General features: G+C 39.5%; 1 protein-coding gene and 1 non-coding gene across 4 annotated transcripts; both read left to right on the forward strand.

The window, feature by feature from the left end:
* Nucleotides 1-46,249: 46,249 nt before the first annotated feature.
* Nucleotides 46,250-121,274, forward strand: LOC131223593 (NF-X1-type zinc finger protein NFXL2). 3 transcript variants are annotated; one of them, XM_058219025.1, is made up of 13 exons: nt 46,260-47,563; nt 70,320-70,433; nt 70,515-70,570; nt 80,999-81,065; nt 86,423-86,515; nt 103,996-104,081; nt 104,199-104,361; nt 104,526-104,747; nt 107,021-107,211; nt 111,673-111,754; nt 113,082-113,288; nt 120,460-120,549; nt 120,785-121,274. In XM_058219025.1, exons 1-13 carry the CDS (start codon nt 46,409-46,411, stop codon nt 120,941-120,943), a joined length of 2,685 nt encoding a protein of 894 aa, XP_058075008.1. In that variant the 5' UTR covers nt 46,260-46,408; the 3' UTR covers nt 120,944-121,274. The 3 variants fall into 3 exon arrangements, with proteins under 3 accessions (XP_058075010.1, XP_058075009.1, XP_058075008.1); XM_058219027.1 differs by lacking the exon at nt 113,082-113,288 and having other exon boundaries at nt 46,250-47,563; XM_058219026.1 differs by lacking the exon at nt 86,423-86,515 and having other exon boundaries at nt 46,256-47,563.
* Nucleotides 83,446-83,606, forward strand: LOC131224387 (U1 spliceosomal RNA). Its single transcript, XR_009160875.1, has one exon. It is a non-coding gene; the product is annotated as a U1 spliceosomal RNA (small nuclear RNA).
* Nucleotides 121,275-121,896: the final 622 nt, after the last annotated feature.

Genomic DNA, 121,896 nt, shown 5'->3' on the forward strand with positions numbered 1-121,896 from the left:
AGCAAATCTGTTTCCTGCCAAAGTGGATGCGGATTAGCTGTGAGAGGTTGAGCAGCGAGACTTGGGAAGCGAATTGGCTGGTGTACCATACACCAGTTATATAGCTTGTGTATTTATGTTAGTAAGTTTTGTGAGTCCCATTATAAAGTATGTGTTATATCCAAATGGTTTATCCATTTTACAAGTATGTCTTAAGACTTGAGCTGAAAAATAAGATGGATCTAAAGATCAATTGGACCACTCTGCAAAAAGAAGTGGGGGATTAAATGTCTACCATTGAAACCCTTTTGGGGGTCATAGAAGTTTTGGATCAATATGAAATTTGTTTTAACTCTTCATCCATGTATTTTTAACTTTATTAACAGATTAGATGGAAAATAAACGTTATGGCAGGCCCTACGAATTTTTAATGGCGAAAATCATTACCTCCGCTGCTATTTTTGGAGTGGTCTATTTGAGCTTTGGATATTATTCATTTTTTGTCTAATTCTCTAAAATGATCTAAAAAAATGGATGAACCGTGTGGATATAATAAATACATCATTGTGGGTCCATGTAACTTTGATCTCCTTTAAATGGTTCATACAACTCGAAGCTCGAGGAGCATCGGCGCTTGTCTTGGCACAACAAGGGAAGCAGATTGGCTGGTGTACCACACACTAGCTATATAGCTGCTATAGGTGCGTGTCATGTCGTGCGAGGACGAGCACTGATGCTCCTCGAGCTCCGAGTTGCATGAACGGTTCAAAAGAGATCAAACTTACATGGCCCCACAGTGATATATTTATTATATCTACACCATTCATATATTTTTAGAGATCGTTTTAGAGCATTATTCAAAAAATGAATCATATCCAAAGATCATCTAGACCACACCACAAATAAAAGAAGAGATAATGATTTTCACCGGTAAACAATTTGTAGGGCCCATCATAACGTTTATTTTCCATCCAATTTGTTCATAAGGTCACAAAGACCTGAATGAAGAGGAAAAACAAATTTCATATTGATCCAAAACTTCTGTGACCCCAAAAAGGGTTTCAATGGTAGACGTTCAATCCCCCAATGCTTTTTGCAGTGTGGTCCACTTGATAGTTAGATTTGTCTTATTTTTCATCTCAAGCCTTAAGATGAGCTCGCCAAATGGATGGACGACTTGGATATAACACATACCTCGTGATCAGATCCACAGAACTTGCTGACGTCAATACAGCAGCTGTATAGCTGGTACACCAGCCGATCTTCTTCCCACAACACGTAACTACATCAGCCAATCCGCTTCCTGAGACTTGCTACTGAAGTGATGTCACCAAGTTCTGTGGACCCCACCATGATGCATATGATATATCCACGCGGTCCATTCATTTGGAGAGATCATTTTAAGACATGAGTGAAAGAATGAGACGGATCCAAATCTGGAGTGGATCCCACCAAAGATAATAGTGGGGAGAGTGACGCTGACCATTGAAATCTTGCTAAGGTCCACCATAATGTTTATTTGAGATCCAAAACACAAATGTTAATCGAAAAGTTATGTGGCCATTAAAAGTTTATAAGGGTGGGCTTTACTCTCACCACTATTTGCTCAGTTTCTAAAATGATCTCTCCAAATGGATGGTGATGTAGGGAAGCGGATTGGCTGGTGTACCACACCCCAGCTATATAGCTACTGTAGGTACATGTCGTGCCAAGACAAGGACTGACGCTCCTCGAGAGCCAAGTTGTAAGAACAGTTCTAAGGAGATCAAAGTTACATGGGCCTCACGGTGATGTATTTATTATATCTACACCGTTCATCTATTTTCAGAGATCATTTTAGAGCATTATCTAAAAAATAAATCATATCCAAAGATCATCTGGACCACACCACAAATAGCAGCGGAGATAATGATTTTCATTGTTAAAAAATTCGTAGGGCCCATCATAATGTTTACTTTCCATCTAATTTGTTCATAAGGTCACAAATAGGGGTGTACACAAACCGAGCTAGCTCGGTTAGCTCGCTCGACTCAACTCGAAAAAGCTCGATTCGATTCGGTTCGAAGCTGAGTTCGAGCCGAGTCAAGCTGATTTTTTGAGCTCGAAAATGAGTTTGAGCCGAGTTCGAGTAGGCCCCAACTCGACTTGACTCAGATCGAATCCAGCTCGAATCGAACTCAAATCGAACTAGTTCGGTGACTCGGTTACTTTGCCATTGATGTTGCTCACCAACTGTTTGATAAAATCGAAATGTGGCCGGTGGCAAGGAAGGTTTAGCTTGCTGGTGGCAAGGAAGGTTTGGCTGGTGGTAAGGTGGCAAGGAAGGTATGTACATGAAACAAATACCTTTTTTCTCTTTATTTTGTTTTGTTTTGTTTTTTTTTTTTTTGTTATTTAAAAGGTATTTGAAAAAATACTTGTAAAACCATTGCCTTTGTTTGTAAAACACTGGGATTTTGAAGTTGCAGTTAAGGTGTTTATGGAAATGCCTCAATGGCGAATTCGGGTCGATCTTGGCTCAAACTCAGCCCGAGCTGGCCTAAGCTGCTGACCGAACCGAGCCGAGCTGGCCAGTCAGGTTTGAGGACCAAGCCAAGCCGAGTTCGAGCTGAGGTCAGCCACTGTTCGAGCCGAGTCGAGCTGGCCTCAGCTCAACTCGATTCGACTCGATGTACACCCCTAGTCATAAAGACCTAAATGAAGAGAAAAAACAAATTTCATATTGATCCAATACTTATGTGACCGCAAAAAGGATTTCAATGGTAGACGTTCCATCCCCTACTGCTTTTTGCAGTGTGGTCCACTTGATAGTTAGATCTGTCTTATTTTTCGTCTAAAGCCTTAAGATGAATTTGTCAAATGGATGGACGGTTTGGATATAACACATACCTCATGATCTGACCCACAGAACTTGCTGACATCAATCCAGCAGCTATGTAGCTGGTGTGAGGTACACCAGCCAATCCACTTCCGTCATGCAGATACAAAACATACATCATGGTGGGACCCATAAATATTGGTGACGTCACTTTAGTAGCGAATCTCGCTGCTCAACTTGACAGTAGCTAATCTGCCTCCAAAGCAAGGTGGGTGCTGAAGCGGATTGCGTGGTGTGCCACCCCACCTTGGTGGTGTGTTGACATCACCAAGTCTATCGGTCCCACCATGATGTATGTGTTATATTCACAAGATTATTTAGGAAATGGACCAAAAATGAAGTAGATCCAGAGCCAAAGTGGACCACACCAAAGAAAGCAGCGGGGACAATGAGGCCCACGGTTGAAACCTTCCTAGGGCCCACCTACGGTGACCATGTTGTTATTTGCTATCTAACTTATTCATAAGGTCACACACCTAGATGATGGGAAAGCACAAATATCAGCTGGATAAAAAACTTCTACCGCCATCAATGAGTTTTCAATGGTAGGCGCTCAATCCCCACTACTTTCGACGGCAAGTTTCACTTAAGATTTAAATCTTCCTCCGTTTGGGCCATGCCCTAAAATGATCTTGCAAAGACGGTGCGGAAATAACACATACATCATGGTTAAAACTTGGTGACGTCAACACACTACTGATGTTGATAGTGTGGCACGCCACGCATTCCACTCCCAGTGAACAATCCATATCGTATTATAACGCACGGAAGCGGATAGCGTATAATGCACACCCCGCCATTGGTTTCAACGGCCAGTAATATTTGGGATTTTTACAAATTAGTACCTTTTTAATACGGTATTTACATCCCGTACCTCTTTCATTAAGATAATGAGGTTGTCTAAGTAAATTAAAAAGGTAATTAGGTGTAATTAACGTTAATGAGACGTAGTTATCAAAAAAAAATTTAAGAAATTTTTTAAAAAAAAAAATTCTTAAGTTCTCATCGGACACATATTGCATTAGGAGGTTACTTCAGGTTGGTGCTATGTGGGCCCACTATAATGTATGTGTTTAATCCATCCCATCCATCCATTTTTTTCATAATATTTTAGAGAGTGTACTTATCCAGTTTTGGATCATTCTTATATTTGTTTTTCCCCCTTTATCCAGCTCTCTGTGTACTTATCAACAGGTTGGATGACAAATAAACATTATGGTGGGCATTTATGTAGGCCCTATAACGTTTTTAATGATAGGATTCAATCACCAATCACCATTGCTCCCTATGATATAGTCCACTTGATATTTGGATCTGCTTATTTTTATTTTTATTTGTTCATGCATTAAAAGTTAAAAGTAACTCATAAAACGGATGCACAGCATAGATATACAATAAATACATTAAGGTGGGCCGTACGATCAGGGCTGCACCGTATTGGGTGAGTCCAGGTCAGTGCGTAATCAGGAAATCCTCGGCAAGATGCCGATTGCGGAATTCCCCACCAGTATCTAGCTCGAGTCGGGCAGTCCTGCCAGGGGCTGCTTTGTGGGCCCACTGTAACGTATATATTTTAAGTGGACCACACCACAGGAAGCAGTAGTGGTATTGAAATATATATCCCTTCATCTGGGTTTATGTGACGTTATGAACATGCTCGATTGTAAATATATATCCGGTGGGCCCTAGGAAGTTTTCACGGTAGAAGTTCAATCCCCGATTCCTATAGTGTAATCCACTTTGAGCTTTGATCTGCCTCCATTTTGGGATTATGCCGTGAAGTGATATAGAAAAATAGATGGACAGTGTGGATAAAACATATACAGCACAGTGGGCCCCACAGAGTCCATGACACGACCGTCTGTCTCCAGCTTGTCCCAATTTGGGTTATATAGGTTTGCATACGGGGCTCTGGGGGCCCATCATGATTTATGCGTTTTATCCGCGCCATCCATCCATTTGTCCAAATCATCTTATGACACCAGACGAAAATGACACAGGTTCAAATCTCAAGTGGACCACACTATAAGAAACAGTGGTATTCAATGTCCATTAAAAACTTCTCAGGGGCCACGAAAGTTTCGGATGAAGCTGTACCTATTTTTTTCCTTCATTAAGGTCTGTATGACCTAATCAACAGGTTGGATGGATAATAAACATTACGATGGGCCCTAGAAAGTTTTTAATAGTGGGCATTCAATCACCACCGTTTCCTACGGTGTGGTCTACCTGAGATTTGGATCTGCCTCATTTTTGGGCTGATTCACGAAAATGATCTCAAAAAATAGATGGACGGCATGGATAAAACACATATTATAATGGGCTGACATAGCACTGATCGATGGCCACCTCTGCGTACCATAAAAACGGACGTGGATTTACTGCCAAAGACTAGGGGTGTACATCGAGTCGAACTGGCCTCAGCTCGACTTGGCTCGGCCACTGGTTGACCTCAGCTCGAACTCGGCTCGGTTCAGTCAGCAGCTCGGGCCAAGTTTGCCATTGAGGCATTTCCACAAACACCTGAACCGCAACTTCAAAATCCCACTATTTTACGAATAGAAGCAATGGTTTTACAGGTATTTTATCAAACACCTTCTAAGCAAAATAAAAACCAAGAAAAACAAAGAGAAAAATGGTATTTGTTTCATGTACATACCTTCTTTGCCGCTAGCCACATTTCGTTGAGTCATTTTATCAAACAATTGGTGAGCAACATCAATGGCAAAGTAACCGAGTCACCGAACTAGTTCGATCCGAGCTGGATTCAGTCCAAGTCGAGTCGAGATGGGGCCTGCTCAAACTCGACTCGAACTCATTTTCGAGCTTAAAAAATTAGATCAACTCGGCTCGAACTCAGCTTCGAACCGAGTCGAATCGAGCTTTTTCGAGTCGAGTCGAGCGAGCTAATCGAGATAGCTCGGTTCATGTACACCCCTACTAAAGACTTTCGCAGGAAGTTCCTGCGCTGGGAACTTATGTGGGGCCCACTATGATGTTTGTGAGAAATCTTCTCCGTCCATCTGTTTTGTGAGTTCGTTTTAGGACAGGTTGTCAAAAATGAACTGTATCCAAAGCTCAAGTGAGCCGTACTAAAGGAAAATGCGGTTGAGAAAATTCCTACCGTTCTTCTTGGGTTCAACAGTGATGTTTAGATGCCATCCATACTGTTAATAACGTGATTCCTATTGGGATGAACTGAAAACAAAAATATTAACATGAATCAAAACTTTTGTAGCCCCACGAATATTTCAACGGTAGATGTTTAATTATCACGTTTTCAGCTCACTTGATCTTTGGATACGGTTCATTTTTGGCAACATGTCCTAAAATGAAATTAAAAAACCGATGGATGGGGAGGATTTTTCACAAACATCACAGTGGCCCCACCTGAGTTCCCAGCGCAGGAACTTCCTGCGAAAGGCTTTCACAAGAAATCCATGTCCATTAAAAACTTTACGAATTTTTACTTCTTTAAAGAATTTTTTTATAATTACACGTAATTACAGTACTACCCGTGCGCGGATTAGGTACTACCCCCGCCTGTTCGGAGCTCGAGACAGGCGGAGGCTCCGAGAGCCACTAAGGGGCAACCATGATGTATGACTCTTATCCAACCCATCCATCCATTTTTTCATATCATTTTACAATATTATTCCAAAAATAGCGAATATCCAAGTCTTAAATGGACCACAAGGTGGTGGTGAAATTCCTACCATTGAAAAATTCTTAGGGACCACAAAAGTTTTGGATCATGATGATATATGTTTTTTCACTTCATCCAGTTGTATATGACCATACCAAGGGGTTGGATGAAAAATAAAGGACAAAGTGGGCCCTAAAAAGGTTTCAACTGTGGGCCTTAACACCGCTACTTCCTATGGTGTGGTCCAATTGATCCTTGTATCTGTTTTATTTTTAGTCCGGTGCTCCAGAATGATATGAAAAGAGGGATGGATGGTGTGGATAAGAGTCATACATCACAGTGGCCCCTTGGTAGCCCTCGGAGCCTTCACCTATCCTCGAACAGGCAGGGGTAGTACTGGTACCTAATCCGCACCCAGTACTGAGCAACAAGTCGGCTACTGAAGTGAGGTCACCAAGTTCTGTGGGCCCTATTATGATGTATGTGTTGTATCGGCATGGGCAAAAGAATGAGGTAGATAAAAGGCTGTAGTGGACCCCACCACACAAAATAGTGGGGAGAGTGATTCCCACCGTTAAAAATATCCTAAGGCTCACCATAATGTTTATTTGAAATCCAACCTGTTTAAAAGTTAAAAAAGACATGAAATAAGGGGAAAATGACTGTGAAGTTAAGGGATTTGACCATGAAATGCATGGAATTGACCGTGAAGTGAATGGAATTGACAGTGAAATGCATGGAATTGACCGTGAAATAAAGGGAATTGACCATGAAATGAAGGGAATTGACTGTGAAATGCATGGAATTGACCGTGAAGTGAAGGGAATTGACTGTGAAATGCATGGAATTGACCGTGAAGTGAAGGGAATTGACCGTGAAATGCATGGAATTGATCGTGAAATGCATGGAATTGACTGTGAAGTGAAGGGAATTGACCTTGAAGTGAAGGGAATTGACAGTGAAATGCATGGAATTGACCGTGAAGTGAAGGGAATTGACCGTGAAGTGAAGGGAATTGACTGTGAAGTGCATGGAATTAACCGTGAAGTGAAGGGAATTGATCGTTAAATGCATGGAATTGACCGTGAAGTGAAGGAAATTGACCATGAAGTGAAGGGAATTGACCGTGAAATGCATGGAATTGACCGTGAAGTGAAGGGAATTGACCGTGAAATGCATGGAATTGACCGTGAAGTGAAGGGAATTGACCGTGAAATGCATGGAATTGACCGTGAAGTGAAGGGAATTGACCATGAAATGCATTGAATTGACCATGAAGTAAAGGGAATTGACCGTGAAGTGAAGGGGAATCGCCGGAATTGACCGTGAAATGCATGAAATTGACCATGAAGTGATGGGAATTGACCGTGAAATGCATGGAAATGACTGTGAAGTGAAGCGAATTGACCGTGAAATGCATTGAATTGACCGTGAAGTAAAGGGAATTGACAGTGAAATGCATGGAATTGACCGTGAAGTGAAGGGGAATCACTGGAATTGATCGTGAAATGCATGTAATTGATTGTAAAGTGAAGCGAATTGACCATAAAATGCATGGAAATGACCTTGAAGTGAAGCGAATTGACCGTGAAATGCATTGAATTGACCATGAAGTAAAGGGAATTGACCGTGAAATGCATGAAATTGACTGTGAAGTGAAGGGGAATCGCCAAAATTGACCATGAAATGAATGGAAATGACCGTGAAATGAAGGGGAATCGCCAAAATTGACCATGAAATGAATGGAAATGACCGTGAAATGAAGCGAATTGTAATGCCCTGAATTTCGAGGGTCGAGCAAAGCTCGACTCCCGAGATTCCAAACATCACTTATATTTTGCGGAAGCCAATATCCTAATTTCTTACACGTTGGGCATTTGAGCATGCATAGAATTATACTAAACAACGTACCATAATCCAGATTTAATGTGATTAAAGCATATGTGTAAACCAAAACATACATATATCGTGAAGTTCCTTCCAGAGTATGAGTCCACGGCTCGGTTTAATGTATATATACAATTCCAAAAATAAACAAAATGTGGTAACGTAACATCCAGCTAAGCCCATATGCCCAGCGCTCCCTATCCAGAGGTACATGGCCTACATCGGCCCATCTTAGAGCTGGAAATAGGAGAATTCCTCCTCTTCCATGAATGTCTGCTCCAGTGCATCAACATCAACGGTACCTGCATATACACTAGCGTCTGGTTGGTGTTTTAAAACACCGTCCTAGAGTGGGAGTGAGTGATCAACTCAGTGGTTCCATAAAGCATGGGTTACATATGTTATCAAGTCTATCAGTACAGGAATGATAAAGCAACGTAAAACAAGCATTTTTTAATTACTCTTCTTAATGCGAATAATGGAGTTTATGAAATGATCCATGCCCTCACCATACAACACTCCCTCAATACGCAACTTCGACCACCTGTTTCGCAAATGACAACACTTCCTCAGCACGCGACAACCATGCCTGTTTCGCCACATTCTAAGCTAATGCAATACGGTGAATGATTATGTTAGTCGAGTGATTAATTATACATATTCATTCAGCAGTTTGGGGAAGCCAGGATACCTCCCTTTTAGTCATTGGTCTCAACTGAATTACTAGACGCAGGATGAGCACAATGGTCCTACACTTGTAATTCCTGATCCGTCTGGGTTCGTCACTCCCAGCTGAATACATACGAAAGGCGAGTTGTAAAAGTAATCTCACGGTCACTACGGGGAGGCTCGTCACCCCAGCGTAGGCCGATAGCACGGACACGGTGTCCCATACTACCATGCTTAGCTCACGAGTCTTGAAAATCATGATAGTAATAGTTAATAGTAGACCTTTGCAATTGGTAAGGGGGGTGTCCTATATTCAAACAGTTGTGATTATAAATGGTGAACATACAATAGGTCAACCGGTTCTTTGGGCATTTTCGATTGGTACAGGCACACACTAACATAACCGGCATGGAGCACGTGAGCGCCCCTCGTGGCCTAGCCACTGTCGATAGTCAATGTCTGACCCGTGTCTTTCGAATTTAACCAAGGTGGCCAACCCAATTTGGCCATCCAAACGTGGAAGTTTACCGGTTACCTGGACTACATTTGTAGCTCTATTCCTATCCAAATCATGTTAATAGACATTCTTAACATATGGGTTAACATTCGATAAGCAATCTTGATAAACAATTCATTTCGGCATTTCATCAAACACATAGACAACGTCAAATACAACTTGTCATTCATCAATTCATTAGATAGAGACATAAGTATACTTAAGACAACAAAAAAATCCTACATTAGCAATCATAAATCATTAACTATAATGAAAGCATTGATAAATCGCAACCTAAGCATTTATAGTCTGTACCTTCCGGTAGCACGCCCTACTCGAACTCACTTCTAGTAATATGTTTCCAATGAAGGATTGTTAGCCGCCTAAACGAGCACATGGGTTAGTTAGGGTTGGAGAAAACCCATTTGGAGACTTACGTCTACAAGGAATGTTCGAAATCTTACACTTAATCATCGTCGGAGTAGTTCTGACGGCGGAAGCTGTAGCGGTTGGGCTTGTGGGCCAAAGGGAAGAGGGGCAACCTCTTCTAACAACCACACCTTCGATCTCTCTTCTCCCTTTTTCTTCTCTCACTCTAGGGTTTCCAAATTCGGATTTGGATGGTGGGTTGCAAATGGGGAGCCTTTTATAGCTCCAAATGGTGGACAGATGGCCCTAGGGCCACTTTATTTGACATATACTATGGGCGGTCATTTCTAACTAACGAGACCCCCAGGAGGGCCCATGGGCTCATCTATACCATGAGGTAGGTTCCCCACCAATGGATCCAAGCTAGGATACAGTCTCGGTATGATCGGATACATAGATTGGCCGTGGGAAGCCTATGTCAGATCAACGGTCGATAATATTCAATCGGGGCCGCAGTTATATAGATGCGTGTGGGGAATTATCATTACCTTATATATGAAGTTTGGTCTTAAACTAACGGTCCGAAATTCTCAACTTTATGAAAGAATGTACAACTTAAATCACTTAAGTTTCAAGTTCTTTCATAGGATATTCGCATTTCTCATGCACCCGCCCTTCGGCTTAAGTTAAGCGATCCTAGACACTATTCGGGTTTGGCTCTCATGATGGACGTCAAGCCAAGCGAGACGGACATTATTATATAGTTTCGGAATTAGTGGCCCGCTAACGAGTAGTCTATAGCTCGTTTGGATAATCAATGCATTTCTAAAATGAATTAGGTAGCAAGATTCTTGTGCGCAATAATTAGAGTTTGGATTAAGTATGTTTATAGTGTGGCCTATTTGCAATTAGTGAAAATGACGATTCAGTTATAATCACTCGAAACTGTTAGTTTGTAGACTAAATGGATAATTAAGCCACTTTGGTTTGTTAATTATGATTTAACCCCTAGTTATCTCGGATTTGAGTAAATCTTTAATTTAGTTGTGATTGTCTTGATTAGTCAGTGATAGTTCAACTAGATTTGGGCCCTATGTGAACAAATCACGAGGCTAGACTTGAGGTTTAAGTGATCAAGCAGATTTGTTGGATTTTTACGGTTGATTTATCGAACTGGTGCAGTTCTGTACCAGTATTACCCATGTATGGGTTCACCTCGTGTATTAAGGTCCAATTAGTGACCACATGAGCTAGTTATAGCAAAAAATTTCAAGGGTTTTTGAAATTCCAAAACAGTGAAAATCCAGGACGTTACACAAATTGGCTGTGAAATGCATAAATTGACCGTGAAGTGAAGGGAATTGACCGTGAAGTGAAGGGTAATCGCCGGAATTAACCGTGAAATGCATGGAATTGACCATGAAGTGAAGCGAATTGACAGTAAAATGCATGGAAATGACCGTGAAGTGAAGCGAATTTGACCGTAAAATGCATGGAAATGACTGTGAAGTGAAGTGAATTGACCATGAAATGCATGGAATTGACCATGAAGTGAAGCAAATTGACCGTGAAATGCATGGAATTGACCATGAAGTGAAGCAAATTGACCATGAAATGCATGGAATTGACCGTGAAGTGAAGGGAATTGACCATGAAATGCATGGAATTGACCGTGAAGTGAAGGGGATTGATCGTGAAATGAATGGAAATGACCATGAAGAGAAGCTAATTGGCCGTGAAATGCATGGAATTGACAGTGAAGTGAAGGGGATTGACCGTGATATGCATGAAATTGATTGTGAAGTGGAGGGGATTGATCGTGAAATGCATGGAATTAACGTGAAGTGAAGGGAATTCGTCGGAATTGACCGCGAAATGCATGGAATTGATCACGAAGTGAAGGGAATTGACCATGAAGTGAAGGGAATTGAACGCGAAATGAATAGAATTGACCGTGAAGTGAAGGGAATTCACCACGAAATGCATGGAATTGACCGTGAAGTAAAGGGAATTCACGCGAAATGCACGGAATTGACCGTAAAGTGAGAGGGATTCACCGAAATTCACCGCAAAATACATGAAATTGATCACGAAGTTAATGAAATTTACCACGAACTGATTGAAATTGACCATGAAGTGAATGAAATTGATCGTGAAGTGAATGAAATGAATGAAATTGACAGCGAAGTGAATGAAATGGATTTTCGACCATCGACCTGATGGAATCTTGGAAAATAACCAGGTTAGTTAGCCCTACCCCAAAATCATATATGGTACGTCAAGTAACTAATTCTAGTTTAGGAGATGTGCTTGTTAAATAAATAGAGAAAAAATTGAATTAAAAGATAGAAAAATATTTTTATATACTTATATATACATATTGTAAAAGGGTAGAGCAGTCAGAACTATGATATGGTACATCCATCTCCCTACTGTACAGTGGCAAAGTGATGGATCAATCAGGCTCGTGCATCTAGTGGACCCTATCATGAATGGTTTATGTTTTAAAAAAAAAAAAATTAAAACCTTAGATAATCCTATCCATCAGTTTCTTCAGCTCCCACAGAATACCTGGCATTTAACTTCTTCTTCTTCTTTTTATAGCTGTCTGCCGGAAGGGTGCTAATTCATATATGGTACGTCAAGTAACTAATTCTAGTTTAGGAGATGTGCTTGTTAAATAAATAGAGAAAAAATTGAATTAAAAGATAGAAAAATATTTTTATATACTTATATATACATATTTACATCAGAGAACAATGTTAAGGGGAAAAGGTTCTCCTTATTAAATAAATAATAATAATAAAAGGGAAAAAGGTTCTCCTTATTAAATAAATAATTTTTAAAAAAAAACTGCCAGACTTCCTCAGCAGTCTGACCTTTTTTTTCAAGATGGAATCCCTATTGCTTTTGTGGGTCCCATCATGAGGTCTGTGTTATATGCAAACCGTCCATCTATTTGGCGAGCTAATATTAAGGCTTCAGACTAAAAATAAGACAGATCTAACTATCAAGTCGACCACACTGTAAAAGGCAGTGGGGAATTGAACGACTACCATTGAAACCCTTTAAGGGGTCACAGAAGTTTTGGATCATTATGAAATTTGTTTTTCCTCTTCATCTAGGTCTTTGTGACCTTATGAATAAATTGAATGGAAAATAAATGTTACGGTGGGCCCTACGAAATTTTTAATGGTGAAAATCAATTTTCCTGCTGCTCTTTGTGGTGTGGTCCAGTTGATCTTTGGATATGATTTTTTCTTTTTGATAATGCTCTGAAATGATCTCGAAATATGGATGAACGTTGTGGATATAATAAATACATAACTGTGGGGCCCATGTAACTTTGATCTCTTTTGAACCGTTGGTTCAACTCGGTGTTCGAGAAGCGTCAGCGCTCGTCTTCGAGCACCGGGCGATCCGCTTCCGTAAGGAAAGTAGGGGTATTTTCGACCTGAGAAATGGGGCCGTACAGCTGGGGTTTATTCTCGAGAGGTAAAAAGCAAGTGGGCTTAAAAAGGTTGGTGGGCCATATATGGGTCGTACAGTTGGAAATTTCTCTAATCCGCACCATGTACCACACAACGAGTGCGGACGCTCCTCGAGCTCTGAGTTGTACGAACGGTTCAAGGGAAATCAAAGTTACATGGCCCCACAACGATCTATTTATTTTATCTACATTGTTCATCCAATGTTCGAGATCATTTTAGATTACTAACCAAAAAATCCAAAGATTAACTGGACCACACTACAAATAGCAGCGGAGATAATGATTTTCACCGTTAAAAATTTTGTAGGGCCCACCATAACATTTATTTTCCATCCAATCTGTTCATAAGGTCAAAAAGACGTGGATGAAGGGGAAAACCAAATTTCATATTGATCCAAAACTTCTGTGAATCCCAGAAGGGTTTCAATGGTAGATGTTCAATACCCCCTGCTTTTTTACGTGTGGTCCACTTGATCGTTAAAGCTGTCTTATTTTTCATCTCAAGCCTTATGACGAGCTCGTAAAATGAATGGACGGTTTGGATATAACACATACCTTATGATGGGACCCACAGAACTTGCAGACATCAATAAACCATTTATATAGCTGATGTGTGGTACACCAGCTAATCCGCTTCCCCCAGGCAGGGGCTGTACGGGGCCACCATGATCTATGGGTTTTATCCATGCCGTTTATCCATTTTGGAAGGTATTCATACGATATAGTAAAAAACAAAATTGTGATAGATGCAAGGCTCATGTGGACCACACTACAGGGAGCAACCGTGATAATGATTTCCATCGTTGAAACCTTAATAGGGCCTACTGTGATGTTTATTTACCATCCAATTTTTCATAATATCACGTAGACGTGGTTAAAGGGAAAACACAAATATCAGCTTGATCGAAAAAAGATTTGGCCCCTAAGAATTTTTTAACGGTGAACGAACGTTCAATCCCTATCTTGTGAGCCACTTGAGCCTTAGATATGCTTCATTTATTGGCTCACGCCCTAAAATGATATGAAAAACAGATAGACAGTGTGGACAGTCTGACGAAACTCATCCGAGTCAACCTGGCATTAGTTGCACCTGAACCGGCTGATACCACAAGTAACCTTGCTTCAGGCAAGTCCTGATTCGACTCAGGACGGAGCGAGTTAGCCAAGTCAAGGACTGTTCATTCCGAGGGCTCATGGTCAGGGGCTCTTGAACATCGTTTGTCGGTCCTTTTTTTCCAAAAGTGGATGCTAGAATTCCAATTTGAGAACTGGGGTAATAATCACATTCCTGATTCAGTTGGGCCATCTAATCACATGAATTTTTAGTGCATAATGAATCAAATTTGGAGCTGACATGAGCGATGGTCCAAATTCTACCATAAGTCTAAGTAGTATGGGTTGTTTATTTCTTATCTAGGATTTGATGGTCAGGATTTGGATGATCAAAGTTGTAGTTGTCAAAGGCCAAGTGACTCTCTTGAGAACCATGGTTAAATGTGGAATACAGGATATCGTATGTATTAATTATGCAGATCATTGAAATTGAAAAACTGACATCATATTATTTAGATGCGGATGTATGAACTTAGCACCCCGAATCCTACGCTCTTGTGAAAACATTTTCATTAGGACTTAAGTTTTATGATATAGATGTTTGAAGATCAAGACAACATTTGTAAAAGAATGCCTGGGAGTAGCTCAATTCATCACAACTATTCATTCCTCAAGAGCATTCACACTAGACAAAGTCCAGGTCCAACTGTAATAATGTAGATAAGCAACGTAACACAATTCAAGTGCACCACCCCACTACATATCTGAATCTATCACACCTATAGTGGGGCCCACCAATATGTTTAATCTAAATATCCAATTAGATCATCTAAACTATTAATGATATGTGGCCCACCTAATAGAAGTTTTACATTCTCCCACTTAAATTATATCAATCAATACCGAAATAAAAATGAATGGTTTTTTGTGAAAATAACTTATAAATCACATTGGTTTGAAACTTTCTGATGATTTTATTTTTGTGAAAATAGTTTACAAATCAAATTAGTTTGAAACTTCCTAATGGGTATCCCCCAGATTTATTAAAACATTATTGTTGAATTACATAAGTAACGCTTCTTAAATTTGATCAACTAATAGTGGATCATGGTTGTTGTTGATGCCAAAATCTGGTCCGCCCTTTTTAGACCTTCAAGTGACTACACAAGAAGAAGACAAATGAGACCTTGGCTAGAGCAGGGGACCCTCTGATGCCAAAGTTAGGCTAGGAATTTAGGTCTGGTAGTATTGAAGGGTTTTAGGTGAGAGATTCTGTGTACCTCTTTGTGTAGATAGGTTCTTTATTTATAGTGTAAATGGGTTAAAGATGATTCTCGAGCACAGGCATAGTCTCTGCATACGTTTCTCAACCATTACATGGGATTTGCGTAGGTGATAAGTGTTGACGTGGTCGGCCCTAAAATCATTTAATGGATGGTCGAGGCCGACTTGAGTCGAGCCCTCAATTGATCAGGCTGAGGCCGAGCTGATCCGAGCCCTCGACCGACCGAGCTAATCTCCATGGTCGGCTTAGGGTGAATTTTTGCACCGACCGTTATCGGTCAACTGATCGTCCTCTTGTCATACAAATCTGGATATTCTTAAGAGGTCAGATAAGCTTGGTAGAAACTCAGAAAAGTATGGTGCCGAGGTCGAGGCTCGGGAGTTCGGTGTCTGCTCTCCTTCAGGTCAATCTAAGGTAGACGATCGTTTAGGAGCCCTTTTGTAATGCCCTGAAAATCGAGGGTCGAGCAGAAGCTCAGCTCCCGAGTTCCAACGCATCACTTATGCAACATAAATAATGATGATTGAATGTTGTCCATATTAGTGTATTAGATATGAAATGGGATTATACCAAATCAGCATATCATACTCCAGAAACAGTTAAATTACACAAGCGGAAGACTATGATAAATATACAGGGCATATAAGTGATTGTAAGTCTCCAGAGTATGAGCGTCACCAGGTTAGATAAATACAAGTGTAACTCCAAAAGATACAAAAAATGATAAAGTGTAATGTCATCTATTCATATCCCTGTAGCCCCGATTCACAACTCCAGGTCTACATAGACCCGCCAGAAAGTTGCATGTAGGAGAACTCCTCGTTGCCGTAGAAGGTAGGCTCCATCTCGCAAGCCTCAACATCTCTCTCTCTCTCTCTCTCTCTCTCGCCTTGCTCTTTCTTCCCACGTGCATGGCCTCCACGGCTACCCAAAATTGCCCTCCCTTTCACGTTCTTCTCCTTTTTATAGACTAAGCAGGGTCGGTCAGGCCTGGATGGTTGTTTACGCACAACAGAAAGTCGGTTGCTCAAGCCAGAGGCGGTGGAGAATTTTCGTAGCCAAAGCCGCATGTGGAAGAAACATGTTGTGTTTGGATGCAGGTTTTGGACGATTAGACTCGAGATCTGACTTCTTGGTGGGGTTCAAGACCCCCTCTTTCAGCTTCTGGACGGTCCGGATCATAGATCCGACCATGATCAAGATCACACAACTACCCACGGAGGTCGGACATGCGTTCGCACGTGCATGCGAATTTTCATACGCTGATGTGCTCAGTGGGCCCCACAGTAATGTTTTCGGGGAAATACACCCTGCTCATTAGATTCCTAGAGAAAAACCGTCGAGAATGAGTGGTTTTGGTCGAGTTTTGGTGCGGTCCACTGTATCAAATCAACTCGCCGTTCATCCTGCTTTTTCTGGCGATCTACGTGTGTACATGTGCATGGGGCCAAAAAGAAAGCATGGCCAGCGTCATGGCCATCCTCCGGAGCATATGGACGGTCCAGATCGTCAAACCAGATGATGGGTGGGACCCACTACTCAACTTAGCGGTCAGACGTTTGGCGGAAAAACGGAATTTCTATTTTTTTAAGAGGAGAGCTAGGGTCAGCGTGCGCTGACCCGTCTCTCGATTTTGGTGCGGCGCGGGAGTGCATCGACTTTACACTCTCATGCCCCCATGTGGGGTCCACTGTGATTCTAATGAGAAATCCGCTCCGTCCATCCCTTTGCTCATTTAATTTAAGGGGTTGAGACTAAAAGTGAAGCATATCCAGAGATCAGGTGGGTCTCAAATCTCTAATATATGGGTTGATCTATCCGTTGGGCCACTTTCAGAGGGATCCAAGGGCTGAATTTCGAATTTTACGGTTAATTTATGGTCCTTAGGCTATATATAAAGTTTCGAGCTGAACGGATGGTGGGAACCCTGTGATCTTGCATTTTGGACGACTTTCAGGCCACTTAAACTTCAATCACTTGATTTTCTTGGATCTCTGGCGTGTAAATTCTTCAATCTCAGTCCCCTAGGGTCTGTCCCTTGCCTTTGTGATTTTTAAGCATTAAATCTAGGCTTTTAGTACTCTTTTAAGTCTAAGCTCCTAAATTCACCTTGCAACTAAAAACATGATTAAAATAGGACGTTAAACATTATCATGTTCATAAAATTAAGTATTAACTGGGGTTTAATATGCAATATTTGACCCTCAACATTGACTGAAAACTCGGCGACGTCAATCAACTTTAGTCGTTGCAATACCAACAGTTCTCGAATCACTGGGAATCAACTACCATTGCCAGCGTCACTAGAACGTAGAAACCTTTTCTAGCCTCCTTGTCTACATGTTCATATCTCTACTATGAGAAGCAAGTCTCCTCCAATTTTTAGCATTAACATCACAATCCCGCATCACACCTCCATCTTTAAAACCCCCTTCTTTTAATTTTAGTTATCAACTTTAATTCAACAATTCACAAGTTCAGCAATGTGACATGAGAAGCATATCCCTTCTTTGCCTTATTCTTCTGGGTTACAATGGTAGTAGCGGCTTCACCAGCATCCACCGCTACGATCAATGGGCCGCGTCTTGTCTCAGATAGATGAAAAAAGGTTCTCCTTATTAAATAAATAATTTTAAAAAAAAAACTGCCAGACTTCCTCGGCAGTCTGACCTTTTTTTTCAAGATGGAATCCCTATTGCTTTTGTGAGTCCCATCATGAGGTCTGTGTTATATCCAAACCTTCCATCTATTTGGCGAGCTAATATTAAGGCTTCAGACTAAAAATAAGACAGATCTAACTATCAAGTCGACCACACTGTAAAAGGCAGTGGGGAATTGAACATCTACCATTGAAACCCTTTAAGGGGTCACAGAAGTTTTGGATCATTATGAAATTTGTTTTTCCTCTTCATCTAGGTCTTTGTGACCTTATGAATAAATTGAATGGAAAATAAATGTTATGGTGGGCCCTATGAAATTTTTAACGGTGAAAATCAATTTTCCTGCTGCTCTTTGTGGTGTGGTCCAGTTGATCTTTGGATATGATTTTTTCTTTTTGATAATGCTCTGAAATGATCTCGAAATATGGATGAACGTTGTGGATATAATAAATACATAACTGTGGGGCCCATGTAACTTTGATCTCTTTTGAACCGTTGGTTCAACTCGGTGTTCGAGGAGCGTCAGCGCTCGTCTTCGAGCACCGGGCGATCCGCTTCCGTAAGGAAAGCAGGGGTATTTTCGACCTGAGAAATGAGGTCGTACAGCTGGGGTTTATTCTTGGGAGGTAAAAAGCAAGTGGGCTTTAAAAGGTTAGTGGGCCATATATGGGTCGTACAGTTGGAAATTTCTCTAATCCGCGGCATGTACCACACAACGAGTGCGGACGCTCCTTGAGCTCTGAGTTGTATGAACGGTTCAAAGAAAATCAAAGTTACATGGCCCCACAACGATGTATTTATTATATCTACATTGTTCATCCATTTTTCGAGATCATTTTAGATTACTAACCAAAAAATCTAAAGATTAACTGGACCACACCACAAATAGCAGCGGAGATAATGATTTTCACCGTTAAAAATTTTGTAGGGCCCACCATAACATTTATTTTCCATCCAATCCGTTCATAAGGTCACAAATACCTGGATGAAGGGGAAAACCAAATTTCATATTGATCCAAAACTTCTGTGAATCCCAGAAGCGTTTCAATGGTAGACGTTCAATCCCCCCTGCTTTTTTAAGTGTGGTCCACTTGATCGTTAAAGCTGTCTTATTTTTCATCTCAAGCCTTAGGACAAGCTCATAAAATGGATGGACGGTTTGGATATAACACAAACCTTATGATGGGACCCACAGAACTTGCAGACATCAATACACCATTTATATAGCTGATGTGTGGTACACCAGCTAATCCGCTTCCCCCAGGCTGGGGCTGTACGGGCCACCATGATTTATGGGTTTTATCCATGTCGTTTATCCATTTTGGAAGGTATTCATACGATATAGCAAAAAACAAAATTGTGGTAGATTCAAGGCTCATGTGGACCACACACTACAGGAAGCAACCGTGATAATGATTTCCATCGTTGAAACCTTAATAGGGCCTACTGTGATGTTTACTTCCCATCCAATTTTTCATAATATCACATAGACGTGGATAAAGGGAAAACACAAATATCAGCTTGATCGAAAAAAAATTTGGCCCCTAAGAATTTTTTAACGGTGAACGAACGTTCAATCCGTATCTTGTGATCCACTTGAGCCTTAGATATGCTTCATTTATTGGCTCACGCCCTAAAATGATATGCAAAAACAGATAGACAGTGTGGACAGTCTAATGAAACTCATCCGAGTCAACCTGGCATTAGTTGCACCTGAACCGGCTGATACCACAAGTAACCTTGCTTCAGGCAAGTCTTGATTCGACTCAGGACGGAGCGAGTTAGCCAAGTCAAGGACTGTTCATTCCGAGGGCTCATGGTCAGGGGCTCTTGAACATCGTTTGTCGGTCCTTTTTTTCCCAAAAGTGGATGCTAGAATTCCAATTTGAGAACTGGGGTAATAATCACATTCCTGATTCAGTTGGGCCATCTAATCACATGAATTTTTAGTGCATAATGAATCAAATTTGGAGCTGACATGAGCGATGGTCCAAATTCTACCATAAGTCTAAGTAGTATGGGTTGTTTATTTCTTATCTAGGATTTGATGGTCAGGATTTGGATGATCAAAGTTGTAGTTGTCAAAGGCCAAGTGACTCTCTTGAGAACCATGGTTAAATGTGGAATACAGGATATCGTATGTATTAATTATGCAGATCATTGAAATTGAAAAACTGACATCATATTATTTAGATGCGGATGTATGAACTTAGCACCCCCAATCCTACGCTCTTGTGAAAACATTTTCATTAGGACTTAAGTTTTATGATATAGATGTTTGAAGATCAAGACAACATTTGTAAAAGAATGCCTGGGAGTAGCTCAATTCATCACAACTATTCATTCCTCAAGAGCATTCACACTAGACAAAGTCCAGGTCCAACTGTAATAATGTAGATAAGCAACGTAACACAATTCAAGTGCACCACCCCACTACATATCTGAATCTATCACACCTATAGTGGGGCCCACCAATATGTTTAATCTAAATATCCAATTAGATCATCTAAACTATTAATGATATGTGGCCCACCTAATAGAAGTCTTACATTCTCCCACTTAAATTATATCAATCAATACCGAAATAAAAATGAATGGTTTTTTGTGAAAACAACTTATAAATCACATTGGTTTGAAACTTTCTGATGATTTTATTTTTGTGAAAATAGTTTACAAATCAAATTAGTTTGAAACTTCCTAATGGGTATCCCCCAGATTATTAAAACATTATTGTTGAATTACATAAGTAACGCTTCTTAAATTTGATCAACTAATAGTGGATCATGGTTGTTGTTGATGCCAAAATCTGGTCCGCCCTTATTTAGACCTTCAAGTGACTACACAAGAAGAAGACAAATGAGACCTTGGCTAGAGCAGGGGACCCTCTGATGCCAAAGTTAGGCTAGGAATTTAGGGCTGGTAGTATTGAAGGGTTTTAGGTGAGAGATTCTGTGTACCTCTTTGTGTAGATGGGTTCTTTATTTATAATGTAGATGGGTTAAAGATGATTCTCGAGCAGAGGCATAGTCTCTGCATACGTTTCTCAACCATTACATGGGATTTGCGTAGGTGATAAGTGTTGACATGGTCGGCCCTAAAATCATTTAATGGATGGTCGAGGCCGACTTGAGTCGAGCCCTCAATTGATTAGGCTGAGGCCGAGCTGATCCGAGCCCTCGACCGACCGAGCTAATCTCCATGGTCTGCTTAGGGTGAATTTTTGCACCAACCGTTATCGGTCAACTGATCGTCCTCTTGTCATACAAATCTGGATATTCTTAAGAGGTCAGATAAGCTTGGTAGAAACTCAGAAAAGTACGGTGCCGAGGTCGAGGCTCGGGAGTTCGGTGTCTGCTCTCCTTCGGGTCAATCTAAGGTAGACGATCGTTTAGGAGCCCTTTTGTAACGCCCTGAAAATCGGGGGTCGAGCAGAAGCTCAGCTCCCGAGTTCCAACGCATCACTTATGCAATATAAATAATGATGATTGAATGTTGTCCATATTAGTATATTAGACATGAAATGGGATTATACCAAGTCAGCATATCATACTCCAGAAACAGTTAAATTACACAAGCGGAAGACTATGATAAATATACAGGGCATATAAGTGATTGTAAGTCTCCAGAGTATGAGCGTCACCAGGTTAGATAAATACAAGTGTAACTCCAAAAGGTACAAAAAATGATAAAGTGTAATGTCATCTATTCATATCCCTGTAGCCCCGATTCACAACTCCAGGTCTACATAGACCCGCCAGAAAGTTGCATGTAGGAGAACTCCTCGTTGCCGTAGAAGGTAGGCTCCATCTCGCAAGCCTCAACATCATCTGCAACTACAACAGGGTCTGGTTGGTGTTTTAAAATACTGTCCCAGAACGTGAGAGTGAGTGATCAACTCAGTGGAGCTATAAGGCAAAGGTTAACATGTTATCAATTTAGTCAAGCAGTAATGATAAAGGAGTACAACAATCAAGTCCTAAGTATTCTTGTTAATGCAGGAATGATATGCCATAATAATGCATGCCCTCGCTTATACTCCCTCAACGTCATCATCTCACGATCGTGGCATGGACCCCTTCCTCTGTGCACTTCCTCACCAAAGCACCGTGCAATGCGATGCATGGTCGTGTTAGCTAAGTTCTTAGTTAGACATATTCATACAGTAGGATTGGAAAGCTAAGGTACCTCCCTTTATATCATTGACCCAACATTGATCCATCTAAGGTCGTCAATCCTAGTTAATCACATACGATAGGCAAGTTCAGGTCACTACCACCAACACCCTACCAACTGGCAGTATATTTTCGAAGGCTCGTCACCGACTTGACTGGGGACCACAGTCAGGCTGCACCGGGGTAGGCCTATTTCATGCTCGAAATCACTCCACTAACGCCCTACCAACTGGTAGTCTATTTTCAAAAGCTCGTCACCAACCCGACTGGGGACCACAGCCAGGCTGCGCCAATGTAGGCCAACAGCTTGAATACAGTGTCCCATACCACCGTATTCGGCTCACGAGTTTGGGTTGCTCACTGGTTACTACGGGGAGGCTCGTCGCCCCAGCGTAGATCGATAGCTCAACCACGGTGTCCCATACCACCATGCCTGGCTCATGAGTCTTAGCGGATCGTGATACCATGGTTGAGACGGGTCTTTACATTGGAAAGGGGTACCTTAGGTTCAAGCGGTAGTGTCCATACATGGTAAACACACAGTAGACAAATCGGGTTACTTGATAAGTTCGATTTGTACGAGCGTACGCTGAATTAATCGACATGGAGCGCTAACCACTGTCGACAATCATCGTACGACTTGGATTCACCGAACGCCTCAAATGTGGTGAGACTAGCTCGACCACTCAAACAGGAATTGTTACCGATTGCCTGGACTACGTCGTAGTCCCAATCACAGTCAAATGCAAGAAGTAAGCATACATGATAGTTATACAGCATTTAACAACCAATTCTAGCGTACATATCATTTGAGCATATTATTCAACACATAAAACATGATATTCTACATATACATTTGCTACATAAAACATGTACTTGAAATTAAAGTTACATGAAGAAAAGTATACATATACCTAAGGTAGTTGAGAATGCTATCTCAACAACCCTCGTAATTACAAAGCATCAACAAATTACTCATACGGGCATTTTGTCAAACGCTTAGACTACATATTACACATACGTGTAATATACTAGTTCCAACAGACATTAGGGCAAATCCTTTCACAAAGGAACTGCCACTCATACAACGATCATATATTCTCAGTTTACAAGCATGGCAAGCACAAATCATATTTCCATAGTCGTTCAGACATTTCAACAAACATATAGAACGCATTATTCTCAACATAGTTTATATCTATATGTAATATATGGAAAATATCGTATCTAAGCACATGTGAAAGCAATCAAGTCAGTCATAAACCATTACTGACATTGAAAGCCTTAAAAACCATAACCTAAACGTTTATAGTCCGCACCTTCCGTCGGTAAACTCGTATCGAACTTAGTTTGAACATCACGCTTTTGTCTACAGTACAACGGCTACCTGAATTACGAAATAGGTTAGCTATTTCACCATTTACTCTATTTGAATCCCTAAAACAGATTAGGGTTGGAATTTCTTACCTAAGAACGAAGTCGGAATCGCCGGTATAGCGATATAGACGGAGTGGTTAAGCACGTGGATCGGCAGGGAAGGATCCCAGGGACAGTCTCCCACTTTCTCTCTCTCACTCTCTCTCTTTCCTTCTTTCTTTGCCCTCTTCTCTTTCCTAGGGTTGCAAATTCGTATGTGAAGGGAGCCCTTATATAGGCCCAGAACTGATGGGAATGGCCCCAGGGCCATGGTATACTTAGGTTATAGGCAAAGACCGGCCGTTTCGGCCCAACGGAGCTGATCCGGAGGCCCCTTTTCTACATGTGGTCAAACTTAAGCTTCTTGATATTGGATCCAGGTCAGGCTAAGATCTCGACCCGATCGGATCAGTGGATCGGCCGCAGGGGACCAGTTTCAGTTCAACAGTCACCGGTACTCGATCAGTGCCACAAGTGCACTTACATATGTTGAAAATTTTTCCTGATCCGAGGGTGTAATTGGGTCAGATTCTGACGGTCTAAATCCTTAGATTTGGTCCACAAGCGAACGACTCAATTCACTTAAGTTTCAGTTCATTCCTAAAGATATTCGCGTTTCTCACACACTTCACTCCTGACTCAAGTTATGCATTTCTGGATACCTTTAGGACTTGATTTTCGAGATGATTGTCAAGCCTAGTAAGGCGGTCATAACCGTATAGTTCCGCGCTAATCGGACTTTTGACGTGCGGTCCAGGTCCGATACGGAGTTTCAAAGTGCTCCTAGGAGCAATTGGGTTTAGAGATTGATCCTACGTTTTTAGGTAACGTAGCGATAGCGGTTCTACTCATTTTTGGTCTTGCAATTCATATTTAATGTGGTTCAAGCTACTTCTACTAATTATTCAGTTTAGTGCGTAACTAAATTTATGCCCTAATTACGACAGAATAAGGCCTTAGGCAGTTATATGCCCTTTTCTGGCACTTTTAGTTAGTGTATTATTTTAATTATTTTTTTAATAGTTCATCATCAAGTCTAATTTATCTCCATCAAATTTCTTAGATTTCATATTGTAGTAAAATTCTAAAAATTTTAGAAGCAGCTGTTGTCAAAACTAATGATTTTCAGATAGTTGTCAAAACAACCTATATTTAACTATATTAAAATTTTTATTATATTTTTTTACTTATTTTCATATGAAACTCGACTTATCAAGCTTCAATCTGGCCTTTGAATCACCTAAATCGGAGTTATAACGAGGGAGATATGACTTTTTGAAGTTGGACAAAAATTGTAGAAAATGTGGCAGAAAACGGGCCGCCCGACCCGCTGCAACCCGTTGGCCGGCGAGTCCTTGCCGATCCGGCGATGTCATCGCTGGTCGCTGTCTTGTCTGGTGGTGTTTTCATCACCCGATATTTGAAACAGGTGTATTTTACAAACCGGAATGAGTTATTTGACATGCAATATATGTTTTTGGGTAGGAGAAGCTAATCTATCCAAATAGCCTATTTGTTTCGTGAGATTCCAAAAGGTTAATAGTCAAAAGCCCATTTTATTTATTTATTTACTATTTATAGTAAATTTTAATTTCATTATTGTTCTTCATCACCTAAACCTTAAGATTTATGTCTAATATGAAAGTACTTAGAAGAATTTGAAGAATAAGGTGGTGTAAGGTGAGATTTTGAAGGAAATGGGTTGAAAAGTGATTTTAGATTTGGGATTGAGTTCTGAGAGGTCAGTAAGGTGTTATGGTTGACCCATTGCCTAAGGATATCTATTTTCAAGTTTGTAAAAACCCAGGATGTTACACCTTTGGTCCAGGAAGCGTATTTGTCAGTCCGACCTAACCTCATGAGTGGTCAGACCATTTTTACCCATAATAGAAGCCCCTTACTCCTGAGTTAGCGATGCGAGCGCGAGGAGTAATTTGGTAAAACATGGTCAGGCATACGAGCTATCTTGCCTTTATTGCAAACGAGCGAAAGGCGTGGGGATTGGGGAAAATCTGCAATGATGGCCTGGTATGCACGAGGCGTCGTACTCCGCCGCAACAGCTTTTTCAGTTTCTAGCCCACGCGGTGTTGACGTGTGGCACTGCTCGGGAAGTCGATATGAGGAGGCAAACGAGGAGCCGCCGCATGTAAAATAGTGTGTGACGAGGCATCCCTTCGCCCGTGGCATTTAATACATGTCATCAATGCCTGCAGGCGAGGAGACCTGTAAAAGCAGAAGAGCTTGCAGGGAGGTTGGATATTTGCATTTCATTCTCCCCTTTACTGCTTCAGATCTCCAAGAGTAGACGATTTTCGATGAGTTCTTTCTTTTTTCAGCCTGCTATTTTTCCCATTTTCTTTCCTTTTTCTTTTCTTCTATACCAGATATGTCGGACTTGTCGGATGATGGGCATGAAGTTTATGCCTTTGAGGGCGATTCAGACCGGGGAAGCATTGATTCCTAGTCTAGGGTCCCTTTGGAACCATCCTCTCCAGTTCCGTTGAGATCCAATCGAGCGGAGGCCCCCGATCTTGCCGATCGGGCGGCTGCTCAGTCCTCAGCTGAGCGGCCAGTTGAGGTCAGCCTCGGTGGGTCGGTTTTAAAGGAGGTACTCCTGGTCAGGATCCGCTCAGATTACTAGATACCGGACTCTATGCAGATACCCCTGTCCCTCACGAAGTCCCCGAGGACCCGACCGATGGAGAAGTGGTCATTTTCGTCATTGCTCTCTAATGCGGACTTCGACTCCCTCTTCATCCATTCGTGAGGGCAATGATGTCCCACTTACGATTAGCCCCAGGCCAGCTCATCCCGAACACATGGAGGGCACTTTTGGGGACATACATCCTCTGGTTTCGGCTCAAGAACAACGAACTGACAACCAAGGAGTTTATGTACCTGTATCAAGTCAAGCTCAATCCTGCGTAACTGAGCTGGTACTACTTTTTAGCATAGGTAAATAGAGGTCAGAGCCTTATTGTCAACCTCTCAACTTCTCATAAGGATTTATAGAATAAACTGTTCTGGGCGTCGAGAGAGTGGGAGGCACCTGCCATGGAGTTGGCTTGTCTGCGAGTTCGGGTCCCCACCAAGTTTGTCACTCCAGGTCAGATATAGCTAAGGAATTATAATTAGATTTCTTTTCTGAATTTCTTAACTCGGCACTACTCTCACTGCTTTAATTGTCTTTACAGTTTTTCCGAAGGGTCAGCCCGAGATGTTTGACTTTCAGTGCAGACAAGTAGACAAGGCGAAGGTTTTGAAAGACAACTTTCGTCTCTGGAACGTGCTGATCACCCCAGACCTGCTTCACCGATCTGGCTCTGTCAGTTTTCCCCTTCCCAACAGTCGACTCCTCTCCACGCTTATGCTCCTGCTTCCTCCGGTAAATGATATATTGTCAATTTTCCAATGTTATTAGGGCTTGATGTTACCATTTGACTGACTTGAACATTTTCGTGTAGATATGGCCGAGCTTCAAAAGTCGAGAAAGAGGAAGCGCCCTCCTCCTATGGAGGAGATGGTTAGGAAGAAGACTGTTGTGCGAAAGAGGGCGGTGGTTCCCTCCATCACACAGTTACTTGCCTCCTCCTTGGAGGTAAGGTCAGGAGCTAGCACCAAGCAGCCCTCATCAAACCAACCGGTTTTGGTTGCTGCAGGTGGAGGGGAAGCTCCTGCTCCTATTGCCCCTCCACAACCAAGTGCAGTGGAGGTAGTCGATTTGGATCTGGAGGATGTACCTACAGTCCCTGAGGTTTGTGTAGCCGAAGAGGTTGAGGCTACCTTTGTGGCTAGAGAAGCCGAGGCCTTCATCGTGGATGAGGTCGCCCACGCTGACGAGGGGGCGGAGCCTTCAATGGCCGAGGAAGTTGATTCCTTGGTGTGTGTGTGTGTGTGTGTGTGTGTGTGTGTATTCTCAACCTGCTTCTATCAACGTCTCCAGCCGAACCTAATAACCCTCGACTCTCAAACACACCCACCACCAATGCCCCTGCTTCATCTTTGAAAGCATGACTTCGACCTGTACTCCGCCGAGAGAAGCATCAATTGCAAGCTACTGTAATTCATTAAAAAAAATTTAAAAAATTTAAAAAAAAATCATTAAACCTCCGTTTGTAACGCCCCTCTGCTCCACATTTGCTCATCACCCTCTTATCCCTCTTAGATCTGGTAGTTGTAGCCATCGTCAATAAAGCCAAGTACTTTCTTTGTTACGTCCTTTATTGCATCAACCACTCGCAGTAGTGACCTCCGTCAAGTGCAGCACCATCAATATTGCTACAAATAACCTCATATATGAGCATTGTTTCCTACTATGTCTCTAGCTCGATTAAATTACTAAGAGAAACCCCCAGCTCGGTCTCTTCTTATGACGTCTGTCACCAATATCGTCGAATAAAAACTTAGCGATAGTTGTTACAATAATTGAATTACTTAGAGAAAACCTCATGCTCTGTCTCTTCTTCTGATATATGTTATGAATACTACCGACTGTTCACCACCCCAAGTATAGGGTCGCGATGTAGTAATAATCTTGATAAGACCGAGGTCGAATCCACATCCAATCTAAGGGAGTTATGAATGTTAGGAAGGGTTCCATCATCTAACCATGCCCGTGAGACAATGGTGAACAACAGGGCTCCCATGCCCACAATCCCTGTAATGCAAAGAACATACCCAAAGCTATCGTAGATCCATTGTAATTTAAGTCAAAATAAACCATTAAAAACTACGAATATTTCTCATAATCAAACTATAATCAAAGAGAATTTAATAAGCATGAATCAAGGCCGTAGAATCACTCCATCACGCTACAAGCTTCACCTCTTAGCCCTAGCTAAGAGGTTTAGCTTGTCATAGACATGCTAAAAGCTCTTAAAAACATAAAGGAGAGAAGAAAAAAAACTAAAGAGGAAAAGGATAGAAGAACTCCAGCCGTCTCTCTCTCTCTCTCTCTCTCTCTCTCTCTCTCTCTCTCTCTCTCGCCTTGCTCTTTCTTCCCACGTGCATGGCCTCCACGGCTACCCAAAATTGCCCTCCCTTTCACGTTCTTCTCCTTTTTATAGACTAAGCAGGGTCGGTCAGGCCTGGATGGTTGTTTACACACAACAGAAAGTCAGTTGCTCAAGCCAGAGGCGGTGGAGAATTTTCGTAGCCAAAGCCGCGTGTGGAAGAAACATGTTGTGTTTGGATGCAGGTTTTGGACGACTAGACTCGAGATCTAACTTCTTGGTGGGGTTCAAGACCCCCTCTTTCAACTTCTGGACGGTCCGGATCATAGATCTGACCATGATCAAGATCACACAACTACCCACGGAGGTCGGACATGCGTTCGCACGTGCATGCGAATTTTCATACGCTGATGTGCTCAGTGGGCCCCACAGTAATGTTTTCGGGGAAATACACCCTGCTCATTAGATTCCTAGAGAAAAACCGTCGAGAATGAGTGGTTTTGGTCGAGTTTTGGTGCGGTCCACTGTATCAAATCAACTCGCCGTTCGTCCTGCTTTTTCTGGCAATCCACGTGTGTACGTGTGCATGGGGCCAAAAAGAAAGCATGGCCAGCGTCATGGCCATCCTCCGGAGCATATGGACGGTCCAGATCGTCAAACCGGATGATGGGTGGGACCCACTACTCAACTTAGCGGTCAGACGTTTGGCGGAAAAACGGAATTTCTATTTTTTTAAGAGGAGAGCTAGGGTCAGCGTGCGCTGACCCGTCTCTCGATTTTGGTGCGGCGCGGGAGTGCATCGACTTTACACTCTCACGCCCCCATGTGGGGTCCACTGTGATTCTAATGAGAAATCCGCTCCGTCCATCCCTTTGCTCATTTAATTTAAGGGGTTGAGACTAAAAGTGAAGCATATCCAGAGATCAGGTGGGTCCCAAATCTCTAATATATGGGCTGATCTATCCGTTGGGCCACTTTCAGAGAGATCCAAGGGCTGAATTTCGAATTTTACGGTTAATTTATGGTCCTTAGGCCATATATAAAGTTTCGAGCTGAACGGATGGTGGGAACCCTGTGATCTTGCATTTTGAACGACTTTCAGGCCACTTAAATTTCAATCACTTGATTTTCTTGGATCTCTGGCGTGTAAATTCTTCAATCTCAGTCCCCTAGGGTCTGTCCCTTGCCTTTGTGATTTTTAACCATTAAATCTAAGCTTTTAGTACTCTTTTAAGTCTAAGCTCCTAAATTCACCTTGCAACTAAAAACATGATTAAAATAGGACGTTAAACATTATCATGTTCATAAAATCAAGTATTAACTGGGGTTTAATATGCAATATTTGACCCTCAACATTGACTGAAAACTCGGCGACGTCAATCAACTTTAGTCGTTGCAATACCAACAGTTCTCGAATCACTGGGAATCAACTACCATTGCCAGCGTCACTAGAACGTAGAAACCTTTTCTAGCCTCCTTGTCTACATGTTCATATCTCTACTGTGAGAAGCAAGTCTCCTCCAATTTTTAGCATTAACATCACAATCCCGCATCACACCTCCATCTTTAAAACCCCTTTCTTTTAATTTTAGTTATCAACTTTAATTCAACAATTCACAAGTTCAGCAATGTGACATGAGAAGCATATCCCTTCTTTGCCTTATTCCTCTGGGTTACAATGGTAGTAGCGGCTTCACAAGCATCCACCGCTACGATCAATGGGCCGCGTCTTGTCTCAGATAGACGAAAAAAGGGTTTGAATCCCCTGTCCGTAAAAACAGAAATGGGGGTTTAATTTTTGTTTTGTCTCAGTACTCTAGAAGTGCACCTGATCATGCACACTCGTTGCATCGTGTAGACTTGTAGACTTCTTTATTTTTACTTCATCATCCCTCTTCAAGACTACAATGAGTCCTACACATAGATCAACCCATCTACTTATGCTTTAATCATTGAAACAACAAAAAACTCTACAAGCAATTCTTCTACTTAGAGAAAATCCAAAAGGTCGTGGTCCTGAGCAGGAGGTGCTCGAGGCTTCTATGATAAACAACAAGGTATTACAACTAGCACTAATTCTGTTAATAGTGTTAATATTGTCAATTCTAATATATCCCTCCAAAAGCTCTCTGAACTACTTGAGCAATTAAATAAGTCTATCATAGCACCTCATTCAAGTATCATCTCCTCCGCTTTTTTGCTCAAAGTCTTTCAAATTCTTGGATTATAGATTCGGGGGCCACTGATCACATGACAGAGACATCAGAAAACTAATCTTATATAACATACACCAAAGGAAATAATATGGTTTCTCTTGCCAATAGATCGTTAACCATAGTTCATGAAATTAGAAAAATCAATGTCTTCCAATGTTAACTTATTTAGAGTTCTTTGGATTCTCACCTTTCCATCTAACTTGTTATCTGTCAACAAACTAATTAACCAAATCTCTCAATTGTTCTATCGCATTTTCTCCAAAATATTGTGTCGTATAGGACTTAATTATAAGAAAAGAGATTAGTAGAGGAGAAGAGGCATGAGGACCCTCTTTATTCAACCATAATATAAGAGCTCGTAATGAAAGTAACATACACAATGATCAGATTTGGCATTGGAGACTTGGATAACCATCATACAGAGTATTACACCATTTGTGTCCATTCATACTTCTTCCTTCAATAAATATGAGACTTGACGTTATGGTAAACAGGCCAAGGTACCTTTTCAGTGTAGTGAAAACTTTTGTGATAAAATTTTCAGCTTAATTCATTTACATATTCGGGTCCTTACACCAGTAGACCTTTATTTAACTTCAAGTACTTCGTAAGCTTTATTAATGACTTTCAATATTATCATGAATTTATATATTAAAATATAAAGATGAAGTATTTAATACCTTTAAGAAATTTCATAAGATGGTTGTTACTCGGTATGATGCCATTGTTAGAATTTTAAGATATGATAATGGAGGGGAATACATGAGTAAAATATTTGGCAAGTCCCTTCGAAATAATGGATCATTCATTAGACGATTTGTCCAAACACTCTGTAACATAATTGAGTGGTTGAACATAAGAATTATCACTTACTTGAATTTACAAGGTCATTTATGTTTTAAATGAATGTTCCAAATTTTTTGTATCTAGATGCGCTATTTTCAACAATGTTATTAACAGATTGCCCCAAGTTATAATATCCTAAAAAATTCCATGCATGATTAGGTACACAAGTACTTTTCCACGTTACTATTTTATAGTGTAAAATATAAAATGAAAAAAAAAATAGATGCTTCAATGAACGCACATGTACACACGCTTATAATTACAAACACACACTATCATGAACTTCATACCCTCATATCTCTTAGTATTCATGATCATTTATTAAATTAATTATTGAAACTATTCAATATCGCTAAATAAACATATCTGAACCCTCACTTTGATTTTAAATTTTCTAGTCATAGTAAACTAACTATGAGATCCACATATCTGCTTGTACACGCATTTATAGGAAAATGTAATCTGTTCATCATACTCGACACCCATACATAAGCTTAACCTACCATCAAAATCATGATCTAAAATCTTTGCTTCCGTGTGTATAAAGTTGCACATACTTTTATACATCTCGAGTCTCTACATACCTTAATGCACTCGATCAAACATTAATTCAAACAGTCGAGATAATTTTCTATGGATATATTAAGCTATCCAACTGGTTGATTTCAATCTGAAGCCTTAATTATTATAAAGCAATCAAAGAGTCCATCTAAACCATTTATACTCAATCATTAACAAATTTGAATGTTAATTCATGATCCTGATATACGTAGGAGTGTTTTACACCATTAAAATCAAACTCCAATGGTCAGATATATACCATTGATCATCTTAAGTTTTTCCTGGCATATATGTTCATACCCAATACTGAACCTTAGAAAACCTATTTCTAAGAACCCAATCACGATAAAAATTTAGAAAATTCTTAGTTAGTCTAATTGAGTTGTACATTATTAATATTGGGACCGAACTCATAAGATCCACCATCTATCAGACTTTGCATCATACCTGGTTAATGACCCACCCAAAGATGACATAAAGTCATCTTAACGATCCTCAAATGATCCTCGTCAAATCTATTGATTTACATTACACACAGGAGCACATCTGGACCTATTTTCGAAGGCCCTACCTCGTTCGGAAAGAATCATACACCTCCTCCACATTTTAAATTCAAAAAGTACACATTAATTACGCCTACAACTTAAATTATGTACCCTTGCCTAATAAAAGCAATATGTAACTATTAATTTGGGAGACTACATGTATCCTTACACCTAGACTACCCTAGAAACCCTATGGAACCCCTTATTGGTGACTTTGAAGGTGATCTGATGTTGAATTTTGAATTGAAGTATTTATAGCCTTTCGATTAAGAATACTTGATCAGAATCGATCTTCGACGATCCAAACCACATGATGGGTTAGCCAAAATGGGCCATGAGCTGTGAATAAAGCACACATAGCTCGTAATCATCCTCACATGCTAACCAGAGCCAAACGTGCTAGCACACGCATGTGCGTATAAGAACTAGAGACTATATAGTTTCCCACGAGTGGAAAAAATATTCAAAGGAGATTTCTTCTCCGATTTTTATTATTTATAAAACTACAATGGTTCAAAAAATCTGTCTTTTACAAATATAAGCTAGTTAGTGAAAGAATCTCGACCATCCAAGTATATGCAAAAACCAGAAACCATCAGCATGTGAAAACTTGGTTTGAAACTGGATTTGTGGTGCGAACAGATCTAAAAGAGAGACTCACTAATGAATCCACGCTGTCCATTACAACAATAAAATCAACTGTTACTTGTTCTCCGCAACAATTCCTACTCAACTCGATAGATCAGCGAGATGTCACGCCGTGTCGACCAATTTGTAAATTAAGTTTGACTTGGATTCTCGGCCATCTCTCCAAATCTTTAGGACCTTAATCTGTCAAGAAAGAATCATTCATAACCATTCATTTGAATTCCTTTAGGTGTAAGGACACATGAGAAATCACAACACTTGGTTCTTCACTGAAAAATTTGACCACATGTGAAAGAGCTTGCTATTTCGGCTTTTCTTTGAACCTATCGAGTAAACGATTCTAGAGCTTCAATTTGTGGACTCCACAATCTTCGTGGGTCTCATCTGAACTGTCTAGTGTAAAGATCTCTAAGAAACAAAGCCCGATTTCAAATCCGTCATTAAAGGCTAGCTTCTTTTCCTTGTTTTAGTGACGATCATTGGTCATTGTATGGGCCTCAATCACAAGGTCTAATTTGATCATTGGTTGGACCACATGAACACCTAACAATCTTAGAAATTCAGACAATATCTAAATCGTATGAGAGAAATTCAAACTAAGATCCAAAACCATGTGTATTCCTTCCACACCAACTCGACGCTGAGTCGAGTGTGTGAAACATCTAAAAATATGTGGAAGGGAGAGTAGAGCCTATACAAGCTCCCTATTATAGCAAGAAACTCTACAACACAGTAAAGAAAAAGAGATTTTGAGAAAACAGAAAAGAAAGATTTTGAGAAAACAAAAAAGAGAGATTGTGAGAGAGATGGTGAACGAGTCAACCCGGCTCAAACCAAATCGAGTCAAGTTCTAAAATATCCAAAAACCTTGTTGGACATATCAGAAAAAAGAATAACAAGTGAGAAGAAGGAAAGAGAAAGAATGAGAATTAAAGAGAAAAATAAAAAAGCTCACTTTTGAGTTAACCCATCGAATAAATTCATTGAGTCAACTCATCGAGCCAATTCGGATCTGAATTGGGTTATGTTTGGATCAAGTATTTTCATAGCTCAAATGAGTGATTCTCCTCTTTTGAATTTCATTCCCATTCATAAAAAATTCCTCCTAGTTGCGTAACTCTTATTTAAATAAATTTTCATAATTTGTAGTTTCATCCCAACTATTTTAGTTAGGAAATCTACATGTGCATAGGATCATATCTATATAGGACGGACTACATCATGGAATCCATCTCTATGTTCTCAAACAATTTTTTCTCTTTGGAAAGGTTTTATTATCCTCCTTACTTACTTCTACAATCGTATATGACTAACCTTTGAGGGTTGGAAAAATATTTAGATTTCACAATGATCTAGAAGTGGTGTATTAGTTAATACTCTCAATTTATATTAGAGATTGACTTTACTATATTTATTTATTTATGTTGACTATTCATGATTAGTACATATATCACATGTGTTATGTGCTAAAAATTATATTATTGACTTGCATTATGACTATTTGATGAATGAATGGATTGCATGATCATATTGGAATTGAAAATTATATGATAAGACTTGAAATTTGGATTTATTTTCCTTTTTGGGCGACAAATCTGTGAACATGTCGGGATTGCCCATTTGTGTGCGTGTCAGGATTGCTGCAACGCTAAACCGATTATGTCACACGCCTAACTCGACCTCCCACACAGTCGATCCATAGTGGTTGAACCTAGCTCATGACACGTTGGACCCTAAACTTGGCACCTGATGCCCATACACCAAGTTCAAATCTTGACGCCCGACTGAAGAATTTGGGGTAAATTTTTCATTTTCCTTTTTAGCGCAACGGTATCGCAATATGAGATAAGCATATACTGTACATAAGGTAACCTTTACTGATTATGAACATTTGTGTACAAGATTAAATACATATACACAACTATAATTTTTACAAATCTTCAAAATTACACCAGTAAGCGATCTCTTCTCTTTAGTTGCTAGATTCAACCTTGCACTCTTTCATTGTCTCGGAGTTTGGGATTGACAAATATATCCATAAGTTAAGGGCTTATTGGTACGTGCAGAATGCATGATGCATACTATATGTGATGATAAATGTCTCACTACTAGAGGATGTGTATGACTCTTACATAATTGAATGCAGGAATGCATGTAGTACATAATATGCACTCCAAGGAATGAATGGATGCTAAACTCAAAGTTGTAATCCAACATACCACTATAGTCATAATTTCATACGGTCACTGAATTTCTTAGGAACCACAGCGGTCGATACTCATGCATCAGACACTAGTGATCGACCTCACTACCTGCCAATGGGGTTCTATGCCACCACTAGGCACACCATTAACGAAAACTCATTTGTGTTTCTCCTTGTCGGTGGGGTCAAGTTGCTCCATGTTCGCACCTCAACCCTAAAGCAGGTTAAACCCACTCATTCTAATCTAGCCTTCAAATCCATAACCTATATGTCCACCCAACCCGCTGGAGAGGTATCCTTAAGTATCATCAGGATTTAGGGACTTTCAACCCAATGGGCCTTGTCTACCCCTACTATTTCGCATTTTCAGTGTCCTGCCCTTTATAGAGATACACAAATCATATCATCATCAATATACCGGCTATCAAATAGTTTTCATATCATACAGTATGACTATGGGGGACTCAAGCTAAACTGGTGTCATGCACATAATTTAATGCCATACAACAATCATCATATGTAAGTGATGTCCATGCATAATCAAGACCATACTATCTACTATGCAAATATATCATGCTATTCATAATTCGACATGCTCATGATACATGAACTAATAATATATGCAAATATACTATCACGTACCTTGATTAGTCCATACTCATTTACCAGTCCTCTTCCTTAATCATGATCATTAATCCGGTCATTGTTCACCTTTACACTAATGTTATCTTTACCTACCTCCAGAAGCATTAAGATAATGTCTACCTTAGTTACCTTTTTTGTTTAGTGGGAGTCCTCATTATTACTAGTATGGCTAAGAATCTCCTTGTCTTAAGATGATCCAACTACTAATAATTCATCCCAATTAGTTCATAGGTTAGTTCTAATTGCGATTCCATCCTTCGTGTTCGTCCTTACACCTTTTATACTACTCATAGGGGTTAATTAGAAAATTGTTAATTTGAGATGAACATAGAGACCTAAGTGATGGTCCAAGCCCACTTATAATTGGGTTTATGGAACGCCCCTTTCTCTTCTTTGGGCTTAAGAGTTTAGGCCCGAAGAGATAGTTTTGACCAAAAAAGTCATATTGATTTCTTAGACTACATGGTTACAAAGCTTGTCCCAAATCCAATTAGAGGCATAAACTTAGGCTTTATATTAGGCCCTTACGTGAGTTTTTTGAGCGATATTTTTTTTTAACCATGGCCCATGGGTTGTGGGTTCCTTTAATGCCAGTTTAGAACCCAAATTAAGGTCTAAAGTGGACCTAAACTTAAAGCCAATTGAGGATAATTGCTAGGTGCTCTTTAGTGTTTAAGTGGGCCCCACAGCCCTTATTTACAGCAAACCTCCAATTGAACTAGTTTTTGACCCATGGCCCATGTAGGTCAAATTTAGTGGGCCCCACATTTGAATCAACTGATGTTTTTATTTTTCCATCATTTAGTTCCTAGTGACCTTATCATTGGATTGGATGCCAAATAAAATATCACGTTATGCCCGGCCCTTGAGCCCAAACATTGGGCATCTAGACCAACCCTCATGGGCATCCCACCTAAACTTTGGATATGTTTTAATTTAAGTTCATGGCCCACTTATGTTCGGGCCCACTACTATGGGACACACCATAAAAAGTAATGAGAATTGAATGTCTATTGATGAAACATTTCAAGACCCATAAAAGGGCCACACTTGGCTGGAACAACAAACTAGGTCCAAATTACATTAGCCAAATGAAGCAGTTAGGCGAATCAAATTAACCTCAAATTTGGTACACATGAAAACAACCAAGTATGCATTCATCACCCTAAATTTGAAACCTATTGTACGTTTGTGGTCCCCACAAATACGGACTGTTCAGAAGGGTGTTTGTGATGTCTACTGCACTGGACAACAAACCTAGTCCAAATTATATTAATCATAGAAGGGGTTAGACAAATCAGATTAACCCCAAATATGGTATACATGGCATTAATCAAGTATATATTCATCACACCAAATTTAGGAGCAATTGGATATCTGTGGGCCCCTTGATGTATGGCGGGTCGTGACACTTTCATGTCCAAGATGGATCAGAGAAGGCTCGATCAGAAGCATAAGTCATCAAGACCATCAGAACCTTAAAACAGGCTTATCTCACAAACCGGAATGAGTTACTCGACGTACCATATATGGTTTTGGGGTAGCATGAGCTACTTTAGCCAACTAAGCAGGCATAGCGGGGTTACCCACACCGAATTTGTGAGATTCCATCATATCGACAGTCAAATTACATGTTTATTTCCGTTTTTACTATTTTTGGTAGGTTTTAGTTTGATTATAACTTTTCATCCGTTGGGCTTTAGGAGTTGTGTCCAACATGAAAAGTGTTTAGAAAAATTAGGAGAATAATGTGGTTAAGCCACATAGGACACTTACTATAAATAGAAATTTACTATTTATAGTAGTTACGAATTTTAGGGAGTTTTAGTTATAGTTTAATTCATAAACTTCTTCCAAATCTTAGTATTCCTATTTAAAGGGTAGTAGACTCGTTTATCAATATTCACAAGGAAAAGTAATAGAAACAATTTTAAGATATATGAAAGAAACTTGTTGAATATTGATATACGAGTCTACAACCCTTTAAATAGGAATATGGAAGAAGTTTAGGAAGTAAACCATAACTAAAACTCCATAAAATTCATAACTTACTGTAAATAGTAAATTTCTATTTATAGTAAGTGTCCTATGTGGCATAACCACGTAATTCTCCTAATTTTTCTAAAGACTTTTCATGTTGGACACAACTCCTAAAGCCTAACGGATGAAGAGCTATAATCAAACTAAAACTTACTAAAAATAGTAAAAATGGAAATAAACATAGAATTCGACCATCGATATGATGGAATCTCGAAAATTCGGTATGGGCAACCTCGCTATGCCGGGTTAGTTGGCTAAAGTAACTTGTTCTACTCCAAAATCATATATGGTACATCAAGTAACTCATTCCGGTTTGCGAGATATGCCTGTTTTAAGGTTTTGACGGTCTTGATAACTTTTGCTTCTGATCGGGCCTTCTCTGATCCATCTTGGACATGAAAGTGTCTGTAACCCGTTTTACATCAGTAATTTGATGCAGGACAATTAACCACTTGCTCTAAAAGCTCGAACTAAAAAAAAAAAAAAAACTCGAACTGATAAATCATGGTGAATTAATCCATTTATCTCATCGCCCAGGCCCCAAATCCATAGGTTAGGTCCTCAGCCGAACCCTCCTTGTGGGCCCCAAATCCATGGGTCCACTCCCTCGTGGGCTCCAAATTCATGAGCTTTGCCTCACACAACTCACCTGCCTCACACGGGCCCCAAATCTATGGGTTATGTGTGCCACCCACCTCGAGTGTGCCCCTGCATCTCACAGGCCACCTCACTCGAGCCCTGCATGAAAATGCACCTGCATTACCCCTCAAATATGGATCATTTGAAAATGTATCAGTGTTATCTATTGTACTAGACAACAAATCTGATCCAAATTGTATCAATCGGATGAAGAGATTAGACAAATCAAATTAACCCCAAATTTGACACACATGACATCAATCAAGTATACATTCATGATAACAACTTTAGGAGCAAATATTTGTGCGCCCCCCAAATCTGAATTATTCAAAAGGGTATCAATGTTAACCACTGTACTAAACAACAAACCTGGCACGCTCGGATTAGCGCATGGGTCCCATATTGTGGGGTCTACTTAAAGACGATGAGGATAAAACGTATACATCATTATGGGGTCCACTTAAGCCCCTAATTAAGTAATAGATTATCAGGAGGAGAGAAAGAATTAATGTACAAAACATAACTAAGCTCGATGCTCGGGCGTCCCACAGTTTGCATAGTCATTCAAACTTCCACCCCGCGTCATGAATTCTTGTGTGGGCTACTCCTGAACTTAAGATTAAAGCATAGCCATTCAAACTTCCACCCCACGTCATGAATTCTTGTGTGGGCTGCTCATGAACTTAAGATTAAAAGTCACGTTCGATGAGCTCGAGGATGAATGGCCCACCACGATAGTAAGAGTGTATAAAGATGCATAAAACCAAGGTGGGGGAAAATTTATTTACATCTCAAGGGAATGGACATAAGGGTGGATGTTAGGGCTGATATAGGCGTTCAGGGTGGCCCTCAAATTGGACGGTTGGAGGGTGAAGGCTGAACTCTTTTTCTGTTATTCTCTTATTTCTTTCTTCTCCTTATTTCTTTATATTGGTGGTGGTTAAGGGTGTGAGATTCAAGAAAGGTTGTTTGGATTTTGCAAAAATGATGATTTAAAGAGAAAGAGGGTTGGAATAGAGATATTTAGGAGCTGAGATTTGGACACTATTGTGTCCAAAATTCAAGCCCAGCAACTCATTTTAAGATAAGGGTTAATTAACCTAGAGTTTTCTAGAAATTAATGAGATGGGTGATACACCTTGTTTCAAGATAAATTTGTCCTACTAATTACTTAATTAAGAGTGCTTAAAGGATGTTAATGATCCTTTATAAATAATTTTTTACTTTAAAATAAAAAGTTATGCTAGGTATCCCACTTTTCCTTGATTTATGGGGCTTGTTGTTAACTTTTTATGAAAAAGGTGTTAAGCACCTTTATTGTCTTAATTTTTTAATTATTTAGCCTTAATTTGTGCTACAATATTACTAGGCTCGGTTGACTTTGTCAAAGACACAAGCAAGGAGTTAACAAGGAGAACAACTCTACCCTTACTGTTAGTCTGCTACTTCATTTGAGTTGACAAAGGTGAACAACTACCCTATTGTTGATAGAGAGCTTAACGCCCCCCCTCCATTATAGTCACAAGAGAGCATACCATATGTTTATAAAATGGTGTTTAATGTCCTTAATGATTTTCTATAAGAGGATGAGGTGTCCACAACTCTTTATTTCAAGGGTCTTTTTTACTTTAGAATTCAACACTTTATTATCCTTAACTTAAGGATACTTTATAGGGGTTAATTATGATCCATGGCTCATGAAGCTTGTTAGGCTGATATAATGGGGCCTAGGTGATCTACCTCCCCTTATGTTAAGTACAACTTTTGGTTGTTTGCTAATAAAGTTGATTACTTTATTAATTTCTTAATGAAGGTACTTTTATAAGAGTTGAGGCATGATTAATAGGTGTGATTAGGGTTTGTTCAGCCTTAAAGAGAATAGTGATCTCTATGGTGTTGGTGTCATTGTGACATCATCTTAATGCAATCATTGTGATGCAAGTATAAGAATTTTACATTGGTGTTAGCGCACAAACGGTTTAGATTGTTCTTCACATGTTATCTTAGGTTTGGGTGCGCATATCCGCGCGCAGAAGGTATTGTTAGATTCGAATCGGCGGGACAATCATCCTGATATAAGTTTCAAACCTTCTTAATATTATTTTCTCGGAGAAAGCACGTTATGATTTCTCTAGGTACATTGGGTAATTGTTGAAAAGTCGATTGAGTCATAGCCTAATCGGGAAGGGGTACAAGTGTTACAAGTTAGGTGAGCATGTAAGTATTGTCAAAGATTCCCAATGCTAGTGTTGTGTGAGATCCATGCATCACATCCATGGGCATGTCAGGATTGCCCATCTGCATGCATGTCATGACTACCCCAACGCCGGACCAGTTATGTGAGCATGTAGTGATTACAAAATATTCATAATGTTACTGTCATACACGATCGATATATGAGCATGCGAGAATTGCTCATTTGCATGCATGTTAGGATTGCCGCAATACCAGACCGGTTAGGTGAATATGTCGGGATTGCAAAAGGTTCTTAATGTGAGTACCAGTGACATCTTGGATATAAGTACACGCCTCATTGGACCGGTTAGGTGAGCATGTTAAGGTTGTAAAAGGTTCATAATGTCAGTACCATGCCAGTCATGAAAATATGCTTTACTAAATTAATCAAGATGAAACAGTTAAGTTAATGCATCATGCATTCATAACATTGGCACATGCGACACCTGTGTGAGCAATCGCACAATCACATAAGTGATTGCACACAATTTTTGTTATAATTTTTTTTTAAAAAAAGAGAAATTAAGAAAAAAATCTATAAAAATAAGATAAACTTTACAAATTAGTATAAGTGATTTAATTTGTTATTTTTATCTATTTCATTATAAATTTGTAATCTATTATTTTTGTTATTAGTGCCTAAGCTACATAAGTATAATACTCAACAAGTCACACTTAATACTAAGTCATCTTCTAAGTTCTAATTAATTAATAAATAACAATTAACAAGTAATAACTAATAATAACAAAGTCAACAACTTATTAAAAATTTATTGATAAATGAATGTGATATCTTGATTCTAAAATACCAACTTACAACATACAAATTACAATTTAAATAACTAGTAACTTATACTAATAACACTACTATTACTATATACATTGACCCCTCTCCCATTGTTGCACATCACCATCATCATTAAAGTCGTTATTATTATCGGTGTCATCTCATTCTTTAACGTATACTTCATCTTCATAATCGATTTGCACAAGTTGTTCATTCACATCTAATAGTCAATCATCTTCTTCTTGTACATCTTCAATCTCATTATCACCTTCTTGGCCTTAACTGCTACTAGGCCTCATGCTACTGCCTGGCCTTCTCTTCTGCTTTTCAAATAAAGAACTTTCGTCAGGTACTGATAAAAACTGGCATTTTCGACTTAGGTCCAGGTCGGGTCATCGCCTGCAAAGACTGAATCTTTTGTCTCCACAAGCCACTTAATATCTACCTGTAAATCATATAGGTAGATGTGATCACAGAAACCAAGCTTTTCTTGCCTAGCCTATAATCGATTCTACATATTTTGGTTGTATTGCGTAAAGACCAACTCATTGAGCTTCTTTTATTCAAGACAATTCTTTTTTCATGAATCTGTATAACATTCTAAAATTTCAATTGAAAGTGAATTAGCGATGAGATGATGATGATCGTTTACTTTTACAATTAGTAAACTACAAGTGAATTGTAAAACTTACCGACTCGAATATACTCTAATTGTGCTCACAACCGCTAAAGAATATGTAAGGCCAAGAATTTTCATGGCCAACTTTTGTAGTACTGGATCTCTCCTGTTCGGGTTAACTATATATATTAACCATCAGTTAGTTGTGCAAATAACAATTTAAATCAGACTTCTTACATTGTAAGATGTAACTTATAAGAATTAAGATATTACTTTTAAATTAAAACAACTCACCAATGTTCATACTTAACAATTTCCTATTCATATATCTGATGATTATGTCTTTTGAGAAAATTTATACACTCTCCGTGTAAAAGTCCAACTTTTGAGAAATCATTTAATTAGAATTATTTTCCTAAAAACATCAAGAAATTTGAACAGATGAATAGTTTCGATTAGTAAATCCATGGGTCTTCTCTAGTGGTTAACCAAGGAGTGGGCAATGATGGGTGTAGATCTGTCTAAATTGGTTAAATTATGTCCAACGATATGTGTATCTTAAAATGTATTTTCTCGATTCGACAGCATCAATTAATAGTTGTTTGAATAGAATTTTCAAAAAACTAAAATTTGATGACTTAATTTAATGAACATATTATTTCAATTATTTGGTTATTTAGGGTTTGACCACCTAAGATGATAATCAAAGGCAGGCCCCACAGTATAATATAATAATGTTGTGGATATAATTGAAAGTATTTTTAAATTCATATTAACCTAATCATCTTGTGGATTCTTCACTAGTAGACCCAGGTAAGTAATCTCATCGTATCTCGTGTTCATTGGAATTAAAATAAAATGTTTGTGATGGTTTGATTGGTCGATGTACTGATTGAAGTGTTTTGTTACGATATTATTGATTTTTTTTTTAAAAAACTTTTGTTATTGTATGCTACGGTAAATCACATGCTAATATGTGCCAAATTGCATGAATTATGATAATAGTACATTAAATTCACATATAAATGCTATGATTAAGACAAGTAACTATGACAGTTATGAAAATGATGTATTCATACATCATCCATGATATAAAAACATTGTATTGTCGATCCTGGGGGCCCTCTCTGAAAGAAACATCGATCGTAACAGATCGTTACTAGATGCTGGCTATGCCCAAGACTACCGGAAGGTGGAAGCCTACCTAACGGGTGGATGTAAGTTGACGATCTCCAACCCAAACAGATGGACAATCATCACATCTGATACATTCATACACTACTGGATTCATATCATTGTACATACTTTATTTCTATTATATCTTAATTTGAATAAGCATGAACCATGCTGAGTTTTCTCACTGAGCCTACCTAGCTTATATTTTTATTGATGGAAAACTATACAGATGAGCAATTAGCTGATAAGTTGACGCATGAACAAAAAGTTGTGGCTGAACTGGTGCATGACCTATATGAGACGTTAGACGTGGCGGTATCTATCATAAGAGGAACTGACGTATTTGGACCGTTCCTAATTATTTAATTAGAATTTACTTGTTAGGATATTATGATTCATATATAATAAATGATGGTGTTAGTCATAGGATTTTAAGCATTTGATTGATTTTATTTAATTGAATTGTTCTAGGTCTGTAGCAAATACTCATTGGTAAGTTGTATTGATCGATAAATGATGCTTAATTTATTATGATTGAATGTTTATATATGTTGAGAATAGACGAATGTTAATGCTTAAATTATTTTATATGAATGATTGTGAATGGACCTAACTGGAATGTAAGAAGAATATTACTTTTGCGTCTTAATAATCGTATAATGGAGTGAGTTAAGTACATAATGTATGAGTTATGACTCGAAACTCGGGTATGAGGGTGCACACTCTGTACTCGAATTTCGAGGCGTGACATTTATCTTTAGTTATTTAAACTTTTTGTCTATTGAGAGCCTATAGGCTACTATAATATTATTTAATTATGTAAGTTATTGAAAGTCTCTTGAATCCCCCTTAAAAACGTACATAATTGTAAAGTAGAGACCAATTCCTTCATTTTTCGTTACTGGACCTCTTACGTAGAATCCACGACGCAGATCAATTCAGAAGTCACTTGAGAAATCCTCACTCCTCAGGTGATTTTACAGATTCTAGCTGACTATGGATTCTGAAGTCTTACTTTTGGCTAGTAGCGACTTCAAAATGCTTGAAATATTTAAACATATCATTCCATCAACCTTAGGAAATGTATTACACATTCAAAGAAACCAAGTAATTTTAAATAAATCTATATTTATTGCCACCAGGAGCCATGTGCAACAAAATTTTGAACTAAAGCAAAGGGTGAGCCATTGCTCTATGTGCGGGAGGTGTTCACACAAGCCATCTCAGATACTTAGGTGGGCCTTTAGCAGTTCAAGACAGGCGCATATTAGGTGAGGTTTGGGTGACTGCTCTCTACATGGGGGGCTTTTATAGTGGCCACTTGATACGCGTGTTTTATATCCATGCTGTCCATTCGTTATTCCAACTCATTTTAGGCCGCGGTCCCTACAACGAAACAGATCCATACATAAGATAGATCACACCATAGGAAACAGTGGTGATTGGCCATTAAAAAATTTTTACGAGCCACATAAGTTTTGGATTATTGATATCTGCATTTTCACTTAATCCAGGCTTGTCTAACTTTATCTACGGGTTGGATGGGTGGGTTTTTTTACAGTGGTGTTCAATCAGCCACTGTTTCCTACTGTGTTCGACCCGACAGTTGGATCTACTTACTTAACGGACACCGATTTCAGTGGAAGATTTTTGCGAGAAATTCACCCGTCTATCAGGTGGATCCAAAAATCAGGTGGATCCAAAACTCAAGACTTCAAAAACTAAAGACATCCATACCCGAGGAGAAATTGGGAGAAAAGTTTCTTACCATTTAAACTTTCCTGGGCTCCACTTGATGTTTGTATTCCATCCAAACCGTTTTTAAGGTCATTCCCAAACTATGAACTCGATGGATATCTCACAAATATCACGGCGGCCCAACCAAACATACCAGTGTAGGAACTTCCTTAGATGCTTTCGCGGACAGATTTTGAGAAATCCATACCGTCCATCCTATTTTCCAGATCATTTTAGGGCATGATTACAAAAATTAAGTGGATCCAAAACTAAGGAGGCCATACGAGGAATATACAGCATATTCAACAAGGTGGTCTCTACTGTAAGTGGCATCATCCAGCAAGATGTCAACCCGACCTCACCTAATCCGCGCCCGTTTAAGACACCATTTTTCATGGTGTGGACCACCTGTAGCCAAGGAGAATAACAATGCCTCGGAAGGACGGATAGGATGTCAAGTAAAATATCAGAATGGGCCTCACACCTCAAAATAGAGGCCTGATCCAATACAATTTAGTAGTATGAGAAGCAATCCTTTCCTCTCCATCCACTTGAAGAATGGCTTCTGCCTCTTTGCCACCCAAAACCGCTCCTTCCTTCTCCTCAGACGATTCCGACACCGATAGCAGCAGCAGCAGCAGCTCCATCGCTGGAGCAGCGAAAACCATAAATATCTCCTCCCTCGAAGAATCCATCTTCCAAACCTACCTCCAAACCTCAGGCATTTCCTCCCAAGCTGACCTCTCCAAGATCCGATCCTTCCTCCTTTCCTCCCGAACCGGCGCCCTCTCCTGCCTGATCTGCCTCGAGCGCATCCGCCCCGCCGACCCTGTCTGGTCATGCTCCTCCAGCTGCCATGCCGTCTTCCACCTTTTCTGCATTCAGAGCTGGGCCCGCCAGGCCTCCGCTCTCGACGCCCAGCGTTCCGCTGCCCGCCTCTCCCGCGACCACTTCCCGTCCGCTCCCGTTTCCTCCAACTGGCACTGCCCCAAATGCCGGGCCGTCTACTCGCTCTCCGCCATCCCTCGCACCTACCGCTGCTTCTGCGGGAAATTGGAGGATCCGCCCGCTGATCCCTGGATCCTCCCTCACTCCTGCGGCGAGATCTGTGGTCGACCTCTCAGTGGCAATTGCGGCCACGATTGCCTGCTCTTGTGCCACCCAGGCCCCTGCCCGCCCTGCCCGAAGCTCGTCCGGAGCCGTTGCTTCTGCGGCTCTGTTGAAGACGTCCGGAGATGCGCGCTCAAGGTTTTCTCCTGTAGTGGGCCCTGCTCAAAGCTCTTGGCTTGCGGGATCCACCGCTGCTCACACAAGTGCCATGACGGGCCCTGCCCCCCCTGCCGGGAGAAGGGGATCCACCGCTGCCTCTGCGGTAAGACGGAGGAGGAGAGAGAATGCTGCGGGAGTGTATTCCAGTGCGAGAGCCCATGTGGTGCAATGCTTGGGTGTGGGAAGCATGCGTGCGGGCAGGGGTGCCATTCCGGCCCATGCGGTGACTGCCCCCTTCAGGGGAAGCGGTCTTGTCCTTGTGGCAAAAGAGAGTATGTTGGGGTGTCTTGCGATGTGCCCGTACCCACGTGTGGGTCCACTTGTGAGAAGATGCTGAGCTGTGGCCTTCATAGATGCCCTGAACGGTGCCATCGTGGTCCTTGTGTCGAGACTTGCCGTACGGTTGTAATGAAGTCTTGCCGGTGTGGGAGCTTGAAGAAAGAGGTAAGGCAGTCAGGAATCACTATTTCCAATTTATGCCATAGGTTTTCTTTTCTTGGATTGGCATTCATGAGCTGTTCAAATTGTCTCAAGTATCTCACTTTCTTGAAACTGTCATCGACCATACACACCAAATTACAGTACCTTCCTCAGGAACTGTGTCCTTATTCCAGTTAGGAATGCGTGAACTGTAGTGCCCGGTGTAGTACACTAGGTTAATTGTCATCATCATCTGCGCCTTATCCCGACTAATTGGGGTCAGCTACATGAATCCTTTTCTGCTATTCCACTCTATCAATGTGGCCATAACTCCAGCTGGACCATTAATGTTAACACTATATTAATTGCATCTTAAAAAATTCCATCTTCGTCTCTCATGTTGCCATGACCCTGGTCATAGACTTGTACCTCTATTTTCATGCTGACACATGTTAATTAATTTTAATGAAGAGAATGTACTTGAATTCTTGGATATATGCTCTCTATTTGGCTTGTCAAGCACTGGACTTTTTCTGGGAATTCAAATATCTTGGAGCTTTGTGATTGGAGTATAGCACAAACGCTCAATTCACAAGGTAATGCTTCCAATTCTTGAAGGCTTGCACAACTATGTAGAACTCAATGTTGTAGGTAGAGTACCTTTTACCTGTCATTTAGTTTCTTGCTGAAAGGGGTGCCCTTTTTTCCTAAGAACCCCTCCAATGCTTAGATAAAAGGCATCGCAAGACACTTCAGTGACCTTGTAAAAATCTGGTAGTTTGAAGGATAGGCTCTTAGTCATCTTCTGCTTGATTTCTTTGAAGGCAGTAGCTGTCGATGGGGTCAACTTGAGAGATCCTGACTTCATACATTCTGTAGGTTTCACAATGGTACTAAAATTTCTAATGAGTCTGTGCTATAAAGTCATTAGTGCATGAAAACTTTGGTCCTTGTGTAGTTCGTCAGAGTTGGCCAATTAAGGATGGATTGAACCTTCTTTAGGTAAGGTTTATAGCTTCAGTTGACATTCGAATCTGAACAGTAGGGCACATGAAAGTGCATTTCTTGAAATTAATGAAAAGTTTCTCCTAACTTAGAACCGTCACGACTTGTTGAAGGTGAATTAGACGTACTTCGTGATAGTGGCCATAAATAAGAATTTTATCAAACTAGATCACATCGAATTTCCCAATGAACACTTCAAAACTTGTGTTATTATGTGCATGATGGTACTGGGCGTGTTGGTTAGTTTGAACAACACAACCACTCGTGCAATCCTGTTTTCATTCATCTCCTGAGTGGATTCTAATCCAGTTATACCTGCTCCTGAAGTCAAAACTTTAAAAAGATCGTATCATTGGATATCATATCCAGCATATCGTCCAATTGTGGGATGGGAAAACGACTCTTGGCCTTTTTCTTGCTGATGGCATGACTGTTGACGTGCATTCTCTAGTTTCCATCTTTCTTTGTTGTTAACAACGCAGGAAACACAATATAAGGTTGTCATGGATAAAACCTTTTGCTTGCTAATCTTCCACATGACAGCGGAATTCGGTGTGCTCCATCAGATTCATGTAATAGGCTGCTGTATTCGTTGAAGATGCTCTTGGAACCAAATCTATCTATGCTGGATTTCACGCATGGGTGGAAATTCATCAGGTAGTTCATCTAAAAACAAATCCAGAAATTGGTACAATGTCCTGAACTTTAGGTGGCAGAGTGAAAGGTTCCTCCATGGTTTCTTGCTTATAGTCATGCCTCATGAGGGTGTACATCACTCTTTCTTGGCTCTCTTCCATGAATTGTACCACACAAAGGATTGATGAAACGACGAGCTTCTATTTGGTCCCTTCATCCCACATGGGATTAAGTTTAATATGCTTTCCACCAAAAGCAAAGTGTACATATTCTTGTGACTTGAATGGTTAACCTTCTTGTTGAATAGCCATGGATGACTAAAAGGATTAGTTGACCTTCATAGGCATAAAATCACACTGTAGGGTTTTTCCATATTGCCCCAACAAGGAGTTCCCCAAGCACCTCTTAGTTATTGGTATGGATGTGTCGTCAACCCAAGCAACTTTTTATTGTCAAGTGCTTTCTAGTCTTGAGCTTCAACTTGTCAATAATTTCTTGCGAGATTACATTGATGTTGCTCCAACCAATGGTATGCCAAAATGGTTATGTAATGGCTGTAATAGCTGTTTTCTAATGATAACGTTTGTGACCGTTATGCATTATGGGGCCGAAATGGTTGTAACGGCCATTACAGAAAAAACGACCTGTAATGGCCCTGAAATAGATTAGAAAAAAAAGGCCGTAATGGCCGTTACGACCCATATCATAACAGTAACGGTGGTGGCTGTTACGTCCACCGTTACAGTTATGGAACACCTTGCTCCCACCAATCACCATCTATAATAACCTTCATGACATCTCCACACTTTACACGTGGAAAATACTGCTTGCTTGCCCTTTGGGCGTGGATGTAATAGTTGGACTAGGGGTCAATACTGGGTGGGTCCATGTTTTTGCATGTTAGTGACATCATTGTGAGCTTCTATGGTGACTGGTTCCAATAGCCTAGGTAAAAGAGGAAGGTTTATGTTTGGTGGGTAGCCGATTGTAAAACTTTTTCCAATCTAGCATTTAAAAGCCAACCCCTAATTGCTGGGAGAAGGGCCAAATTCATGATCGTGATGAACTACTCTTCCTCTATTTATTTATTTATTTTTATTATTTTAGGTGATGTGTTGTCAGAAAGTGTCTGATGATGCACGATATGATTTTCTCTATTAATCTGTCAAGGGTTGTATTGCCAAACTCTCATGTTGCTCATGTGACCTTGTGCTATTTGATAAGCTTGTCCACACTCTTGGGACTGACTTCCACAATCTCTCATTGTATTTCCATTCTTATCATGACAACACCTTGCGACCTATTGTATTTGAGCATCATTTGTGTCACACTTGATAGTCAAGTCGTAGAACTTTCGTGTATACTCTTCGATAGCCAAATTCTCTTGTCGTAGGCCTAAAGCACCTTTTCAACTTCGCCTTCATCTCATCCCAAGTCAAGATGGGTGGAAGTCAGAACATCTTAAATTGCGCATGATTGTATGCTACCAGTTTAATGATGTCCCTTTGAGCTCTAAGGTTGCAAAATGAATCTTGACAGGCTCAGACAACTGGAACCAATTGATGTTAGCTGTGACACGTGTGGCCTAGGTCGCTCCTTGTTCGGCCCCTAGTTTCCCAAGCCTTGGCCCTAATCGTGCCAAAAGGCCCCGGTGTTATAGGGTCAGGTTGGGCTAGGGCTTGCCTTGTTAGAAAGAGAGTTAAATTATCAAATGTTCAGTCCAATCTAATAAAATTTTTGGGGTTTCCTCCATCTACTACGAGTCCCGTTATATAAAGTGTTTAGATGACTGAAACATGGCCTAAATCAACGAGTGCCTTTAAACTACATAGTGGTGAATATGAGTTGATCATGAGGAAAACCTCATGCTAGAGGCGTTGGATATCTCTCCTATTCAGGAAGCGAGAGATTCTTGCGCCATGGAGGGAGGTCCAAAAGGGCTTAGGAAATTGATCAGCGATGACGGAGATGCTCACAACCATGGAGGGAAGATGGTTGGTGTCATGTTTAGTGATTGTGAAGAGGATTATATTGCTCTCTTACCATTTGTAGAAGAAAGAGGCATTCAAAAGGCTCGAGCAAGGACCATGGAAAAGTCGTAGTTAACTCCAAAGGAGAGGAGAGAGTTGACTCTACGATCAATGATGATACATGCAACTCTTCCAGAAGTGCTAAGAAGGGGAATAGGGCTCGGCTAGTGTACCCATGGAGATCCTAAGCTAGAATGCGAGTAGTTTGGGATGCTAGGATGAAAGATCTTAGATGACTGAAACATGGCCTAAATCAACGAGTGCCTTTAAACTACATAGTGGTGAATATGAGTTGATCATGAGGAAAACCTCATGCTAGAGGCGTTGGATATCTCTCCTATTCAGGAAGCGAGAGATTCTTGCGCCATGGAGGGAGGTCCAAAAGGGCTTAGGAAATTGATCAGCGATGACGGAGATGCTCACAACCATGGAGGGAAGATGGTTGGAGTCATGTTTAGTGATTGTGAAGAGGATTATATTGCTCTCTTACCCTTTGTAGAAGAAAGAGGCATTCAAAAGGCTCGAGCAAGGACCATGGAAAAGTCGTAGTTAACTCCAAAGGAGAGGAGAGAGTTGGCGTGACTCTACGATCAATGATGATACATGCAACTCTTCCAGAAGTGCTAAGAAGGGGAATAGGGCTCGGCTAGTGTACCCATGGAGATCCTAGGCTGGAACGCGAGTAGTTTGGGATGTTAGTTAGGATGAAAGATCTTAGATGAAGGACCACTTCTGTCGGATGAAGGCCCAAATCGTTGCGGTCTAAGAAACTAAACTTCGGGCGATGGATATGGGGATGTTGGAGTCCATTTGGGGATGAAAGGAGTTAGAGTGGGACCTCAAGGAGTGGAGGAAGGACTGTTGGAGTGGTTCCTTTTTGATCTCGATGGTTTAGAGATATGCGGCTTTGGGCTTATGGTGGATCTTCTTAGTTGTTATTGGCCCAATCATGCTGATTAGTGCGAGATGTTTTGGGGTGAATTGAATTCCATTAGGAGTAGATGACAGTTGCTGTGGTGCTTGGGGGGTACTTTAATGTCGTCCGATTCTCTTATGAAAGATCAAATGGGGCAACATGTTGCGGAGCACGCAAGGATTTTCTCATTGGGTAGATAGGAATGCATTGGAGGACTTGGGAGATGTCAAATTCACATGGACCATTGGTCAGGACAAGGTCACAATTGTCTAAGCTCGGCCAGCTAATCGGGTGGAGCACTTTCCTCTAGTAAAATTGAGTGGTCTTCCTCGTCCAATATCCGACCGTTGTCCGATTGTGTTGGAGGTAACTGAAGAGAATTGGGGGCCGAAACCCTTCAAATTTGAGCTATTTTGGTTTCAGGTGGAGGGATTTTGTGACATGGTCAACAATTGGTGGAGATCCTTTTGGGTGGAGGGTTTTGCGGGTTTTAAACTTCATTAGAAACTCAAACTGAAAGGAAAACTATTATCTTGGAAAAGGGAGGTGTTAGGATAGAGGGAAGCTGAAACGGAGAAGATCCTTAAGGAAATCCGAGAATTAGATTTGAAGGAAGAAGGGGGGAAGGCTATCTGCAGACGAGAGAGCGAAGAACGTTAAGATGTCTAATGACTATTCAAGCCGATTGAAGGAAGATGAAATCAAATGGAAACAGAGATCTTAGGCTACGTGGGTATAGGAAGGTGATAGAAACGTGAAATTCTTTCACGGCATAGCATGTGCAAGAGCCATAAACAAACAGATTGTTAGTCCGGCGGTTAAAGGTGGGATGGTGAAGGATAGGCTTAAGGTTTGCGATACTATCATGTAGTTTTACAGGAAGCTATTGGAAGTGGCCTTGGCTAGACTATCGTTTAACCAAATTACAGTAGCAGAAATAGAAGGGCTTTGAAAACCTTTCTCGATGGAAGAAATTAAAGTGGTAGTAGGTTCTTTATCATCGGATAAGGCCCCGTGCCCGAATGCTTTTCCGATTGTCTTCTACCAAGTCTTTTGGGGGATAATGGAAGAAGATCCATTCAATTTTCTTGCCGAATTTAGTGAGAGAGGATGACTTTCTTTGGAATTGGGAGCCTCATTCATTGCCATCATCCGGATGGTGGAGGAAGATGATTGCCTTTGGGACTTTAGACTTATTAGTTTGATTGGAAGGCTTTATAAGATTTTAGCCAAAATCTTGGCTTATAGGTTTTAGAGGGTGGTGTGTCGTGACGGTATTAGTGTGTATGACGGTCCCCACCGATATCATTACACATAACTGTTACGCTCCTATAACGGTTATTATTATTATTTTTGGGTAAAAGAAAATCTAAAAAATCCAAATATTTAGATGATTCCAAATATGTATTTTTTTTTACTATATTTATGATGGCTTAATGGTCTGCTCTTTGGTGACAATGCTATTTTGGCTTGTCTGATGATTTTATAAACCTAATAGCCTTGGATTGACACCAAAACTCCTATATTTAATTTCCTAATTATCTAATATAATTATATAAATGATGAATATATTAGCTTGAATGCAATACCAAATATCTCATTTATAGGGTATTACTATTACCTATCTCACGTACATCAATTGAATTGGTCCAGAATTTGGACTGTTGTTCTCTCTTGTCATCCTCAAGGAAAAAAGAAGAAGAAAGAAATAGTATTATTTTATTAACTCTTCAGTGTGAGTTTTGTAGTTTGGTTGTACCTTCCTTGATGGTTGGTTAGAGGAATTATTTTTACCACAAGTTCGGTAGTGGGTGCTTGGTGAGTGGTGGGTGAAGAAAACTTGTGTGTAGAAAAGTACTTACTTGAGGAAGAGGTACTTTTAAGTAAAACCTCACTACCATTTAATCACCTCCAGAATGAAAATCTTGCTACTTGCGGTTGCTCAACTTCCATGTCCTTGTTATAATTCAGCTGCGACTGTGGCATTAGCACACCTTATGCATATCTATGATAGCAAAATTGAAGGGAAAGACCAAGTCAACAAAACTCGAGGATGACTGATCATGATCTTTACTAGGCATCTACTGTGTCGACCCTGTCCTTCAGTAAGAATATCCACCAGTATTGTTGTCATACCCACCTAGCTCACCATAGTCGTACTCATATTGTGGTTGCCCCTGGTACTAATGCCCATACTTGTTTTATTGAAATTGAGAATGAGATTGCATCAATGAAGAACTCAAATTTGGATATGAATATGTGTATCCATATGGAATATATTGACCAAGACTAGCCCAACATAAAAGTGGCTCAATAGGCTCCCTATCTTGTCCATGGTCATATCCATACTGTTTACAAGCCATTTGATGTCCTTGACCTCCTGGTGCTCCATTTCCTCTAGTGCCGCTAGTGCTAGCCTCTCCATAGTGCTCCCCTTATTTGGTCGTATCGTGACTTCGTACACTCATAAGTTCGACATCTTTTACCCTGTCGATCCTCATTGTCCTCACAATCTGTAGCATGTTATACCCTTGTGTGCTGAGCGACACCAGAAGCAAACGCATCATCACCATCACTATCATGATCATTTGTCTTGGTTTCGCTGCTGTTGTTTGTACTCTTTTGTTGAGTAGCCTAGGTTCAATCCACCTTCCTCGCGTGTATCACTAGACCTTACACCTCAACTTCTTCACTGTACTCTTCCCACCTGTTTCTCCCTTTGTTCCAACCAAGGGTGGAGCGACTCTTCATCATAAATGTTGTCCAAGCTTATTGGACAACAGTCGCCTTCGCAGGCTAGATTCACTATACCTTGCATTTCCTGGTCGTAGCTTCATGTTGTAGTGCATGTAGAAAAGTCAATATAATGTTGTGACTTGCAATCTATTCTTATTCCTCGATTGGACGAGTGCAAAAACAACTTCAGTTCCTCTTATAGCTAGAGGACGAAGTTGTTTGGCTTAAAACTTTAATTGCAATTGTCTTGAGAGCTTTTACGCTTTCTCTAAAATGCATCCACCAATCAGCTGGACAAAAAAAAAAAAAAACTAGTGGTAATAAGACATCACTAATAAGACAATTTCCGCAATAATAGTAATAATTAAGAACTAATAAGACATGAGTTTCCTAAAAACTAGTGGTAATAAGACATCCACCAATCTTTCAAAAAAAAAAATAAAAAATAAGACATGAGTTTCTTACCAGGAGTTGTCTTAAAGACTACTTTTTGTGCAAGCACGTCTTCGAAGTTGCCTTGTCAAAGTGTGTATACTTCCAATTGTGTACAATACAATATGTTAAAACATTTGTAGTGTTTTAAGAAATGAAAGAACAAAATTAAAGACTTGTACTCACTTAGTTTAGCATCATTATCCGCATACACAGGTCGGGCTTTAGTCTCTTTATCATGTTCTTTAGGCCAACATGAACCTCATCATCCTCGACAAATGAATAATCTTATTTGTATCTCGAATTTTAATAGTATCCTACCTTACAATAATAAAAACAAAGACTTGTTTGGGCGAATGGTCTTCACCGTAGGTTTGCTCCCTATAGGTGAGGGTTCGATTCCCCTCATTGGCTTTACTTGATACACGTGGTTGTGGGTGATTGCGTGTATCCGCAGGGATTAGTCTCACTTCAAAAAGAGGTGGGGACACCCTGTGTCTTCAAAAAAAAAAAAAAAATCAAAAAAATAATTGAGTAATAACTAACAATAATAAGAGCATAATGATAAAGAGTTTAATTGTTGCATGAAGATTGTGGTGATGCTATTTCATCCAGCGCTTGTCGATCATCTTTCAGTAATCTGTGTAATGTTTACAATCACGATGAATAGTTAGCTTCACTTTGTCCATGGTATTGTAGAAGAAGCCCGTGGTAGGTATCTTGTTGGATTTTACAAGATATAGGTCTCATTAGGGTTCCATCACCTTAAGGATGTTTGTGACCTTCTTCCAATACTTGTTGCCCCTGATGGTCGTTCCAACCCCAACTAGTGTCCCTGATGTCTTTCGCCCATGTTTTATATTCAACAATTCTTGGGAAGCAAACATCTCGCTCAACGCTCCCCAGTGTTGGTGCAAACTTTTAAGGGCTATAAAGTTTGTCGTAAATCTAGTTGCTGCAACCCCAAGTAGCTCTTCCCGTTCATGAACCTTTTCATTATTGCAACTAGTTATGGTTTTGGATGAAATCTAGTGGCTGCATCCCTAACTAGCTCTCTTCCGTTCGCAAACCTTCTCATTATAGCGATTAGTTATGGTTTTGGATTAATGTTGTCACCTATCTTCTCCTTTCAAGTAATGTTGCAACTCTACTTTTTTTCTAATATCTTTTAATATGAGATCGATGAAATGTGCAACACATGATGAGCAGAATAAATGTTATCTCTTCACCATTAATATTGTTCTTATAGGTTTGTATGTTGCTTCATTATTGGTCACAATCTACACTACATACTCATCTCCAATCTCATCAGCCATTTTATCCGTTGGGGCGAAAATATACTCAACATTTTTTGTTGCTTCTAATTAGTCAATTGATTTGTGGAACACCGTTTCCAAGTGGTAGTATGTCATTAAGTTGATCATGCTGCATCTGCTCAGGCTAGTCCAACCATTGATCATGATAATGCATCTTTGGTTTACCATGTAGGTCTAAATGTAGCCATGTATGCCTTCACATCTTGATACTTTACTTCTGTCCATTTCCCCTTAATCTCTTTGGCTGTGGGTGCCTTCACTCCTTCACTTCCTTATGCCATTGCATCGATCACCACTTGTTAGTATATGGAGTTGGCGGCATTTGGAGCTATGTTGCCATGTATGAATAGCTTGGCTGTTGCTCTGCCAATCTTTTCAACAACACTTATGGTCCACATTTGTTTGAACTTTCTCTTTTGTCGTCTCATTTCTAAAGAGAGTCGGATTAGATGAGGGTCTCTCGAGCTCCACCATATCTAGATCATCAACCATGGGGGGAATGAGTGAAGAAGTCTCCTTTGGGTTGAAGGCAATGCCGTAATCCACTAAACGTAACCCCCACTCCTAGTGTCACTCCCACTGCCCCCTTATATTACGTACTGACTCCCTCCTACCAAACATGCTCCAGCTCTCTTTATCTTCACTAGTGGTGTGCACACGCTCTCTCTCATAGCCATTGTAAGCCTTAAATGAATCTTACTGGAGTCAACATTCTCATGCTTATTAGCGCCCATATAATCAGGACCAAACACCCCCTATTTGGACACATCAAGAACATCTTGCTTCTGTTGCCATAGGACAACTTTTTTCCCTTCGACTCTTCCAAATTTTGTTACATCATGTGCATCATTTCTCTCGGCACGTTGTTGCACCCAGCACCTTGGACCTTTAGATGTGCCAAATATTGTTTGAGTCATGTGATTCCACCTATTATCAATCTACCACAATAGTTGCACTTCATTGAGTGCTTAGTACAACCAATCCTCTTCAAATGTTGCCATCCGATATCTCACTTCTAGTTCCATTTCTAGATCCTAAATGGCCAGCAATTTTCTCATCACTCCTTAGAAGTCTAATGCAAACTAACATGCAAAATGTAAAATAAAGTCTTAACTCTAGAGTAGTAAAGTCTAAGTTGTCTAACTTTGAAGCTGCTAAATGAAAATGAATCAAGCTCTTTAGCTGCCCAAAGTATAAACAGATAAATATAATTATTATACTTATACATGTTATCAAGATGAAGTAAAAAAAACAATAAATTTTTTTACATGTTTATTGTTTGTTTTTTTTTTCACACACACACACACACATGCTTTTTTTTACATGTTTGTTCACTGCTACTCTTCATCTGAAATTTAAAAAAATATATAAAATGAGTTTAACATTCATGCCTTTGTACATGTAATCATCCTACATCCATTAGAATAATTCACATTAAATACTTAGACAATTTTTTTGAGTTTTTCCCTCATAGTCACTATTCATCCGAAAATCAACAAAAATTTAAAAAATTATAAGAATTATAGGTTGAGGTTAACACCTCTAATCTAAGGTATGGTGTTGTACATCTAGTGATCCAACCTCTGTTGGCAGCATCCACATTCAATATTATTATTTTTTTCTTTGTGAATTTTTTCCTTATTGTTCATCCAAAAATCATAAAAAATTATAAAATGAGCTTAACATCCCTAATCAAAGGCATGGTGTTGCTAGTGTTTTAAATAGCGGTAGCATGTTACGTAGCGTTTAACCCTCCGTAGCGTGTAGTGAAATAGCATAGCGTATAGCGTAAGCTACACAATACTTTCATTTTTTTAATATATATATATATATATATATATATGATAAATATTAAATAGTAAGAAAAAAGCAAAATATATAAATGTTACATTCTTTAAAATAAAAATCCCAAAGTTAAGAGCATTAAATACAATACAAATGTCACATTCCTCAAAATCGACATCTCAAATTCTCAATAATTAGTCTCTAGACTCTAGTGTCTAAACTCTAAAGGTCATCGTCGTTGTCGTCATCCTCATTCACTTCGTCACCAGGTCTAGGCCTTGCATCATCAGCATCAACGTCTACATCTGCATGTACATCATCCACACCATGAACACTCGTTCCTATATCTCCTTCCTCTCTTATAGGAGTAAGAAATATTCCCCTGGGACCACCTACACATTTAAAAAAAAAAAAGAAATAAAAAAGAGATTCATTGGTCTTTTACTTTCTTTGTTAAAAATGTTCATGGAACTTAGTCTATAACTATGAACACTTACTTAAAGTAGTTGCCTTCCTTTTCTTTGAGGAAGGTGGGGGGCAAACTCCTTTAGAAATATTAGATGTTGATGGTGCATTGCTGTCAACTGGATCATCAGACTCTGGAATAGCTGTAATGGCATTAATATCAAAGGCCATATTTTGATCTTCGAGCCACGATGGATCAGTTGGGAGAACAGGGCCTTCTTTCTCAGCAGTCCATTCATCATCTGATTCAATGTGGTCCACCAACATTGGATCCATTGCCACCCTTCTCTTTATGCTTCTTTCTCTCAGTTTCATATTATACATCACATATACTAGAGAGTTGAGTTTCTGTTACTCTAGCCGATTTCTCTTCTTTGTGTGGATCTGATCATGTGATGATCTATGTCAGTCAATTATCAAAGACTTGCTAATCTACTAGATAAAAATTAGCCAATTTAGAATATTGAATGGTACAAAAGTCACCTGCTCAAAAGTACTCCAATTTCTCTCACAGCCAGAAGCACTACATGTGAGGCTTAAAACTCGTACTGCAAACTTCGTAAGCTGTGGAGTTCTATCTCCAAAGCGTTCCTGCCAATTAGCTACATAAATTAGTTATAATTTATAAATTAATTAAATACTTAAACCAATTATAAAAATATAATTTACATAACAATGAAAATATCAAAATATAAAATTATAAATTACCTGGGGAACGCTTTGTCATGGTTTCGAGTGCAAGGCGAGAGCCAAAATCCCCTCTTCTCTTCTCATATTCATCCAAGTGAATATCAGCATCAGCATGCTCTTCATGGGGAATCATCCTATCCATGCACTCAAACAACCCCCTTTTCATCTCAGGGTGTGTAGAGAACTTATCTGAGTACCGTATTTGAGGATTCAAATAGTATCCGACTACATATAGAGGACGATGAAGCTGAGGAGTCCATCTTTCATTTATTTTGTTCCAAATTGGAACATCTCTTTTTTACATCATTGTAATTAAATGCAATTTTCTCCTTCGCTGAGTCCATCAATTCATAAATGAACCCCATTGCTGGCCTCTTTTCCAAATTTACTTCTCTTAAAACGCTTAGCAATGGCATGATGCTCTTAACACATAAGGCAACATTAGGCCAAAACTTCGGATCAAACATTATAATAGCCCGTACCTTTATTCCTTCAGGTTTTTTTAGCCTAAGAACATGAGCACCATTGTTCCAATGCAAACATGGCTATAAGACCATTTTTTTGCTTGTAAATACTTCAAAGGGTGAGGTATGATGTTGCAAAGCGTGTTACTACCGGCCGTAGAAGCTCATGGTTATTCGTGAAGCTTCTCATCATGCTCAATACAATTCCATGCCCATAACTTGGTCACTGTCCTTGCCTTTTCAAGCATTTCAAAATATATTTTCATTTTTCCAATATCCTCCAACATCAGATCTATGCAATGTGCAGCACACGGAGTCCAATATATCCTTTTCCTCTTATCCATCAACTTCTTCCCAGCACTCACATAACTTGAATGGTTATCCGTGATAACCTGGACCACATTTTCTTCCCCAATTTCTTCCACAATTTCATCAAGATATTTGAATAACAAATTTCCATCTTTTATTGAATCTGAAGCATCAATAGACTTGTAAAACATTGTTCTGATCGTAGAATTAATCAAAAAATTAATGATGCTTCTATTCTTTCCATCCGTCTAACCATCAGACATAATTGAACATCCATAAGTTTTCCAGGAAGCTTTGTATGCTTTCATTAAACTATCAGTATTAGCAACCTCCTCTTTTAGTATCCATGTTCTCATCTCATGCATGGATGGTGGCTTCAATCCCGGTCCAAGCTTGCCAATAGCCTCACACAATGCTGAAAAGTATGGGCTATTACACAGGTTGAATGACAAAGCATTCCCAAAAAAAATCTTCTAATCACCCTGCATACTTCTTTTCTTTCTTTCTTCCTTCTTCCACCTTGAATTCAATGTGGATTGACGTTGCTCACTGCTAACAAATTGATGCATAGGACCCCTTGCTCTTGCCATTGGTTGATTGCAAGAAGATCCACTACCAAGTTGGCTGCCAATGAAAGCATCATTACCCACACTAGCGCTATCGCTTGCAAAGCCAGAACCAGAAAGATATGTCGATCCCCCTCTCCCAATATCTCGAAACACTTCATTTCTTTTATTTTTTCCATCATGATATTCCTTTAAAAGCCTTTTTACACTCCTTGGCTTCTTCCGTCACTTTTGGGCACGGCTTTATCCCATTGTGGGTTTCGGCCAAATGATGCTTTAGGCGAGTCACGCCTCCCGTACATCTTTGACCGCAAAATTTGCATAGCATATAATTTCTATGAGATTGTCCAAGTGGATTATCAACCACATATTTCCATGCAAAATCTCTCTCTTTTTCTTCAAACATTCTTCTCTCCTTAGTTCACTATTTGACAAAAAAAAAAAACACGTCACAAACAAATCAGTGAATCACAAAAATTAACATATACACACCACTTACACTCATAGGCACACCACAGTGGGCCCACCATAGAAAACAATGCAAATCCACCCCTTCACGCACCTCAGTGGGCCCCACGTGGGCCACATCATAGAAAATAATGCACATCCACCCCTTCACGCACCTCAATGGGCCCCACCATAAAAAATAATGCACATCCCACCCCTTCACGCATCTCAGTGGGGCCCATGTGGGCCACACCATAGAAAATAATGCACATCCCACCCCTTCACGCACCTCAGTGGGGCCCATGTGGGCCATACCGCAAAAAAAAAGTATAAAGAACAAAAAACTGATAGTAACCGGCATTTTAAAAGGGAAAAAATGAGGAAAAACTGAAAATACCAAGTTATTTTCATTGTACATCGAAAAAATTCAAAAAAAAGGAACGAGCGTACCTATTTTTGTCTCAAGATGAGATTGAATTAGTGAAAACTGCAAATGTTGAAGCTCCACAGTGATCGGTTTGCGTCTGGAAGTAGTTTTTCCAACTCAAAATTGAAAAGTGGGGAGAAGAGCAACGTCAGCAACGTCGGTTTGCGCCTGACAGTAGATTTTCGACCTCAACATTGAAGGGTGGGGAGAGCAGCAGCGTTGGCAGCATTGGTTTGGGCCTGTAAGAGGATTTTCGATCTCCAGATGGAAGGGTGGGGAGAGGAGCTGCGTCGGCTGCTTCGGTTTGGGTGTGGAAGCCCTATCGAATAGGGTTTTTTCTTTTTTAACTTAAGTTGTGGCTTGTGGTGTGAGTTCACCACTGTTTCATGCAGTGAAAAAAATATATATATACTAGACAGGTAGCGCACGCTACCTGCGCTACACGCTACGACCCTTGTAGCGCACACTACAGGGGATAAACGCTATTTGCTACGCTACATAGCGATTTCGCTATGCTACATAGCGTATGCTACCGCTACACTATGGGCGCTACTGAAAACACTCGGTGTTGCACATCTAATCATCCTACATCGGTTGGACGCATCAACATTCAATATTGAACACAAAAAATACGTTTTTTTTTTTGGGGTTTTTCCTCACTGGTCACTGTTCATCCGAAAATTAGCAAAAATAAAAAAATTTAAGAAAATTAAAAAATGAGCTTAACATCCCTAATCTAAGGCATGATGTTGTGCATCTAATTATCTTACATCTGTTGGGAGCATCAACATGGTTTTTTTTATTCAGAGTGGTTATCATTAAAAAAGTGGAATGAAGTTTGCAAGCCATATCGTTAAATGGGAGCAGGGCTCAGAAGTTTGGGGCTAATGAATTCTGCACTTATAGAGAAATGGCTGTGGAGGTTTGGTACGGAGGAAGGAAGCTTATGGAGGGAGGTGATGCTAGCAAGTTTGGAGTGAATGAAGGGGATTGGTGGGTGAAAGGATTGTTGATGTCTAGGGCATTGTTTGTGGAATGGAGTTGTTGGGCTAACAGAAAGATTAAGAGAGAGGTATGTTTCTTGTGTCATGACGGAAAGCAAATCAGATTCTGGGAGGATGTCTAGATTGGGGAGATGTCTTCGGAATTTCTTTCCAAAACAGACATAACATTAGATCGATGCTTTTCACCCATTGGTAGCAAGATGTTGTTTGTCCCTCCTCGTAGAAGAAATATGACGGATGAGGTGGCACACAAGTTTGTGTGGTAGTTGGATCGCATTCATGGTGTTTCACCCTCCATGGGAGTCAGTGATTTGATGATTTGGCACTTGGAGAAGTTTGGACGCTTTATGGTCCGTTCTTTTGATAGCTCACTCGGCAAGTCCTAGATGCTAGCTAGCGCTTGCACTATTTTCATGCCGTTCATATGGTCTTATGGCATCCCCCACAATGTTGTAGCCTTTGCTTGGTGCTAACAAGTGACAACCTCCAAAAGAGATCAATGATGTTGCCTAACTGCTATGTATTGTGTATGTGGGAAGTGGAGATGGTGGACCATTTGTTCATTCATTGCCCATTCTTTTAGAAGGTTTGGGATAGAGTCTTGGCAGTGCTGGGCTTGTCTTGGGTTATGTCAGTGACTATCATAAGCCTCTTCTTTGCTTCGCATGGGGGAAGGGGTGGGAAGAAGGAAGGAAGGATTTGGAGGTTAGCCCTTTTAGCGGTTATTTGGCCTATATGGGGAGAAAGAGACAACCAGAGTTTTTTGAACAAATGTGGGCTGGAGCAGGATGTCTATAAGGGAGCAAGACTCGATGTAATTAGTTGGGCTTCTTATCTTAGGGATTTTGGCCAAGAAGATTGCCCTTTGCTTTTTGGTCCTTAGTTATAAAGATTCTTTTGAACTTTGTCATCTTTCAAAAAAAAAAAAAAAAAAGAACAAAGGAAAAAAGTGTCTTTAAACCATCCTTCCTTTTTGTATAATGGTGACCTCCTTGTTGATTGGATCAGGCCAATTGGAGACTCGGCCATTAATCATTGGCCTGGGTGTAGCGCAACCTAGACATCAGGCATGGATTTCAAACCCTAGCCCAGTACTCGGGCCAAGTCTAGGGGCCCAAGCCCAGAACCTACCGGGTTGGGTTGCCTGACCCATTATCACCTGTACTTGAAGTGATTCTCCAATGCTCCCAACCAATAATAGAAGGCATTGGAGTCCAAAAAACCTGTGAAATCTTCAATTTCGGCTTTAATCTGCTTGGTTGGGCCTTTAATGTGAGCAGTTTGGATTGCCTTGGTGTAACTAGGATAATCATGATGTGGGCCTATGGTCATTGGTTGGGATGTGGAGGTTGATATACCTTGAGTAGTTCTCGTATGCTCATATCCATCATTTGCATCGTCTGTACCCAACGTCTTTAATCCAGCTTGGCTTGGAGATCGATTTCTTGACTCTTGAACACCATTAGCTTAACGATGCTTAGAATCATTCTTACTCATTTGCATATTTGTCTAATGCTGCTGGCCCTCAATTGTTGCCAGTCGGGAATTCCAGTGGCCTAGTTGGCCATCTCTTGCCATCTTAGGATTATACGAAGTCCCACTCCTTTGCGCATGTGAATTTTGAGTAGTAAGATCTGGTACAGAGGGCACCTGACATGCCTTCACCGCATATTTGAATAAATCTGACTCAGAGATTGCATAGTGACACAGATCTGCACACAGAGTGCTTTCATGGCAAGTTTGGAGCATGGAACAAAAGATCTCCAATTTTATTCTTCTTTTCAGAGGATCCAAGCTCAGTTCCAAAATTTGAAGTGCTAACAGCTGTCCCAAGTACATGTCAATAGTTCTAATTCATAGATTGCACAGATCAACGGATCCAACTGTAGATTTTAAGTTGTGGGGCACTTACATAGAAATCCAAAGTGCAGTTGCCCAATTCACAAATGATGTATAAAATGCTTCCAAGTTCCAACTAGAAATCTGGTCACAGATCTAAAATATATCAATTTCAAGTGCAGTGTTTTCAGTAGCGCCCGTAGCGTACGCTACGTAGCGTAGCATAGCGAAATCGCTACATAGCGTAGCAAATAGCGTTTATCCCCTATAGCGTGCGCTATAGGGGTCGTAGCGTACGCTACGGATACGTAGTGTGTAGTGCAGGTAGCGTGCGCTACTTGTCTGGTATTTTTTATTTTTGTTTTTGTTTTTTCACTACATGAAACAGTGGTGAACTCACACCACTTCATTGCATGAAACAATGGTGAACTCACACCACAAGCCACAACTTAAGTTAAAAAAGAAAAAACCCTATTCGATAGGGCTTCCACACCCAAACCGAAGCAGCCGACGTAGCTCCTCTCCCCACCCTTCCATCTGGAGATCGAAAATCCTCTTACAGGCCCAAACCAATGCTGCTGACGCTGCTGCTCTCCCCACCCTTCAATGTTGAGGTCGAAAATCTGCTGCCAGGCGCAAACCGACGCTGCTAACGTTGCTCTTCTCCCCACTTTTCAATCTTGAGTTGGAAAAACTACTTCCAGACGCAAACCGATCACTGTGGAGCTTCAACATTTGCAATTTTCATCAATTCAATCTCATCTTGAGACAAAAATAGGTACGCTCGTTCCTTTTTTTTGAATTTTTTCGATGTACAATGAAAATAACTTGGTATTTTCAGTATTTTTCTCATTTTTTCCCTTTTAAATTGATGGTTACCGTCGGTTTTTTGTTCTTTATACTTTTTTTTTTGGTATGGCCTACGTGGGCCCCACTGAGGTGCGTGAAGGGGTGGATGTGCATTATTTTCTATGGTGTGGCCCACGTGGGGCCCACTGAGGTGCGTGAAGGGGTGGATTTGCATTGTTTTCTATGGTGGGCCCACTGTGGTGTGCGTATGAGTGTAAGTGGTGTACGTATGTTGATTTTTGTGATTCACTGATTTGTTTGTGATGTGTTTTTTTTTGGGTCAAGTAGTGAACTAAGGAGAGAAGAATGTTTGAAGGAAAAAGAGAGATTTTGTATGGAAATATGTGGCTGATAATCCACTTGGATAATCTCATAGAAATTATGTGCTATGCAAATTTTGCTGTCAAAGATGTACGAGAGGCGTGATTCGCCTAAAGCATTATTTGGCCGGAACCCACAATGGGATAAAGCCGTGCCCAAAAGTGACGGAAGAAGCCAAAGATGAGTGTAGAAAGGCTTTAAAGGAATATCATGATGGAAAAAATAAAAGAAATGAGGTGTTTCGAGATATTGGGAGAGGGAGATCGACATATCTTTCTGGTTCTGGCTTTGCAAGTGATAGCGCTAGTGTGAGTAATGATGCTTTCATTGGCAGCCAACTTGGTAGTGGATCTTCTGGTAATCAACCAATGGCAAGAGCAAGGGGTCCTATGGATCAATTTGTTAGCAGTGAGCAACGTCAATCCACATTGAATTCAAGGTGGAAGAAGGAAGAAAGAAAAGAAGTATGCAGGGTGATTGGAAGATTTTTTTTTGGGAATGCTTTGTCATTCAACCTGTGTAATAGCCCATACTTTTCAGCATTGTGTGAAGCTATTGGCAAGTTTGGACCAGGATTGAAGCCACCATCCATGCATGAGATGAGAACATGGATACTAAAAGAGGAGGTTGCTAATACTGATAGTTTAATGAAAGCATACAAAGCTTCCTGGAAAACTTATGGATGTTCAATTATGTCTGATGGTTGGATGGATGGAAAGAATAGAAGCATCATTAATTTTTTGATTAATTCTCCGATCGGAAAAATATTTTACAAGTCTATTGATGCTTCAGATTCAATGAAAGATGGAAATTTGTTATTCAAGTATCTTGATGAACTTGTGGAGGAAATTGGGAAAGAAAATGTGGTCCAGGTTATCACGGATAACCATTCAAGCTATGTGAGTGCTGGGAAGAAGTTGATGGATAAGAGGAAAAGGATATAATGGACTTTGTGTGTTGCACATTGCATTGATCTAATGTTGGAGGATATTGGAAAAATGAAAATATATTCTGAAATGCTTGAAAAGGCAAGGACAGTGACCAAGTTTATTTATGGGCATGGAATTGTATTGAGCATGATGAGAAGCTTCACGAATAACCATGAGCTTTTACGGCTGGCAGTAACACACTTTGCAACATCATACCTAACCCTTGAAGTATTTACAAGCAAAAGAATGGTCTTATAGCCATGTTTGCATCGGAATAATGGTGCTCATGTTCTTGGACTAAAAAACCTGAAGGAATAAAGGTACGGGCTATTATAATGTTTGATCCGAAGTTTTGGCCTAATGTTGCCTTATGTGTTAAGAGCACCATGCCATTGCTAAGCGTTTTAAGAGAAGTAGATTCGGAAGAGAGGCCAACAATGGGGTTCATTTATGAATTGATGGACTCAGCGAAGGTGAAAATTGCATTTAATTGCAATGATGTAAAAAAGAGATATGTTCCAATTTGGAACAAAATAGATGAAAGATGGACTCCTCAGCTTCATCGTCCTCTACATGCAGCCGGATACTATTTGAATCCTCAAATACGGTACTCAGATAAGTTCTCTACACACCCTGAGATGAAAAGGGGCTTGTTTGAGTGCATGGATAGGATGATCTCCCATGAAGAGCATGCTGATGCTGATATTCACTTGGATGAATATGAGAAGAGAAGAGGGGATTTTGGCTCTCGCCTTGCACTCGAAACCATGACAAAGCGTTCCCTAGGTAATTTATAATTTTATATTTTGATATTTTCATTGTTATGTAAATTATATTTTTATAATTGGTGTAAGTATTTAATTAATTTATAAATTATAACTAATTTATGTAGCTGATTGGCAGGAACGCTTTGGAGATAGAACTCCATAGCTTACGAAGTTTGTAGTACGAGTTTTAAGCCTCACATGTAGTTCTTCTAGCTGTGAGAGAAATTGGAGTACTTTTGAGCAGGTGACTTTTGTACCATTCAATATTCTAAATTGGCTAATTTTTATTTAGTAGATTAGCAAGTCTTTGATAATTGACTGACATAGATCATCACATGATTAGATCCACACAAAGAAGAGAAATCGGCTAGAGCAACAAAAACTCAACTCTCTAGTATATGTGATGTATAATATGAAACTGAGAGAAAGAAGCATAAAGAGAAGGGTGGCAATGGATCCAATATTGGTGGACCACATTGAATCAGATGATGAATGGATTGCTGAGAAAGAAGGCCTTGTTCTCCTAACTGATCCATCGTGGCTCAAAGATCAAAATATGGCCTTTGATATTAGTGTCATTACAACTATTCCGGAGTTTGATGATCCAGCTGACAGCAATGCACCATCGACATCTAATATTTCTGAAGGAGTTTGCCCCTCACCTTCCTCAAAGAAAAGGAAGGCAACTACTTGAAGTAAGTGTTTATAGTTATAGACTAAGTTACGTGAACATTTTTAACAAAGAAAGTAAAAGACCAATGAATCTCCCTCTCTCTTTTTTTTTTAAAATAAATGTGTAGGTGGTCCCATGGGAAGATTTCTTACTCATATAAGAGAGGAAGGAGATATAGGAACGAGTGTTCATGGTGTGGATGATGTACATGCAGATGTAGATGCTGATGCTGATGATGAAAGGCCTAGACCTGGTGACGAAGTGAATGAGGATGATGACAACGACGATGACCTATTAGATATAGATGACCTTTAGAGTTTAGACACTAGAGTCTAGTGACTAATTATTGAGAATTTGAGATGTTGATTTTGAGGAATGTGACATTTGTATTGTACTTAATGCTCTTAACTTTGGGATTTTTATTTTGAAGAATGTAACATTTATATATTTTGCTTTTTTCTTACTATTTAATATTTATCATATATATATATATTTTAAAAATTAAAAAATAGATGTATTGTGTAGCTTACGCTACACGCTACGCTATTTCGTTACACGCTACAGAGGGTTGAACGCTACGCAACACGCTACTACTATTTAAAACAATGTTCAAGGGACATATTTGAGACAGATCTGAAAATAGATTCGCCAACCGGTGGATCTGAACTCATATTTAAATGTAAGAGTTTTACAGTTAGGATTTGAGATGGGATGGGAAGGGTTTGATGATGTACAGGTTTTGGATCTAAGGTCTGGGACAAGGCTTTGAATAACGGTATCTGTGGGTGTATTGGCAGGGTCCAAAAATGAGATACGGGGCGTGTTGGACCTGTATCAGCCGTTTGCTGTTTAAAAAAATCTTGAAAATTTTGGGAAAGTAGGAAAAAAATGTAAAACATCAGAATCTATGATTTTTATTTTTATTTTTGGTTGTGTTTTTACAGGTATTCAATTATGTGTCAAACCATTCTCTAATAAATGCTGTTTGTCCACTTGATCTGTTGAAAGTCTACCGAATTGGTCCTATTCGAACACAAAGCAAGCATGATCTGGTGGATTAAGGCCTGTTAGATATGAATACAACAAAAGGAAGATGAAAAAGTGAAGAAAGTGATGGTTCTACCATTCTTCCATATTTCCAAAATTGTCCAGCTTTCTTCGAACCTTGTGTTTCCTCAAAATAGGCCTAGATCTAGTCTAAAATTAGTTTGTAAGCTTCCATCGTGGTTGAAATGAAGAAAGAAGTGAAAAACAAGATAAAATTTGAAAATGGGCCTTTGGAATCTCCATTACGTAGTTTTTTCTCTTCTTGGTGGCTTCATCTTATGTGTGGATCCATCACTAGGTAAGATATTTTCATTTTTACTTCAGTTTGCCACATTGTTTCTGCTGCCTATAGGATTTCAATTGAACTTGTGGCATTCTCTAGCCCCATTAACTGTGTAGCACCTTCAAATGACCTTTATAATCTGAAGTATGCCAACATTTTTCTCTAGTATCTTTGGAGAAATGTTGTTCAAGTCCTTGATTTTGAATGATATTAGAGGACCTTTCTCTATGTGAACTTCCGGACATGTTAATGCTTTGTTTTATAAGGTGACTATGGTCATTATCTATAACCATTGATGATAATATGAAAATTCTTTATGAATTATGAAATTATGAAATTAGTTTATTTTGATTTCGAGTGATGACAAGTAGTTTTTATGGAAATATTTACGGAAAATGCCCCTGCTCAAATATGCGGGGGATTTGGAATGAGTGGGACAAAAGAATTATTGGGGGCACTTTGCCGGACATTGTTCAAATGGTGTCCAATGTGAAATTATCTCTGGTTAATTGAGGCCTTGCTTTCAATGCTTTCAATAGTATTTGCAGGTTTGACCTGCTTAGAAATTGGAAGGGCAGTGTTAATAGAATGCTGAGAAGTATGTTTGTTATTGTGGGAGGGGCCTTGAGTATTCCTTTAAGTTGAGGCCTTTTGGTTTTCTCTTTTGGTCCATTTCCTTAATGGATCCTTGTATTTTTGTTGCTTTTTCTAGCCTTTTCCCTGTGGGCATAGATATATATATATATATATATATATATATATATATATATATATATATATATTCGTTATTGATAAAAAAATGATCAGTAGTTTTTCCCTCAAAATGCACAACTGTACACTGTAGGTACCGTGTTATCAAGATCTAGTCTGTGAAAGAAAATGTCAGAAGGTACGGGATTGTGGGCGCCATGCTTGTAAACGCCGCTGTTGTGATGGGGACTGCCCATCTTGCTCAGAGGTGTATGTCACTATTCTTCCCACTACTTTATCTTCATATGCCTAACCATATTGCGAGTAGTACTAATTTGTCAAAGTTCAGATTTGTGGCAGGAAGCTTCGGTGTAATAACCATAAATGCCCTTCTCCATGCCACAGGTATGTCCTCTCATAATCAAGTATCAACACACATCATCCTGTATTTTTATTCAAAGGTTGAGTGTTTGTACAGTGTGGCCTTCACAAGACTGACATATGCTACAGTTCTATCGTCTCTTAAACAACTCTTTTGCCATATTGGCTGCTAAAAAAAATGTAAACACACATCTTACATTATCAGTTTCTGTTAATCCTTTCCAATTTGTATGGTTAGTCGATCAAAGTTGGAGAAAGAAGCTGGTTAATGCCATTCCCACTTCAAGTAGGGTTTATTTCAGATACTATAAATGTGTGCTAGGGCGTTTAGGCCTTGCCTGGCCTGGCTCCAGGTGATGCAACAACCTTAGGTGTGCACTGAGCGCCTAGATGCAGCTCACCCAGTCATGTGAGAAAAATGAAGGCTGCCCTTATTGGCTTGATACATTTGAATGCTTTTGAATCATGATTTGATTCCTTTGAATGGCTTTTTAGAATTTGAATGGTTTAATTGGAATGATGATTCATTGGAATGCTTGAGTGGATGTGTGTTTCAGGGAGCTGTGTCTAATTTACGCAATAAATTTTTATTTTTTTTTTCCATTTTGTTTTTGTTAAATAAGTTCTATTACATCATAGTAAAATTAGTTGTAGTGCTAGTATGCTAAAAAGATCAATGCGTACTACATGTGCAATATAAAATATATTAAAATAAAAAAATTGCACCTGAAGCCTCCAGTCATGCCGCATGCCCTTAGAAAGTGGTTAGTATCAATTGGGTGTCCCGAGGCCCTTGTGCTTCGACTGTGCTGAAAACCAATGTTTCACTAGTGATGTGTGAAGAAGATGTAATAGGATCCAAAGCCTTGTGGTAAATGGAATAAGGATTGAAAAACGTCTACTCATTTGCAGGGCTATTATTGATTTTTGTTCCAAGCTACTTTGGTGAAACTTGGAGAACAATGCAGCTAGATACTGTACCTTTCGATCAGTTGACAGACGAGGAAACGGAGTGGCTGGATAGGCCTTTTTGAGGATGAGGTGCTTGCAGCTATTAAAGAGCTGGGCAACGATAGATCGCTTGGCCTCCACAGCTACCTAATTACTTCTTTCATACTTTCTAGGTGGAGTGTAAGAGTCACAAGATTTCAGGCCAATTAGCTTGCTTGGGAGTCCATGTAAAATCCTTGTGAAGGTGTTGGCTACAAGATTCAGATCAGTGCTTGGAAAGGTGATCTCATAATCTCAAGGGGTGTTTATATGTGGGAGGCAGATTCTTGAAGGTTCTTTGAGGGCTCACAAATGCCTTGATTCAAGATAATAGAGCATGCAAACCAGGGATCATTTGCAACTTGGACATGGAAAAGCATCTGATCATACGGTTGGAAGTTTCTGGATTACTTGCTTAGGAGGATGGCATTTGGAGATAATTGGAGGATATGGATGATGGAATGCACGATGTCTGCTCATTATTCGATTCTTATTAATGGGCTGCCTAAGGGATTCTACAGAGGCACTAGGGGGCTTTAACAGGGGGATCTGCTCTCTCCATTCATTGTTGTTGTAAATTGTAATTGTGGAAGTGCTAAGCGGGATGATGGATGTCTAAATCAGTGAATCTCAGTGAGGGCTTCAAAATTGAAAATGTGAATGGGACGTGTCTGGAATCTGGGATTGTGCTTAGATGCTTTGAAGTGCAATTGAGCCAGAAACTTAATCTCCAAAAGAATGAGACTATTGGTATCCATTTGGAAAATGAAGACGTCGATTCTTTTCTTGCATCTTTTTTATGCAGATCCAAAAAGCTACCTTCAACATGCCTTGGACCTTGGTCTCCTGCTGTGTTGGCAAGCTAAACACTTGTGGGACCCGGTGATCAAAAGATTTGAAAGGAAGCTCTTGGCAAGGAAAGGGTGATATCTATCTTTTGGGTGGACGATCACTCTAATCAAATTGGGTTTTGCCAACATGTCCCTATATTTAGTATGTTATGTCTCTCATCCAATGCCAGGGGTCGGTTTTAAAGAGGATTCAAAGCATCCAAGGAGTTTTTCTTTGGAATGGGACAGAGAATTTCCACAAATTCCACCTGGTTGAATGGAAGGAAGTCTACGAATCATTTGAAGAAGGGGAGCATGTATTAACTTGTTGAAGGCTATGGCACTCTTGGGGAAGTGGTTTTGGAGATTTGGTATGGAGCTGAACCATCTTTGGCCTCACATCATCTAATGCAAATATGGCTCTCAAATGCTTGGCTGGTTCACGAAGGCCTCTTCTCAATATAGGGCATTGGGAGCTTGGAAGGCTATATTTATAATTGAAGAAGCGGTTGTGCAAAATGTCGAATAAGTTCTAGGAGACAGTTCAACAATCAGATTTGGGAAGACCATTGATGTGGAGATTGGGTCCTTAAACTAGCCTTCCCACTGCTCTATAAGGTGGCTAGAGATAAGGAAGCATTAGTGGGAGATGAATTATTTAGTAATGCCAACTTGGTGATGTGGAATATTCAACCGTGGAGAGAATTGTTGGATAGTGAATTCTAGGAGCTGATCAGTTTGCTTCAGCTTCTATATAATCAGCATCTAGATTTACAAGAAAGATAAGTAGAGATGGAAAAGTGAAAGCAGTAGCATTTTATGAGTTTATGGTGGGGGAAAGAAGAAGCCAGATGAAGGCTCCCACAGCTCAGGTTTGGCCTTATCAGGGTCCCCAAAGGGTTATGGCATTTGTGTGGCTTGTTGATAAGGATAAGGTCTTAACTATAGATCATCTTAGGAACTGTGGCATGATGATCCTTAATGGCGGCCCTCTATGTCGTAAGGAAACTAAATCTGTGAGCCACCTGTTCATGTTTTGCAAATTTGCACCCTTTACCATCTGTGGAGATCCTTTGAGGTTTATTGGGTCATTTGCATTCAATCGTGGTATTCATTGAAGCTTGGGAGGGTGTCCAGCTGGGTAAGAAAAATAAAGCAGTATGGCCCCTTTCATTTTGGCAGGTTTTTGGTCAAATTGGAAATAGGTAATAATCATGTATTCTGCAATGCTGAAGCGAAAAAAGAAGTGTTTGTTAACTGCGGGATAAAGCTATTGATTTGGCCTGCAGATCTTCGGTCTTGAAGCACTGCAATAGAGAAGATATTCTCCATCTGTTGTATTCTGGATGATCCCTTGTCTTCTGTTTTCTTGTATTTTCATTTTGGGCTTTTAATAAATAATCCATTATAGAAAAAATGGTTGTATTTTAGAAGATTTGATTAGCGTATGCAACATTTCACGAAGGGAAATTGGAATTGTCAAATGATGTCATAGGACCTGTGTTGATTTCAATGGAATATTTAATATCATCGGATAATTTTATTAGTGTTGCCACAATTCTGAGTTTCGCTGATATAGGGGTGTTTTTGGCAGCATGTTGCATCCTAGATGAGACATACGCTGGGTGAATTTTGTGAGTTCAATCTTTCCGCATAAAATGATGAAGGAGTCCCACATGTGTGGTTCGAGCATGATAGACAGGTTATCTGAAATGTCCATTGAACTGTCTGTTTATAATGTGTAGGGTGTAATTGGCTGACCAAGTTCACCTAGCAAATGATTAAGCCAAGTGATTTCTGCAGTTGCAGTTACCATGACACAATATTTGGTTTCAGCCCTTAAGCGAGCAACAATTTGTTGCTTCTTGCCAGCTCATGACATTAGATTGGGGCCAGCTACAATCAACAATGAGTATTGGGATAACTGGACCAATTGGCACTAGAGAAGAAAAACAAGGATAAATCTGAGGAAGGAAGAATAGGCTAATGGAGACAATGATCGGTTGTCTTTTCGACTGAATACATGCTTCCCTTGGCATCCTGGATCAGGGTCATGTACGAACTGATATACTTGCTTGAGGAGGAAGGTGATGTAGGCCAAGCGAAGGTCAGATATTGAAGTGTCCCTAGCCCAGCCATCCTTCAAAAAGCAAAGGGATCTGATACTGAAATGTCCATATGTACATCGAATCATTTGTTGAGAACTGCCAGTGTACCAGCAGGTTTTAAGTATGCATGCTGAATTTTTCCAGGAGTTCCAGTGCATACTTCCTCAGCCCAAGATGCATATTCTTGAACTTGTATGAGAGATCTCAAGACCAGTGTAGATGCTACGCTGCCTAGTCATTGATACTGTATTCCAAATGTAAAACCGGCTATCCATCACCATGGAGTCATTCCCAACGATTATTTATATTTTTTGAGTGGCAATGATAATTTTATTAAAAAGACCCCAAAAGCCAAACAAAAAAGGTTGAGAATCATCCACCTAAGCCGAAAAGTGGTGTGGCAGTTTTAGAGCAAATCATCAAAGACATTTCTTGTATAATCATTGACATGTAATGCAATGTAGAAAGGTTCGAACCAAGCACGAGATGCCTGTTTGAGGCGATATTTAGAACGATGAAGTCTGGAAACATAATGATGCGAGTTCCATGCAACAAAACTGGATGGTTGTCTCGATAGACTTCCTCGTTGAGACTACCATGAAAAGGCATTCTTCTCATTGATTTGAAACAAAGACTAGTTGATTGGCTAATGGAAGTACAAGACAAGCATTCCTCATTTTGACTATAGGACTAAAGGTCATAATCAATTCCATGTGAGGATGTTCCTGAATCTTGATATAGCCCAGATGAGCTTGGAATCATGGTGTGCATAATGGTTACATAACGTCCGTCATGTAAAGGTAACAGTGGATTCCATCACGCATTACGAGGCTGTAAGGGGCCTATTTTGGTTCTTCTTCTTCTTCTTCTTTTTATTTTATTTTATTTTATTTTTTATTTTTTATTTTATTTTATTTTTTTATTTTAAAGGCCATTATGCCCCGTATCTTAATGGTAACAGCCACCATTTCTGTTATTTAATACCTTGCCTTGAATCTCTCAACAAAGTTATTAGATTTGTATTTTAATCAGGCTTTTTGGAGGACATCCAACAAAAATATTGTCACTTGGCCAAGGGAAAATTTCCCAACTACCACTTTGATAATTTCTTTGGACGTAGCATGTAGTCAGTTCTTGGCTTGCTGCCACTATGATAGGTCAAATGCCCTAAAATGGAAGTAAGAGCCTCTGGAGGGAAATACAAATTCCCATGTTTCTTTGCAAAGAGTGATATGAAGATCCATCTGTGAGGAAATGGGAGAATTTGTTCTTTGGCTACAGGCTTTATCATACAATGTAGTTGGAATGGATGGGTGAGACTAAATAACAAGCATAACTTCTTTACAGTTACAATTAACGATAGGAGATTCCATAGAGTTGGTTGGCGATGCTTCCAGGTTTTATATCGGTGGATGGAGATGGCAGGTCTAAGATCCCTTTAGGAAGAACCCTATTGATGAGGACATCCGAGCTCTTTTTAGAGTTTATCAGAGATGGAGGAAAGCTACCTCAGTTTTGTTATGGCTAGATGATCATTGCGAGGGGCTCAGTGGGCCCAATTTAAGTTCCCAACCCCGTTGAAGACCCCACATACATAATCATGCATCTTTGAAGATCATACACTAGGAAGATGCATGTGGGTTGCTTGGTCGGGAGTGTTGGACCGTTGGATTTTGCATGTGGATCGTTGGGTCGTGGCTGTGGACCATCTTGATCGTGGACTCGTTGGACACGATGGAGCCTTGGGATGGCTTGGTTTAGTTATTTTGTTTATTTATTTTAGGTATTTTGGTTTATTTTATAATTTAGTTGAAATAAGGGTGTTTTAGACATTTTATATGCAATGAGGGTATTTTGTAAAAACAAAAAGATTATTAAAGGGCCCTAAGGAGAGATTGCAGACAATGTTGTCAAATCGCATATGCGATTGTGCAATCGCATATGCGCACAATCGCATATGTGATCGTTTGCGATTGCATATGCCTGTGCGCATATGCAATTGCACAATCGCATATGCGGTCGCGCGCGCGTGCGCACACACACACATATATAAATTTAAAAAAATTTAAAAAAATCAGAAAAATAGGGAGAAATTAAGATAAAAATGAATAAAATATGAGAAAGGAGGGGGAACTTTCCTAAGTTAATAGATAAATAATTTTATATGCTCTTGGCCCTTGCAATATATTTAATTTAAGTAAAATAAAACCAATTACATAATGAATTAAATATTAAGTCATCATTCATCAACAATTCAACATTCTACAATATAGTTAACAAATATCAACATTCAACATTCAACAATCAACATCAACACACTTAGTAAACAAAATGAAGAAGTTATTTATTTATTATTTATCTAATCATATACTATATACATTGATCTATTTGCCATTGTGGCATTTGATCACCGCCACCATCGTCATAACCACCATCATCATCCGAGTCATCTCCTTCTTCCACATACACTTCTTCTTCTTCCGTTTCTTCATCATCTGTATGTACTAATACTTCATCAACATCCAATGGTGGATCTTCATCTTGATCATTGTCATCATCTCGTTCTTCCATCTCCTCAATCTGTTCAACGGGTGACGGCTACAACTCGCTCCTCGGCTCCCCCCATCCTTCGCCTTCGAGTGGTACCTTCTCCAGGTGTCGATCCGTATGCGGCATCTTTAACTTGCACCCATGTCAGGTCCTCTCCAGCAAATACCGGGTCCTCCGTCTCTACGAGCTACTCGTTATCTGCATCCAACTCATCTAAGCAGATGGGGTCAAAGAAATTAGGCTTTTCTTTCCTAGTTTGGAATCGTTCTCGCAATTTTTGATTGTATTGGACGAAAACCAAGTCGTTGAGCTTTTTTTGCTCAAGGCGATTCCTTTTCTTGGTATGAATCTGCATGAAAGAAAGCACGTTTGGCATTAGCTATTTAGGTAATTAACTTTACATTAAAAAATTGAAGTTTACAATTACTGATCTTATCGCCTCGAACATGCTTCAATTACACTTGCAACCACTGACAGAACACGCGAGTCCAAGAATCCCCATAGCCAAGTTTTTTAGAGCTGGATCCTTCCTGTTCGGGTCCACTCCATAGGCAGCCCACCAGTTAGCTGAGAAAAAACAGTTTAGTCAGGTTAGAGTCACTTTGTAGATTATATTGTAATTTGTAAAAAAAACTATTTGTAACTTTGTAAGACACTAAGACTGACATTTATAGTACTTACTGGGTAATTTCATTGTCCGATACCTGATGACGATATCCCTTGAGAATATCCCCTCACTCTTTGTATAGAAGTCCAGTAAAGTTGAGATCCTGTCCTGTTCTTCTCTATCTAGAATCATTCTTTCCAACACATCAATAAATCCAACCATATGCATAATAAGTGCTTCTGCTGGATCAGCAGAAGTGAATAAACAGGCTGGGTTAAGGATGTAAGTAGCCGAATACAATGGAGATGACATTTGACTGCCCCATTTTTTATCTATAATATCTATAATTGGCTTGTAATCACGGTGTCTATAGTTAAAATGGTCCATGATCTTATTTTTCGCCCTCTCCATCGCATCCTATATGTAACCCATTGCAGGCTTCTCATCCCTGTCCACCAATCGCAACACAGTGACTAAGGGCTCGGATGCTTTAGCGCCTTTACTACTTGTGTCAAAAAACTTTGCAAAGGGATTGTTTGTTGAACCTGTTTTCCTTCAGCCTTCTTTGACTAAGGCCTACTTGTAAAATCAGCCGACACTACAAAGCTTCTAAGTTCTGATTTTTTTGCATGTAATTTTTATAGTGTTAAAACAGCTGTAGCGAAACGGGTGACTGTTGGACGTAGCAAGTTACCCCCAATATGTTTTCTCATTCGACTGAGAAGAATGGCATGTTTATACATAAAGACTGTGATTCTTCTAGCCCTCTTTGCAATTACATTTGTAAATAACTTACCTATATCTTCTAACATAAGATCAACACAATGGGCTGCACAGGGGGTCCAAAATAAACGACGTCTCTTCTCCATAAGACGACGACTGACCATTACATACGAGGCTGCGTTGTCTGTAATTACTTGTATAACGTATTCTTTACCTATTTCCTCAATTACATTATTTAGTAAACTAAACAAGTATTCTCTTGTGTGTGAATGACCCAATGCATCCACGGACTTTAAGAACATTGTCCCAGCTGGATAATTTATCAAAAAGTTAATGAGAGACCGATCGGGGGGAGAGAGAGAGAGAGAGAGAGAGAGAGAGAGAGAGAGAGAGTTACACCTACACTTACACTTACACTTACACTAGTAGTAGAAAGGGAAAGGAAATGGAGAAAGAGAAAGAGAGAGAGTTACACTTACACTTGTAGTAAAAGAGAGAGAGAGAGAGAGAGAGAGAGAGAGAGAGAGAGAGAGAGATTTACACGAACACAATTACAATTACAAATTTACAAAAACACAAATTCTTCACTTCCTATCTTCACTTTTGCCTTGACCCTTGAGTCTTGACTCTTGATTCTAGAATATTGTAGACTTGTAAGTTGTGTTGTAACTTGTAACTTGTAAGTAACAAAGTAATAATAATAAACTTTAAAAAAAATATTAAAACTTAGAACTTGGATATGATTATGAAACTTTTAGAGAGAATGAGATAGAAAGAGAGATAGAGAGAGAAAGAGAGATAGAAAGAGAGTGGTGGGTGTGTTGTGTGAATATGATTATGAATTTATGATCTTTAGAACTTTGAAAAATTAGAAAGAGAGTTCAATGGATGGAGCTTGGTTATCTTGTCTCTTGAATCCTTGTAGTTCTAGTTGTCCCTTGATTGAAACTTCAAACTTGAAAGAAATATGGATGGAGTGGAGCTTGGGGCTTGGAATTATGTAAGAGAGAGTGTAAGAGAGTAGAAAATAGAGATAAAGAGAGAGTTTGAACTTTGAGTGCATGTAGGAGTGTTTAGAATCCCATTTTATAGACAAAAAATCAAGATTAAAAAGAAAAAAAAAATCCCAACGATCAGATTTCTGACCGTCGGCAAATATGCGATCACATACATCGCATATGTGATCGCATATTCTCAAACATGTGGCATATGCGATCGCATATGTGTACAAATCACATATGCCACTGTCACATATGCGATTTCTGCACATATGTGCGCATATGCGAATGTGCAATTGCACATGATAACATTGATTGTAGATAAATTTTTTCTTCTTTGTTGCTTTAAGCAAAGAAAGAAAAAGAGCCTCTTGTGATTGGAGTTTGGTGTGAAGCCATGGAGTGATTCTAACTATCTCCTCTCTCTCTCTCTCTCTCTCTCTCTCTCTCTCTCTCTCCCCCCAAGGTATTCTTTTCACTTTTCTTTTCTTCCCCCTCTCTATTTCTTTCCTTTTTCTTTTGTTTCCTCCCAAATCCCATCCCCACCATCCCCAAAAGCCTACCAACCCCACAACCATACAGACCACCCCTCCCGTCTGTATGACAATACGGATGCAATTGTACAGCCAGCCCCATCCCCCCTTCTTTCCCTCTTTTGGTCTTTGATCCTTCTCCTTTAAAATCCCATAATCCTAAACCTAAAATGTAAAAAACCCTAACCCTAGAACCTATAATTCCAAACCTTAATCTCCTAAATTCCGTAAAACTTGAGTCTCTAAACCCTATTTCTTTCAAACCCTAACAAAGCGCAAGTGAATCCTCATATTTTGATCAAATCCAATGCTAGATGGAAGTTCTACCTTCTATTGGGCCATTTCCAATCCATAATCTTAAGATCCATTTGCAGGATTGTGATGTGACCTTGAATTTGAGCATAAATGATTACTTGATTTCTTTAGATTTGTGATAGATTGTCAATATTTTCTTTTTTGATTTACTCTAATAATCCGTTTATTAATTCATTCACATAATTATAGTTTAGGCTATCCGTCCTACATCACCTGTAGTAAGACGTCTCAGATTAATTAGCATGATAGGAAGCGGGTTGCGATTGCATCTCTGTCAGATATCCTCCTGAGTTGCTGGAGTGAAGCGAGGCAAATCACATAAGACCTACTCATCAAATGCCTCTTAAGCTCTGAGTATCACTATAATCATCAAAGATGAAACAATCAACCTTCTGCCAAGTTTGGGATGTTTGGAGCTTGGACATGAACAAGCATAACCAACCAAAGATCAGAGCTCCTTGTACTTGGAAAATGAGCCGCAAAGTTGCTCGGTGGGGAGAAATGTTAGTCCCTTGATGATGTGAACCACATATTGAAAGCTTCTAGCCATTAAAACAAGGGAGTTCCATTGTGAAACATATTGAGAGAGCTGTGTAATTTTAGAGTTGTTGTACCATTTCCTTCTAGTTTCTTAGCAATGCTTGTTCATTTCTAGTGTCGCATTGTATCTTCTTGCATTTGGTTATCGACTCGAGTTCTTTGTTCCAGTTTTCAGGTTTTTCTAATGTATATAGCTTGTTGTACTTGTCGTCTATTTATGAGTATGTTTCATACTAATAATTTGTTTTTCCATTGTAGGGGTGTCTGTGCTCCTTGTCCGTTGATGGTTTCCATTTCGTGTTCATGTGGGGAAACACACTTCGAGGTGGGGTTTAATTGCATTTTTTGCGTTTCCATTTTCTTTACCAAATGGATCTTAGCTCTCATGTTTCAAGAGGGATTGGGAAATTGTGTTTTGTTGTAGTTATGTAAATATTTTCAAGTGATTTCAACTTTGAAACTGTCAAAGTTAGAACTGGGGCAATAATATTGGATTTTGATATGTTGATGAGGCCTTACACTGCATTGTGCAACCTGATTAGAAACAACTTTACCTGTGAAATTTAAGTGAATACACATCATGTTGCTGTGAAGATTTGATGCTTATTTTTTTCCTGTAAGAAAACATTGATGCTTATTTGATTGTTGGATTCAGAAGATCAACCCCTAATCTTCTTTCCCTTTTAATAAAAGTAGTCACCTTTCAAAAAAAGAAAAAAAAAGAAAAAAGAAAGAACAAACCCATGTTCTCAATTGTTATGTCAATTGCATTGTTGGCTCACACTAATTGGCCATTGGATTAATGTAGTTAGCCAACACAATTCCCACAACTCCAATTATAGTTTTAAACTGCAAGTTATAACCCGTGTTCGAAATATCGGTATCTCATTACGTATCGCATGCTTGGGATACAACCACGTATCGGCTATCGCACGGGATATATCGTTTGTATCGGATAATTTATCATACTTTTTGGGAAACATTAGGAAAATAGTTGAATTTTTCAGTGAAACTTCATGGATTGCTAAAAAAGACCTTAATACATACTTTTAAATTATAACATCTCAAAAAAGAAGTACGCATAATAGGTTTCCTTAGTATTGGGTCCTAATACAACTATATTCAAATTGAATGCATAACATTTAGAGTGTATGTGATGATCATTTCATCAAACATTTCTAAATACTTTGAAATTAGTCTAAATTGACAACTGGTTGAAGGAAATTTTCAAAATTTTTAAATATTTTAATAATTTTTTATATTAATTTTTAATTTAAAAATGATTTTTATTTTTTGAAAATTGACAAGGACTTGACAAATCAGTAGATCAGCCCTCATACATGCTTGATTTCATGTTTGGAGTGCAACATTGCAAGCAATTTGGGAGAAATTGGGAAAATTTTGAATTTTCCCCAAATTTCCCAAATCGGACCACTTACACTAAAATTTCGAAATTAGAGTGTATGTGACGATCATTTCATCGAATACTTTGAAATTAGTCTCAATTGACAGCTTGTTGAAGGAAAATTTTGAAAAAAAAAACATGTAGAACCAATGGATATCGAAATCAAAGCTCCAACTTCATGATTTGTTATGTAAAACATGAAGAACAAATGGATTTGTAACCATTTGACACTGATTTAACATAATTTCAACAAAAAAAGGGTTTGGAAATTGAAAATGCTCATTAGATCGAACATGTGGGATATATCGTCACTACCTGTGTGTTTTGTATCGCACAGGTGGGATACGAGATATATCGTGGGATATGTCGGCTGATATTTAAAACATTGGTTATAACTGTGAAGGTTGAACAAATCGTCAAGAATGATGATTTAGAAATTAAACCGAAAGCATTTATACTTACATGGATATAGTCAGCGCTCGAAGTTTCGGTATGGCTACAAGTTTCGATGGTCGAGGATGCAGAAACAATATCGATATCACTCACAATAACATTGATAACTGGAAATGGGGGAAACATTGGAGAAACATGGGGGAAATGGTGGAATTTTTCAGCGAAACTTTAGGAGATGCTAAAATACACAAATTTGCATAGTTAGGAATAAAAAATTGCAAAAATAATGCATACATAATAAGTTTTCATTTAATGGGGGGCTAAAAGAATGTGTTGTCGTAAGAAATCTGTTCAACCATTCCATCCATCCCATCCATCCATCCAACCATTCAACCTTCCACTAAACATCCATCAATATTTTATAATATCGACAACACATGATATTTTGCTGAGAAATCATCGACAATTGGAAAGGAAATGAAAGATTGTGGCCTCGATATCATCCATTTTATGATAACGATAATATTGTGATATTATCAATGCTATCATTGACAAATTGAACATTGCATACAACCATGCACCTATAAAAAAAATTGAAATGAAATTTTTTTTTTTTTTAATGAACAAAATTTTGGCAATATGGATACATTGATGATATTATTGAAATATCATTGATACGCTAGCAATACGACTGACACTTGGAATTTACATAGTAAAAAATATTGGCAATACATTGGCGATATCGATACATTTCTAATACAAAGCGGCGCCTAGAATTTACGTAGTCAAAAATATTGGCAATCTCGATACATTGGTGATACTTAGTGATACCTCACCGATATCTGGGATTTCTGATACTACTAGTGTTATCGGTATCGCCGAGCTGGAGATACAGATAATATCGGGGATATTTCGAGCAATGGATGTATTTAGTTGGTGATCAAGAAGGCCAATGATCTAGGGAAAATGCTTCCATTGCACTAGGGAGGTGGGCTATTGTGACATCTTCCCAAGTGGGAGAATGTACATCATAATTTGTGGTAGAGGCAGCATGCGTTCAGGCTGCCCCTGCTTATGGAAAAATAAAATAAAACACCAAGCAATTAGAGATCAAGATCTTAATTGGGAAAGTGGACAAAGCTTACAGATCAAGGGGTTTAAAATCCAAGAAGGGTGGCTTACATGCCCCTTATTTTCTTCATGAAGTCTCTTTGAAACAATAACAGTGTTCATTCTTCTTTCTAAAACAGGTAGACTTAAGTCTCCTCACATGCCCTTTTTCCTTCTTATGAAGTTTCTTTAGAACATTAGCATAAGATTCTGTTCTCTCTAAAGAAAGTTTATATATAAAGAAATAACCCATTCCTCGATTATTCTTAGGTCTTCAAAAGGCTTCTGAACAGACAATAACCTCTTACAACCTCCTCCAATTGGCCAAATCATATAGTTGTCCAAAATACCCATTAGGATTTTTGATCCTTAATTAAGTACGTCTAACATAAATACCCTCTTTTATTATGTTACCCAAAATAGCCTTTTCTTTTTCTTAATCTCCTTTAACAAAGACTTAAGGTGGCACCCTATTTAAGTAAAATACAAAAAAATAATCAAATACCTTTATGTCTGGTTTTCAAAAAGATAATATCAGGAAACTATCGTGTAAATGTTGTTCTTTCAATGCTAAACAGTCTTGTCTTCGCATAACTATTGGAGCTGAACCAGTGGGTAGAAAATGTTTAGTGGCATATTTGAGGCGACTTTTGCCGATATTCAAGTGATGTGCTTCTGTGCCATTTTATGAGAGAAATATCCATCTTCTGTTGGAAGCGATGCGCGTAAAGTCCTGAGCTCGAGTTAAGGAGTAGGGTTGATCTTAGGTGGGTAGCTGGTCATAGAACTGTTTTTGTTTTTTTTTTCCTTCCTAAGAAGGCAAAGGAATTAGACTGAAAAGAAAACACTAGAAAGCTTCACAGGAAGAGACGGATGATGAGGAATTATCCAAGAGAAATCAGACCACACCTGAAGTAGAAATCTCATCAATACAATAGCTAGCCAAGAGATTAAGAGCTGAATCCCATCTGCTAGCCCTTCCCTTTACTCTTTGAAATACTGCTTCCATTGTTTTCATTTTATTGTAAAAAGTCATCTTGTTTCATTCCTTCCAAATTGTCAACAGCCCTGCCAAGGAAGCCAACTTCCATAGCACCCACCTTACCGTTCCCACAACCCTGATCCCAAGGCTGGAAATGCAGCTATTGACTCTGGCATCATCCTACCGGAACATTGCTAACATCCATGACCACATATCTGGCATAAATGTGCAATGATTGAATAAATGATAAACTGATTCTGTGTTCCTCAGGCACATGCTGCACCTGTTGACAATAAGCATCTTCCAATTTCTTAAATGGTCGATGGTGAGGATTGTCTTTGTTCACTAGCCATCCAAAAGCCAGGACTCCAGCTGGATCCTTGTTTTGCCAGACCACTCTCTGATCAGATAGGAATGATTTAGAAGGCGACAAGATCAGATCGCAAGTAAGCCAGGCAGATCTGCACATCACGCCAATGTGAAGATTTACCAAAAAAAAAGTGCATTAGACCAAGCTCCATATTATTATTATACGATCAATGTAGAGATCACATCCCTCATGCAAATGTATGCTACATGTATTGTTAGGAATTGTGAGCATCCAAAATTTCTCATCTAATCATGATCATCTTGTACCAGCTATCTAGGGTTGCCTGTAAGAATCCTATTTTATCAATCATAACCAAAACATGATTCTTTTTATTGCTTCAGCAAAAGTTCTGTGACCAAGAACTTTCTGGATCTGTCGACCTTCCCAGTCATAGAAGTTTTGCCAAAAAATAATGAGAATTCATGTACCCTTCAAATAATAATATTGATGATGATGATGATGATGATGATGATGATGATGATGATAATGATAATTCATGTTTCAGCTATGATTAGAAAAATAGGATCCATAGAGGCAACCCTAGATAGTTGTAACAAGGTACCACAACTATTCCTAATACCTGTATACCATTTGTGTTAGGGATGGGATCTCTACGTTCATCTTATAATCTGGATGTCAGTCCAATGGACCTTTCTTTTTTGGTAAATCTTGAAGATTGCTTCATGCGAGATCCACCTGGCTTCTTTGCAATCTGATCTTGTCACCTTCTGAATCCATTCTTTTCTGATTGGAGAGTGATCTGGCACACATCATGAACCATGTGAAGTGCTTCACAGCCATCAGCTTTTGTCTTTTGATCCCACCCTCCATTCATTTTCCAGCTGTTTCAATCGTGAAGGACTTTACAAATCCAAACCTGATTTAGATAAAGGTTTCACCAATATGCTGAAAAAAAGAAGAAGAAACACTCCTTTTTTGTATGGAAATAAACTAACAATTTTCCACCAAGAAATCTCCCTTTCACAACAAATAGGATACCCTGTTCTGTTACATAAGTTGGTGATTGCATGTTTAAAGGACTTCCATTTGTTTTCCTTGTAATTCTTGGACATTATCCCTAATTTTCTTTTTCACTGTTGTTCTTTCACTGTTGTTCTTTAGATTCTTTAGAGCTTGTGTTGAATTCTTGCACAAGTCTTTGTTATACTTTCATACTTTTGGTGTGTTGCTGATTTTGTTGATACACACTGGATTTGTTCTATAATGTAATAAGTGCTATTTGGTTCAACTTTAGTATGTGTTAAGCTACAATTGAGTGAAAGTTATTTCTTTTTGTTATTTTTTTAAATCAATTTACTAATGATGTTCTACTAATTAATTGGGATAAGGCTTAGATGAAGATGATGATGATGACTAATGATGCTCTACTTTGGTTTTCTTTTTCAATGAATTCCACCTCAGGTTCCTTGTGGGACTGAAGCACAACAAAAGCCACCAAGATGCTCCAAACCCTGTCATATTTCTCCATTGTGCAGACATGGCTCAAGGTGCAAGGTACATGACTATTTTATTGGTTTCCAATTCTGTTTCAAACTATCTTCATCATCATCATCATCATCAATGTTGTCGTCGTCGTGATTGCCATCATCATCATTACCATAGCCTTGTCCTAGGCTCCTAGCTATTTGTGGTAGACTTAATGAATTCTATTTTTCCAATCATTCCTTTCTGAGGTTCTATCCACAGAAAGTCAACAAGCTTCATATATCTTCTCATGACCTCGATCTGAGATCTTTTAGGTAAGGGTGACAACTCGACACTTGAGATCCAAAGCTCGAGCCCAGCAGGCCCAATCCAGAGCCCAGAAAATTTTGTTTGGGCCCAGGCCTGGTACGACTTGACCTGGCCCAAGAATGAATAAATCCCTATTTCTCACTTCAATGTTCCTAATCCATCCATTGATCGAGTGTGCTACATGCACAAAGAAATAGAAACCTAGAGGACGAAATCAGTGATCTACATTCAAGATGCATGGGTTGCTTAATCAAGGATTAGAATGGGATATTTGTAGAATATAAAATGTGTACACATAAACTCAGGTTGGGCTGGGCAAAATTGACTCGAGTCCAAGTCTAGGCTGAAAATTGATCGGGCCACACATGCTAGGCCAAAGCTAAGCTCGTCCTTTATTATTATTATTTTTTTTTTTGAAGGGAAATATCAATTTTATTAAGGAGAAAAAGAAAAGCAGGATACAAATACAAATACTAGTACAATCATGTGGCACAATTTGCTGCAGAAAACCCATGTGGGGCTCAAGCCCTGTTGCACACACACACACACACACACACACACACATATATATATATATTGTCTGGAAGCTCCTGCTTTCCCATGGAAATCAGCGTTGTCTTTCACTTATCTCCCAATGTGTTTGAAGGAAATTAGATGACCTTTGCACATGTCTATGACTTCCACGACCATCTCAGATACTCTCCACAGACTTTAACTTATGGCAACCCAAGAAATTGCGTTTTTGGAGTAACCTTTGATTACTGTAGGCATCAAATTGTTCAACACCAGCAACTTTGTCACATGGAGAAGGTTAGCTGCCTCAGCATAATTGGAATCTTGGTTCCCAATTGTCCTAGAGAATTCCAAACGAACATCCATCAAAATTGGCTTTGAAGTGGCCTAATGGAGGGGCCTAAAACTCAGAGGTTTTATCAGACCTTGAGTTCCAATTCACTGCCTCCATCCTAACAGTCGAGAATAGGGTACTGTAACATTTCTCAGATCCTAGGCAACCCTATCCAGTCCACTATTACCTTGAAGATCTTGTTTGCCAATTCTACCACTTGTAAGTCCGCAACTTCTTGTCACGCCCCAGACTCGGTAACCGGACTCACAAGGAATCCGATGGCCGGTTCTGGCTGCAACAGCCTCCGTAGTACCCCATTCTCGGCTCTTGAGGCGAGTTCTGATCCTGGGATCCTACAAGGAGGATTTCCATAATAGTATAATCATTTTCCAATATGAGCATACCCAAGATCACAGCGAGTACGTCTGAGAATAACAAAGGGCACACATTACAAAATTCACTAAGAATTTGAACTTTTACAAGTTACATCAGGTTCAAAAGAACATACATAAGGTAATAAGGAAAGAGAGAGAAATCAGCAACACTAGAGTCCTCACTGCTCAACTCTACTCCACGCTTTGCTACTAAGATATTTGTCTAGAGTCTCCTGCAATAACCTCTGACGTCTGCTACACAAGCTCGGGACCTAAGAGACGACGCTCTCCAACCTCGGTCCAACAATTAGGAGATCTGCACGGTCTGCCATAAAGTGCCTCAAAAGGAGCCATGCCGATAATCGCCTGATAGCTGTTGTTGTACGCGAACTCGGTGAGACGCATATGCTCAGAGCCGGCAGAAGAGTTTTGCTGATCGTCGGCGTCGACCCCTTGAGTTCGCAGTCGGGGACATGGTGTATCTCAAGGTCTCGCCTATGAAAGGCGTGGTTTGCTTTGGTGTGAAGGGCAAGCTCGCCCCGAGATTCATTGGACCTTTTGAGATTACCGAGCGCGTAGGCGCTGTGGCCTATAGGCTTGCCTTACCTCCTGGGTTATCCGCGATCCACGATGTATTCCATGTGTCTATGTTGCGGAAATGTGGGTCGGACATTATTCCCGTGATTGATTGGCAGCCGCTTGAGGTCTGTGAGGATGCTTCCTACATTGAGCAGCCGATTCGTATTCTTGATCGGAAGGAGCAGGTCCTCAGGACCAAGGTCATTCCCTTGGTGAAAGTGCAATGGGGTCATCATTCGGAGGCCGAGGCATCTTGGGAACGCGAGGCCGAGATTAGAGAGCGTTATCCCCATTTGTTCGATGATTGATTGCTTGCATTGCCTTTTCTTGATTAACGATTGATATATAGGATGATGTTTATGCATATAGTTGTTCTAGTTTTTGTAAATTTTGAGGTTAAAATTTCTTTGTTGGTGGGGAGGATTGTGAGACCCGACCCAAGTTCGCAAGTGTGTGTGTAAGTATGCATTTCATTCATTTTAGTCTCGCGATCCTACCGGTCAAATTTCGGTGACCCGCGACCTTCGGATAGTGTTTGCGGTTACCCTTGAGTTCAGTCATGTAGACCCAACTCGGATTGACCTAAGACTTACGCCATTGCGACCGCATCATCGTCGCGGTTCCAACGACGCGTTTTATGCAAAAATCCAACTTGTCCATTAAAAGTTATGGGCCGCACATCTTTTGGACCTTTGATCGCATTTTTGGTGGGACCCACGTGATTTGCATGTTTCCCCATGTGCACGTTTGCCAATGGTGATGACATCACCATTTCCATGATGATATATGGCCTAGTCTAGCAATGATGGATTCTCTTTTCCAAACTCATCATGACTCTTTCTTTTTTTCTTTTATAGAAGTCATCATGAGATTTTTCTTCCCCATGCAATTTCTCTTCCCCAATCTGAAATTTTCTGAAATTTCTCTTCTCTAGAGAGAGAGAGAGAGACCACTACATCCTCTTTTCTAACAAATGTAATCATCACTTTGAATAAAACTCCCTTCTTGCTAGCAAATGCATCTCATTCCTCTCTCCTCCCTCATTTCTCTCCTTCTTTCTCTCTTGCAAAAAAAATTCAACCCCTTTTTCCCTCTTTTTCAGCCCCTTCTCCTCCTTTTTCCCCTCAATCCCTCCATTGAAAACCCATCTCAACCCTTCATCTTGATTCCTTGGACCCTTAGAAGCTTGGAGTGGAGTTTTGATAGAGATCGTAAGGTGGGTAACTATGATCTTATTGATCTGATTTTCTACCCTTAAAATCTTCTTATTTCTTTTGTGTGGATCATATGGGGCCCACCAATCCATGGTGGGGACTCCATTTGAGCCCATGGATGTGGCCTTTTGGCCCATCGTACATGCATATCATGAAACATGATGGGGCCATTCTCCATGGACTTCATCATGATGTATTATATCATCCACCTTATTTTAAGGGCATCTAGACCCTAAAAGTCATGTTGGGATGGCATCCCAACCACCCATTCTACTCATAGATCATGCATGCATTAGTTTAATGTTGCATGTTTAAGTAACATTGTTGTATGGTTGAGATTGACTCTTGGGAGGGCCCATTAGTGGCGGAGCCCTACCCCCATGGCCGGATTACTTTCTTTTCTTCTTTTCTTTTCTCTGATGTATGGATGATGATGTGTGTGTGGCCCATTTATTGGGCCTAGGATGTCCCAAAATAAATAAAAATAAAAATAAAAATAATCTAGCAAGGTGGGACGCCCTTACCTCCCAACTCCATGATCTTTGGACACCTTGATCGATGTATGCAAATGTCCTAGTCTTAGTCTGTGATCTAGACATATGTGGGGCCCACTGAGGAAGGCCACACATCCTTTTTATGGCTGAGATTATTGAGATATAGGCTGATGTGTCCAGCCATGTATTGCTGTCCAAAAATTTGGACTGTTGCATGGATTGTCATGTTCGATCTTTGGCATGGATTTTTGGATCATGATTTCCATTATTTTCTTTATAATTATGGGGTGTAATGAGAAGGTGTGGACCCTACCTTGAGGTGTGGTGGGTTATACCTCAGATGGCCCATGAAATGGTACCCAAAAAGGAGGCCCATAGGGGTGGGTGATCTACCTTGTTGGGCTGTCCAGCCCACATGTATGGAGGGAAAACATACACTTCAGCTTGGTTTCTGTGGACCCCACCTAACTGTATTTTATGAAGAAAATACTAAACCTCCATTTTCCCCCTCCTGGATGAAGTTTGGGCTCACCTTATTGGGTAATCAATGCATGGACAGCAACATCTCTTCCTGGACAGATTGAAATTCCTAATTTAATTAAAATATTTATGAGTATCCAAAAATCATAAAATTTTGCAGAGAGGTGGTCCACTCATGGTAGGACCCACCTCCAAAATTTTGGGGCCAATGGACACCTGTACACACCATGGTGGTGGCTGGACCGACCCATTACAATATGGTGTCCAGATCAGTCCGATTTTCAGGACAGATTGATTTCTTTAAATAAGTTAAAATATTTCTAGATGTCTAAAAATTCTGAAATTTTGTGGAGGTGTGGTACACCCATGGTAGGACCCACCTACCAAATTTCAGGTCCAATGGACCCCTGTACCCACCTACAATGTGCATAAGGGGAGAAACTTCATCCCTCAATGACCACCACACAATGCAATCAATTCATACAGATGATGCATATGGGTCATAAAAATGTAAGTGTGCTACCTGTGGAATATGGAATCCTCCGTCCCAAGGAGGGTTAAGGTCTAGGCACATAGACAGGTATTCTAAGAAGAAGAGAAGTCCTCTAGTGGGAGCCCAGTACTTTGGGATGGCCCACAAACTAAGAGAGTCAAAATCCTAAGGAGGAACGGTCCTAGCCAGGCCCAAGGTGGGCCTTCAACCACCTATAAGGGCCTCTATGGGCCTACCTTAGGGCCACCAAGGAGGACATCCAACCTCAACTGGGTCCCAAAAGGTAGCCTGCTACGTATGCAAAGAAAGGTCCAAGGCACAATCAATCCATGGCCTAGTGGGCCATACACTAAGCCCAAAACAAAGGCAACCTGGTGGGCCCTTAAGCAAGGTTAGGGCCCAACCATAAGGGTCATGGGTTCACTCATTGTGGTGGGCCTAATGGGCAGCCCATTATCCCAACATATGGGAAATCCTTATATTTTTAACACAAGTAAGTTGGGCCTCACATCTCGGCCCAAGTATGGATTTATTATAGTGGGCAAACAAGGGCCCAACTACTTGAGTATTTGGCCCATAAGACCCATCACAATGACATGGTAAATATAGCACCCAAGGGTTCAATGGGCCTATCAAAAGTTCCAGCCCAACCAAGGCTATAAGGCCCATACTTAACTAAGAGACTAGCCCAAAAAGAATCCCATTTGGGATGGGCCTTTAATCATGCACTAATTAAGCCCAAAAAAAATATAAAATTAAGATGGTAAGATACTGACTTAAATCCTCCTCAAATCTAGTGGGCCATATTGCCCCAAAGAACATCTATAGGCAACAATTATTGGGCTCAATGCCAAATTCTAGCTCACCCAAATTCCTAGGTGGGTTGGAGTTCAACAATAGAAGTATTTCTTAGCATAATTAATTCCTGATGGCCCACACACATCACTGTGGGCCCCACCAGATGAGTGAAGATATGCAATACATATATCAAATGGGTCAGGCCGTTGGAATGCAGACCCAACAGTAGCCTAAGGCAGGGATGTCCCATGTGTAGGCAGCCCTATGGGCCCGGGGTGTCTGGCCCAAAAATCCACCCAATGGGCCCCAATTGAATTAAAAAGGGGATGATGATCAATCCCCTAAGGACCCCACATGGATGGGTGGTGGGATATACAACACATCAAGGTGGGCCCACGAAGCAGGCTGAACGCTCCAGCCTGGGCGTCCCTGCCTAGCAGGCCACTTCCAGCCGTACCACGGCCAGCTCAAATGTCTGTTGAGTCTGAAATTTTACAGGGTGACACTTCCATAGGTGGCCCACACCCCTACAAAATTTCAGGATTTTTGGACACTTAGAAATATTTTAATTTATTTAAATGAAACGGACTGTCCAAAAAATCAGACTGACCTGGACGTCCCAACGTGGTGGGCCAGTTCGGCCCTTGCCACGGTGTGTACAGGGGTCCATTGGACCTGAAATTTGGTAGGTGGGTCCTACCATGGGTGTACCACACCTCCACAAAATTTCAGAATTTTTAGACATCTAGAAATATTTTAATTTATTTAAAGAAATCAATCTGTCCTGAAAATCGGACTGATCTGGACACCATATTGTAATGGGCCGGTCCAGCCACCACCATGGTGTGTACAGGTGTCCATTGGCCCCAAAATTTTGTAGGTGGGTCCTACCATGAGTGGACCACCTCTCTGCAAAATTTTATGATTTTTGGATACTCATAAATATTTTAATTAAATTAGGAATTTCAATCTGTCCAGGAAGAGATGTTGCTGTCCATGCATTGTTTACCCAATAAGGTGGGCCCAAACTTCATCCAGGAGGGGGAAAATGGAGGTTTAGTATTTTCTTCATAAAATACAGTAAGGTGGGGTCCACAAAAGTGGCCCATCCCTCAGAGAAACCAAGCTGAAGTGTATGTTTTCCCTCCATACATGTGGGCTGGACAGCCCAACAAGGTGGACCGCCCACCCCTATGGGCCTCCTTTTTGGGTACCATTTCATGGGCCATCTGAGGTATGACCCACCACACCTCAAGGTGGGGTCCACACCTTCTCATTACACCCCATAATTATAAAGAAAATAATGGAAATCATGATCCAAAAATCCATGCCAAAGATTGAACATGACAGTCCATGCAACAGTCCAGATTTTTGGACAGCAATACATGGCTGGACACATCAGCCTATATCTCAATAATCTCAGCCATAAAAAGGGTGTGTGGCCTTCCTCAGTGGGCCCCACATATGTCTAGATCACAGACTAAGACTAGGACACTTGCATGCATCGATCAAGGTGTCCAAAGATCATGGAGTTGGGAGGTAAGGGCGTCCCACCTTGCTGGATTATTTTTATTTTTATTTATTTTGGGACATCCTAGGCCCAATAAATGGGCCACACACACATCAGAGAAAAGAGAAGAAAAGAAAGTAATCCGGCCATGGGGGTAGGGCCCTGCCACTATTGGGCCTTCTCAAGAGTCAATCTCAATCGTACAACAATGTCACTTGAACATGCAACATTAAACTAATGCATGCATGATCTATGAGTAGAATGGGTGGTTGGGATGCCATCCCAACATGACTTTTAGGGTCTAGATGCCCTTGAAATAAGGTGGATGATATAATACATCATGATGGGGTCCATGGAGAATGGCCCTATCATGTTTCATGATATGCATGTAGGATGGGCCAAAAAGCTACATTCATGGGGTCAAATGGGGTCCCCACCATGGATTGGTGGGCCCCATATGATCCACACAAAAGAAATAAGAAGATTTTAAGGGTAGAAAATCAGATTAGTAAGATCATAGTTACCCACCTTACGATCTCTATCAAAACTCCACTCCAAACTTTTAAGGGTCCAAGGAAGCAAGATGAAGGGTTGAGATGGGGTTTCAATAGAGGGATTGAGGGGAAAAAGGAGGAGAAGGGGCTGAAAAAGAGGGAAAAAGGGGCTGAAATTTTTTTTTTTGCAAGAGAGAAAGAAGGAGAGAAATGAGGGAGGAGAGAGAGGAATGAGATGCATTTGCTAGAAAGAAGGGAATTTTATTCAAAGTGATGATTACATTTGCTAGAAAAGAGGATGCGGTGGTCTCTCTCTCTCTCCCTAGAGGAGAAATTTCAGAAAATTTCAGATTGGGAAAGAGAAATTGCATGGGGAAGAAATAATCTCATGATGACTTCTAGAAAAGAGAAAAAGAAAGAGTCATGATGAGTTTGGAGAAGGGAGTCCATCATTGCTAGACTAGGCCATATGTCATCATGGAAATGGTGATGTCATCACCATTGGCAAACATATACATGGGGAAACGTGCAAATCATATGGGTCCCACAAAAAACGCGATCAATGGTCTAAAAGATGCGCGGCCCTTAACTTTTGATGGACACGTCGGATTTTCGCACGAGACGCGTCGTTAGAACCGCGACGACAATGCGGTCGCAATGGCGTAAATCTCAGGTCAATCCGAGTCGGGTATACATGACCGAACTCAAGGGTGACTGCAAACACTATCTGAAGGTCGCGGGTCGCCGAAATTTGACCGGTAGGACCGTGGGACCAAAATGAATGAAATGCATACTTACACACGCACACATGCGAACTTGGGTCTGGTCTCACACTTCTTCCCTTGTAAATTGTTGTTCAGGGTATTCAATAATAGTAACGGTGGCCTTGTGGCCATTATGATACGGGCTGTAATGGCTATTATGGCACCCATATTGGCCCTCCACGGGCCTTTTTTTTTTTTTTTTGAAATAGGGCATTACGACCCCATATTGTGTAAGGGGCACGACTGTTACTGTTACACAATGGCCATTATGTCTGTTACGTGACCGTTTTTTAATACCTTGATGCTGTTCCTTTCTAGCCAAATTCCCCACAAAGTAGCAAGATCACAGAAATCTTCCAATAGGACCCCAAGTGCTAGCTGACCACTCACCCACTATATTAGCTATTGTCTTCGGCATCCCCCAACTGAGCAAATTTACTACCCATGGCCAGATTTCCCATGCAATTGGACAAGTAATCGATAGATGATTGACTGTTTCTTCTTTTTTGTTAAACATGACACCTATTTGCCATCACAAATACCTCACGTTTTTATATTGTCAATTGCGGGGCTTTTCCCTAGACCCACCATGCAGAAGAATGGCCTTTTACTTTCACAGGGACGTGGACTTTCCAAAGACTTCTGCATGGGGCCTGACTAGCACAATATCCCGTTACCAAGGGTGGACTAAAGATCATAATTATCTAAGCCTTTTCCCAACTAATTGGGGTTGGCCACATGAATCCTGTTTCTCCATTCCACTCTATCAAGAGAATGAGCAGACTGAGGATTTAATAGAAGAAACCCCATTAGCCTCCTTAATCCATCCCAGATGATTTCATGATTAATCTTTTTGAAATAATCCTTTATCCTCCTTGTCAGCAGCAATCAATTATAAGCCTCTCAAGCTCTTGCTAAGCATGATTCTCCACACAATAGATCTTTCGAAAAACTAATCTTCTCACCATTTCCCACCATAAAACATGCATTGCTGAGGCACAACGGTTGCACCGAAGATACTCCTTTTGCCAAAATACAGACCCTTTCCTCTCGGATGTGCACAAGATATCTTGGCCACTGTCCAAAACACCATATTTCAATGCTAGCACATTTCTAATAAGTGGGGGCTCTCCATTTCCTAACCGCCACCACCACTTACCCTGTAATGCTGTATTCATAGTTCTAATGTTCCCAATCTCCATTCCCCCATACTCCACCTGTTTGAAGACATCCTTCCAAGTAACGAGATGGAATTGGTGCTGATCTTTGCTATCATTCCATAAAAACTTTTTCTGAATGGCTTCTATTTTGTCCATAATCTGGACTGGGGCATGTGAACATGGATAGCACATGAATAGGAAAATTCACAAGTATTGCTTTCAGAGGCACATCCTTAGCTGCAAAGTCCTATTAAGGTGCCGCTCCTGCTTCATATCGTGCTTCCTACTTGTGCTCCTACTCCTGCTTCTTAGCTGGTTTATACTTGCTAACATTTTAAAACATGTGCTTCCTATCTTGTCCATAATCTTGACCAGGCATCGAAACATGGATAATATGTGAATAGGAATATTCACAAGCATTGCTTTCAGAAGCCCATCCGTAGTTGCAAGGTCCTTCTGTCAAGATTCTGCTTCTGCTTCGAATATCACTTCGTACTTGTGCTCCTACTCCTGCTTCCTAGCTGTTTTGTACTTGCTAAATTTAAAATAGACACTTCCCTACTCTAGCTCCCGATACGTTTGCTACTTCGCTTTTCATGCAACTATAGGCTCATCTCCGCTTCATCCACCTAGCTCTAATTCTATGAGAAACATCATTCTCAATCTCTCTGCTCTTATCAATGATCGACCGAGATATTGAAAATTGTCAGTTTGGGGTACTTTTTCATCAATAATATTAATTAATTAGTCTTGCACAACTCCCGTTCCTTTTGTAACAGGTCATCGTCTTGCGCAACTTCTGTTGCTTTTCTAACAGGTCATCGTCTTGCACCCAAGTTTGCTGGAAGGTTAAAAAGGATGTAGTGGAATGGGCTGTCTCGATTCTTAAAGTGGACATCAATGTAGCTCGTTCTATCATGGCGTTGTAATCTTTTTGTTTCTGGTTCTTTCTGCTTTGGGTTTTTGCCAGGCAGTCTTTTAAAAAAATTATTCAAAACCCCTCAAGAAAAAATATTAATTAATTCCTCATTTTGACTTCTATTGTTACTAAAGTTGCACTCCATATACTCTGTTTTTGTTCGACTGAATTCAAAACTTTAGATTCTAAAGCATCCCTCATTTGTTACGGCTTTATGTTTTTCCCCTACCTCACCTCATCAATCAAAACTATGTCATCTGCAAGCAACATACATCACAGGACCTCTTCCTGTAAACGCCTAGTTGACTCATCCATAACCGATGCAAAAAAGATAGGTGCTCAATGCTGACCCTTGATGTAAGCGTACAACAATTGGAAGCTCACTTTTCTCTCCACCAGTGGTCATATTTTTTTTTATGGCTCCCTCATATATTTCCCTAATCATGGCAATATATTTTCTTGAGATCCCTTTCTTTCCGAACACCTACCAAATTATGTCTCTAGGGATCCTATCATACTCTCTCTCTCTCTCTCTCTCTCTCTCTCTCTCTCTCTCTAGTAAAATAATCTTGAGAAGTATAACAGTAAGAACCCAAATATTAAAATAATGGGAATGACATATCTAATATCTTTAGGTGTTTTCAACATACATATATCTAAGGACACATTGTTGAATTGGGCAATTATGTGGTCTGTCTTATGTTAGAGTACATTGGGTAGATTAGGATACTACCTCTTTTGTTAATGCATATTTGTTAGGATTTTTCTAGATCTTTAGAGATCTCTAATCTCTTCTATATATTCTCCATATTGTTAATGAAATAAACATGTTATAATTTTCCACAATGTAGTCTCTCTTGTTTAACATGGTGTCAGAGCAACACGATTCTGATCTATCGTGTCCCGACCACCATCCATCCCCATCTTCGCCACCATTGTTGGAGTGCAACACGCCGTTCATTGCCCTCGTCCGTCGTTGCCATTACGGTTGACTTGACCTCTGTCACTACTCGAGTGCATCCACATCACCACGCCTTCCAACTCTTGTCATTGTGCCGTTTGCATCAACCTCACTGGCCTGCACTGTCGTCATTCATAGAGTAGCAAACCCATCAACTGTGATAGGCAAACCCATCAACAAAAACCATTCATCTCCATCTACATCTGCTGGTGAACGTGCATCCACCTGTGCGTTTGCACCACCATCTCTGGCCATCTCTGTTCACTGGATCTACATCTCTGTCCGCATTCATCGGCGATGTTGCGATCAACTCTCTGATCTGGCTTCTCTTCTCATATCTACATCTTTCTCCACCACAACTGTCAGAACGCTACAACCTTCAGTGGGACTTCATAGGACTAGATGTGTTTGGTATAGAGGAATTCTCCACCCCCTCCAGTTTTAGACAACATATTACAAAGAGATCTGACTGAGAAGCATCCTGATGGCTCTATCCTCCAAACTAGATGATCCATCTCCCTGATGGAGAGATGGAAACGTTGGATGTTAGAAAGGAGAAAAACCACCACATTGGCCTCATCATCTGACAGATAGAGGTGGGAAGGAGGGGTCCACACCGTTGAGGACCTAAAAATGGTTGCACACTGCGCTACTAAAATATCACGAGATGGTGAGAGGCGAGCTATATTAGGATATAAATTACATGAATGAGTGTCACCCACCCAAACATCTTCCCAAAAGTGGATCCTTTCCTCATCCCCAAGCTTGAACCCCACACCCTTTTCAAAATTTGTCTTCATAGCAAGGATATAGATAGTTGGTGGGGGTATTTTGTATGTATGGGTTTTTTGGGTGTGTGCATGTGCACAATGCTCGGTTCTCCAAGGAGTATGTATTTGTGCTATAAATTATAATAAAAGACACTTTTTCTTCAAAACTCTCTTCTCCTCTCTCGCTCTCCTCATTTCTTTTGTCCTAAGATCATCCAACCTCAGCTTGGTATTAGAGCACCTTACGACTTGATCAGACCTATAGGGATTTGCTGACGTTAGCACTGTACAATCCATACAGATTATTTTCAATTAGGAAGAGCAAGGTTTGAAGCATCTTGATTTTAGAAGATTTATGGTGTTTTTTTTTTTGTTGGAATATATTAGAGCCCATCTGAGGTATATTTGGGGCCACTTTTCTCATCCAATAGAAAAACTCCAAATCTTCATTTTTTTTGTGATTCTACTCAAATTGGTGGAGATTTCTTGGAATTTTCTTCATGTGATGGTTGGTTTTACTCTATTTGACAGTCCAAGGAGTTGTTTTTCATTAAGGGGGAGATTTGAGTGAGTTATGAGACCTAAGGTGGTCCGGTTGGGCCATTTTTGGGGACCTATGGGTTCTGGACTTACACTAGAGCTTCCAGTGTATGTTTAGGTGGGTGTTTTTGGTGTGTGAGATGTTTTCACACCTAATTCAAGTCCATTTCTGATTCTTGGCATAGTTTTTCAGTTCTAAGGCCATTTTTTGGACCCCAGGCCCTCATCTAGAACTCAAATTTGTGTGAATATACTCTTATACAGTGTGTGCTTCCTTTGAGTTGTTTGTTGCTTGAGTTTCTTCTTCGTGGACCCTTAAGGAGGACAATCTCCTCTGGATCCTTTGTGGAATCTTTAGAATCAAATCCCTTATTAATTACTACAGTTAAGTTGAACGGTAACAATTACCTACAATGGGCCCAATCCGTGAAGTTGTTTTTAGGGGGTAGAGATAGACTTTCTGACATATTGGATGAACCTCCAGATCTATCAGATCGGAATTTCATGCCTGGACCAAAGGGAATTACCAAGTCATGGGTTAGCTACTTAATAGATTGACTTGACTGTGAGCAATTCTATCATGTTCCTAACCTCGGCCAAAAGAATCTGAGACACCCTTCATGGCATGTATTCAGAGGCATAGAATATATCCAGAGTTTTTAAGTTGATATTTGATATTGTTAAGTTTCAACAACATTTAAGATCCTTGAAGGAATATTTTTCGGCTTTCCGGGGTATATGGGATGAACTAGTTCTCTATCAACCCCTTCCCTCCTACCGTACTAGGGATTTTTTTCACACATGCACTCACACCTACACTCACACCAGAATGGCTTTTTTATACCACAATGGGAACTTGAACCCATGACCTTGTGTTGAAACTCTTGTGAGTCTATCATACAAGGGATTATGATCATGCATGGAAGCAATGTGAAGGCACTCGAAGCAAGCAATTCCTTTGCCTTAACTCTTGAGTATCATGGTATTTGGGAACATATTATAGTTATGAATCCACTCCGTCTCTAACCGCTATTTATCCTATGTCACATAAACCTTCTTTTTATTAATTGCATACCATCCTGAATATTGTTACATAAATCCTCATTTGAAATTTTGCATCCGCATGATAAACCTTTTCCCTTACCTCTGAAAGTCCTTGGGTGTGTGTGCTTTGTTCAAATCCTTGATGGTAGTAACAACAAGTTAGGTCCTCGAGCTATTAAATGCATCTTCTTACGGTACTCTTGATCTTAAAGGGGGTATAAATGTTATAATCATTTGACTTGTAAAAGATATGTCTCAGCAAACGTGGCATTCTTTGAAGAGATTCCTTATTTTTCCAATGAAGGGTGATTGCTTCATGAGCCTCTTATTCGTTAGGGGGAGCTTAACTTTATACCACTTCATGTTTCTTTTCTTGATGATCCTCCTACATCACTTGTCTCCTCTAAGCTATTTCTGGTGTATCATCGACAAACTAAATCCTCTACTGCTTAGCCACCTATCATTCCATCTGCTTCGGATAGTGGCTCAGGTACTATCTCTCACCCTCCATCTCATGATGATCTTCCCATTGCCTTGCGAAAATCTTCTTGCTCATGTATGAAACATCCCATTGGTAGTTTTGTTTCCTATCAACATCTTTCACCCTCTCTAGTCTTTTGCAGCTTCCATATCTTTGTCGGTTGTCCCTCCTACCTTGAAGTAAGCCACGAGCAACCCTCATTGGGCTCAGGCTATTATGGAAGAAATGTAAGCTCTTAAGAAGAACAATACCTAAAAGTTAGTTCCTCCACCTTAAGGTAATCAGATTGTTGGATGCCCCATCAAGTATCTTCCAGATGGTTCAATTGACCGTTATAAGGCAGGGTTGGTCGCCAAGGGTTATACTCAAGCCTATGGTGTGGATTACTTCGAGACGTTCTCTCCTATGGCTAAACTCAACTCTATTTGAGTGTTGATTTCTCTGGCTGTAAATTTGTCTTGGTCTCTCTTCCAATTGGGAGTGAATAATGCTTTCTTGCGTGGTGACCTTGCCGAGGAAGTGTATATGCATTAACCCTTTGGTTTTTCCCTATCAAATGCTTCGCTTGTGTGTCGATTGAAGAAGTCCATCTATGGTCTCAAATAGCCCCCACGGGCTTGGTTTAATAAATTTAGTTATGCTCTTCATGAGTTTGGATTTGCTCAAAGCCACGCGGATCACTCTTTTCATTCATCGGCAGCCCACAGGGATTATGTTGCCTATTGTCTACGTTGATGACATTGTGTTATCTGGCAATGATACCAAGGGTATGGTGGCCATTAAGTCCTTGCTCAAGACTCAGTTCGATATCAAAGTTATTTCTTATGAATTGAAGTTGATCGATCAAAACCGTAATTGTGCTTTCTCATAGGAAATGCACGCTTGATCTTCTCTCCGAGACCGGTATGCTTGGATGCAAGCTTGATCCTACGCCAATGGACATTACCCAAAAAATCACCCTTGATGACGGTGAACTCCTCTTAAATCTTGGGATGTATTGCCGGTTAGTTGGTCAACTTATCTATTTAACTATTACCTGAATAGACCTATCCTATGTTGTAAGCATTGTTAGTCAATTCATGCATGCTCCTCGTACATCACATCTGACTGTAGTGTATCGTATCCTTTGATATCTCAAATCTGTTCCAGGTAAACGTTTACCATTTCAATCGCATGATCATCTCCATCTTTCTGGTTACTCCGATGTTGATTGTGCTGGTAGTTTGCATGATAGGTGATATACATCAAGGTATTATACATTTCTTAGTGGAAATCTAATCACCTGAAAAAGCAAGAAGCAGTCCGTTGTAGCATGATCTTTTATTGAAGTTGAATATAGGGCAATGGCCCATGCAACATGTGAACTAGTTTGGTTTCGCACCCTTCTCCAAGAACTTGGCTATTCTCTTTCAAGTCCCATTTCATTGCATTGTGACAATTAAGCTGCCATTCACATCTCCAACAATCTGGTGTTTCATGAGTGCATGAAGCACATTGAGGTTGATTGTCATTTTATTCGGGAGAAAGTCACTAACAAGGAAATTGTTACCCCTTTTGTTCACCTTGACGAACAGTTAGCCGATATTCTCACTAAATCTCTCAGTTGGGGTGCTCTTCATTGTATCACTAGTAAGTTGGGCATGATCAACTGTGCTCCAACTTGAAGGTGAGTATGAAGAGTTGGTAGGGTATTTTGTATGTATGAGTTTTTTGGGTATATGCATGTGCACAATGCTCAGTTCTCCTGAGGAGTATGTATTTGTGCTATAGCATTATGATAAAAGAGTGTTAGGGTTTAGGGACCTAACACTCACAAGACACTTTTTTCTTCAAAACTCTCTCTCTCTCTCTCTCTCTTTCTCTCTCTCTTTCTCTCTTCTTTCCTAAGATCATCTAACCTCAACTAAGGATTCCTCTCCAAATTGTTGAGGCCCGATACAAGGATGAATTCTTTGTATATCACCCACCTGCCTCACTCCCATATTTGGAAGCAACCGAGACCCTCCAAAGAGTGTTAAGTTCCGTCCCAAACCTCCATAACCATTTCCCTAACAAAGCTTCTTTTATTACCACCAAGATTTTAATACCAACCCCACACTCGCCATATGGCTTACAGACTTCTTCCCATCTTAGGAGATGAAACTTGTGATCTCCTTCTGCACCTTGCCAAAGAAAATTCTTCCTCAACCTATCAAGTTTAGATAATACCGATTTTGGGCACCTAGAGAGGGGCAAAAAATAAATTGGGCAAGCTAGACAAAGTCACTTTTATCAAAGTGATACAACCCCCAAGGGATAAATATCAACCTCTCCATCTTGATAGCTTCCTTTCGAACCTTTCAATCACAATAGTCCAAAGATGCTTCGCTAGTTTACCGATACACAATGGCAACCCAAGATAAGTGGATGGGAAGGAGTCCACCTCGCATCCGAACACCCCTGTTAACCTCGAGAGATCTTCCGTTGGCAAATGAATCCCCAACATGGTACTTTTCTGAATATTTACCTTCAACCTCAACCTTGAACCACCGGATAATCGTACTTAAATTTATGATCTTTTCCTCTTTGGCCTCTCAAAACGAAATCATGTCGTCCACAAACTGGAGATAAGAGATCAGAGTACTTTCCCTACTCATGCTAAAGCCCTGAAAGAGATCAACTTGTTGCCCCTGGCTCAACATCCTACTTAGCTCTTCAGCTACCACCACAAAAAAGTAGAGAAAGTAGATCCCCTTGCCTCAACCCCCTTGAAGACTGAGGTAAAAAAAAAAAACCCTTTGGGCGAACCATTGACCAAAACTGAAACCAAGCCGAGGAAACACATTCCTTAATCCAACTTTGCCATTTGAGACCACAACCGATTATGCCCAATATGTAATTCAAGAAATCCCAATCGACGTGGTCATTAACTTTCTCAATGTCCAGCTTGCACACCACACCACTCAATCTGTCCCTATGCCTAGAATTGATGCATTCATGAGCAAGGAGAACACTATCCAGAATTTGGTGACCCTCCACAAATGCCACTCATTCATGAGCAAGGAGAACACTATACAGAATTTGGTGACCCTCCACAAATGCCCCTTGAGTGTTAGAAATAACCCCTGCCAGTTTTCTTGTTAAAACTCTTTGTTAATTATGTGTATGGTATAATACACCCCCACACACACACACAAAAGAAACACCCACCCACACCATGTTTGTAATCATCATTTTAAGAGATCAGAAAATGTTATTGCTATTCTGTAAATAATATTTTAGCATTTTGCAGTGGAAGTAAGATTTCAAGCATCCACCAATACCTATGTCTTTTGCCAGTCACACAGGTGTCATTATGGAGCATGCCCACCCTGCCTTCTAATTTGCGAAGAAGAATTCACATGTGGTCATAAATGTCAACAAAGGTTTGGTAATCGTTGATTTGCAGTTCATAAATCCTAGTGGACATGCTTAACATATAATTTTATCTTCCAATGTGACAATCAGTTCTCTTTAATTTAGAACTTTTTTGTGCTAATAAGGTGCCATGGTCCTAAGCCTGCTCCTAATCCACAATTCACACTGAAACCGAAGAAAATAAAATCAAATCAACAGCCCAAATGTTCCCCTGGGTCACCATGCCCTCCTTGTCAAGAACTTGTTTGGAGATCATGCCTTGGCCAACACATCGGAGCAGAACGGCTGGTTAGTTATTTATCTAGCTTTGACAACTATTTAAACATTTGAATTTGTTGTAATATATATATATATATATATATATATATATATATATTTGTTACCTTAACAACAATTAATGTTCAAACATTTTTTTACCATGTTTCTGTTACTGTCTTGATGTTTGTTTTCAGATGCTGTGCTCTGCTAAAGCAACATTTGCCTGTCAGAACTTATGTGGAAACCCTCTTCAATGTGGCAATCATTATTGTGAGAAACCTTGCCATGTCCTGAATAATCGGTCCTCAACCTTGGATGTGTGTGAAAGTTCTCAAAAGCAAATTATAGCAGCCACTGATACTGGGAAAATTGAGTTCATGGAGTCTTGTGATGAGTGCTTTCTTCCTTGTCAAAAGGTCTTGATTATATTCTCTTCTTCTAGTCTCCTTTTTTTTTAAAATCTTTTTTTATTTTTTTTATTTTTACATCATGTGAAAACCTGTGGAGGGGAAGGATTTCACAGAAAATAGGGAGAAAGAATATAAGGAGAAGGGAGAGAACTACACTAACAATATATGGAAATTACAGAAAATTATAATAATGCCCTCTTTGCTTAAGTAATGTGGGCCTAAACACTAGCCAACATGAATAATAAAGCTAGTAGCTCAAATAACATGTACAATAAAGCCCCCCAAAGCCCAAACGGGCCAGCCATATGACATTCAACACTTTTAACACTCCTTAAGCTGGAGCATAGCTATTATACATGTTTAGCTTGGATATAAGCTTTTCGAATTGAGACTTCCCAAGAGCTTTGGTGAATAATTTTGCAACCTGATCATGGGAGGAGATATACGGACTGTAGATTTCCCTCTAAGATACTTTACCTCGAATGAAGTGGAAGTCAACTTCTGTATGCTTTGTTCTCTCACAGAATATTGGATTGTTAGCAATATGTATAGCAGCTTAATTGTCACAATGTAAAGGCACTGGACCTTGAACAACGAACCCCAATTCTTCAAGAAGGACAATAGTTTCACCACTTTCATATCCTCTAATTGTTTCTTCATAAGTATAACCTTTGAAGTAATAGATGATATATTGAGAGTTCTTCCCACATGCTAGATAGTTTGGTAAAATACTCACCAACCCCTTATGGAATGAGAAAATCTCCCCATATAACTGATAGGCCTGAGAGATATTCTGCTCTGAGGAGTACATCTTTTTCACGGTATCCTAAACATCTTTCATAGTGTTCAAGAACACCAATTAGTACTCACCTCGGGTTCCATGCTATTCCATAAGATATGGACATCATCACGCATCCATTATCTATATCTAGGATCAGATTCCTCTGGTTTGGATTTTTTGAATTGATCCTTTTCCTTTGGCTAATAAAAACATTAACAGATTTAGCCCAGTGAAGATAATTCTTCCCATTCAGTTTCACGGAATGTTATGGACGCATTAAACAAAGGTCCAGACACTCATCCTAGTGATGAGGGACCAGCCACCTTCAAACCAATTTACCTCAACTATTATGAAAAAAACATAAACATTGATCTATCATCAAATCCATGCACAACTATACTTAGCCACAACTATCTCTCTCTCTCTCTCTCAAAAAAAAAAAGAAAAAAAAAAAGAAGAAAAAAAGAAAAAAAAAAAGAAAAGAAAAGAAAAGATAAAGATAAAGATAAAAAAGGAAAACCATACCTTGCCACAATATCATATAGAAAATTTCAGCCTCTCATCAACTAGAACCCACTTTAACATCATTCATACATTTCACACAATATAATGGATAGATGAAACTATATATATATATATATATATATATATATATATATATATATATATATATATATATATATAAACTGCTTCCAAGTTCCAACACAGAGTAACAAAAGGAAAACAACTTAAGCATCACCTTAACAGAAAAATCAGCAAGCCTTCATCTTCAAGTCAAGGCTCCTACTATCCCTTTTGCGAGTGATTTCATTTGCTTGACAGAAAACATGCTGATTTCTGCACGAAAATGACGAGGAACACTCTTTCCTTAAGGTCCAATTAGCACACTAGGGTTTTGGGGGTCTACAATCTTAATCCAGAAATTAAGGATTTGAAAGAGGAGATTCAGGATGCAAATCACTCCCAACCTGTCTTCGATACCATGTGAAAATGTGTGAAGGGGAAGGATTAACAAAAAAAAAAGAGGGGAAAAAGTCAGTGAGAAAGAAGAAGGGGGAGAAGAAGAGGGGGGGCGGCTGCACTTGGATAGCCTCCACACGCCCCATTCTCTTAAGTTTTATTATGGCTGTACTAAACAATATCTGAAAATTATAATAATGCCCTCCTTGCTCGAGTAATGTAAGTAAAGACTGTTCCTATTGGAACTAAGCACTAGCCCATATGAAAAATAAAACCCAACAGCTCAAATAACATGTATGATAAAGCCTAAATAGGCCCTAACAGGCCAGCTGTATGACATTCAACACTCTTAACGCTTTAAAAAAGAAAAAGAAAAAATCACATCTTCACCTTTCAACTCCTAAAAGTTATCATTTAGTAATAATTGGAAATGTCAAATTCCCAATGGCGGTTTTGTTTTTCAAGAGAAAAATTGTTGTCATTCACAATATTAAATTGCTGTAAGTTCTGTCTTTCATTAATTCAATTTTATTTTCAGGAGAGAAAGCCTACATGTCCACACCCCTGCCCGCTACCTTGTCATCCTGGAAGCTGTCCACCTTGTAAAGTACTTGTTAAGCGAGCCTGTCATTGTGGTTCTATGGTCCATGTTTTTGAGTGCACATACTACAACAACATGCTTGCCAAGGAGCAACAAAGTATGCGTTCATGTGGCGGTCCCTGCCATAGGTAAATCATATTTGCCCCTCCAATTTCTTTCAACTACAATAAATTTCATTGTTTTCCTACGCCATTCATTTGTTCCTTTTTATCTGACCAGCAACTCCTTGTTCGTCATTTAAATCAATACATTTTGATAAAGAGGAGTTAGATGGACTATAAGATGTCATGGCATGCTGATACAGACCTTATCATAATGTTTTCCATACGCATTGTGTATATTGGATGATGATGTGAGTAGCGTGGTGATAGTAGTAATCACTAATCATGAGAATTTTGTATCATCGGAGATGGTTGACAGGATCAATTTATTTATTTTATTCTTTCTTTCTTTTCTCTTGTCTTTATGGAAAATATTCTCATCCATACAATGTTTCATGGTTCTAAGAGGGAAATGAGGCAACTGTTTCTAATTTCCTTTTCTTATAGCTTAGGTTTTTGAAATAACCAAAAACTCATAGAACTCTCTAGAAAGAACCAAATCTTCCACACAAGGATCATAGTTTCTCTCCTTCGATGTAAAACATTCCGCAAAGATGGAATCAACATTCAGATTAGCAATGGAAAGATCTCTTCAATCTTCATCTTCTAGTTTTAGGTTTTGAAAAACACAAAGATCATTCCCTCTCTGGAAAAGACAACCTAGGAATAAAGTTAGCTTTCTTGGTCTAAAAGACCTTTTAGTGGCTTAAGATACAGGAATAGGAATTCTGCAATTTCAATGGCTTTAGATTGAAGCGTGCAAATCTCATGCTCTCTCATCTCCAGTTGTAGACGAGGCTAAGTGTCCTGTGATGTGAATAACCTAAAGGTGGATAATCTGCTAAAGGCGATCAGATATTTTGAAGCAGTGTCAAGTCTAAAATAAACCTTTAAAAAAGTATGGTTCTGGGTATCCAGCTTCGGGATGAGGATGCTGCTGCCTTTACCAAAATATTTGGCTGTTTTCTGGGGAAGCTCATGTTTATGCATCTCAATTCACCTAATGCGTTGGCAAGACCCTGACACAATTGTGGACAATAGTTGAGTGGGAAACAAGCTATTATTTTGGAAAGGAAGTTATGCTCCTTTGGGGGTTGTATTACCCTTTCAAACTCAGCACTACCATACATGCTGGTTTATTGTATGCCCCTTTTTTTATTGTCCTATTCGTGTCATTGCAAGTCTGGAAAGGATCCAGAATCCAGAGGGACTTGAGCACTGTTCCACTTGTGGAATGGGGGAAAGTTAGGAAGCCTAAACCACAAAGAGTTGCTAGGATCAAGTCTCTGAAATTTATGAACATCACTCTTCTTGGGAACTGGTTATGATGGTTCAGAACTGAATGAGGTATGTGGAAGCGAGTTATGGAAAGCTTATATGCGGTCTGGTTAAGGGAGTGGTTTGGCAAGGATTCTTCTTAATCTTGGGCTTCGGGGCTATGGAGGTAGGTTTTTCACATTGACGAGATGTTCTTAAAGGCATTTGTGTGGAAAACTGGAAATGGGATGTGCGCTAGGTTTTGGAAAGATTTCTGGTGCGAAGATTTAGCCCTACATCAAGTATCCCTAAGGCCATACCAGGTAACCATATAAAGAAATATATTCGTTTCCCATGGAATAGACTGTCATGGTGGTTAGGTGGTGTGGTCGCAGAGATTTAGAGGAATCTGACAGAGAAGGAGAATGACGAATATGTGTTCTGTACTGAGTGTCCAAACAATCATCATCTCATTATTGGCACTAAGAATCAGTCCCGATGGAAATGGAGTGGAGCAGGGATAGGGATCTCTAAAACAAGCTGTGGGACAAGATTTCTGATCTGCACAGGAATATAAATTCCACTGCACTAGAGCTGGTAGGAACACTAGCTGCACGAAACATGCAGCAAAGCAGCAACATGTTTGGGTAAATGTTTTCAAGTATAAATAGGTAGGATGCAGGAATAGGAGTGCGAGTCTGAAGTGTGATTCAAAGTGAGAGCGACAACTGGTTAGAAGGATCTTGCAACCAGTGTTGTCAAAATCCTACGATTTACGATTTACAATTGAGTTGAATCTTAAGCAAAACAATTTGAATCTCACCTCTGAATCCCTTTTTATATGAATCCTACGATTTTATAATTTGAATCCCGATTTACGATTCAAATCCTGACTTATGATTCAAATTATACTTGTTCTCTGCTATTTTAAGCTTCACTTGGCTTTCATTTTATGTTTTTAAATTGGTGGGGCTTTAGGAATTGTTTAGAAAAAATCTTTACAAAAAAAAAGAAGAATAGTTTAGAAAAGGTAAATTATTTTATTTTGTTCTTTATAAGAGATTAAATGATATATAGTCTCTTCAATGTTAGATCGTAGAGTTTTATTTTTGTGATTTCTTACTTCTTAGCTGGTCAAAACACCAAATTGACATGATTTATCTGGAATGTTTTTATGGATGGTTACAATAATGTTGACTTATATGTATTGTGAAATGATGATTATAAATCAAAATATCTTTTTTCAATTTACAAAATCAAATGCCGCTTTTCCAACGTGATTCTACATTTAAGAAAGGTAATAAGAATATAAATTATTAAATAATCGTTCTTTGTTTTTTAAGGAAAATTTCTTTTTTAAAAAAAGGAAAGATAAGAATCCCTTAACACTATCATGACATCGTATTACTTGGTGCATATTAATGGCAACATGATGATTACTAGGTTCTTAATTTTTTTTGTGATTTATTTATATATTTTGTTTTTCAAAATTTTAAGAAAATTATAGAAAAAAATCTTACGATTTACGATACAATTTGCAATTCGATATGATTCAACCCCTATTATGATGTGTGATATGATAACAATTTTGACAACATTGCTAACTAAGGTTAGGAATGGTAGTGAATCGTCTTTCTTGGTGTTCCCTTTGCTCTAATTGTAATTGCTTGTTGCCTTTGGGATGGTTACTCTAGTAGTGTTTCCCGATTCCTCCATTTCGACCCCAAGTTGATCAGTCTCAGCCTCTTTGGAGAGTGTCAAGGTCCTCCATAGCGGCGCCGGTCTTAATTCCACTGCCTTCCCTGTTTCCTTGATAGTCTTGATTAAGTTGGTGGGGCAGACAGTCTCCTTCAAGAGGGTAACCATTCTCATCTTCCTCCATTAGTCTGCCCAAATGGGGCCTTCTTCATTACATTGTACGGATAGATGTTCATGTGACCCAAACCTGGTTTCACGTGGGTGATTAATCTGACGAGAGGAAGGCCTGAGAAATTGTATGATAAATCATAATTTTGTGAGAATTTGCTATTTCCCAGTGACCTCCTTAAAGTTAAAAACTGGAATGGTTTCCCCTAATGATTGTTTTGACAGCCCAAACTAACCTTCAATCCTGCCTCCCCTGCAAATTATCAAGTTGTCTTCAGTTGACGAGGCTGAATCTCCACAGAAGTTAACATCATATGACTTACTGGAAGAATGCAGATTAACGGTTCTGCTACAAAATGAGAGGTTGGACTGGATGCACATGGACTAAGAAAAAGTGTCGCCTCTGACAGAGGAGGGTTCAAGCTCCAAGATTCCAATGGCCACACCTGAACGACGAAAAGTGTGTTTACCCCATCCTTTCATTAGGACACCTCGGAATGAAACCAAATATCTCTGATTCTAGTACTGTTGTGCGATTAGAACTCTGCCTTATTCCATTCTTCAGGAAAAGCATCAACAAAGAGGATGAAGGTTTACCAGATTCCGTAAGTTACCACTGTTCCCTCTGTTCTTCTTGTTTAGACCCGGTATCTATTGACCCAATCAATTCCAGCAAGCCAGTTTTAAAACTTCCTCTTACTCTATCAATCAGTCATTCAATTCATTTCATGAGTAAATGAATATCAATGCTTGTTTATAATGAATCCTTATATTGTACAATAAATATAATTATTTATGTATAATGAATCCTCATATTGTACTCACATGACACAAGTCACACGAAGTACGCTCAATGAACATAATAACCAATGCCAAATATTACAAGCACACAGACTGATTCTATCTGTACCAGGAATTGGATTGATCCTATTCTATGCAAACAACACCTTCAGTCCCATGAGCACAGGCACACATACACATACACCTGATGCTTAATGTGTCATTTTATATAGATACTTCTTATACTGAACTCCTGGCTGCAAATTATCCTGATTTATTTCCTATTTTGTCTTTGTTTCAGTGCTTATACATTTTAGTTAAGAGTATACTGGCCCTTTAGAAACTTCCTAATGTATGTTTAGTATGTCGATTTATGTTTGAACTAATGTTTTGCAAATGATATTTCAGTCTCCTTTGATGCATGTGGTGAACTTCTCAGATTCTAGAATGAATTACAAACCTGACACAATTTCAAATTATAGTTTTGCATGTTTTTGCATGTGCCCCATGCTGCAGTTTTTTATTTTTTTGGGTAACTTCTTAATGATGATTTAGAGTTGCCTTTATGTTATATTATCAATGCAGGAAGCTACCAAACTGCTCACACCTTTGTCCTGAAATATGCCATCCTGGTGAATGCCTGTCACCTGAGAGATGTAGTAAAAAGGTAATAATACCGGTATTGTTTTATCTTGTCATTTAAGTTTGTACAAGTTATTAATCTTCCATGAAAATGTCTCAAAATTTCCAATTTATATCAATTTCTTTCATATTTTCTCTATGTTTGTTTTCAACCATTGGGTTCATTCTTAAAAGATGTTCATTAGCCCAAAATCGTTAAATTGTTTCTTTATCCCAATTCGTCAAAATTCAAGCATGTTCGATGTGATGAAAATCTAAGATTCAGAAGATTTGAATAGATTAGGGTAAGATGTGAGAACTGAAGCATTAAGCACCAAACTTAGAGAAATGATACCATGAGTTGAACATGCTATATGTAAACTGAATAGAGTGCTATGAATTCATTGGGAACCCATGAATTATATACTGCCAACCAAACTGGAACTTGGCAACTATGAGTTGAGTATTCTCTTGAGTTACAGAGTGTGCATCTTTATTCTCTAAATTCATTCCAATTGTTTGATTGTCCAGTTGTGCTAATTGAGTTGTTCTGTTTCTGGATATTTAGCATCCTCAATGGAAATAGCTCACGGATATCGGATGCTAGTACATTACTATCATTCACCCTATTTAAAGCTGCATTTAGAATAATACGAGTAGCTGGATATATATTGAGAAAAGTTGTGTATCATAAGAAACTGTAATGTGGACATACATTACGTCAATTCCATGATCTCTATATATAAGAGTTCCATTGTGCATTAAGTTCATGAAAGTCTGTGCAGAAGAGTGAGCCCTCAAGATATAACGGTCTACACGATATGGGACCTCCACAAAGTCGAAGATGAACGGTCCAGCTCTAACGGTCCACCTAACCACTACTGGAGTAGATGGGTCTAATCGCCCCTCCGATTCTATGGTATAGATGGCCTCGGATTACGATCTATGGCTTAGATTGTACCAAGGTCAAGCTAAATGGACAAATATCAATCTCTCACTTTCCTCTTTCTACTCTTGTTGTTGCTTAATATGTAATTCACGAGATAGCCTCTTCTCCTTTATAGGGAAGGACGGGGAGTTTGGATGAGACCAGAAATTATCCGGTCTTATCCTTATCTCCTCATCTAAATCTTAATTTAAAATTGATTTTGAAATTCAACTTCAAACGGAAGAAAGAAAAATGATTAATCAAAGGAGACCAAACCTCATGGGACCCACCCACTAGTGATTGCCCACCAGTGGGCCCCACTGGCCTATGTCCAACAGTTCATGCCAATTTAAGCAAAAGATGATAACTTCTTGTACAAAAGGAATTCCACATTTTCAATTTCCTTTTCCCTTTTTTTGTGCTTTACCAACGTATGTCTTGCCAGGTGGTTGTTCGTTGTGCATGCCAAAATTTGAAAAAGGAGTGGCTGTGTCAAGATGTTCAAGCCGCACACTGTAATGCTGGTCGAAATCCCAGCAATATCTCAAAAAATCAGTTTGGGCTTGGACTTCTTCCATGCAATTCAGAGTGTGCAGGTAAACTGAAGGCGATAGGCTCAGAATTACAGTTCCGCAAAACTAAAGTTATTGAGGTAATTGATTTTATTGTCAACCAAAATCTTGCTGTTCATTTGTGCACCAATCATTGTTCATCTTTATCATCTTTCTTGCTTGCTTTTAGTTCTTTATTTCTTGTTCGACTTTTAGAAACTTTCCTTGTATACATTCCCTGCATTGCCTGCAACTATACTATATTATTGTCATTGCTTTCCACATTTGTTTCATGTCATTATGTTTATCTCAAACTGTTAACAAGTCCAGCTTCAGTTTATGATTTCACCCATTTTGACATGTGCACTTCTCAATGCTTTAAGAATGCTGCAACTCTGACATGGTCCTTTTAAGCTGGTAGAAATGGATTAACAAGGGTGATTTATTCTTTCAGATGCAAAATTATGTAATTCACTTTGCCTCACTTATAAAGGTAAAAGTATATCATGGACATGAAGAATGAAGCGGTTTTGGTCTTGCCGAAGTTGAGGAACTTATATCAAAGTTGAGGATCTGCTGTCGAGGTTGTATGGTTGTGCATGCCATGATTGATTTGCCTTTGTTATCTCCTCACAGCTATTGTCTTCTTTTACTTGATTAACACTACAAATCACGTTACCTGGTATGGATAGAGACCAAGGTTTTGTACTTGTTCTCTAAATATCCAAATAACTATATATTTAACATTATATTGTTTTCTAGTATTAACTATTAAGAGTGCTGACTGAACTGTCTTGGTGAAAGATGGTGAAATCATGGAGAGATGAAGATACTCTTAGAAGTGGCGGCGGGGGTAGAATTAGAAGGAACCTCCAACCCTAGGTGGTCGGGAGGACATGCATCATCGTAGAGTCCAAGGTAGCTCTAACAAGTATGATTGTAGGGACATTAATATATACCCACCAGTGTTTTAAATAGCTACGCTATGTAGTGTGTAGCTTATGCTATGTAGCATAGCTTAGCCTTAACGCTACGTAGCTCATGAAAATAGCTTAAGTTGCATGTAGCCTACGCTGCATGATAATTTGCATACGCTACACGCTACATAGACTATACGCCACACGTTATGTAGCTTAGATTACAAGTTATTTTTCACTGGAACATTAAAATCAATTAATGTTTTTAATGATTTATTACATTCTTATATTTTCAATAAAAATTAGATAACTTTTTCAATGCTTTTAGTAAAATAATACAAGTAACAATATTAAATCAGTTTCGTTGCTCTTCGTAACCTTCATACTTTCACGTCCTTTCCTATTACTTTATGTTGCATTTGGTTGCACCAAATAGAATGCAATTTTGTTAAATTTCATTATTAATCAGTATAATTTGGTGCAACATATCATGAAATTGGTGCAACCAAGCGCAACCTTGAATAAAAATCTAGTAGCGTAGCTCACACTGCATGCTATGTAGCTTACACCTCATGCTTCAGAGGGGTGAGTGCTACGCCACACGCTATTTGCTATTTAAAACACTGATACCAACAGAAGTTTGGAAGATGCTACAGAAACTGGATTGATATGGTCAGCAAGTACTCAACAAAAGTTTTTGATGGTGAAAATGATAAATGAGTGGAAGAGAAGCATTGTAGTACCTATTTATAAGAATAAAGGTGATTCACAAAGTTGTACAAATTGTCAGGGTATCAAATTTATGAGCCGCACTTGTGGGGGAGGGTATTGGAGCGAATACTAGAGCAAGAAGCAAGGACATCAGAGAATCAGTTTGGCTTCATGCCATGGAAGTCAACCCTTGTGACTACTTTCTTAGAGAATTGGTTGAAAATTATACAATGAAGGAAGAATCTAAATATGGTTTTTGTACATGTGGAGAAGCATAAGATAGAGTATTGGGGGAAGTATAATGGTTGGTGATGAGGAAGGCGTTCCTGATAAGATACAGAGAGAATGACTTGTGGTGATACCTATGAGCTCCTTGTAGCTGCAGGTCTTCATCAAGGGCAAGCCCTTATCTTTGTGCACTTACTGTAGATTAATTAACTGCTGGTGTCTAGGATGAGGTCCCTTAATATACATTACAGATTACATCGGCTTGTTGATGAGATTAGAGAAGGAGTGAATGCTTTAGAGTCTAGTGGTTTAACAATAATGATCAATACATTATTTGGAATCATAGAGGGGATGCTTCAGTTAAAACTGATGACCAGGAGACTGCTTAAGGTGACATGTTCTGTTTCCTCTGCTCAATATTTCATAAGAGTTGAAAGATCAATGATTATTTTGTCTGGGTTTCAAAAAGGGGAGAAAAAGGTTAAGCCTAGGGTGGAGGCTGACTCTTGTTTTTTTTTTTAATAGAATCCCTAATTTTGTAGCTGCACCCCCACCCTTCATGACCACATGGCTAGATGTCATATGGCCTTTTCTGGCTGTTCCGGTGGGTGAGATGTGAATGAAGCATAAGCCCATACTTTGCTCATACATGTAAGCACAACAAAGAAATTTATCAGCGCTCCCCATGAGGTGGGAGGGTGATTCAATGAATGTGATCCAGTGGGCCTCGTCTAATGTATTTCCATGGAAGTTGGCTAATATCCTAGAAGAGCTTAAACATTTCCTCTGGATTTCCAGTGCTATTTCATAATGTTTCTCGTGAAGCTAACTCCAAAGCGGATTGTTCAGTGAATGAAGGGGGTTGCTAGGAATTCCATCACATTCACTGTCTCTTCCATTTTTGTGTTATGTTGGTTTGTTCTTCTCTTTAAATGAAATAAGTGACTATCTTTAGGATCGTTATCATTGCCTTCTCTTAGACATTTTGGGTTGGGCTTTAGGAATCCTATTTTGCCAATTGTCCAAAGCAACTCGTTATAACCAGTGTTTTCAGTATTTTGCGATATCACCGATATATACCATGATATATCTGTCATCCCAGCTGGGCAATATGAAACCCAGCTTTAATATCCATTTTCATGGTGTCGTGCAACATATCACACGATATTATCCACACTCCCCTTCTATAAATTCTTAATGGATTGTGCGATATATTATTATTGAATGGGATAAAAGAAAATCGGCACTGTTTTGTCTAGAATACTCAAAAATTTGTAAATTTTTTACAAAAAAAAAACTTCTTCCTAGTATTTCATAAGGTAATTTCGACCAGTCCACTCTAGTTTGTTGAAAGAAAACTTCGAAATTTCTTCAAAATTACCATCGAAAGCTTCTTGAGACCAGATTATAAAATGCGTGTATTTTTTCGTTGTGATTTTTTTTTTTCATATATGTTGTAAATAGTGTTAAATGGTATGAAATTCATGATTCTTCATGTTTTACATGAAAAATTATCGTTTGGAGTTCGATTTTGAAATTCGGGGGAGATAGGCGAGTTGTGGAAAATTGGGGAAATTTTGAAATTTTTTCAGTTTTTTCTAAATCGATTGCAATCTTAGTGTCCGAACACAAAATCAAACATGTATATAATCTACACATTCTTGGTAATTTGGGATTTTTCGAAAAAAAAATAAAAAATAAAAATTTTAAAATATATATATATTTCAAAATCCACAGGTATATTTTTAGTTTTCTACTTCTTCTTTTGCTTTTGAATGTAATGCTTGTGTTTCCATACATGCCTTCCTACATTTATAAATTTTATGAATTGGCTTTAAATATATTTGCATTAGTTTGGTCAGACGACGCATAGATTAGGACCCAATACAAAGGAAACCTATTATGTGCACTTTTTTTTTGGGATTTTTAAAATATATTTCTAATTGTGTATTGATGTCTTCTTCTTCTTCTTCTTCTTCTTTTTAAATTTATTTTTTTTTATAACAATTCTTAAAGTTTCATTGACAAATTCGACCAATTTCCCAATGTTTCCTAACAACAGCAATAAATTACGCGATATAGCCAATGTATCCCTGTGCAATAACCGATATGTATCCATATCCCAAGGGTGCGATACATTACGCGATAATGATATGGAAAACATTGGCTATAATTATGATGCCTAGATACAGATTGTGATATGGACACGTATATGGGTGTTGAGTTGGGTTTTTCAAAATGCAATGAGAGCATAAAATTAATTAAAATTCTTGATTTTAATTGAACTCCAATAAGTATCCCCTAGATATCAAGTTTCTAGAAGAGAAAAAACAAAATCTATATGTTTGATTTATGCTGTCCAATCATTATGTAGTTTGGCGCTGCTCTTTCAACGTAAGGAGTCTCTCCCCAATCAATACCAGAAAAAAAGGAGAGCAGAGAGCGCTCCTTGCGTTGGGTTAGGATTGGGTGCACACATAGAGAAACCCAAGAAGTGCCACACACGTGGAGGAGAGAGGGTGATGATTCTCTCTCTTTCTTTCTATTTCTCTCTTCTCTCTCTCACTTGGATGTTCCAGAGGGGGGTCTAGGTCTCTCTCATGCTCTATCCCTTCAAGATAGGATTTATAAGGAGGAACTAGGATTTCAAAGGAACCACCAACTATGGTGCTCCTTACCCTGCACCATCAAAATTTTGTATACCTACCTTACCCATGCACCAAGATTGACCAAATCCCTCTATTGTCTAGTGGTATCCGACCAAAATTCTATGCCGACCTAAGAGGTGGACCACACAATCTCAACCATTGGATGTCCATCAAGTATGATAAAATACTTTTAACGGTTAAAACAAAAGATCAATGGTTATAAATCTTTGATTAAACATTGAAAACCTTTTAATGTCTGGTCCAACTAGAAAACCAATCAGTAAGATCTAAGCTACAAATAAGTTCCTCAAGGTAACTTGTGGATCCCATGTTGGAGTATGTGGGATATTTATAATGTATCCTAAAGTATGCACCTAACCACACCCGTATTTCAATTACTATCGTAACTTCGCATGGTGAGCCATAGCACATGACACTAGGACTAGTGTTTGAAATATCAACGATATCGGCCAATATATCCCACGATATATCTTGTATCCCACCTGTGCGATCTCACATGTTCAATCCAATGAGCATTTTCAATTTCCGATCTTTTTTTTTTTTTTGGAGAAATTATGTTAAATCAGTGTCAAATTGTTATAAATCCACTGGTTCTTTATGGTTTGCATGAAAAATCCTGGAGTTGGAGCTTTAGTTTCTATATCCATTAGTTCTTCATGTTCTCCATTTTTTTCTCGAAAATTTCCTTCAACCAGCTATCAATTGAGACTAATTTCTAAGTATCTAGGAGTATTTGATGAAAAGGCCATCACATGCACTCCAATTTCGAAATTTGAGTGCAAGTGGTCCGATTTGGTGGAAATTAGGGAAAATTCAAAATTTCTCCAATTTCTCCCAAATTGCTTGCAATGTTACACTCCAAACATGAAATCAAGCATGTATGAGGGCCGCCCAAATTGCTTGCAATGTTACACTCCAAACATGAAATCAAGCATGTATGAGGGCCGATCTATTGATTTGTTAATTCCTTGTAAATTTTTGGAACATAAAAATTATTTTTTAATTAAAAATTAATTTAAAAAAATATTAAAATAATTTTTTTTCAAAACTTCCATTCAACGAGCTTTCAATTGAGACTAATTTCAAAGTATTTCGGAGTGTTTGATTAAGTGATCATCACATATACACTCTAAATGTTATGCATTCAATTTTAATATAGTTGCATTAGTTCAGTTAGACAATGCATAGCTTAGGACCCTATATAGAGGAAACCTATTTTGTGCACTTCTTTTTTGAGATGTTATAATTTAAAGGTGTGTATTAAGGTCTTTTTTAACAATCCCTGAAGTTTCATTGAAAACTTCAACCATTTTTCCAATGTTTCCCCATGTTTCCCAAAAAGTGCGATAAATTACACTATACAAACAATATATCCCGTGCAAAAACGGATACGTATTTTTATCCCAAGGATGCGATTCGTAACGTGATACCGATATTTTGAACACTGACTAGGACCATGAAGTCCCGACATGAGCTCAAGTCCAAGGACCAAGGTATTCCATAACGGTAGCAACGGCCGAAACGGCCACTACCATTATCGTGCGTGCGTGACATTACGTAACTGTTTTTGCATACCTTGCTGAGGACTAGTCAAAGCTAGTTGCATGATCAAGTCAATCTAATCCGTCTAATCCGGACATGATGTGCCTCCTAGACCAAAGACTCAATGCGATCCTCCAATGCAAGTGGTCAGTCAGGCCTAGGACAAGAGAACCCATATCTGTGAGCACTCATACTCCTATGTAGGGTAGGCTGTAGGCACCAACTTGTCATGTAGTCCAATGTAAAGACCTTCCATCTCAACTCATCATTGGTTGTAGATGACCCACTATTATCATCATAGAATTTGAGTACTTAGATCCATGAAACACAACTCTTCATTGGCTAGGGGCCATTATGTCTGGACTCGCATTCTCCTAGGACAACTGGAGGAACCCCTTCTTAGAACCCATAAGCCATATGTACTGGAGGTTTCCCACACATTTAATTATGGCACACAGGGCAAAACCAAACGCATCATGATCATAACCATATCATTGGCTTTTCAGGGCACACCATGCTAACAATGGGAACAGGGACATGTCTCTCCTTCCTCAAAAAGTCCAGTATATATCCCTTAGGCATCATGCTATTCATATTTGGTGTTATGAGTTTTACTGGAAATATTTGACTTGTTGTATTACTGTAGGTCTAGATATTGTTGTTTCTTTCTAGCATGAAAATTTTAATGAAGCAGTTAACGTGAAACAACTTTTATATAAGTGTACACACTCCCACAACATTTGCACACACTCCCACACGCATAGAAACACACACGGATGGAGACAGACACACAGCACATTCATGTGTGGATGCACAACCACCCACCTGCACACTGCCCAACAAGTATCCCTATGTTATCTGTTACTAGGATCACTACCATTTTGTGTTCAATGCGGTACATTGAACATATATAAGTATCTGGGTATCATTGCCTAACACACCCTCACTGCATTGATCGGGATAGTCATTTTCGATTCGAAAAAAGAAGTAAAAAAAACATTACAATGCCTGTGTGTTTTGCGAATATAATGCTCTTGCTATTATAAATAATGCATTTGCATTTGCTTCCTATACGAAGATACATTCTCTGTCATAAGGGATTCATCCACAAAATATCCTTGCATGCAGCCTTATGAGCATTCTAGTGTCATTCTTGGGATTAGCGGATCTCACTAGCTAAACCACACTTCATTTTTCTTCTGCAGAGTAAGGTTGCAGATAGTGGACATGTGCCAAAGCGTAAAAAGAGACGTGAGCGGGTACAAGATGCATCTGGTCACATTTCAAAATGGAAGGTTAATGTTGTTCATTTTTTCGGACTTTTTTTTTTTTTTTTAATACACACACTCACACCCACACACACCACATGGGCAGTCAAACCCATGAACTTGGTGTTGAAACGCACTCCGTCCACCACTGAGCCATGAGTAGGGAACTCCCCCCCCCCCCCTTTTTTCCAGACCTAATATCAGTCCAATGTTGTTTTATTTATTCGAATGCTTAAAGTCAGTGCTTTTCTTTGTTGCACAGGCAATCGGTGCGACCTTGTGGAAATGTTTTGTGTTTATTGTTGTAGTTGTAGCAGTAGTTGCAGCTGCATACTATGGTTACAAGGGTCTCTTTTGGCTATCTGATTGGATGAACGAGATTGAGGAAAGAAGACAAAGGAAGAGATTTCCAAGAATTTGATCATTTATAGGATGCTTATCTTTTGGTGTAAGCCAAAAAACAAAAAAACAAAAATCCAAAGTTTTCTTTATGTAGATTTAATTCTTTTTCTTTTTTTTTCTTATTCATTCAATCATTGGGTTGGTGGTTCTTTATCTAGGTATTTCACTTAAGATACTATATGATACTGGCCCAAGAATATCTACTGTATGCCCAGGTTTCACTTTCTGCAAGCGGGGTACAGGGTTCAGTGATTCAAAACATTGATATTATGGGCCCAACCATGGACACCCCAAACACAAAGGATCTCCCAGATTGGAAAATAACGCATCAAAATAGTTTTCTTGTTTTTTGTGTGTGTGGACCGTATCTGTTTTCTTTCTTAAGCTGTCTATTTACCAATTGAGTTGTTAGAATTTTACCATACGAGACATTTTTTATTGATGGGCCATTCAAAGTGAGGCTCATCATATCAACGGGTTGGATCATTGAATCAAGGACCCTATTTGTACAAAAGACAACCCAACTGTCTCGTAGATATTCTTGGGTTGAGCATTGTATATCTCTAACATAGATCCTGAGGTTTGGCTGTCCCATGCAATCCTTCCACATGCCCTGTACATGCAACAGACCTGCAATCTAGTATTGGTGGGACATCCAAGCCGTGCACTGTGGGTCCCATGGCGAAGATGATCCGCTGCAAGAATCGGGTTGGCCCATGCAGCACGGAGGGCACATGTATGCTGATGGTGTAGAATTGATGAGGGCTTTTAAATAAATAAATAAATAACTTTAACCGTTCATGTACTTTGTACTAGACATGCCCGTTGATGAGTGCATCAGCCTAATTTTTGCATCATCTCGTATTCATGGTGGGTCCACCTTATCCACGGCTAAAATTTCCCACATACATTCCAGGTTGGTTTGTGTGACGCATGTACAGGTGCGTGTGGGGATTATCAAACTCTCAGCAT

This window comes from Magnolia sinica, chromosome 13, assembly GCF_029962835.1.
Source record: "Magnolia sinica isolate HGM2019 chromosome 13, MsV1, whole genome shotgun sequence".
Lineage (NCBI taxonomy): Eukaryota > Viridiplantae > Streptophyta > Magnoliopsida > Magnoliales > Magnoliaceae > Magnolia > Magnolia sinica.

Bases quoted from the DNA above. Each gene is read 5' to 3' on its own strand.
- LOC131223593 (XM_058219025.1), top strand. From the start codon at position 46,409: ATGGCTTCTGCCTCTTTGCCACCCAAAACCGCTCCTTCCTTCTCCTCA. The intron at 81,066-86,422 runs GTGGGGTTTAAT...ATTCCACCTCAG, and splicing joins GTGGGGAAACACACTTCGAG to GTTCCTTGTGGGACTGAAGC. The intron at 104,748-107,020 runs GTCTTGATTATA...TTTTATTTTCAG, and splicing joins GCTTTCTTCCTTGTCAAAAG to GAGAGAAAGCCTACATGTCC.